The 144,179-nt window shown below is 33.7% G+C and overlaps 6 protein-coding genes and 1 long non-coding RNA gene across 22 annotated transcripts; 5 read left to right on the top strand and 2 right to left on the bottom strand.

The window, feature by feature from the left end:
• Positions 1-4,926: 4,926 nt before the first annotated feature.
• Positions 4,927-22,546, bottom strand: LOC145938484 (uncharacterized). Of its 2 annotated transcripts, XR_014425716.1 has the most exons (4): positions 22,412-22,546; positions 19,469-19,568; positions 5,750-5,791; positions 4,927-5,033 (listed from the first exon to the last, which is right to left on the bottom strand). It is a non-coding gene; the product is annotated as an uncharacterized LOC145938484 (long non-coding RNA). The 2 variants fall into 2 exon arrangements; XR_014425717.1 differs by lacking the exons at positions 4,927-5,033; positions 5,750-5,791; positions 22,412-22,546 and adding an exon at positions 21,981-22,195 and having other exon boundaries at positions 19,011-19,568.
• Lpin (phosphatidate phosphatase LPIN) lies at positions 11,540-32,092 on the top strand. Of its 5 annotated transcripts, none has more exons than XR_014425714.1 (13): positions 11,540-11,944; positions 22,661-23,637; positions 23,741-24,703; positions 24,799-24,926; positions 25,014-25,222; positions 25,450-25,629; positions 26,005-26,523; positions 26,704-26,788; positions 26,968-27,235; positions 27,320-27,823; positions 27,904-28,007; positions 28,598-29,037; positions 29,791-29,928. XR_014425714.1 is itself a non-coding variant. In XM_083042145.1 (13 exons), exons 3-13 carry the CDS (start codon positions 23,449-23,451, stop codon positions 29,939-29,941), a joined length of 3,300 nt encoding a protein of 1,099 aa, XP_082898271.1. In that variant the 5' UTR covers positions 11,541-11,944; positions 22,661-23,159; positions 23,413-23,448; the 3' UTR covers positions 29,942-32,092. The 5 variants fall into 5 exon arrangements, 4 of the variants coding, with proteins under 4 accessions (XP_082898271.1, XP_082898270.1, XP_082898272.1 ...); XM_083042145.1 differs by lacking the exon at positions 28,598-29,037 and having other exon boundaries at positions 11,541-11,944; positions 22,661-23,159; positions 23,413-23,637; positions 29,791-32,092; XM_083042144.1 differs by lacking the exon at positions 28,598-29,037 and having other exon boundaries at positions 11,541-11,944; positions 29,791-32,092.
• Positions 32,093-33,224: 1,132 nt separating this feature from the next.
• Positions 33,225-34,655, bottom strand: Rplp0-like (ribosomal protein LP0-like). The gene is made up of 4 exons (XM_083042580.1): positions 34,500-34,655; positions 33,912-34,231; positions 33,520-33,756; positions 33,225-33,441 (listed from the first exon to the last, which is right to left on the bottom strand). Exons 1-4 carry the CDS (start codon positions 34,525-34,527, stop codon positions 33,298-33,300), a joined length of 729 nt encoding a protein of 242 aa, XP_082898706.1. The 5' UTR covers positions 34,528-34,655; the 3' UTR covers positions 33,225-33,297.
• Positions 34,656-35,516: 861 nt separating this feature from the next.
• Positions 35,517-85,309, top strand: 14-3-3zeta (tyrosine 3-monooxygenase/tryptophan 5-monooxygenase activation protein zeta). 5 transcript variants are annotated; one of them, XM_083042579.1, is made up of 6 exons: positions 35,550-35,663; positions 54,088-54,185; positions 73,010-73,317; positions 80,235-80,358; positions 81,678-81,841; positions 83,935-85,309. In XM_083042579.1, exons 3-6 carry the CDS (start codon positions 73,018-73,020, stop codon positions 84,088-84,090), a joined length of 744 nt encoding a protein of 247 aa, XP_082898705.1. In that variant the 5' UTR covers positions 35,550-35,663; positions 54,088-54,185; positions 73,010-73,017; the 3' UTR covers positions 84,091-85,309. The 5 variants fall into 5 exon arrangements, with proteins under 5 accessions (XP_082898703.1, XP_082898705.1, XP_082898704.1 ...); XM_083042577.1 differs by lacking the exon at positions 54,088-54,185 and having other exon boundaries at positions 35,517-35,663; XM_083042578.1 differs by lacking the exons at positions 35,550-35,663; positions 54,088-54,185 and adding an exon at positions 60,259-60,564.
• A 6,089-nt stretch (positions 85,310-91,398) lies between these two features.
• On the top strand, positions 91,399-103,656 carry Pfk (ATP-dependent 6-phosphofructokinase). Of its 7 annotated transcripts, none has more exons than XM_083042567.1 (19): positions 91,399-91,699; positions 91,798-91,816; positions 92,070-92,242; positions 94,754-94,874; positions 94,959-95,110; positions 95,189-95,378; positions 95,452-95,662; positions 95,888-95,996; positions 97,558-97,746; positions 97,864-98,054; positions 98,147-98,225; positions 98,475-98,501; positions 98,597-98,617; positions 98,863-98,964; positions 99,051-99,257; positions 99,351-99,503; positions 99,613-99,937; positions 100,072-100,294; positions 100,378-103,656. In XM_083042567.1, exons 1-19 carry the CDS (start codon positions 91,472-91,474, stop codon positions 100,517-100,519), a joined length of 2,862 nt encoding a protein of 953 aa, XP_082898693.1. In that variant the 5' UTR covers positions 91,399-91,471; the 3' UTR covers positions 100,520-103,656. The 7 variants fall into 7 exon arrangements, with proteins under 7 accessions (XP_082898693.1, XP_082898692.1, XP_082898696.1 ...); XM_083042566.1 differs by lacking the exon at positions 95,888-95,996 and adding an exon at positions 96,821-96,929 and having other exon boundaries at positions 91,400-91,699; XM_083042571.1 differs by lacking the exon at positions 95,888-95,996 and adding an exon at positions 96,821-96,929 and having other exon boundaries at positions 91,599-91,699; positions 92,087-92,242.
• A 1,169-nt stretch (positions 103,657-104,825) lies between these two features.
• On the top strand, positions 104,826-108,025 carry Tram (translocating chain-associated membrane protein 1). Its single transcript, XM_083042329.1, has 7 exons — positions 104,826-105,095; positions 105,622-105,798; positions 105,901-106,016; positions 106,124-106,336; positions 106,417-106,526; positions 106,608-106,895; positions 107,031-108,025. The coding sequence occupies exons 1-7, from the start codon at positions 104,964-104,966 to the stop codon at positions 107,126-107,128; spliced, it is 1,134 nt and encodes a 377-aa protein (XP_082898455.1). The 5' UTR covers positions 104,826-104,963; the 3' UTR covers positions 107,129-108,025.
• A 1,459-nt stretch (positions 108,026-109,484) lies between these two features.
• On the top strand, positions 109,485-115,906 carry LOC145938438 (uncharacterized). The gene is made up of 4 exons (XM_083042080.1): positions 109,485-109,892; positions 110,239-111,108; positions 111,258-111,389; positions 111,488-115,906. Exons 1-4 carry the CDS (start codon positions 109,550-109,552, stop codon positions 112,777-112,779), a joined length of 2,637 nt encoding a protein of 878 aa, XP_082898206.1. The 5' UTR covers positions 109,485-109,549; the 3' UTR covers positions 112,780-115,906.
• Positions 115,907-144,179: the final 28,273 nt, after the last annotated feature.

Below are 144,179 nucleotides of genomic sequence, written 5' to 3' on the forward strand. Positions count from 1 at the left end.
AATAAACTGACTTTCGTAAGAACGTACGAAACTACACAAGTGCAATCGTGAGTATAGGTGACTAAAATGTATGAAAGAAAAAGTTGGTCGAAGGATATATTTTTTGCTTCACTTTTTATCTGCGTATCGAGTTTCGGACGTGCGTTTCGAGTTTCTGAGCCGTGCTCACTCGAGCGTGAAGGAATTGGAGATAACGCGACGAGGAATAGAAAAAGACGCGAAATGCTCGGTTTCGAAAGAAAAGGACGCCAAAAGGAATAAAGAAGGACGCGAGATGTTTCGCGAGTAAATGAATCTCTCTTTTTTTTCTTTTTGACAGAATCAGCTGATTAAAACGTTAATTTGCCAATTAAATTTTAAAAATATGTTATAAGAATTAAAATAATAATGTTATAAATGTTATAATTCCTTAAACTCGATTAATATTTTTAACAGTTATCAGCTGATTTCTGTCAAAAAATATCCGAGTTTAAAGTATTATAACATATTATTTATAACATTATTATATTTATTCTTATAACATATTTTTATTTTAAAATTTAATTAGCAAATTAACGTTTTAGTTAGCTGATTTGTCAAAATATATTAAAAGAGCGTTAATTTGCTAATTACATTTTGAAATAATATGTCAAAAAAATTAAAATATTAAAATATGTTGCAAATAAGAGATATGTTATAATACCTTATCCTCGATTAATATTTTTTAACAGTTGATTTCAAAAATTAAACACATATATATATAATAATTTATCTTAATTAATTCATTTCAAGATAATGAATTTGTGATATATATATATATATTTATAACTATATAAAATTAAAAGTATAAAAATAAAGAGGTTAATTTAAATATCAAACAATTCACAAGAATTAAAATAAGAATAAAAAGAAATTTACCAATGCATCTATTATTGCAAATTATATTATAATTATCAGAGAAAAAAGGTTTATTCCTAATATTTTTATCTTATATATATATATATATATATATATATATATATTAAAATATTTCTGATATAATTTTCACAAATACATTACCTTAAAATTTTTTAAAATAATAATTTAACACTCACCAATTTGATGTGCGAAATTGTAGACATAGTTAATCTGTAAAATATAAACGTATAAATATTATATAAAACAATTATAAAAATATTTAAAATATTTCAAATTATTTCGAAATATTTAAAATATTTCAAATTCATTTATAATATTTCAAATCATTTTTTGAAATATTAAAATTAATTTGAAAATTTAAATATATTAATTTAAATATTTCAAAAAATGATGATATTATACGAATAGTTAACTTTGGTTATTTACTTAAAGATATTAAAGCTACATAATTTGCAAAGAAATATTTTTTAAAGAAAGATATAAATAATTATAAAAAATATTTAAATCAAAATATTTTACTATTTATTTTTACTATTAAATATTTTAATTAAAATAATAGTAAAAGAATCTAGTTACGCATTACATAAATAATTATATCTATATATCTCGTAAATATAATACAATATAGAAATTGTATTTTATACATATACAAATATTTATTATTATTAAATTACTAAAAATTATTATATTTATTATTAAATATTCGAAGTATTTCAAAATATAAAATCTAGGATATTTGATTCATTATTATCCCTTTCTAAAAAAAGGCATGTTATTGACATTGTTGTCGCTTTTCTGCGATACTAATTGGCTGTCTCGATTCGCGTTGTGCATTATATTCATAGCATCGAGCAGCTGTCATCGCGAGAGTTAGCAGTGTGTTTGACAGTTTGTCCAAAATAAAATAAAATAAAATAAAAAGTATTATAATATATAGTTATAATATATGTATACTTTATCCGCGATTAATATTTTTTGACGCAGAAATCAGCTAATAACTGTCAAAAATATAAATCGAATTTAAAATATTAAAACATATTATTATTTTATTTTATTTTATTTTGGACAAACTGTCAAACTGCTAACCCTCGCAATGACAGCCTCGATGCTATGAATATAATTTACAATGCATATTGAGGCAGCTAATCAACATCACAAAAAAGAGGCAACTTTTAGGCAGCTTGCGAATACAGAATTATGCGCGATTCCATTTTAAAATCAATGGACTATTTTATTCTCAATTTAGCGTCAATATCTCATAAATGATTAATTTAACGCTGCTATATCTTTTCGCGTATATACAGATTGTTTCGAAATACACTGTGCACAGAGATGAAAATAAAGTTGAAAAAAAATCTATTTTCCGAAAAATTTGGAAATTGTTTGACGTCTCTTCTTTCAGAGACAAGAAGAATTTTCGCAAAAAAAGGAACACTCGATCCATTAGCTTAAAATTAAAATTTCACAGTACAGATTATATATATATATATATATAAACTTACGAGAATTGACTTGACATGCCTTTTTTAAAAAAGGCCTAGAACAACACAAGCTCGCGCAACGCGCGCACTATTCCTCAAATTTATTTATGTTAAAAAGAATTATATAGAAATCAGCTGATAACTGTCAAAAAATATTAACCGAGTTTAAAGTCCTATAACATTTTATTTAAAACATATTATTATTTCAATTTTCATAACATAATATTATTTTAAAATTTATTTAGCAAATTAATGCTTTAATCAGCTGATGTATGTCAAAAATATTAATAAAGCGTAAATTGGTAAATTAAAATTTAAAATAATAATAAATTATAAAAATTAAAATAGTAATATGTTGAAAATAATAAATTATAATGCTTTATCTAGGATTAATATTTTTTCACAGTTATCAGCTGATTTCTGCGTCAAAAAATATTAATCGCGGACAAACTATACATATATTATAACTATATATTATAACATATGATTTTATTTACAACATATTATAATTATAATAATATATTTTAAGTAATATAATATGTTATAATACTTTATCCGCAATTAATATTTTTGACAGAAATCAGCTGATTAAAACGTTAATTTGTTAATTAATTTTTAAAATAAGAATATGTAATAAAATTTATAAAATAATATGCCTTAAATAAAATGTTATAATACTTTAAACTCGATTAAAATTTTTTATCAGCTGATTTCTGTCAAAAAATATTATTCGAGTTTAAAGTATTATAAGATATTATTTATAACATTATTATTTTAATTTTTATAGCATATTTTTATTTGGGCAAGAATATATGTATATAGATTAAAAAATTAACTCCAGCTCGATTATTTAAATATCTCATATTACCTATATGTGTCATATTTAAAAAATTATATTATTAAAGCAAATGAGCTGGGATTATTTCAATCGTTTTAATATCTTATTTGGGCAAGAATATATGTATTTTGATTAAAAAATTAACTCCAGCTCGATTATTTAAATATCTCATATTACCTATATGTGTCATATTTAAAAAATTATATTATTAAAGCAAATGAGCTGGGATTATTTCTTACTAAACTGCATAGTAAAATTAATCAAACATATTTAATATTTTATTGTAATAGATATTATTATTGTGATAAATATTAATCAGAGAAATTCTCATAAAATTCTTTCCATATCATATTGTCCCACGATTACCATGATTTTCAGGGTAAATTTTAAGATAAAATCCTCTGTGTTTATTACTTACAAAATATTATAATTTTAATTATAATAATATGTTGTAGATATGTAAATAATATTATACGAGTATGTTATAATATATTCTTTTAATATAAACTTATTTGTCCGCGATTAATATTTTTTGAAAAAAGCAGCTCATAACTGTCAAAAATATTAATCCAATTTAAAATATTAAAACATATATTATTATTTAATTTAATTTAATTTTGGTTAAACTGTCAAACTGCTGATCCTCGCGATGATTGTCAACAATAATTGCGGGAATCGATTTAACATGTTTTTTTTTAGAAAAGGATCAGCGATCAGCTGATTTCTGTATCATTCTTTTTAACATAAAATTGAAGAATAACGCGCGCTTGTATTGTTCTAGTACAATGTAAAATGTGGATCATTATCGCGAAGATAAATGAATAATCTCACAAATAACAAATGAAAGTTAAATAAATTATAAATTATATTTACCCTATCGTTGCTACGCCGTTGCCCGATGCCTCCCCGGGCCTCCGACCTCTCACTCTCTCTCTCTCTCTCCGAGTCGTTCCGTTTTTTTTTTTTAACACTTGCACTCGCGTTACATTTTTTCGTTCGCGACACGCGGCGACGCCCGCATTTTAGATATTACATTTTCGACGCGTTTCGGTAAAACGCGAGAATCGCGAGAGCTTATTCGCGCGCGAATAAAACCGATGCTCTGTTTTCGCGTCGCCGCTTTTTTCAAGGCCCACTTATCGGAAGGCCTCATCGAACAACGATGATGTGTCGACTCCCGCGCGACGCACTCAGGAATCGACGAAATTCCACGAAATGGGCACTACATTTCACTATGTTTTATATATCACACTTCAACGACGTAGAAATCGCGGATGGACAACACCGAAAAACTCTGGAAATTCATGTCGAAAGCGCAACGGTAATTTGATCCGCCCGTGTAACACTCGCCCGTATAACGGACTCGCCCGTGCGATCGCCATTACGATCGCCATTACGATCGCCATTACGATCGCCATTACGATGTCGGTACACGATTTCGCGACGCGATCGGCTTTGTACGATAATTAAGCACGCAAAAACAGTAAACTCACACTTGTACTGTCGCGGACTGGCGATGAATGCGCAAACGTTGATGGCGAACAACCGAAAATGCACCTAGCAACAGACAACAGACAGATTTGTGCCAGTTACGAGACGAGCAGCACGCCAAGGTTGCAAAGTCGTAGCGGTTTGGGTCGCGGTTCGCGGCGTACTTCGCACTTCGCTGCGAACTCGGAGCTCGGCTCGGCTCGGCACGGCTCGGCTCGGCTCGGCTCGGCTCGGCTCGGCTGTCCGGGCAACCCCCACTTTGCGACCTTGGCGTGTTGCGCCTTCCGTAACTGGTAACTGGCAGTGCTAGTCAGGCACCAGCACTGCTATTATATGTATTTTCGTTATAACATATTATTTAAATTTTTATAACGTATTATTATTTTAAAAATTAATTACTAAATTAACTCCTTCAGCCGATTTCTGACAAAAAATATTAATAAGGTGTTAATTTGTTAATTAAATTTTAAAATAATAATGTTATAAAATGTAAAATAGTAATATGTTGTAAATAATATGTTATAATGCCGTATCTGCGATTAATATTTTTGATAGAAATCAGCTGATAACTATCAAAAATTTTAATCGAGTTTAAGGAATTATAACATATTATTTTAATTTGTATAACATATTTTTATTTTAAAATTTAATTAACAAAATAACACCTTATTAATATTTTTTGTCAGAAATCAGCTGATTAAGGAGTTAATTTGCTAATTAATTTTTAAAATAATATGTTATCAAAATTAAAATAATAATATGTTTTAAACAATATGTCATAATTCTTTAAACTCGATTAATATTATATAGAGGCTGACATCGCGAGGGTTAGCAGTTTGACAGTTTGTTAAAAATAAAATAATAATATGTTATAATACTTTAAACTCGATTAATATGTTTGACAGAAATCAGCTGATTTTTGTCAAAAAATATTAATTGCGGATAAGATATTATAACATATTATTAAAAACATATTACTATTTTAATATTTTCAACATATATACACCCCCATTACCGCACACAACAACAATTTCTCACTCACCGATACGTGCAATAGCGGAGTCGTAGTACACAGCACATTGATCTGAAAACAAAATATTCAAATTATGTATATACATATGTGTGTGTCAAATATCTCATAAACAATGCAGTTTAGAAAAAATGTTTTTATTTTGCATACTTCACAGTTGTTTAAACACGATTAATATTTTTGACAGTTATCAGCTGATTTCTGTGGAAAAATATTAATCGAGAATAAGGTGTCATAACATATTATTTACACTATATTACATATTACTATTTTAATTTTTTATCATATTATTATTTTAAAATTTAATTAACGCTTTAATCAGCTAATTTTTATGAAAAAATGTTAATCGAGTTTAAACAAACTTGATATTATTTTTTAAAAATATTCTTTTTAATATAAAATCGAAGAATAGCGCGCGCTTGTATTGTTCTAGTATAAATATATAAAATATCAAAAAAATAAACATCTATTTTATATATCTCATTAATATTTTCTTAATTTATCTTAATTTTGTATAATCTTAATTTATCTTAATTTTGTATAAAATATGTATGAGAGAGAGAGAGAGAGAGAGAGAGAGAGAGAGAGAGAGAGAGAGAGAGAGAGAGAGATAAAAATTTATGTTAGGATATAAACATATAACATTCAATTCTTCTTATTTATAATTTATATTTAATATTAAATAATTATCCTACTTTTTAAGTATGTTTTATTATAATATACCGTATTAAGGATTTTTGAACCGCTAAAATATTTAGAATTGCCGAGTTATATTTTTGCATTAATGTGTGCAAAATACCATTTACTCATTTGCTCGTTCATTATCTTTATTTAACGAGGTAAAGTCAATTTCTGCCTCCGAAAGAGAGATTCTCGACGTTCGTTATCGACGCAGAATCCACCTCGTTTCGTGGCGCTCTCTATAAATCATTTAATATAACATTAACAAGGCAAACTTTATTATCTATTTATATTGCAAAATGTAATTAGCATGATATTCCACGAATGACCAATATTCGATTTAAATGGCGCGTCAGCATTTGCGAATGTAGTTCGCATTGCGATTCTAGTAACACTGATTTAAAAAGATCTCGATGAAAAAAACTTTATTTTTTATTTTTATTTCAAAAGCTTCTATTTAAAAAAGTACATTTTAATTGTGTAATATTTTAAAAATTTCTAACTTGCAAAACTATTTCTATAAAATTATCTAATTTCTAATTATCTAAATATCTTTTATCATTTTAATTTTCATTATTGCAGACGAATATTGTTATAATTTTTCTACTGCTTCGAATCCCTTTTTAAATGTATGTTATCTCTTTCTACAAAGACTTGATGTAGTATACATCTACATCTGTTTACTTAAAATGTAGAAATTTATTTCTTCCTCAATTATTTGTTTATTAGCATTGCGAATTAAAGTGACAATTTCGCAATTATTATTTATATCTGGGTGTTACTCAAGATTCGGTCTAATAACAATTTTTTATCTTTTCTCACATTTCTGTCATGTTACTGTTATTATCATCTTTTAGATTCCTGATAGGGGATAGTGACGCACTTGTCAGAGGAAGCCATCACGAGTGAAAAACAATCTTGTTTGTCGGCCCTGGCGGATTTGTCCTCGAGAAACCAGTTATGATGGACCAATCGCACCTCGAGAAACAGTGGGTGTGTATCGTGACGTCTTTACTATGCTTTAATTACGAAATCTGATGTGTAAGAACGCGCGCGGACTACGGTCAGAGAGATGTCGGCATAATACAGATACACACGGACAAAACAAGATTCTAGTTTATATCCTATAATATTATAGTACGGCATAATACTTCTAGAATTAATTATGTCAGCGTGTCGTTCTACCTTCTGATTTCAATAACGGATAGCGGTTATTATTTTACGATGTAATCAATGGATATAATGACCTATAATCCTCGTTTTATTCATTATTATACCTCATATTATTTTAATAAAATTTTTCTCTAATTATCTTAATAAATTATCAATATCAAACGCTACAGAATATTTCACTCTTTTAAACTTCAAATCTTGGTCAAATTAGTAAATTCGCTTAAATTGCCAGATGTTACTATATGAAAAATTAATAAACGTTCCAAAATGTGTGGTACATTTTGTTAAATGCTCCTTCGGAGAAAAATACAGAAAGAAAATTTTCCGCGCTCGTCCTAATGACATACTTCCCAGAAGACAGCTGTACAAATAACACGCGAGAAAAAGAATTTGTTTAGATAATCAAGGTTTCATTATTGTATATGAATCGTGAGGAGGAGGAGGAAGGAGGTGCGCAAGAGAGGCTCGGATGCTTTCTCCTTCTGCGCGGTTGAACGAACGCGGTCGTTGAGGAGAAACCGCGGATACATCGGGCACGCATTTGTGTTGCTCCATTTTCGCCTTCGGGATATTTCTTGCGGTCCATTCGCTCGGTCTTGCGCACAAAGGCCGCGGCTAACATCGCTAGACTTGCTCTAGGTCAGTGACCCCGCGAACGACTCCCGCGTGTGATGTAACACAGACACCAACCATCATTTGCCGTCGCGGATATCGCGAGAAAGCTCGATACCGCCAACGCATTCTCGGGGGAGATGGATAAACGAACAAAGGGGCAAAAGATCGACAAACGCGATAGAGAGATCGTCACTAACACATAAAAACCTTTGCGGATATTCATGTTTGATATGGGGAAAACCATAAAATTTTTAATATAAACAAAATAGCGTGACGAAATTGACATTTCAAAATCGAGAGACCAGAAACAACACGCACACATATATGACGGTAAAATGATAAAATATAGGTGAACGTTGAAGAGGAAGATTTTATTTTTATTGAATTGAAGTGACAGGACTTAAAAATAGTAGCTTGATATTTCACTATTAATGTGCAAATTACATGTTTCTCTTTGTCAGCTGATACATCATAATGTCAGGTCAGATTTTAATAGCTAGATGAATTAATAAAGTTTATCTAGCTATTAAATATTAAAAACGACATATCACTTATCATCACCTATTTTAACATGCTATGTGTAATACTGATTTTAGCTATGGACAGTTCTATTATGAATTTTTGAATGTTAAATAATATAAATTTTGTTCAGTGCAAAAATACGGAAAGATCTTCAAATATGTGTGCATGTTCTCTGAATCGGTTCGGAAACTATCGGACATAAACGAATACACACACACACACACACAATACGTACGATAGTATTGTTTTCCTTTCTTCTTCTTATTACGCAAACTTTTATGCAGTGGTGATTATACGTCAAACAAGCGGTCAATAATCCTCGCATACATTTTATTATCGAGTGTTCGAGGAACACTGTGTGTCGTATAGATAACGCGCGAATTCGTTTTGTTCAACATTGTGCGTCATGTGCGCGAGTGTTGATAAAAATTATATTAACCTTTTAACCCTTTTAATTCAACACCTGATAAGTGAAACAAAGTCAACGTTCGATAAAATGATAGGCTGCATAAATTGAATTATAATGTAATATTTATGTGATCCTCTTTATGCGAATTGCATCCTTTTACATATAATAATAAGAAGCACATTTTTTTCAAGAATTATATTTTTCTCTCATAAAGTCATAATATTTTCATTCTCATAGTACCTTTTGCAAACAATTTTTACATTTCGAAGAAATATATAGGAAGAAAAAGAGAGAAAATATATACATTTATTAAAATAGTTCAAAATATAATGTATAATATATTAAAATAAAATATAATATACATATAAAAGTATAATATACACACACATATATATATATATATATATATATATATATGTACACACACACACCAAAAATAGGTAATCGATTAATTAAATCTTGTTATTTTCTTTGAAATTTTTAAATCAAGAAATAATTTTTTATTTTGTTGTCTTTTTATATTGTACCATCACTTCAGTGTAGTAATATGAAAGATACAAGACAGTTTATTCTTGTGAGAAATAATGTTCTCAACTATCAAGTTTAAAAAATGTGCACACATTCGGTAAAAAAAAAAAATAAAATCTTGAGAAGAGGGTATTTAATATAATAATATATATTAAAATTATATTAAAAGTTTAAAATATTTGAATAAGCTATAACTTTTTAATAGAATCTAGAAAATAGAATCTAGAGTTCTCCCTTTAGTTAAGTATTTATTTCGCTAGATAATTACATTGATAGATAGCATGCGAATGATAATATTGTGCGAGTCATCAGTATGAAATACTACTTATCGATCTCTTTCTCTTTTCTTCTCTTTCTTTCTCTTTTTCATATGCAAACTTTTTTATTATTTCTTTTTTACATATAATAGAAAGTATAAAAATTACCGAACACATATGTGTGCACATTTTTTTAATTTGACAGTTGAAAACATTTCTCACAAGAATTAACTGTCTTGTATCTTTCATATTACTACACTAAAGTAATATGATACAATATAAAGAGACACAACAAAATAAAAAATTATTTTTTATCTCTTAAAAAGTTTCAAAGTGTAAAGAAAATGACAAGAGCTAATTAATCGATTACCTATTTTAGTACAATAATTCTGCTCAAAAATATTAACGTACTAATTTCTTTAAGAGTTGTTTTTTTGAAAATAAAAAGTTGTTTATGATAAATCAGACGATAAGGAGCACAAAAATATTTTTTTACGTACACATCACAAAGTTATCTCTTGAGACGCGATTTTAGGCTGATTTAGGTCACTGATACGGCACGTGTTATTAATATTTATTTTATTTTATTATCAAATTATTAAAGAGAGACACATAGTATTTTTCAATTTAATTAATTATTAATAAAATTAGAAATAATAATACTCTCTCTCTTTCTCTAAAAAGGTATAATACATGAAATAAAAATTGTTAGATAAGAAAATGATTTTTTTAATTTTTCGAAAAAACATTAAAGAAAAGTAACATGCTAACAACAATTAGATATTTTTTAAAGAATTTTTTTGGAATGAGTACTGTTATTATTTTTTCTAATCCGGAAAAAGATACATTATCTCACATATTAACCAGCAACCTTCGGAAAACTATAAACGAGTACGTGCACCCATTGGAGACGCATTTTTCGACGCGTTGGATGTATATGTATTAGCATTTAACAAAACTGCGTTAATTTATTAGGCAAAATGACGTAACATCTGGAGGACACTAATCTGTTGAAGCGAAATAATTGGCAGTTTGTTGATGGCGTGAGCAGCGTGAAAGTGTTTTTCGGCATCGCACGATGGTTCTATCTAGGCCAATGGTCTTTAACATATTTTGCTCTCCTCGAAGTAAAAGAGGCTCGACCGCTGGTCTGATCCGAAACGACCAATCGCCGAGTTCTCCTCACGCAAAAACACGTCGCGTGGTTTCTCACACGAATGTACACCTGTCAACGAGTGCGTATATATGCGCGTGATTCAGATTAACACGGTTGTTTTTAAATACGTGACTTTAAGTCTTACCAAATCTAATCTTTAAAAATGTATAAAGAAATATTAGCGCGCGCTATGTCATAATATTTAAAATATTTTTTATTCTTCTCTCTCTTTCTCTCATCCAAAATTCATATGATAAATACAGAAATAATCACTTACACGTGCATATCAGATATATTCATTTTAAATTAAATGAGAAATTAAATTCGCAGAAATCCGCGATTAGGATCGGATGAATCTGAATACACCATTATACGCGTATTTTCCGAACACTCTGTACGTAGTAAGCAATATATTCCCAGACAGTTTCCGTCACGACGATAAACTTCGGACCGCGCTTGCTTGCGATTTCAGTTTGTTTCAATCGCTCGTACACGTCAGACGTATTCACGCACCGCACGCTCCTTCATACACGTGTCAATCATACACACGTCAATCATACACACACACATATTCACACAACTGTGTATACATACATATACATATGTCTGCGTGTATATATACATAAACGTATACCAATTCCGCGATTAGTTCACGCTGACAGACTTTGAAACCGTTTCTTCAGTCAAGCGTAGCCACTCGAGTACGGAACATTATTTATTCGTTCGCGCCTCCACGATAGATCTGGCGTGTTAAAAAAGCTCGAAAGTCGCAATCGTGTGGTCGTTGATCCCGTTGAACTTCATCGTCCCACGTGCTCGCCAAGGAACGTTCACGATTCGTGTTTGGACACTTCGGTTTCCTCGAGGTGAGTAACACATGATACTGATATCGTAATTTTGTAAAAAGTTTCGATCTTTACAATTCAACTTGAATGTAACAATGTCTGATATTTCTTCGGAAATTAAAAAATTCCAATTGTTTTCCCAATAACGAAATTTGAAAAATATATCGAAATTAATTAAGTAAAAAGGTTAAAATTTATTGCTTCTATTAAAGTAATTTTTCTTGCTCCATCCTAGTTTTGTTTTCGCGAAAAAATTGTATATTATTCTTTAATTAACTTAAAAAATTAATTTAGATTTTACAAAAATAATAGAGCTTTATTATTTGACGGCATTCATTCGTGATATGTTTGCTTTCACTTATTTCAGAATTCTATTAAAGTAATTTTTCTTGCTTCTTTTTAGTTTTGTTTTTGCGAAAAAATTGCATATTATTCTTTAATTAACTTAAAAAATTTAGATTTTACAAAAATAATGGAGCTTTATTATTTTATAACATTCATTCGTGATATGTGGTTTTACTTGCTTCAGAATATAAAAGTTTCTCTTGGCACAATTATTTAAAATTATTTATAGGATCGCAATTTATATATATTGTTTACTACATGTGGCATAGATTATATGCTATGTAATCTTGAATAGATAAACAATTTGTTTATTATCCTGTTTTAAATTCCTGAATATTTTGCCACAGAATATGAACAGTTTACGAAATAATTTGCACATCGCGTATAATACTTACAATTAAAATTATATATATATATATATATATATATATATATATATATATATATCACAATTATTTCTGTTATTTTTAATTATTTATTTAAAAATCGTAAAAAGAAGAAATAAGCATGAGTATCAGTAAATAGTTTCATAATTATAATTAATAATTACATCTTACACACATAAAAGAGTATAAGTAGATTACATTGTATAAAAAAAGTTTTACTATCAACACAAAAATATATAATTATATCATTGACTTTTTATATCACTCACAAATGTTAAAAAGTGAATATCCCTTTTTGCCAAAATCAGAAATACATTCTCGGCCTCGTATGATCGTTATTTTAATGACAATTTAAAAGTCACATTTAAAATTAAAAGAAATTTCTGCAAAAAAATTGTGTTGAATTGTCGCTGTTATATTTAGGATATAACTGTGTTGGCTGCCATGTGATTTAAATAATTTTGCATATATCTACATATGTAATGTTGATTTGTTAACTGTTCTTTCGAATATTGAGTTAATGTTAAAGATTAAATCAGAAGCAATTTATTTGATTATAGAGAAAATTCATTATTTAAATAAATCGGTGTCGATAACACTTAGTTAGATGTACATTAATAAATAATATTTATAAAAACAGACTTTACAAGATCGTGTCACTCCTTTTTCAATTTTAAATTTCAATCTTTAAACAATATTTTATAAGTCAATACAAGATTTAAATCTGTGCAAAAAATATTCTTGAAGTTATTTAGCTTAAAGAAATGAATTTAAAAAACACGATATTTTCGGGTATTATGATGATTATTAAAAATTTCCAAAGTTATGCAAGAGAGAGATTCGTCGCGGAGGAAGTTATGCAAATGACCGCGACTAATATTGTGGTCTGTCACAGCCACTACACGCAATTCATCGCGTCAATATGCGAGCTTTGCATTCGCGAAAGCTCGTCATTCTCATCTTGATGACACTCAAAGCGCGCGGCCACTCGAAACTCGTTGATTCGATGACGCGAGGATCGATGGAAAGCACATGAGTCAGTATGAAGGAAAACATGTTTACATGCTATTGCTTAATGGTCGATGTTGACTATTGTGTTGATCATTTTGTCGACGTAATAGATAATGATGCACTAATGCGGCGAATTGTATACAATAAAAATGTAACATGCAATTGCAGAAATAAGTGTAGAAGTAGAATGTTGCAGAAAAAAATAATTTATATATCTCTACTGCCTTTAATTTATTTTTAAAAAATTAAGTAAAAGAATTGTAGATATATAAATTCTCAAAATATTTTGTTAAATTATATTTAATAAATGTGACAGGAATTGTTCTCAATAAACCGTGTATTTTGGATAAAATAATTTTTTAATTGATTATATTATAGTAATTTGATGAGACATTGTGATGTAATCTGCATGTAGAATCTATCTCTGACGCCTTTAAATTATTGGAAAAAAAAATCGCAAATAAAATAATTGCAGATATATAAATTATCTCAAAGTAATTGAACGTAGAGAGAATATAAGAAATTTTATTGTCAATAAATCGTGTATTTTGGATAAAATGACTCTTTGATGGATTATATTATAATATTTGATATGGGACATTGTAATGTAATAATGTACCTAGAATCATGACATTTTGAAAAGAAACGCGAATAGACAAGATCAAAGAGCGTTCTCGAAAATGAGAATCTTCTTGTGAATGCGCCTATTGCATAACATTTTCATTGGCTGCGTGTGCGTGCAGTGGCAGTGGCTTCGGGGAAACTAGCTCTGTGTTTCCTGTGCTTTGATCTTATTTCGGTGAGAGAAGCGCTGAATCAACGAAGCTCAAGGCTAGAGATATACCAGACTTTGTACCCGAGATGTCTGGGTCGCAAGAAGATGTATTTCGTGTCAAGTCACAAATAAAAGATCGATGTATTGAAAAGTACATTTTGTTCGTAGAGATAGTCATAGAGTATTTTGAAGAGAAATGAATAATTGATCATTAAAAAAATTACTATTTCAGAATACTTAGCATTTTTATTTTCGATTTTTTTATTTTATATTTTCGGACACTTAATGTGACTATTAGTTTCGACATTATATATCGAACGTCTGGCTTTTTTCACTCTTTACATTTTCGTTACGTTCTTCTTTTGATTTTAAAAATTAAATTTTTGTATCAATCGCATATTCGAAATCGATAACCTGAATGTCCTCATCTCGGCGGAGATGATCGAAAATAGTCGCAAACCCGCAATTGTGTATTCAGTGCCAGGTCCATGGCCAAATGAATTCACCTGGATGAAGGCCAAAATCGTCATCGTTAAAATATTCTACTTTTAAGCCGTTGATATAGGCGATGTCAATCACGCGAATTTATTTTGATCTCAAAACAACGGATCTCGTGACTCGCTATTTTTTCTTACGATAGTTGTACAATCGCATCAACAACACGAAATATATTATGTAGCATAAGCGAGAAATAGCTTTAGAGTGAAGGTGCGGTAAATTAAAGAGTATAGGCTAGACTACATCAAAGTAAGTCAGCGTGAAATTGTGACTATAACTTAGATTACGTTCAGAGACAGGAAATAAGTCAGAGAAAAAAATTATTTTGTATCTAAACGGATATGTACTTGCGTCAGATAAGTCTATCTTATGTAGCGCGAATTTTAAGATATTATTAAAATGAGAATCGTGCCATTTTTAATTTTTTTCAAATTTTTTCAAGAAATAAAGCAGCTAATATATACCAGATAATTAATAGAGATGCGATGAATATTAATTACATTTTTTAATCTGTGAAAGCTAAATTATCGTAATTTCGCTAAGAGATCGGAAATCAATTTCCCGAGTTTGTTGAACACGCAACTTATTATTTTCAGAATTTTTGCGAAAATCAATCGCGAAGGCAATTTAATCGCAGCGCGATTTTTAGATCTATGCGATAGATCGCATACAGAAACAGACTTCTCAGCTTTACGACCGAATTACTTTCGCTGTCCGTATTGGATCCGTACAATCATTATGTAAATTCACGTCGAATAATTTGCCTGTTGCGAACAAATCGGAGGGAGAAGCGGAGAAGTCGTTGCACTATTGACAAAACTCCGCAAAACTCGCACGTGTTTGTCAAATGTCGAGCAGCTGGTCGGAAAATTAGCTTGTCGAAAACTGGTCTGACGAGCGATAAGTTCGGTGCGTGCGATTGCGATACGAATCGAGAGGATGATTAATCGCGAGAAATACCGGCGACACAGTTAATCATCGATGCGTGTTTGCCGAATGATCGCGTGAGGTAACGGTCGAACGTTTTAATTTCACGATCCTGATAAAGGAATCTTAATTGAAGGCGCATTTCGTAACGTATCGCGAAATTATGGTCTACGTTTTACAGATAGTAGATCGGTTGCGAATATACAAATAATAATTATTAGTAAAGTGCTGGCTTATTCTTTCGAAATTGAGAAAGAGAGAGTTTCTATGTTAAAATGTGTGAAAAATATCTAATTTTATATCATGAAATAAAGGAAGATTTTTTTGAAAGTCTATTATAATTTTGTAATAATCGAAAAAATAGAATTTAATGTTCGTTATATATTGCGTGGTTTTGCGATATCTTTTCCACGTATTTTCTTTATGTAAAAAGCGCGACTTTGACCAGCTCCGGACAGACGATGACTCATGGCATATCAACGATAAAACGTATTTATTTTCATACCTCTTATATTTGTCAAAGAATTATCACCTCTTCCACGAGTCTTTTTTGCAAAAAAAAAAAAAAAAAAAAAAAAAAGAACCTTTGCTATTTAATATTTTTAATTTCGTTTTAAATTGTAATATTAATTTTTTCAGGATTATATATATATATATTTTATTTATTTATTTATTTATAAAAATCAATTTTGCATATATCAGTTTCCAAAACGAAATTTTATATCGTTTTGTAGTATTATGTAGTATTAGCATTGTGATAAATAACGAATAATCTATATAGGATCTATGATCAAATAATGAAAATTATTTTGAAAACTCCACTCATTCAGAGACGATGACGATTACTAATGATTTGTTATACATATGAGATTTCAAGGTTTTGGCAAAGTCTTTCGCGAGATTTTTGGCTGTCGACTGAATGCTTCGCAAAGCCGTAGATATATTCATATACATAGATATTCACATAGATATATTCGCGGTATTAACAGACAGATAAGACTACATAATAAAATTGTTGAAAATATCGTGGGTCAATGTACCGAGATATAAAAGAGAACATTTGTGATATTTACTGATATCGAGGCGAATTAAAAGCTCGCGTGACAATTGTCAATCGGCTTAACGAGAGCGATCGTTTGTCTTTGTTTCATTTGGCTGCAGCCGTACTTTCTCGTTCAGGCGACTGTCCAAGTATTTAAATTTGCATTTCGTCTTATTCCGAGAGGAACGCAAAATATCATTTCATCGATCGACGTGCTTTTAAACGGATGATTGTTCGCATGGGAATAACTAGTACAATTTATGTATTACAACTGCTTCGTTATCTTACGAACAATGATGAATTCAAAACATGTCGGGCACAAACGTGTGACGTGTACATATGTATATACGCGCGAGACCTTTGTAAAAAATAAAGTAAACGACGCGAAATTTATCACGTATATACAATATAATATGAATATCCAAATATAGATGTATTCGTAAAAATTATAAATCATTTTATTAGGCTAAAGTCTGTGCAATTTTAGGATCCACGAGTTTGGTAAACATTTCACAACTATCATTTCCGTCTATCTATAAATATCCCGAGCAATTCGTGAGGTATCGATTTGGCTTGTTTTGGGACCGATCAATGTTAAACATTTTGTTATTTGTGGCTATTAATAGAGCTCTTAAGCCCCTCTCTCCTCTCGGATAGAACGTAAACGCTAACGATATTTGCACTTGTCACGTCAATGTCATAAACAGACAGACGTTACGTCGGAAAGTTTCGAATAATATATATGTACATAAAATTTCACGAAAATAATTGTTCAGCTTTTTGAAATCAGTCCAGAGCTCTGTCTAGGTCTTTAATTCTCTTTCTCTTACAGTCCACCCGTCTCTCTCATTGCGTAAGATTGAATAATCTTGTCAGAAACGCACGCTCGTAAGAACGTTCGTTCTCGTTTTAATTCTTAACAAATAAAATTAAAATATAAATATATTATGTTGAAGTATAAATATATGTTAGAATATATAATTTGAGAATACTCTTTAAAATTTCTTCTAAAGAGATAGATAATAAAATAATTGCTCGATAAAAACAACGATTACTTTTAATAAAGAATATCGGGATACATTGAGAACCTCTGACAAACTTTCTTATTCATCGGTCAAAGAGATCTCTCTCATTGCAAAGACGATAAGATGAGAGTTCGTTCAAGAGGTTACATATTTTCTGGGAGAGCGCACGAGATGACTTTTATGTCTCGAACTAGATGTCTTGAATTGCAACCGCTGAACTTTGCAAAAGATTGTTATATAATTCATATAAAGATAAAAAAAAACCAATTATTTGCATCTCAATAAGTGTATTATTACAGCCTTTTAGCCCTTTTCTATTTCTCTCCAGATTAATTTTAGATAATTTTAATCAATTTCAAAAAAGCTAATATCAATTAGATTAACTTAACGCAGAGAATGATCACACGCACATATCCTTGAGATGAAACCGAAGAGAAAAACAAGTATTTATTTATGCATGCAAATGTCATACAAGGATATCATTTTAAACGAATGCGACTAATGCAATTTTTTTTTTTATTTTTTATTGAAACTGGGGAACAAGTCGAGGACTGTCAGCAGGAAAAATGCACAGTTTCATAAGCGGCGATGCAGAGATGATAAATAGAAAGCTTTCCAATAAGGATACAGTGACACAGAGTATCATTCTATCTTTGTTGTTCACTGGTATTGAAAGAAGATAGAATGATACACTGTGTCACACTGTATTCTTGTTGGAAAGCTCCCATAATTTGTTACGTTAAGAGCAGATCTTGTTACACACGCGTGCGCGCGTTTCACTCGTGCAACCTTCTCTTTTACGCAAGCCGCAGGAAAGTGATCGACCTTTTTGCGGCTATCCACCAACCAAAGATAAACCGAGCTCTTGCTCTCGTAATAACGATTGTTATTTGCACGCCCTGTGAGAACCGAATTAGGATCAGCGGCGAGATTAATCGCCTCTACTCCCTGCGCCTTTCGTTAAAAGGTAATTTTTTTATCTACAAATTTTACATTTTACATTTTATTATCTACAAATTTTACACTTCGTGTAAAAATCTGCCGCGATGAAATCTCGATCTGAATTTGATCGTTCTGTAATCGCTGTTTTTACGCATATGAGAATGACGTAACTAATGAATGCTAGATGTAATTGTGAACGCGCTAAAATTAGCAGCGATATAAAATTTACATCAGATGGCAGCGTGAAAATTAGCGAGAAATGTGGGAATAAAATTATAAATAAATGACAAATTTCATACAGATTTAATGCAATGCAAGTGCAAATGCAAACTGTTTTATAAAAGAATAGTATGAATGATAAACATTCGGATTTTCCCCGATATATATGTAATATTTATGCATTGCTGTTTTATTTCCGTACAAAAAACTTGGAAAATATAATTCGCCAAGTCAGCGTATGCATGGCGAAACGATCATCTGACAAATCGCTAGATAATCATTATACGCGATAAAAAGCGCGCAAACAAATATTCTTATATTAAAACATCTAGTCAATGAGACCAATAAAACATTTATTTTTAATTTATGACTCACCGTGTGATGAGACGTCCGTAAACATCTGGACTGCTTTTGTATCGAGTAGACCTTTGGGTTCTCGTATACGAGCGATCGTCCGATGACGAGAGAGCCTCCACTGCACAAAAAAGGACAGAATGTCGTCATTAAACCTTGGCAATGCCAATTATGCTCAACTATATATTGTACATAGATACACGCAAGCTGCGTTAGCGAACAAAGTACAACGTTCAAGATTTTTATTACCGCCTACAAACGACTTGACAATCAGATGGTTGTCAAGTAAATACCAAATGTTTGGATTCTTTTTTTTTATTCATGCTTCTTATGGCTTCTATAATTATTTCTTGCGAAGATTGAATGCTAATTCATCGCAAATTGCCACATAATATGCTAATCTTTTAAATGCACAAATAAAACTTTTAAATATTAATTTTGATTTCAATTTTTTCAATCTTAATTTCTTGAAGAAAGATTAATATTAAAATTTAAATAAGAGATAATTTTAAAATTTATTCTTATTATTAAATGAAAAATGCTTATTATTAAAAAAGAAAAAACGTACATTACAATTATAGATTACAATTATACATTACAATTGTTATATTTTTTTAAAAACATGAGCATAATAAACAAATTTTTTAAATTGTGATTGTATTTAAAATGTTAATAATTCATCTTTCTAAAAATGTTAATTTATCTTATTATCATTTTATTCGTATTTGAATATTTATATTGCAGCATATTATATGGCAGATATAAAATAATATTTAGAATAGATTTAAGTAAATCAAGATAAGAGAAAATATAAATAAATATTTCATTCGATTAAAACAATCTACCTGAGTATATAATCATTACTTTTCTTTTATATTACAGACGTTGTAGAATGGAGATTTTTTTCCCACTATTTTTAATAACTGAATTATGTCGAGGTGGAGACGAGAACGGAAATGTCTATATAACTCGCGACTTCTATATAAATCGCGACGTATTCGTTTTGATTTTCTTATGTAGGTCGCCATGTAGTCTACTGTGTTCAAATCTGTATTCAAGTCTACAGAAAAGAAGGAAGACACTAGCATTTTTATTTTTTGTTTAGCGACTATGAAAGAGAGAGAGAAGCTGTCGTGAATAGAAAAGACACACAATATCTTGATACATATGTATAGATTGATACAACGCATGTAATATATAATTCTGCTTGACGAAATTACATTCGAAATTAAAATTTGATAGGCAGAATTTTAAATAACGATTTAAAATCCTAAAAAATTATTTATAATTTTAAATTACTTATTATTAAATTAAAATTTTATATAATTATATAATAATTGTATATTATTTCATTTTTAGTGAAATGTGATATTTACAATAAATAATGTGTTGAAAAAATAATCTTATTTATCGAATTAATAACTCGTCATAATAGCACGCAATATGATGCTTTTCTCAAGTAGCAAAAAAATATATAAAAAATGTTTAAAATTTATTTTCAGAGATATTTTAAAAATGTTAAAATAATTGGTAAGACCCTTTTTATTAATTAAAAAAACGTTTATTTTCACATTAATGTAATATAAATATTAATTTAATATTTATTAAATATATTTAATATTTCATTAATAAAATATTTTATTAAATATAAATATTTTATTAAATATTTAATAAACGTTAAATAAATATATATATTACATTATCGATAAAATAAACATTTTTTTAATGATTAAAATAGACTTAATCAATTATTTTAACATTTTAAAAATATATCTTTAAAAATAAGTTTTAAACATTTTTTATATATTTTTTGCTACTTGGCTTATTGTTTCGATTTAGCCGGAGCAAGAAATAATCAAGAATATATATATAATTATCGATGTACGACTTCTTTTCTAGGATAATTTCTCTCTTTCTGACGACTAACGAATCTTTTAAATTAGTTAGCTTTCAAAGACTATAAAAATTTCGATCAAAAAATAAATGTATCATCACCAAAATAATTATCATTCTTTTTTTAAATACGAAAAGTACAAATATGTCCCGTTAATTTTATCTTCAATATCGATTGTATACTTAATTTCCGAGCGAAACTTTTATACGATTGCTTTTATCGAGCGAAACTAACAATAATTGGCCAAAGAGAGTATAACTGCCAATCTTATCTAATTTCATATTGATCGTAAAATCGCTCCCAGAAAAGCTTTCGCTTCTTTTTTTTTAATCGAACGAAAAGCGACTCATTTATCGCAGGTTATAATAGCTATAATAGCTCGAGAATGCGCTACGAATGCTCCGAAACATCATTCTATCTTTATTCTTCTGGAATGTAGAACAAAGATAGAATGATATGTTTCAAAGCATTCGTAATGTATTCTCGACCGCAGAGTCAATATCGCGCGATGATAGATGATATAGATCTTGCGAAATAACCTAACCTAACGGTTGAAGCGCATTGTCTGATTATTTCTCGGCTTCTGCCAAACGAGATTATCTGGTTTGCGAACGACTGAAATAACTTTTGTGACCTTACCTATAATGGCCGTTAATCGCGCGAACTCGTCCGATTATTCGAGCTCACACGTGTCGGAGTTTCCACGAGGCGGAACTTGGACCGAGCCATGTCGAACGAACCAAGGATAATGCATCAAATTACCGGCTTCAGTCTTTCTTAGTTCTTAGTTGGTCAAATAACTTACGTAAATGTCGCGGACGCGAACGTCGTTCGTTTCTTCGACCCAACCGGAAGGAAACGGCGCGAAAATGAGCGCTGCCAATGATGAGGAAAAATCAACAAGAAGGTTAAGCCGCATTGATTTTTCCGACTCGCCTAAATCGATCGATCGAATGCGCGGCAACTTCAGAATGTTTCGTGTGTTCTCGTTTCGATCTCCCGAGAGATCACTTGATCGCGACTATAATTTCTGACGAAATTAAAAACTCGCATTCGCAAGATGTTATTACCTCGAGTCGAGATGATGTCCTTGATGTTCGAAAGCTAAGCGGCCGCATTTTTTATCGCTGAAAGGCACAGCTGACTGTCTCTTATCGACGCCATAAAGCAACGAGACCCTCTCACCTGTCGCCCCCTCGAATCGCTTGAAATTATCTCACCGATGAAGGGGTCGAAGGTCGAACTTGATCGATCGTCGTGCGCGAATTCAGACAGGTGAACAGGTGAACCGAGCATGACGTTTCGTTTCTTTGTTCCAGGAAGTCCGTGCCGGTTCGAAACACGCGCTAAACCGCCGTATCGACCACTGGGCGGCAGCCGCGCTGATTGGCTCGGTCCGGGTCACGTGGTCCCCGCTGAACGTCAGTTCGGACGACTGTCTGCTGGCGGTGCCAGACTGCCAGGCGCATTGATCAACGTACGCTCAAAGAGAGGAGTAGAGAACAAAGGGATCCGCGGAGACGGTCTCTCCGCTGTTCGAGTCGCTTTGTTCCGGCACCGGGATTCTCATCACCGCGTCTTCGTCGCCTCGAGATTGCGTCAGGAAATCGTCTCTCCTCGATCGAAATTCGCGCGAACGACACGTACTGTGTGTGTGTCAAGTGTCAGCCGTTTCGCGAACGCGCTTTTGACAGCTCGACGTCGTCGGTGGATCGTCGTCGAGCTTCGTCGTCGAGCCTCGTCGGTGTCATCGGGGACGTAAGGTGCGAGAGTGACAGGAGAGTCATCGTCGACGAGACGTCGTGACTCCTCGAATAGGTAAATTCGCAGAACGTGGAATAATCTATCGATCCTCGGTGACTGTTATAGTTCCTCTTGCTTTTGTTCTTTCGCGTGAGAAAGAGAGAGAAAGAGAGAGAGAGAGAGAGAGAGAGAGAGAGAGAGAGAGAGAGAGAGAGAGAGAGAGAGAGAGAGAGAGAGAGAGAGAGAGAGAGAGAGAACCTTTGGAACCGAATACCCAGTTCGCGAGTACGCCGCGAATTTTCAACAGCTACTCCGTTGATCTCGTCAGGTCGTTTCCGCGATCTGTGGTGCGCAAGCTTAGGACATGTACAGTATGAACTATATCGCCAAGATCATCAGCAACTTCCGTCTCTTCTACAACGAGATAAACGCCGCGACCCTCACCGGTGCGATCGACGTCATCGTTATCGAACAGCCGGACGGCACCTTCACGTGCTCGCCCTTTCATGTCCGTTTCGGTAAACTCGGCGTACTTCGCTCCAGGGCGAAAGTGGTGAGTCATTAAACGTTTGCAATTGTCGATAATTTGTTGCCGCATAATTACATAAACATGTAGCTACATTGTATTGTGCTATACATAAGGGATATTTTCACAGGTGGACATTGAGATAAATGGAGAACCTAGGGAGATTCATATGAAACTTGGAGATTCTGGTGAGGCCTTCTTCGTAGAGGAAGTTAGCTTAAATGGATCCCCAACGGATGCTGAAATTCCACCGCATTTGGCTTGTTCACCCATACCCGATGACAACTGCTTTCCACCAGCAAAATTCAATCTCTTATCGGAATTGCCTCAGGAGCAGAGAGAGAAGATCCTTATAGATTCGGTTCTTTCTATAGAACGCGAAAAATGGGAGCAGATGTCCGCCTTACCACCTGATCAACGAGAGATGTTTCTAATAGAACAGTTCTCAGATCTTCCTACGGAACATCGTGAGAAATGGCTTCAGATTGCTTCGTTGACTGTGGAAGAGCGGGATGAGATGTTCAGAGAAAGTTTTGGTACGATATCTCCAGAGCAGAAGCAGCAAATGATTAGGGAACAATATTCCGCCTTGAAGACAGAGGACAAAGAGAAATTGTTCAAGGAAAATTTCCCAGAGCTTTCAATTGAGCAGAGACAAAACTTTGAAAAAGCTTTGTTGAGCGATTGGAAGGAGAAAGAGGAAAACTTGGAAGAAAAGCATGATAAGAATGAAGATGAGGAGATATTTGATATGGATTCTATCAATGACGAGCAGCCAAAATTGCCAGTTTCTTGCCCGAAATCTTTCGTAGCTGTTACTTCATCTGAAAGAATTCGCAAGATTAGCGTGGTAAATAATGACTTTAGACCAATTATGGATGATCCTCATGATGAATCTAACTCTTTGAATAAGAAGAATTTGAAGGAAGAAATCATCGAAGAAACAAAGAGTAATTCAACTAAGAGGAAACGCAAGAGGAAGAGTGTTATGAAGAAGAAAGGCTCGCAGAGAAAAACCAGCAATGGCAGTAGCAGCCAAACAGAAATGAGCGAGATAGATGCGCTAGTTACCGAGGAATCAATTAGTGAAACTGTAAATATCACTTTATTATATTTTTTATTATTATATATTCTTATATAGTTTTTATTGTTATATATTGATGCACTTATTTATTGAATATTTTCAAGGGACCCACACCAATCACAGAGGTTGAAAAGAAAAACAATGCTGCGGAACCAATGACATGCTCTCAAGATACAGTTGAGAAACGTCCTGAAACCGATTTCCATTTCTTCAGCGACTCAGAAGTTACCAAGTATGTAATCTTGATATTGTACAATTCTTGTTCACACAAATAATATATGCAAATATATTTATCCACATTTTATAATATGTTTAAAAGGAACACAGACTCCAGATCATGTTCACCTGTTCAATCTGACACGGAATTCGAAGTACGTAAAATTACACAAGAAAGTAGCGAAAGAGAGGACGAAAAGGGTCATCAGCAGAGTTGGAGATGGGGTGAATTGCCTAGTCCACCTCCAGAGCCAGTGCATATGTCACATAGGAATTCATTGAGTTCTTTAACAACAGCTAGTCAGCCGAATAGTTAGTATATAATTTTATTTCAGTTTTGATAATTTCAAATTATACACTGCAATTAACATCACAGTGTATGATTTTGTAATGGAAAGTATATTATAATCGATCATTCATTTTTCACATTTTGAGGGTCTAAGATATTTGTAAGATTTTTAATTTTTAATTTTCACAAAAAGAAGCTAATTGGAATGCTTGATCCGCTAACTTTTCACTAACCGCTTTTTTAATGGCAGAAGATGCACAACGATCTATGCTCAGTGGCATGTTCTCCTTTATGAAGAAGACTTCTCGCGTAAGACACAATCCGGAATCAGAGGGAATTTACCTTAGCGATCTTAATGCTGACGAATTGGATCCTGAAGTTGCGGCTCTGTACTTTCCTTCCTCACATCGAAATTCGACGGTGGTTAAAGGTATATTGGAAAATTCGCTTTTGCTTTGGCATGTTAAATGCATGCAATTGAAACTAACGCGTTAATAACTATGCTTTTTTTACTTTCATATCATATTCATCGCATTACATTGAAAGCACTTTTGCATTTTTAATAATAAAATATTTTTAAAACTTAATATACTTAATATAAATATTTTATTAATTTATTATGTTTTTCTGAACTGGAAAAATTTACTTTTTGTTACTAATAAATAGAAATAAATGACTAATAAAATTGTGTTTTTGTAAATAAAGTTTATGATTTCTGTTGTTTTAATTAACGCAAACCATTTGGTTGCAGTATTGCTTCTTATATTTCATGTATCTATCAAAACGTGTATATGTTTCTTTTTAGATGGAAAAGTAATGGACGAAGAGGACACAGAATCTGGTAATGGGCCTAGCTTACCTCAGAGCCCTAATAGTGTTGAGGGAGCCATCGGTGGACCAAAGTCGCTGGACAGCGACTTTGAGGAATCAAAGCACTCTATATTCGATAATAATATAGAAATAAGTATGTCCCTTTGCGGTGGACTAGACAACGAGAACGGCCCATCCAAGGAGGGTTTCCACGAAAATTTATTGCACTTCGAGGACGTTTGCGCTGATCCAAAATTATACGAAAATCCAAACTTGGTTGTGAGAATCAACGGAAAATTTTACAATTGGATTACAGCTTGTCCAATAGTGTTGACCTATGTCGTTTTTCAAAGACACTTACCACAGCCTGCGATCGAAAGTCTGTACATGTCGTTGCCGGTGCACGAGGATAAGAAGAGTAATGGGAAGCCCGAGAGTCGTAGTGGATACAGTTCTTGGTTTTCTTGGAGACGTTCCACGCAACCTTCCAAGAAACCGCAGGACATTAATCAAAGTAAGAGATATTTAATTTTTTATTCTTTGTTTTTTATTCTTCTGTTTATTTTATCTTTTATTTTTGTGTTTAATAAATTTTCTATATTTATATACAACACACACACACACACATATTACATAAATGATTATGTTTGTTCCACGATTTGTTAACATATGGCTTCTATTGATTTTATCACAGCTGAGGAAAGTGTCGTGCAGTTATCTGAACAGATTTTGGAAACTAAAGTTGCAACAAATGAAGAACCACCCTCTGCTAATAATAGGTAAATCTTGACATCTCTTCTGCTTTTTTTTTTTAATATTTGACTCTTTATATTTCTATTAATAATATAATTAATTATATATATAATTATATAATTATATATATATGTAAAAAATTATATATTATTTATATACAATTAATTAACAATAATATAATTCTATTAATTATATCTATTTTCAGAGAGGAAAAGACTGAGCAAAACACAGACTTGCCAAGCTCAACAGAAGTGGTAGAAACTTGTACAAGATTAACATCCACATCAAGCGAAACTACGCTTGTAAAGATTGAAAAAACGCGTGAGGGAGAGGGCGAAGGGTACAGCGGCGGTGAGGATTCCGACAGTAATCATAACGAACCACCAGGTGTTAAGATACCTATTGAGAGAAGACCATATTACGAATCCACGGAGAAGTATCGTAAAACTTTACGATTGTCATCCGAACAGATTGTAAGTAAATTCACACATGTTTCACACGCAATCGTATAAAGTGTACATAAAACTTAATGAATTTTTTGTGTGATTTCTGTAAAGGCAAGTCTTGATCTGAAGGACGGCGCTAACGAAGTGGTTTTCAGTGTAACCACCGCTTATCAGGGTACGAAACGCTGCAAATGTCACATTTACAAGTGGAAATGGGATGATAAGATCGTCATTTCTGATATCGATGGCACTATTACGAAATCCGATGTCTTGGGTCATATTCTACCGATAGTAGGCAAGGATTGGGCTCAATCAGGAGTCGCTCAACTGTTCACTAAAATCAAGAATAACGGTTATAAGCTATTATACCTTTCGGCGAGAGCGATCGGCCAGGCTGGAGGCACCCGGGAATATCTGAGGAATTTGAGACAAGGAGATCTGTCGTTGCCGGAAGGTCCATTACTTTTGAATCCTACTAGTTTGATCTTGGCATTCCATCGCGAAGTGATAGAGAAGAAGCCGGAAGAATTCAAGATATCTTGTCTAAAAGATATTCAGGCGTTATTCCCTGATGGAACCGAGCCATTTTACGCTGGATATGGAAATCGTATAAATGTATGATTGATCAATTATATCTTATTGTTAATTATAACTTGAACTAATTATAATTATATGTAAAAATGTTTTACACATAGGATGTATGGGCATATCGAGCAGTAGGCATTCCTATAATGCGGATCTTTACCATCAACCATCGAGGGGAATTAAAACATGAATTGACGCAAACATTCCAATCTTCGTAAGTATTGCATTATTGAAATAATAAATCTTACGTTTCTGTGCGTCAAGAACACAGAACAAAACTGGGAATTGAAAACATGTATATTTGATTGTCGCAATAGCAATAGTTACATAGACTATTTTATATTTTTCTTTATTCATAACAATTCTTTTCTATGCTTTATAACATCTTTTTCCTTTTTATCAATATGATTTTTTGAATCTAATAACACTTTGTGCTATTGGATACACATACTTTCTTATATTGTCTCGTGTGTCAAATAATCGTTTTATTTACAGATGGGATATGCGATAATAATTGTAATCAATTACAATTTGTATCATATAGCTTATAACATTTAATCCTATTGCTTTTTTCCTTAGCTGACTTTTGTATCCAGAGCTTACTAACAACTTTTATTATCTGATTATTTTTATTAAAAATGTTAGAAGAGTTTAAATTAATTAATAAACTGGAAATCACGCCCTTCGTACTAAAGATCAATTACAATAAGGGCTTGAACATTGGAGAATGAAGTTATTGGTTGAAAAAAAAAACGCAATTTTTTTCAGTGGGTATTGATAGGTCGGATATTTCTGTGATTACAGTTATGTGCGTCAGTGCAATATCATCAATGAGTTGTTCCCGCCACCAATGCCAAACGTCTACTGATAGCGACACAACCATAAATTTTATCAAATGAATTAATTAAATTAATTCAAATATTATATACAGTAAAATGCCAATGATATCCGGTTACATTTAATGCATTCTTGTATTATGCTTAAAACACATTGCTTTGCATAATACAATCTATGCTTTATTTTTCGATAACTGACTTAGTAGAAAGTTAAAACATACATTTTCACATACACAAACAATATGATGAGATAAAGAAAAACTCAATTGCAATTATAAATATTTAAATTGGATACATCAAAGTAAATCATACATCAAGTAGAAATGTAAATTAGATATATTTAGTATACTATGTTTTGGGATGTATATTTGGTCGCGCAACAACTCTCATCTTCTTATGATTTATAGGGTAAGCAATTGTTTTGTACAAGCTTTTTATTGTCGCTTGATACGCTTTGATTTCTAGCCATCCTAACATCTTGTCATTGGGAACAACATACATTTTCCATTTGTTTCAGGCAGTAATGGAGAAAAATGGTATTAAATTCATAAAAATGTTTGGAAACTTTGGGTTTTAAATTTACAGATAAAATCATGTTTGTCGTCGCTCAAACTCATCTTATTTTTTATTTGCTTATCGTCCATAATTTTTCAACCAACCACTTCATGATTACTCTTACTAAACTGGTTCCTATTATTCAATCATTATTAATGAATATTAATGTTACTTATAAAATAATCATAGCTCAGCTGTAAATGCTACGGTGTTTTGTATCTATTTTTGTTTTATCTGTGATTGAGATCATGATTTACATTTTTTAATCTTTTTACAATTTACTTTGTATACATTTCATATCAATCTAATCAATTTGATCTTAGGTGTATTGTATTATATATAAATTTATATTTTAATTCAACTCTTATTTGACGTTATGTATAATCATTTATTTCATACTTAATACAGTAGTAATAGTATATATGTATTAAGAAATATTTCGATTGACAAAACTCTTATACATTTCCTTAATAGTTCATGTATTAATTCATTTTACATAAACTATGAATGTAAATTAAACATTCATTTTTCAGCTATACTGACAGTACAAAAGGATACAAATGTGTTTGACACATGTTCTGCAATTTTTATTTGTTTTCCTTATAGATATTCCAACATGAGCTTCATCGTCGACCAGGTATTTCCGGCATGGCGAGAGGACGCAACCGACGAGTTCAGTAATTTTGCATATTGGCGGGATCCGATACCCGAAGTACCGAAACTCGAGGAGCTTTACGCTCAGGCTCAAACTACCTAAGGAATTTACTTTATTCTATAACTGTCATTCGCTTGTATGCACTACGAACGAGATGTTCATCATATTTAGCTAACTTTTATACCCTGTGCGTTGATTGTAGTGACTTTGACAGGTGTGATTGTCCCATGTTAATATGTTAGAAGTCTCGACAATAGGAGCTTTCTTCGGATATTACATTTATTGTTTAGATATTGAACAGTTATATGTAATAAGATTAAAAATCACTTACATGGAATTTTTATATATATAAAGCTATAATATGTAAATTATAACTTAATTTATATATAAACTTTTATACATATAAGTTATATATAAACTTTTATACATATATATTTAAGTTTATATATAAAATTTATTATATAAGTGATCTGAAAAGAAAATTTCATCGATATATACAACACATTCCATAGTTTTGTTATATTTAGATAAAGATTTATGTGTTAAACGAGAATCAAATATATTCTACATATTAGTCGGGTTTAATCACACCAGTCAATGTGCACAACATAACTAGAAATTAGATAATACAGGTATATGCTTTATAGTATAATACGAGTCCTATACTGCGCATTATGCTTGATAAGGTATGCAAACTCTCCGTCAAGCAATGTTGTAAGAATCATTGTAGAACACATTTTGGAAATCGATAGCCGAAAAGAAAATTTTGTAGTCTTTTGTGCATTGCGCGAATTCTCTATATTCATGACGCAACACTTATCCTGGACACAGCCTCGCTTGTTACTGCACATATGTAAGTTTTATACAAGCGTCTAATTGTCTATGTACGTATTGTCAATTTTCTACATTGAACTGAATTGGAATTTTGTTTAATAATTGATAATAGGACATTCTAGGACTTAAGATATGTTAACAGACAAATAGTTAAGTATTTGTTGTTTATGTTCCCTATTTTTTTAGATAGCTATATATATAATTTCAGAGAAACTATAGTTTATTTTTGTATGAGATCTCGATTAAGTTAGCGTGCTGTGAAATTGCCATATCCTTGAAACAAAGTTATCATTTATATTGTGATATTCTTGATCAAATTAAGGATTATGAAGTAGATAACGTGTACAGACATGGATTTCCTTTGAACACCAACATTAAGGTAGCCTTATAAAATATCTTTGTTAGTACTTTACGAATCTACTCTGTATTCCATATAGATCATACATGACGTATATTTTTATTTATTATTTAATAGTCCTCTAATCATGGTTGTTGTAATACATTCTATCAATTTTCAGTCTTTCATATGTTACCTTTGTGACGTATAGATTAAGTTATTGTTTTAGTTCGATCGAGCGATTGATAACGTGAAAATAATATCGACAAATTCACACTTCGTGCTTCTCGAGTCATGTAATTGAAGCACAAATATAGGTACAACTATATCCAGCCAAAGAGGATAGACGTTACATATTCGCAATAGATTATGTGTTATTAATGCAATATTGACAATAGGACAACAAAAAAAAAGGAAAATTACAAAACAAAATAAAAATAATTTTTTCAAGGCGTCTTTATTTAGAAAAATGTAATAGCACAGAGTGTGACAAAGTGTTATGACAAAAAGAAATGTTTACAGATTCTATATTATTGATTTGGAACAGACTGTTTGATTGATTTGGAATAATTTAACTATTAATTTAATGTATATTGTATATATAATAGGGGACGTACTATGTTATATTGTATATTTATAATTATTTAGTATTTAATTTTTGTAGTATTTATATTCATTTTTTGTTAAAATTACATTATTCTTGGTACAAATAAATTTAGACAAAGTCTGTTTACAATTTCCATTGTTCTGTTTATAATTTGTTTACATATATTATCATGACATAGCCATTCTTTGTAATAATGAAAAGAAAGAAAATTTTTATTTTTTAATATGTAAATCAATGTCATTATAGAAAAGTGATAAACATGTTGGTGTAATTTTTCAGGTCTACATTTTTATTAAGTAATATTGTTTTTGCAGAAATGGAGAAATCATTATGTATGAAATAATGTAACAAATTTTTTTATATAAGAGGTGATAAGTACATCCTGTGGCGATTAAATTTCATGTCAATAATCCCCTAGCACATTATCTGTAAGATGATCTCATTGTTATAATGCAATATATTTTATTGGATTCAATTTTTTTGATTTCTCTTAGCAGAGTATTAATACATCGTTCTAAGCTCCTCTATGTAATAAATGTATGTCCTGTATCCTTTAGAATCATAAATAATAAAAATGATAAAAAAGGCTACTTTTTATCACAATTAAAATATGATCATTTCATGTTAATAACAGTTGTTGGTTTTTGTCAATCTTTGTTCTTTTATCACACTAATAATATGGCAATAAAAATTTTATATATCAATAAAAATATGGCTATATAATAAAAATTCTCTATTAATTATAACAAAGTATTTTATAAAAAAATTAAAATATTTCGTCTTATATTCATATAAATTACATTTTATTAATTATATTTTTAAGCTGTTACTATAAAAATGTTTTATACAATGTACAATATGTTAGAATGATTTGTACAATCTTGGTTTTATCGATGTTCTGCTCGGCCAACGAGTTTTAATCTGAAATGTTTAACATATATTTACAAATAAATGTATAAATGCATTACAATATTTCACAGGAAAGTAGGATCCACAAATTGACATGATTATTCAAATGTCAGCATTTGTTTCATCAATGGTGTATGTACCTCATGTTTTAATTTTTGTATATTTTTTCTTCTAGTACCTTCATTATCTGAATGTTGTAAAGACTCAACAGAAGATGTACTGTACCTCTTATCAGAATTAAAATCAAAAATTACTTTGGGTGCATTATTATTATTGGTTTGTTTGTGATTCGTGGATGGGCTCAAGTACCAATAATACATAGCCTAAAAAAGTTATTTGAAACATGATAAATGAATTATCATGTATATAAAAAATGCAGTAACCGAGAAATATTCTGACAAAAATTCAGATATATATCAAATTTCACTTACCCACAATATACAAATCATCCAAAATATAGTTAAAACTAGTGGTTGCATATTTTAAATTAATGTGGATTTTAAATTTATATATAATTTTTTTGTGAAATTATATTTATTTTATTATTTAAAATACTAAAAATTTTGTTTGACATGTTTAGATTTTTAGATTATCAATTATTCAGTTTTCATTTGTTATATATCTTAGATATTTTTAAGTGTGATAATTTCATGATACGTAAATGAATCATTTTATTAGAAATTTTAAAAGAAAGCAGCTACAAATAATATAATATATTTACATACAAAATTAAATGTACATATATCTCTTCTTAAAAATCAACAAATGTTATCATTCATTGTTATCTACACCCATTTCTTCTTCATCATTTTCTTCTGTGTTATCTGCTACTTTAAGTTTTTTAAAACCATGTTTCTTTGTATATACTCCCAAAAGTAACAACTTAAAAACTGCTAATGGTTTATCCAATAATTTCTACAAAACATATCAAAGAATTAATAACTTTTTGAAATTTTGGTATATTATATACCATAAAAGATTCAAAATATATACCAGAATTTGTGCTTGTTCCGGTGTCAGTACGTCATTTTCCTGACAAATTTTGAATGGTTTAGTTAAAGTGATGACTCCCTTTTGTAATGAGGTAGGCATACCCAGCTGTCTTAATTGTGGTTCCATACTGTGTTGGAATTGTGGCAAAGGTCCCTCTGGTAATTCAACTGTATGAGGTGTTACAAATCCAGAACGAGCAAACTCCATTTCTTCATATTCCTCTGCCCATTTTATTACCTATATATATAAATGCATTATTAAAATAATATACAATCTTTTTATCACATAAAGTTTAAAAACATATTTTCTATATAAAATTGAATATGGAATTTATCTAATTTTAGCTTTAATTTCAGCTTAATATTACAATTTCAATTTATATATTTATATACCTGTTTCTTTGATTTATTAGTAAATAATAGGCCACATTGACCTTTCATCGAATGATTTCTTATGGCATTAGCCAATTTATGTATGCCGTCTGCAACCTCGGTCTCTTGTGATTTTCCCAGACCCAATGCAATTATTCTAAGTTTTCCAAAAAAAAATCTACTATCTTTCCATTCTGTACGCAGATCAAGAAGCTTAGTATTGCGTGTATTTTGAACAGAGATTAAGAATATGTGATTGTAGTCTTCTACACATTTCTTAACATCTTCTATAATCCGCTGTTTCAAAGCTAAGCCCTTTTTATTGGTTTTAGTGAGAGATACTGTAACAGAAAAATATTTTAATTATTGTGTGCATTTGTATTGTATAATATTATTATTACAAAGGTGCAACAAATAACACAAGTATTTATGTAACATAGAAGCATAGCTATAAATTTTTGTTACAACAAAATTATCTATATATTTAATTGTAAATTAAATTGTAAAATTGATGAGTTTAATAATAATTTTAGAGGTTAATTTAATCAAGATAACTACTGTTAAAAATATTTCATATACGAAATTATACAATTAATAATTCTAAAGTACCTTTTTTGTCCCTCTTTGAAATTGGCATCTTCGAAATCAAATTCTTTTGCAGAAGAAAAATAGAATTAAAAAATAACGCAATACACACGTGGTTGCATAAACTGACACAACTCTCTCTAGTTTCAGGTTTCAGCTTTCAGCGCCATTTGCTCGGACTGTTAGCGAACTAAACGGTCATGTGACAAGGCATAGATGTATGTGAAGAAAATTACACATTGTGCGTAAGTAATAAATTTTACTACGAAACTTCTATTTGTTTATTGTTTATTGATATATAAAATTTACGATGAAAAGTATTTTCATTCAGATGACAGCATTATTTACAACGTAATAACCGTTACTGGTTTACCGTATTGTAAAAACATGTATGTAAAAAACTGCTATTTTTAACCTTAAATTTCTCACAAACTGTAGACAAATTGTACGAAACTTTAATTACGATAATGTAAATCGCAAGGAGTGTGTATTCAATTTTAATGTAATCGTAGCATTTTTATTTGTAAACATTAGGTTCTTTAAGATATTTGGAGAGGATGTTACGTGTAGGAAACTGGATAGATTTCTTCCATCAATTTAAAAAAAAAATTTTTATTGATACTTTTTGAAATTTTAGATATCGAATTTATGACCAAAAAACTGCCTATATCCTATATTTTTGTAAAGGTAATTATTAATCTCTCTAAAAGATCAACTTTCTTTTCAATTTTGAAAAAATAATTATTAAAAGTTTCTGAAATCTGTATAAATAATATCTTTAAATTCCAGTTTTTAAATCAACTTTCGATTTTCAATAAATAAAACATTTATTTTCATCGAAATAAAGTCCGTCTGAATAGAATGTCACATTATTTAACATTATTAACAAGAATATCAGATGGTGATTTGAATCAATAGTTTGCATCCTGCAATTAAAAAGGTTATTAGGAATAATTAGCTCTTTCTAATTTCTTTCTTTATTTCTTGCAGATAATTGATTTTCGAAAATCGCGCGATCGAGCGATTCGAATCGACGCGGGGCGCCGCGCCGGAAGCTGGCGCGCGAGCGCCCGGCAAGATGGTGGCTTCCGCTAGTCGCGCCAGTGCATTCAGTGAGAGCGTAGTGAACGGTAGCTGTTGAACACGTCGAAAGCTCGATTTGCCAGGTCGCTTACAGCACTCCGAAAGGTGAGTCCCCCCACGTCTCCCACGAGCCGTTGGTCCATCCGGGCGACCTCGTATCTCGTTGACATTCGCGGTCGCGGACGTCCGCGAATTAACGCGATGTGCGCCGTAAGGCGGCCCGTGTGAACCCCGTAGCCATGCAGCAGCCCGAGACGATGTCGGCTCGTCGGAGAATCTCACCGGCGATGTAATTTCTCTCTCTCTCTCTGTCTCTGTCTCTGTCTTTCCCCTCCCCCCCTTGATTTCGCGGAATCGAATTAAATCGCCGGTCATTCGGGCTGACAATGAGATGCAGGCAGATAGTTTTGCGATCCGAAGGCGGCCGCTTGCCGCACCGATGACGCACGAGACGCGCGAGAGAGAAAGAGAGAGAGAGAGAGAGAGAGAGAAGGAGCGCTCGTCGTCTCGCCGCCGCCATGTTGCGACCGGCGACGAAATTCCTCGCACGTTGCCGGACTATCTCGAGGGAAAGATATCTGCGTGGCTCCGTGGTTATCAATCGGACGATAACCGGGAGTTGTAGAAGGTGACGATTTGATGGGAATGAAGGACAAGGGGGAGAGGAGGAAGGGGAGGTTCGACTACGCTCGCCTGACCATTCGCATCGATCGCTTTTTTCCATCCCTATCTCTCTCTCTCTCTCTCTCTCTCTTTCTCTCTTCCTTCTCTTTCTCTCCCGAAGTTTTTTTTATTCTTATTTACAGAAATGGTATAACGTAAAAAGTTATTATCTGCGATGTCGTAATCGCGTCTTTTCTCTCTGGTTCATGATTTGAGAATTTTGTGGTATTTTTCGCGCAGTTAGCTGATATATCGTATAAATTGCGCGTCTCGTACATGAGAGAGAGTTAAGTGGGTGACTTTTATTAATGACATGTGCGCCGCGAAATCGATACGCGAAACGAGGATGTTTCGTTATGAACATCTTGGTCGGTCATATTTGTACGGAATCGCGTGAGCCACGAATGAGCGATATCTTCCACTTTTTTTGCGACAACTTTGCCGCTTGAAAGGTTGCCCACCTTTGCTTTTATGCACATATATGTATATCTTGTTGTGTATGTATAACAGACAAATGTGCAAAGACGTAATCTACAAGACAGGTGATCCACATATGTCGCACGCGAATACATCTTTATACTTACCGATATCTTTATCGCTAAAGTATACGATTGACGCAAGTATATATCGCGCATTAGCCTACATTCATTTTTAAAATACAAATGTCGAAATTTCTCCTTTGCACACAGATAGAATCTCTTGGAATTTCTCTTAGAATTTACCCTGAAAATCATGATAATCGTGGGACAATATATGATATGGAAAGAATTTTATGAGAATTTCTCTGATTAATATTTATCAATAAAAAATAATATCTATCACAATAAAATATAAAATATGTTTGATTAATTTTATTATATAGTTAGTAAATTTTACTATATAGTTTAGTAAAATTAATCAAACATACGTTATATTTTATTGTGAGAGATATTATTATTTTTTATTGTGATAAATATTAATCAGTGAAATTCTCATAAAATTCTTTCTATACTATATATATTGTTTTACGATTACCATAATTTTCAGGGTAAATTCTAAGAGAAAATTCTCTCTGTGCATAAAACCGATTTTCTTGCAGTAAATTTTTCTTCGCCTGAAAAAAATATCGTTATTGGATAACTATATTTCCATTTTTTATTTACACGTTACGTATATATCGCGTATTAGCCTACATTAATTTTTTAAAATACAAATGTCGAAATTTCTCCTTTGCACACAGAGAGAATCTCTTGGAATTTCTCTTATTTACTCTGAAAATCATGGTAATCGTGCTGCGACAATATGGTATGGAAAGAATTTTATGAGAATTTCTCTGATTAATATTTATCACAATATAAATAATAATATCTATCACAATAAAATATAAAACATGTTTGATTAATTTTACTAAATTACATAGTAAAATTAATCAAACATATTTTATATTTTATTGTGATAGATATTATTAATTTTTATTGTGATAAATATTAATCAGAGAAATTCTCATAAAATTCTTTCCATACCATATTGTTTCACGATTACCATGATTTTCAGGGTAAATTTTAAGAGAAAATTCTCTCTGTGCAAAACTGATTTTCTTGCAGTGAATTTTTCTTAGCCTGAAAAAAATATCGTTATTGGATAATTATATTTCCATTTTTTATTTACACGTAACGTATATGTATATACATATATCGCGCATTAGCCCTACATTAATTTTTTAAAATACAAATGTTGAAATTTCTCCTTTGCATAAAACTGATTTTCTTGCAGTGAATTTTTCTTAGCAAGAAAAAACTATCGTTATTGGATAATTATATTTCCAATTTTTATTTACACGTCACGTATATATCGCGCATTAGCCTACATTAATTTTAAAAATACAAATGTTGAAATTTCTCCTTTGCATAAAAACCGATTTTCTTGCAGTGATTTTTTTTAGCCTGAAAAAATATTGTTATTGGATAATTATATTTCTATTTTTATATACACGTCGTTGATAAATTTTTTTTCTACTGAATTCCATTATTATATACACACTACACAGAGAGAATTTTTCATAATTTTACCGCAAAATTCACTACAAATTTTATGTTTGATGAAAAGCTGAAAATTACTATGTTGCATGTTAAAATCATTATGAGCAATTAAATCAGATTGATAATATACTGCATTATAAAATTTATATAAAATATTTTATATATTTATCACTTTTTTGGCATCTACGTATTCTATTTATATAAAACACTTAAAAAATCATAAATTTTTAACATATTTTAAAGTTATTGAAATTTTGCATCATATTTTAGTAAAATTAATCAAACATATTTTATATTTTATTGTGGTAGATTAATCAGAAAAATTTCATAAAATTCTTCGAAATATCATGTTGTTTCACAACCACCATGACTTTCAGGATAAAGTGTAAAAGAAAATTCTCTCTGTGTAGTTTAAAAAATTAACACTACTCGTTTTATTAATCTGCAATATGTCGCGAACGACATTTTTTTTTTTTATCTACAATGAAGTAACGAAATTGAATGTTAATAACAAGAGAGTGTTAAGTAATTTTTTAAATACATATATACTTAATGAACTAGAGAGCTTCCAATATAATGTATAATATGCTCTTCCGGAGATATCGCTTCGATAAACGAATCTCTCTCACGAAGCTTTCTTCACTAATTTAGGTGTGTAATGAACGATATTATCAGATTACCTGTCCGCATTCTGTGCCCGCCCATCCTCGCCTCCAAGTCATCGAACAGTCGGCAAGGTCTTTTTTTGCCAAGGCCGACACCCTCCTCTTCTTTCTCTTTCTCTTCACTCCCTCTGTTCGCCTCCGCGGTTCTCTATGTATTTGCGTAACAAGCGAGAAGGCCTCTTTTACGTTCCGAAGGCCATCGCATTTCTCACTCTCGCGATCACTCGTGGCTGTCACCATTCATCCGTCGACGGCTTTACTGACCGATCGTAACCTACCTAAGCACGCGAGAGAGAAAACGATACTTGCATACGAGGTGTCGAGAAGAAGCATTCAACAGTCTATACGACAGGTCTTATCTTCTGTCAAAACTCAAAGTCTTAGAACGTCTCAGTAATTTTTTAGTTCTGAGTTAGAAATGCGAATTTATAATATTAAGATTCAAAGAAAGAGATGATAAATAAGAGATTTTCATTTTTAAAAAATTGACTGCGAGTTGGAAAGAATTTGAGTCTTTTTTCGACACTCCCATTTTTTACTAATTTAAATTAAATTTATAAAGAAACATTTGTGTGTAATTGACTATCATTTTTGTTTCGTATGATGATTAATATATCACGTATATTCGTATCCACGTGAAATGAAAAAAGTCGATTAAGTGAGAAAAATACATTATTTTGAGAACCTGATGACAATATTATTATGGTTCGCGGGAAAAGCGAGGCACGGATTAATTGAAATATCGATTGTGGTACAATCTTGTTGTAGTAAACGCGAGATACAGGTGAGAGATCCGTTTATCAGCGCATTCTCGGAAACACGATATGTGGTTTCTATAACCGAGTTAGTTTACCGTCTAATGTGTTCCTAGACAGAGATCTAAAATAATAATCTTAAATTCCATAAACTGAAATTCAATAATAACAGATTGAAAGTTCTATAGTATCTCATCGAGTATTTTTGTAATTAATTAATCGTTAAAAAGATCTTCTCTCTTCGTAAAAATTAAACTAAGAATTCTGAAAATTTATTTCAGAAGTCAAAGAAAAAATAGCATAAAAAATATCAGATATTATTGTTCCGATTGTATATTATTAATTTGTATAAAATCGATCTGCAATCATATATGTTGGTTACACAATTATATATGCGCAATTATATATGCGCAATTATAATGCGCTTGTTTAATGCGATCCAATTCTGCGATATACATACACATATGCTTCAATGTATATATCTCCCGGGACTGCTTATAGCAATTATTGTTCCGTTGTATTACAGCGCGAGCTGTAATCGGAGTATCAATTTAATCAAAATGATTTGACGTTAATGATTATTCTGATACATTATTTACCGTAATGTTGAGGCCATTGCACGCTAACTTCGTTAATTTAATATCGGAGCGCCCTTAATTGGTAAATGGCTGTGGGCCTTCGGTAATCCATCGATGTTGAAGAATTTTCGGTTTAGCGCGAGTCATTTATCGGGATCCACATCGAATAATCGATTTATAACGCGTCAATTTGAGATACTTCTCTCTTTCTCTCTCAGTCTATTTATCTGAATTTTACATAATACATACGTTCGCGTCAACTCGGCTTTGATTTTGGATAAAAGCGTTCCCGAAATCATATATTTCGCCTGTCGATGATGCAGCGTCAGTTTATAATTTCATCGCTTGTCGATCTCGTAGATAACGTCACAGTCAATCAAAAATGTGTCGGCAGTTTATGCGTCGTTTGTGATTAAATTTATGCAATTTCGAGTGATTTAATTTCGCAGATTCCGCGAATTAATTTTTATTCACGCATATTAAGACATCGCCTTTTTTTTGCGCGATACGTTCGCTTAAAAAAATTTCTAGTACTCTTACCTTTATTACGTGTACAAGTAATTCGCGATTATACGCTCGAACGTCGTTAGTTGCTAATGACGGAAAATTGAAAACCGATGCATGCCAAAACTAGCTACGAGGATGTTTCGTATAATGCTTCTAATTTTATCGAAAGCGCGCTAGTAAAATCTCTGACGTGATTTTATTGATTTGCTTTTAGTCGAGCAAAGACGATCGCGTAAACACGATTCACTCGCGATTCCACACACAATCTCTTTTAGTTATTATATTTGTGTCGCTATTAACTCATTACTATTCGAAAAACCTTGCATCACAAAGAGATTGCAAATTTTTTTATTTTATTTAAGAAAAAAATTGCTACTGTAAAATTACTGTAAATCGTGTTACGTTCGACAATTGTTGTAATAATCTCGAAGAAGTTTCCTAATTTCGAAGCAAAATCAATCGCGTGAGAAGTTTCTGTTTTATTTGACATTTGCATAAAATTTTTGCATAAAATTTCGTCGGACTCGTTGCTATCGTGGAAATTATTGAATTCGTGGTTGCAACCAACAAGAGGCAATCAGATCCCTTATATATTCGACGGTCGGCGAAGCGCGCGTTAATGGATCTCTGAAAATCGCGTTTCTGCCGTAATGATTATTCCATCTGCGGATGAAATTCGACTTGACGCGAGCTCATTTCCTGGTTGGAAAGCGGCGCCCGTGATCGGAATTGCGTCAGGCTTATTCAAGAAAGATCGTATTCATTCCGTTGCATCGTCGTTCGCATTTGCAGCCTGGTGTATATATTCGTTTTTTAGCCGAAATGTAGCATCTGATTCGTAGTCCGCGATAACAGGCTTCTGGTGATAATTTATACGAGATAATATATTTATTCTAGAGATCTATATACATATATATTATTTATTTAACCCTTGCTTTGCAACTTAGGATGACTTTCGGTTTACGTTTTTACATTTTTACATTTTACACAGAAAACATTTTCTCTTAGAATTTACTCTAGAAATCATGGTAATCATGGGACAATATGGTATGTAGAAAGAATTTTTTATGAGAATTTCTTCGATTAATATTTATCACAATGAGAATAATAATATCTATTACAATAAAATATAAAATATGTTTGATTAATTTTACTAAACTGCATGGTAAAATTAATCAAACATATTTTATATTTTATTATTGTAATAGATATTATTATTTTTATTGTGATAAATATTAATCAGAGAAATTCTCATAAAATTCTTTTTATATTATATTCTCACGTAGTCTCACGATTACCATGATTTTCAGGGTAAATTTTAAGAGAAAATTCTCTCAGTGCATTTTTTATCTTTTTACCTTATCATTTTATAACACTTTTATACATTACAATAAGTTCAGATCAATTAAATTGAAATTAAAATAAAATAAAAATAAAATAAAACAAAATAAAATAAAATACGCAACATTATAGCAATAGAATATATATAGAATATATATATATATTGATATATATATGATTGTTGAAAAAGACTTCTTTTTCTAATATTCGTGATTTAAAAGAAAACTGCGAGGCTTTCGGAATACCCTTTTTGTAAGAATATGTATATCTGTGAATCACATCTGAAATAACGAATTGGAGAGAATAAGAGACTACCTAATTGTCGCGATAATATTTTTCTCGCGTGGAAATAGATCGATTGAAGATGGAATCGCGATTTTATCAGAAAATGGAAATTCGTCGGCGTATCGCGAGGTTGTTTTGAAAAATTCGACAATTTTTATCGGCGGCGATCGCGATGCAATTAGCATCTTGCAAGTTTCATTTGCACGAACGTGTGTTGCGCGTGTTTCGCTCCGCGCGAGAGCGACGTTAATTATCGTGCATCAATTAGTCCTGCGTTTCGGAGCGAGCTCTGTCATTAACGCGTGTCTCTTGCCATCGTCGACGTGAGATATCCCGGATGTCGAAACTGTTTCGGGCGCGTAATTTGCGCTCCCGAGTTCCCGCCGTTTTAAGCTATTGGAAACTCGTTCGAATTAACGCGCGGATTACGCAACAGGGCAATTCGAAACTCGGAGAAGCATCTTGGGGAAATTTAGCAACGATTATAATGTTCCTTTTCCTAAAATCTTATGTTATCGTTATATTTATCATGCCATAAAAATATTGCAACACGAGATAATAAAAGTAATCTCTCCTTTTATCGTGAAAATTCTCGAAAATAATATTAATATTATTAGAATATAATGATAAAAAGAAGAAAAGAATAGAATTATTAAATGATTTTTTAATGATTTTTTTTAAATGTTGAAATTAGCTTTTAATTATCCTTTCAATTCTGCAAATATTAATTCAGATACGCTTTTATCGCGAAAATGTTAATTTCAATAAGTGCGCGTGTACATTTTCGTAGAATACGTTCATTGTGGTAAAGGAAATCCGTGGAAATTATCTGTAACGTCAAAGTGCCTTTGATACGTAAGAGACTTTAAAATATAATGAAAGTTGTTTTAACGTAAAAAGAGATTTTCGTGGAACACACGTGCACACACGGTTCTTCCGACATATATTATTAGTATTGTGGATTCGAGACATGGCCGCATTTGTGCGACAGATGCTGTTTTAATTAATAAATATCCCGCGGCCTGCTCTACCGTGAAAAAAAAGTCGCGTTGAATAACCGCGTGTATTCGAGCGCAAGGACGTGATAACAGAAATTGCGTAATAGCGTGAATAGCAACGATTAAGGAGAGGCATCAATCGGCACGTAACCCCGGTTGCGTAATACGTCTGCGGCGGAAGGGCAATCTATTAAATTGACATTTTCGTTGCGGGCCGTCGAATTATCGATTCTCGCATCGATAGCGCCGGATTAAATGGTCAGGGAGGGCGGATCCCAAAGGCCAATCGTAACTATCTCCTTGGGAACACTTTATGCTCGCTCTCGACGGGGGGTGAAGGGAGAAGCGAAGGGATTTCATTATTACACGGTAATGCGGAAGTGAAGTGCGAACTAATAGGGAACGTATTGCTTGGCAAGAATGAGATGGAAAATTCTACTTAACGTAGAATATCTGAATGTAAAAATTCCCTGCTCGAATATTTTTATACGTGCAGAATTTAAAAATTATTCAGAGAATTTTAGTTGTGACATTCGCAGAATCTCTGTTACATGTACAATTTATAACCTTCTAGATTTATAAAGTGCAGAATCTGCAAATCTAGACTCTATTCTGAAATTTAGAATTGTAAAAAATTGTGCGCAGACTTTATTATCTATAATTAAAAACATTAAAATTATTTTTCTAAAAATAATTTATTATTAGACTATTATTTAGATAAAAATCATAATTTTAATTACAATATATAATAAAGTCTGTACGCAATTTTTTACAATTTTAAATCTTAGGATAAAAGATTTTGAGAAGATTTTACATTTCATAGATCTGAGAGATTTTACAAGTTTTATACGTAGAAGATTCTAAATTTGCGAATGTTACAAACTTAAATTCTCCGAATAATTTTTAAATGATCAGGAAAACTTTTCTAAAAATAATTTTAATTATTTGCAGAAAAGCCAAATGTCAAATAAAGAATTTAATTTATGCTCGATTCTCTCGTAATCCTGAAAAAATTCTTGGATCATCTTTTTGTTTTCTCTCGGTTGGCGTGTGTAAAATACGCGTAAACAAACACCCTCGCGAGCCCTTATTCAAGCTCAGCTGGATGATTGCGCAACCTCCTCCGGCAGGTCTCGTCGACGAACCCTCCAGCAGGGGGTCGTACTTGCAGAAGTGGTTGCGAAAAGAGGGTCTCTCAACTCGCTTTTAAGAAACAACGCTTTTAGTGTCCGACATTTTCGTCCTAAGTGAATTTACTGAGATAATTAGCCGATGCTACGTAATTGACATTCCCTATCGACGTTCAGATTGCATTTCCGAAAGGATTTCTCTCCCTTTCTCTTGTGTAGAGATTAAATAGCACGATTTCGCGTTCCGCACGAAAAAGTTATAATTAAAACGAGATAAAGAGAAAGATATCTTTCAAGATAAACTTCTGTAGAAATACATTTGTTCTTAACTCTAGCGCGCAATTTCAAATATAAAGAATATTAAAATACATAATTTTTTAATTATATAAGAATATATAATATTTTTTAGCTATTATTGGTATGTATTTTTATCGAATCTAATAAACCTCTCGAGCTTTTACGATAATTAAATAAAAATTACATTCAAGTATTAATGAATTATGAATTATTACCGACTCTCTGTAGAAATTTTAATTCTAATCGAGCTCGAGAGGATAGATAAGCGCTCCGGTGTGTCAAGGTTGCATTGTGGATCGTTACTCGCACGAGCACTGTATCGCGACTCATCATCTCTCGTTAATTAGTAGTCCGGGGAAAACGGATTAGGATCGAGTACTTAGGGAATGGCAAACCGGTCGCGCGGTGTAAATTAGAAGGCGCAGTATAATCCGATTGCACGGCTACGTATAACGATTTATGTTTTCCCTCGAAGATGGAATATGCTCGATTACTCTGTAAATTTTGCTACGTACCACTCAATCTCGAGGTCCTTCGACGATGCTTCATTTCAATGTTCTTTGTTACTAGATAATATCTATATTTTTTTAATATTTAAAGAGAGATTTGGAAAATAGGCTTCTGTGTTAAAAGAGATTAATTCAATTTAAATCTTTCCACTCTAACTTTTTATAATTTTCTAACATAAAAATTTATGTAAAATAATATTTTTAGGATCAAATATCTCTCGATTTAAAAATTATTATTATCTCCATTCTATACTATTTTCGATATTTCAGTATTGAGGTAATGATGATTTATTTCGCTATGGCCTTTTTTGGCACGAAACTCAATTTTCCATTATATTCCGAAATAAAGTTTAACGTCAGCGTAATCCCACATGGGGATCGCAGGCGTTATTCGCAAACGCGTGTGCGAATGACGTGTCCGTGACGGTAAAGAGCGACCGCATGCGTGACTCATGTTGAGAAATACACGGAAACTGCGTACAGAAATAAAATCGTCGAAGGAGTGAATTGTCGCGAGAGAGCAGAGTTTAATCCATAATTAGCTCTGGATATGCAAGTTGCGAATAGAGAAGTAAAAGTTCTGAATCATCCATGTTCTCTGAAAGATATCATCAATTTCTTTCTCTGTGAAAATGTCTGAAATTTCTCAAGACGACTCCGAGGAGAATCGCGTAGACATCGCCAAATATGACAATGATTTCGAATAACCGATGTAAGACAGAAGCACTCTCGTTATATTAATATTGCAGAAAAAGGGAAGGTGAGGAGATGATACATATACAATAAGTGGTTGAAACTGTGCATTCATTTATTAGTTTTTTCTACACCGAGAGAATTTTCTCTTAGAATTTACCCTGAAAATCGTGGTAATCGTGGGACAATATGGTATGGAAAGAATTGTATTTTATGTTATGAGAATTTCTTCGATTAATATTTATCACAATAAAAATAATAATATCTACCACAATAAAACATGTTTGATTAATTTTACTTTAAACTGCATAGTAAAATTAATCAAACATATTTTATATTTTATTGTAATAGATATTATTATTTTTATTGTGGTAAATATTAATCGAAGAAATTCTCATAAAAAATTCTTCTTTCTATACCATATTGTCCCATGATTACCATGATTTTCAGGGTAAATTCGAAGAGAAAATTCTCTCTGTGTACATGTGCATCCTGCAGAGTTACACATTTTTCACAGCGATGCAAAATTTGTCAGATACAATCAGTGTAAAAATCGACACATTATCTTTAAAAAAATATTACCAAATTTCATTTAAATTTATAGAAAGGATGAATTTATAAAATTAATTTTAATTAATAAAAGTTTTAAAAGTTTTATTAAATATATAAACTAATTTTATAAATTCATCCTTTCTATAAATTTTATTAAAAAATTAATTAAAAATTATTAAAAAATTAATAAAATTTATAGAAAGGATAAATTTTAAATAAAATTTAAATAACATTTCTTTCTAAAAGACAATGTGTCGATTTTTACGGATTGACAGATCTGACAGATCTTGCATCGCTGGGAAAAATGTGTAACTCTGAAGGATTCATATATAGAAAAAGACTAATAATAAATGTGCACAGTGTGAACCACTTCATTCTTTTTCTTATGAACAAAGGTACAACTTTACGAACGCTCCTCGTATACATATATCAATTTCTCTCCGTTTCTTTATTCACGCTACGCGTGCCGTGCGTGCGCGAAGTGCAGAGAGCGCAAAGTCGCGACATACGCTTGACATCAGCCGCTATTCCAAGCTGGCTGACGCATTACTATCTTTCGCCGAGTCATCCGTATCGCGGCTAACGTATGCTGCATCGTGCCGGTGTGCATGCACGTGCGTAACGGAAAGGTTCTCGCGTGCAGCCTCTTTTTCCGGTCGGTTCACCGCCGATGACGTGTAGGGGACGTAATGTCTCCAACGATCATCATTCGCAGTCGATCCGGCGTCGTATCCATCTCACGTAGATGTACTCGACAGGATATATACAACGTCGCGATTCTCCTCAAATGTCTGTCTAAAGATATTAGATATATCGACGATTACGAAAATATTCGTTATGCGAGCAAACATATATTCTACATAAAAATCCATGGTACTGTATCGTGGGCTTTAGAAAAAGAAATAATTTGTATCATTTATATAGAGTTTTTAGACCACGTAGATAGTGTCACTTGAATGTCATGAAATTGAAAGATATTAAAAGTATGCAAACACGTTTCTTATCATATCTGAGATAAGAAGAAATGTCTTTATCTTTCTCCCTCTATCTTACGATTTATCATATAAACCGAATATAAAGGGAATATTTCCAATGATATGGGAATAAATATATTAATATATAAATTATGAATAATATAAATTTAAATAATAATATATAAAATAGAATAAATATATATTTTGGAAATATTCTAAAAATATTCGAGAATTTATACATATATGTATACTCATCATGCAATATCTTGTATGAATTCTCTGGAGAATGAAGCGAAGTCTGTTAAAGTACATACAAAAGAATCTTGGACGAATCTCGTCGCAATTTTTTTTTTCTGTTCCTACGCATTTTCGATTGAATCCGCACGTGTGGATCTGTCTGAATGGAACTCGGAAGCGCCTAGTAAAGACGAGACCGATTGTGAATGGCAGTATGGTAGTGTGGCCTCTACACGACAGCCGCGTTAGATAACTGCTGACTCACGCGAGTTGCCAGGGAAAATGCATTCTCATCTTATTCAGAAAAAAAAGCGTAGCATTTTTTGTTACAAATTATTACAGGATCTACGATATCTCGAAAGATTTAGAAAGAGTTTCGACAAAAGTATATGGCAATTTTGTTTGTATATGATATGATTTTATAAAAGAACTTTGCTTATTAAAATTTGGAAATAATAATAAAAATGAATGACAAATAATATTATAATAAATAATCGAGTATAATTCATTATTTCTATGGAGATATCGTACGTAAAATTCGTTTTTTTTTTTTTTTTTTATGTTTCTTACATGTAACAATAAATGTTATCTCTCTGGAAAGCTGGCGAAATCCGGCGTTTATGTATCCATAGCCATTTCAGTTGCGTTTCACGCGGTGATATCGCTCCAGATAACGTCGGCGATATTACAATTCGCATTCGGATATTCAGCATTGTGCGATGGGCGTCTATTGTGTTCGCGAAGAGAGCGTATTGGCGTCTCTTCTCATACTCGAGAGAGAGAATGGTTGTGTGTATATGTGTGAAACTGTCGAGACGTCGGGGATATTTAGGATTCAAGTGACTTCGTAGGCTATTATCGTTGCGTTTAGTCGACTCTGTTTTGCAAGCACGCATTATCTCTGGAAATAATGGAAAATTAATCTTCCTTTCTAACATTTTCAAGGAAACGTGCTTTAAAAAATAATGTGTATTTAATATTACATCACCTTACGTGCTTTGTTTGTAATAGTTGAATCGGACTTTTTTTTATTACGGAGCATCATTAATCTGGAAGAGTGCGGTAACATAAAAGATGGAAAATAATTTCATGATTTTATTAAACACAATTTTTTAATTAAAATTATTTTGCATATTTTAAATTTAGATATACATATATTAGATGGGGGTTTTGTGATAGAAATATTTATATCTTTTTTTTTGTATATAATATTTCTTACTTTATAATGTCGAATACACAAATTCTTATTAAACGTCTAATTAAATGTTTGTTAATGAAATCGAATTAAATCTCAATACCTGATTCGTACTGACTTGATGAGAAAATAGCAGAGAGAAAGAGAGAGAAAAAAAGGAAGTTAAAAAATGCACTGATTGCAGTTTGTCGGGCAGAGAAAGAGAGGAAGGCTAACCCTCATCTCTCTTTCGACCTTCGTTTGCAGGATGAAAGCCCTTGGGCTAAAGTGGCTGCGTGTGTACACGTACACAATGCCGTTTACACGCGTATATACTGTGCCACCTGTGGCTTGTTCGTCCACTCAAACGACGACGATTTCGAGTAGATTTCATGTCACCTCAATCTGGACCAGTTTCATACCGCAATTATCGAAGAAAATCCCTAATACACGCGTAACCCGGCCGAGAATGCAAAAGTATAGCGTATTTTTGTACGAGAAGAAATTCTTAAATTTAATTCGTGTGCAATTAAAAGATTTTCGCTCATTTTAAACGAATGTTATTTTCAGATTAATTAGAGAACACAGCATTTATATATATATATATTTTTTTTTTATAATTCGACAATTAGGCATCATCGTCTGATTAATGTAAGAACAGATGACAGACATGTGACAGTATTTCTGGCTGTATATTCTAGAGACAGTTCTTTGCACAGACAGTTGAATAAAATTATAGATTAGATTATACGTTTGAAATAAAGATGCATAAAAAATCTTATATATAAATATATTAATCTCTCTCTTCAAAGAAATTCTAAAAAAATAATTATCAACAGAAATGATTATAAATATTCACGGAAGAAAAAAAATTAAGATTCCATTAAAATTAAACTTCTTATAGATTAGTTGAAGAGTTTTATTATATTTATCTGCAAAATCTTTCGAAGTATATAATTAATCGAAATGATTTCTCTCTCTTATCGATAAATTACTCATTAATTAAATTTCGAAAATCATTCGACATTCTCTCGTCGAGAAAGAATCATTTCGCTTGACATTGTTACATCCGACTGTTAATTGACCAGCACCCTGTAGAAGAGAATCTAGGCGGGAAGAGGTCAACGAGCTTTCCGATTAGTCGGCGTTTTTCCATTCTACAGAAAGATCGCGATAACCGACTAACTCGGTGCGCGCGTCGCGCGGTGCAGTTTTAATACATTTGCAATTATCGATTTGCATTCCTGGCTGTGCCCTGGCTGTTTGCTGCTGCTCGTGACGGCTCAGACCGACCTGATGTCGTCGCTGCCGCCGCCGCCGGCGACGACGTCGTTGTCGTCGTCGTCGTCGATGTTTTCCGTCGATTCGACAACCGTTCGCGAGAGAGAAATGTTCGCATTTCTGGCCGCTTTTTTGGTATTTTCGACGAACGATATATCGATCGGACGTCGCTTTCAAGTCTCCGATCAGTCGTTTTCGCTATATACTAGCCGATGCACGGCTGGTCGGTCCGTTGTTTTTATCCTCTCAACTTTTTAACCGGGTAGGTATATATATATGCCCCTCATACATTCTCGAGATTGAAATTCGACGAAATCGCTTCTGCAGATTAAAATGGCTCGCATCGATTTTTAGACAGACGTCGCGTGAAAAATACGCGTTCCATTTTCTCGCGTCCATTGTTTTTCACTTTATCGTTCTTTATTCTAAATTTTCTTTACTCTGACTTTCGTCTTTTTGGTCTCAATTTAAAAAAAAAATTTCAACATTAATATACTATTTTATTTTTATTTTTTTTACCATATCTTTTTTTGCTCGTTCCGACATATGATGATAATGCAATTGAAATTATGATTTCATATCATTGTAATTTGCATGCGACATATCGAGTGGCCAAGTCAGTCGCCTCGTTCGCTTTATAAACCAGAGAGGATTTTTATCGCCTAACATTATGTAGATTGCAATAATAAATAGACCATGTTACTCTCAAGTACTTTTAGAAATTAAATTATCGGTTACTAGTGTGTGTCGTATATACATACGAATGTACGGACTCTATTGCAATGTTCTATTTTTCAATTTCACATTTTTTTCATATGATAAAACGATAAATCTTTTAAATGGACATTGGATGAAGTTCAACAGATTTTTTTTATTTAATCCACTACCTAGAACGATTTGATTAAAAATATACAGCGCCACAGCTTTTTAATAACTTTAGAATAATTGTTTAACGACTTGATTTCTTTTTTAATAACTCTAATTAAAACAAATTGATATGCATGAATAAGTTTTAATCTGGATATATGGATACTCACAGTTAGTATCGTGACGATATTATTATTACGAGAGAGTTTATCCTGAACATGACATTTCAGGGTAAGAACACGTAGGTCGAAGTCGGAGAAAAATAGAACGCTTAAGAGGTGACGTTGTTTATTCCGAGCAACGTGACATAAATCCAATGACACTATGCTAAAAGCAACGTCATTGTGTACGTCTAGGAATGAAGAATAAAATCGCGTGATTTAATCTCGGACCTTTGGCGTACCTATATACATATTACGCATCGCGCGATGCAAGTTGCAAGTATATCGTGCTATCGTCGAGAAAAATGCAAGAGATGCGAATTCAGCGATTTTGCCGAGATCTTTTTCTCGCCTTATTTTGAAGGAGAGAGAGGGAAGGGATTATCAAAAATAAAATCTTGAAAATTGAGATTTGCTTTATGCAGGGGTTTTTTTTGTTTTTTCTAGCCCATTGAAATTCATATATTAAATTCATATATTAAATTTATATATTATATATTAAATATGTATTTTTCACATTGAGAGTTTTACTAAAGCCGTAGTAGATAGAATTCTTAATAGATGATATTCTCTCGTTCTTTTAAATCCGCGATACCATATGATTTTGGTAAATTGTGACGTAACTTTGAATCGCGATTCGTTATCGATGTATCCTTGGTTACTCGCCGGAATATAATCTCGGAGGACAAACGGATTCCGATGTATGTAGATGTGGGCAAGGTCAGTGTCGCACGTTAAAGCATGTAACAACACACGGATAGTTTCGCATCGCAGCTTTGCGAGAAAAGCGCATTCATCCTGCTCTTCGACGCGAATCGTCGGTGTCCGCCGACCGATTCGCGGCCACTTGCCAATTAAAAACAAATATATGCGGCTTATCCGCGGTCGACGGGTCGTCGATAGGGTGGAAACGGGGGAGGGTGGAGTTATAGGAAAGGGAAAAACAGGACCACCGCCGTCGTCCTGTTTACCATTTACCGCGCGTGTGTATCGATCTCTCGTCGAGGGGCTGTGATCGCGCGCACTTTCAATCGAGACACGTGCGACGGTCATATAAGAGAATCAACAATTACATATGTCGAGAATGTGTGGACGGTCGTAAAAGTTTATATAATATTGCAAAAAATATCTTTTATTTAGAATATATTAGAAAATCGAAGATTGTTTCTGTCTCTTAACATCTGCAAATCAAGATTCGATTAAATGGACTATCAAAATCTCACTGAAAGAATTAGTTAACCTCTGTTTCATTCAGTGATATTTTAAAATCTTATATTAAAATTATTTTAAAATTTTATATTTTAAAATCTTATTATATATGAGATGAAATAGCAATATATTTTGTTAGAGAAATATCTAATTGTAAGTTTGACAAGAGCCCTGTCAAAAATCATTTTTATGGACTTATCACATCTTAAAAATAAAAAAAATACATAATATGTATATAATTCTGGATTTGAATATTAGTCATACTCATTTTATTCCAGATATGTGTGTGTATAGGGTTTAATAATATTTGCAAATCGAGATTCGATGAAATGGAATAGTGAAGTCTCACTGAAATAATCAATTAATTTTGTTTCATTCAGTGATATTTTAAAATCTTATGAAAATTATATTAAAATCGTATATTTAAAGATCTTATATATGAAATAAAATAGCAATATACTTTGTTAGAGAAATATACAAGTTTGACCAGAGTCCTGTCAAAAGTCTTTTTTTTTAATGGACTTATCACGTCTTAAAAATAAAAAAATATGTAATATACATATATATAATTCTGGATTTGAATATGAGTTATACACGTTTTATTTCAGATATGTGTACAAAGAGTTTTCTTCCTAAAAATAGCGCAATCTAAAATAAATAGAAAAAGTTTTAAAAGATACATTATGTCCATAAAAATTTTTAATAAAATAGGAGCAACGTGTGTGCGCTTTTTACAGAAAAAAGATCAGCAAAATACTTACTAATAAAATATTTTCGGTGAAATCTGTCGTTTCTGCTTTAATCAGTGACATTTTCACTGATTCAGAAAGAAAGGATTTACGCGAATCTCTTCCGGCGCTGAATCAAAGATTCAAAAGCTCGCTTTGATCTGTGGATTCAAAAGATTCTTGAACCGCGGTGGATCCGAAAGTTTGCACATGTTCTAAGACTCATAAATACGAGAGAAGAATTCACTCGAGAATTCTTCAAAGATCTTAGATAATAGATGGAGATGAATGTTCATTTTCGACAAGTTAAACAACAAATACACATCCTTCGAAAATATTCCGCGATTGACGATGATAGCCCAGCGGAAATGAGTTCATATGCGTCACACGCAAACCGCGAGCCAATATTGATCTATTTGTTACTAACCTAGTGTATACGTTGTATTCCGAATAGAAGGTTAAAGGCTCGCTCACACCGATCAACGTCGAGAATTTTCATTAAACGTCTGACAGAATACGCGAATCGCTTCAAACATTCGTGAAATTATCGATTTACGTAAAGCTTTGTGTTCTCAAAGAATGCTCCTTCAAACGCGCTTTATTCGCGCAAGAAAAAGAAAAACATTCGCATTTTTTATATTAATCTCCGCGATACCGATGTATGTTTTATTAATAATCGCCAGTGACTTTTGATAAACGCGGATAACGGAGATAGAGTTTCGCGCGTAGCTAGCGCGCATAAAATTGTCTTTTTTGATATTAAAAAGTTAACAGCCTCGAAAGAATATTATTGCGCTACAATAGAGGGATTATATGGATGATGGATGGGGGTGGAAATCTCGCGCGAACGCCGCGTCAGGCTTGATTTATGCTCAAACTCATCGTTCTTCTTATTCTCTTTTTGCAGGTAAGTCCACCATTACCATCACCATCACCACCACTACTACTACTCCTCACCCTCTCGTCGACGTCGTCAAAGGAGACACTGTACCGCCGCAGAAATTGGTTCGTAAAACCGCCCTTTATCGATTTTCGTTAGCCGACATGCCGCATACCTTCGCAAGTTTCACTCGCGCGTTCTCGCGTACAAACGCGCACTTTTCGCGCGGCGGATAGCTTTTTTAGGTATAGGTCACTCTCTCAAAACTCTGGCGTTTTTTTTTTTCTTCTTTTTTCGGGTAGGTATGTATTCATTCGTTTGGAGATTTATCGTCGTTCGTTATTGATACGTCTGCGGGTGGGGAAACTGCGATATAAACGAGCCTTTGAACTCGAGGATCTGTCTTTGATCCTCCGGAGTATCCTGCGAATTTATATTGCGATTGAGCAACAAGGAATATGGAAATTGGTGATTTCCGGGATCTCGCTCAAATTTAAAATCCCTGCCAAGCCAGAGATCTGTGAATTTTGCAATCTGTTAATGTCATATGAATTTTTCGTGAGAAATCACGTATTCTGAGAGAATTGTAAATCATAAAGAATTCAAGAATTTCAAGAACATCTGTTGTGTCAGATCTGTCAAACCGAAATCTTTTTAAGGGTGTTTCGCATATATTGCACATCATTATAGACACATTGATTGACAGAGATTTTCATTTCGAGCCGTATGCTCGCTCGTGCATTTTTTTGTATTGATAAATATTGCATCGAGATATGTTCGTCGGGATGACAATCGTTCTCTGACAAAAATCGCCATTAATTGTCCTCATGCGAAATTGCGCACGTGGGCGTCGCAGGAATTCGCAGCCGCGTCATTTTTTTTTTAATCGCAAAAGTCGATATGTTGTGTCTCATTCTCTGTAGATTTCTTTTTTACATGTCATCTAGCGTACTTTCGTTTGACCTTTAACGAGAAAGATTTTTTTATTTGTTGCATATTTTAAAGTCGCGCGTGCAGAAAGTTTAGAGCGCGTATCTGCAGTATCGTGTAATTTTGTAAAAGTCAATTTATCATTGTGAGAAAAAAATTTCTCCAAGCTATGCAATTAATTTAAATTTTTGGGGTAAATGATAGGATAATTGAGAAAGACGTAGAAGAGATCGATTGAAATTGAAATCAAAATTAATCGCGTTAAAATCGACCAGAATTAAATCAACTATTTGTCACATCGTAATTTCGAACAAGATAATATTTCAGAAGCGATCTACAATTCCACAAATAAATATATACACTGACAAGTTGCATAAAACTTGTTACATTTAGTTTACATTTGAAGTCGCAAGTTTACCATCCTTTCGATTTCTCTTCGTCCATCTTTTTGCTACGATTTTTAATTATCATTAATGACGCAGAGCATCGAGAACGGAAGAGCGAGAATTATCGATATTCTCGCGAGAAATCGGCAGAAATTTCGGCGGCGTTCACAATAGCGCGAAGTTATATCGGCGGAAAATGGTGGACACAAGGGCGGGTCGGCTGCAGGGGTTGCGCGCGCCTCCGCAGATCAATATTTCATTTCAGCCTCGGCAACCTCCGACCGCCACTCATCCCTCTTCCCCGCGTATCTTGCCAACCCTCCTTGTTCCGCACCCCTCTTGTCTTTTGCCGCTTTCCTCGCGACCTCGCGTATCTGCGTCTCGTCATCCTTCACCCCGTCGTGTTTTCCCTTGTTTCCCCTGCCTGTTTCTGTCCCCCTCACTACCCCGGGTGTCCCTCGCTTTCGCCTCATTCGCTCCCTCCATCGTTCCCTCATTAGCCTTTTTTTTTTTCTTTTTGCTTCAAGCCCCGATGACTCTGTCATCGCGCAGAACCGGATTGTTCTCTTCATGCGAGACATCCTGAATTATGATCGCTGATCGCTGCGACGACGAGGGCGGTGGATCCTTTAAAATAGCCAGTTGATCGCTCGTAAAGAGCAAAAATGAAATATCCACGGGGGATCTAAATTGTCTTTCTTATACTCGCGGCGAAATGATCTCTCTCTCTCTCTCTCTCTCTTTCACGTATATAGTAATAGAGTTCTCTCGAAATTAGAAAACACCTTGTTGATACAAAGTGGACTCGGACGTGTAGAGTTTCCTTTGCGAGATAAGTACGTTGACCCTGGCGCCCATATTTTATGACGATATCTCTCTAAGATTGATATATATACTGTCTCGTAGAAATTGACGTAAAAATCTCTTCGGGGGGAAAAAAAAACTTGTAGACAAATAACTCTCGTGTTCTTTTTTTTATCGCCTTTTTTATAGGTCGAGATATAGTTGTACGAGAATATTCTCCAGAAATTCAGAGATCGAGAAACGCTTACGGAAGGATATTTTTTCCCTAAAAAAATTGATCGGTCAAAGAACGAATTGTCAGCTTTGGCGACGTCGCCTTTAACCCAATTGTAATCTTACGATCGATGTTACATTATACGAGAGAAGCTACTGCGCGTCGCTTTCGCTCCGCATTGTTTTAGTTATTCATTTGATACGGAACTAGGGTGTTCGAATCTGGCGTGTTCTCCAGGAAGGAAAAGGAAGAGGAAGGAGGGTTGGGGGAAAAGGGGGGGTAAAAGTGCTCTCGTTCACACTTCTCTCGCAATTCCGACGTTGCGTGCCATTCAGCTGACCCTGTCCCTCCTCTTCCTCTTCCTCTCCCCGGGGTTTTCAGCAACGAGTTCCAGCATTTCCGTATCTTCAATAATAGCGCTTGACATATCGAAATCTGCACAAGCAGCGTCGCGTCGATGAGTTTCTGTAATTAAAAATTACGCTTTGTGCTCATTTTGCCAATAACGAGGTATCTCTCTTTCTAGCTGCAAAATTAAATTGGAATCGTACGGAGCTAGTTTGTGAATGTCGGTTCTATTAAATAAAATTATATTTCTTAGCGTTTATTTTATTTTTGGATTAGTTGACAGATTATAGAAAAACATTGCTATATATTACGTTAAGAAGATTACATGCTGAAAGGAATTAAAAAATACAAAACGCTTTGTTTCGATAAGCAGGATTTTACTTGCGAATTTATGTATATGAAAATTTTCGAAAAATGTCAATACGTTTTGAATTATCGTTGCTTGAATAATTGTCGAGGCGAAGCTCGCGGACTGATGCTATAAAGTTTTAATTAACGATTTGTATATATATATTTTTTACAGGATGCGCGCGCGCAAATAAATTGTTGCAAGGGATCAGAGTGTGTTGATATAAATTTATAGATGGACGCGATATGTTGTTCGCGTTTCAATAAATATAAAACCGTTATTTAACTCGACGCTCGCGCGCGATATACCTATATATGCACAGTTTTGAGAAGAAATTGATAAATTATCTTTCGGAAGAGCGCGAAATATCTTTCAGCGCGTAAATACACGCTTGTGCAGACACGCCCGACGTGCTCGTTTCACTAAATATAGAGGCGAGTTGCAAAACAGAATTTCTAGACACAAAGCAACGATATAGAAGCGATATATTCTAAAACGTAATTACCTCCAGATAGGAAATTGTATGACGCACGTAACGCAATAGCACACTAACATGAGCTTCGTAAATTGTAAATAATAATAATACAGTAAATTGTACATCATAAATAATATAATATTAACTATACGAGAGAGAAGAGATTGCATTGGAAATATTTTTGAAATTAGATACAACAAAAACATTTATATTTATATATATATATAAAATAAATAAAAGTTATATGTAAACACTAATCTGCAGTTGAACTATACCGGGGATTCCGTGAAACAAGTAGAGACTGGGAATTGTGAGATACATTATATATTCACTAGTTAATTACGACCAGAGAGAACATATAATTCGTACACGGGTTTTCAAAAGTATTAATATTATTCACGAATAATATAAATCCGCGGGTATAGAAATTCGCGCAGTGACTTCGAATTCGAGATTCGATTTGTCTCACGGACGAATGCGAAAAAAAATTAACTACCATAGCTAAATTTTAGCTGTTCCTATATTGCAACCTGATGAAATTTACTTATCATGCCTAAATTTTAGCTATGGTAACTAATATTTTTTAGCTATAGTTTAACGGAGAATTCTATAGCTAAAAAATATTAGCTATCATATCTCTAAAATTTAGACATGATATCTAAATTTCGTGTGTAATATAGGGGCAGCTAAAATTTAGCTATGGTAACAAATTTTTTTCCGTATGGAATTATATATCGATTCGCGCATATTTTATCGGAGATGTGAGAACGAAATTTGTCGCTAATGCATAATACCAATGTTGCGTATCGGGAGCGAGAAACAACATTATATATTATAGGTGGGCGATTCATTTGCGTCCTGTTCCGTTTATTTGAATAAACGCTGTATTTATTAAATCTTTACGAGGATGAGATGAATGTAGCTTTTAATTAGTATAGTTTCGTGTCAGAATCGTTGCTTTATGTTATCGATTTTCCACCATAAATTAATTCGATCGATTGATTCACAATTTCACCGCGTACTGCTGGATCTCGGTTGATGACAAATATTGTTTTCATAATTGTAGTAAAATTTAGGAAATAAGTGACAGCTTTATATTCAACGTTAAAGTACGAGGCTAAATGAATCGGATATCGGATTTAATTTAAGCTCTATGATCCTATGTAGAAGTTTAAATTTCTTAAATTCACGAGGTTTATCTCGTATCCTTGGACTTGCAGATATTTCGATTCGCGTATCCTTGACTTAACATCATGAATCATAATGTTCACATATAATCCACGTCTGGACATCGTGTGAGTCATAGTGTCTGCAGATTAAATATTTTCGGTCACACATGCCTAGCTCTCGATCATCGATTCAATTTTTTTATTACAGGCAATAACGTGCGCTTCTGATTGAAGATTAAGATACAGTGATAAAGATAAAGATTAAGATATATATATGATTAAGAGAGAGAGAGATATTCCACGTCATGTCACGTCACGAAAGGACGTCACGAGTGGAGGGTTACAATAAAAACGGGTTAATTCTTAATATCTTTTTTTTTTACTCCAGACACGAGTCGTTGACGTCGGCGAAAAATCCCGTTTCGCGTGGGATCCTTTTGAATTATATCCTTTTGAATTATAGCGAAAAAAGAGACACGGTTCAACGATCGCGAGACGAACGAAAGGGTCTTTATGTTAATTTGGGTGGATCTCTCAGACCCACCCAACTAGCACTTTATTTTAGACCGGAGCGTTCCTCCTCTCGCTCCTCAAATAGAAAAATGTCTTCTTCGCCCGCGCTATATCTCGAGCACCCTGCATAACTTACGACCACGCAATTTGCGTTTCATGGATCTGCGTATGTCATAGACAATTAAGATCGCGAAATCATCTTTTTCATCATATAATTTTTAATCGCGTATTTTCCAGAAAATTAATAAAAAAGATTTTGCTGCTATACAATTCAAGGCTTAGAATATTGACGATTTTTTAAGGTAATTGCGATGTCGTTGCAGCAATTAGTCGCGGTTTTGCGCGGAAAGTCAACGAGAAGAATGACGCCGAGAGAGACGCAAAAGAGCAAAAAGAGCGAACGAGTGTTCCTTCCAGGTTAATTTTCGCGTGAAATTACGCGAGCACTCGAGACGAATCGAAGTAGTAGTAGTAGAATAGTAGTAGTAGGGCAGGAAGGTAGACGGAGAATATATAGGCAGCTCTCGTACGATTGACGGAGACACCCATGACAGACATTACAGACGTTTAACGCGCGCGGGAGAAAGAGAGAGAGGAGAGGGAGACAAAGTGCGAGATAGAGAAGATGAAAAGCAGTGGTATCAACGCAGAGTACTAGAGAGAGAGAGAGAGAGATAGATAGGCAGTTCCGAAGAGCGATTTAAAGAGCGAGCGAGACAAGGAGCGATCGAACGATCGACAGAGCGGAGAGGGAAGAAAAATAAGGATGAAAAAAGACGCGAGAATCGTCACGACGTCGTCCTCGTCGTCGTCGCGTGGTGCGCCGCGGCACGTCGGTCCCCGGGACACGATCGCACCGCCTGCCCCACCCAGCCTCGTCGCGCGGCCATGCCGGGGCCGCGAACCGATCAATACTTCGGCTCGGGCACGAGGCGCGGCGAGCGCGACCGAGCGCCGTCGAGCGCAGCCGAGCCCCGGCACGAGGCGAGCCGAGGCGCCCACCGCGGGCAGCGTTGCCGGCTCAGTCGTTGTGCGGGAGTGGTCGCCGAGGGATGTGTGCCATCGTAATCGCGAGTGCGACTGAGGAATAAAGGAACCGGCGTTTTAGTTTTCGCTCGCGTTCCGTACACGCACACATCCACTCTCTCGCTTTCTTTCTCTCCCCCGTTTGTCTGTTCCTCGCGCGCGTTTACGCGAATATCGTCGTCTATCGGTTCCACGAGTTCTTTTCTCAACCCGTTTGAACCGGTGCACGGGTCCGCGGATCGTGTGCTTCACTTCATTATATTATTGTACAAAGGACTTATAAATCATAGGTAGGTGCGAACATTTTCGCTTCTACGTCGTACTTTTCATGTGCTTCCTCTTCCTCCCTCCCCTCCACGTCTGTCCTCTGCGTATATGTATGTGTGTTCGTCGTCTACATGTGCTTTCTCTCTCCTACTCGCTCGTTCTCGCCTTTGCGTCTCTTCTCCGTCTTGCTCGCTCCCTCTCGACCGCACGCTATAACGCGCAGGTCGAGTCGGGGCCATTTCCACGCACTTCCTGTGTAACCGACTCGCTGCCGTTTCTCGATCGTTCGCTCCCGTCCCTTATCGCCGCTCTCTCGTGGGAATGCGCGAGCGAGAACCGGCTATCGATCTCCGCAAGTACTGCGTCGCAGAACGACGTCTCTCGTATCCGTATCTCTGCATTGACACGTAATAGCGGCAGCTCCACGTTTCCTGCATCGAGACACGTACGATCGATTCCTCTCGATATATCCCGTACGAGAGCGGCTCTCCCGATCCCGATCCCGATCCCGATCCCGATCCCGATCGATCGTCATCATCATCATCATCATCATCATCATCCGTCGTCGTCGCGCGATACGCGGCGACGAGAGGCGTCGCCGTCGAGGAATGCGACCGGGAATTTCGCTCTCGGCTCCGTGAAAGTAGCGCCGTGCCGCTATCACGGCTGGCTCCCTCTTCGAGAGAAGGTTGGCCAGCTCGTGCGCGACCATAACCTCAAATTGGCACCGACACGACGCGATGAATAATTATCCTCCGTCTCTTCACGATTCAGGTATTTCTCTCTCTTTCTCTTTCGCGCGATTTTTGTCATGACAGATCCGTCCCCTCCCGAAAAATTTTTACTTCATGTCTTTCTGTGACGTTTGAGAATGTCTTTCTATAAGATATCCTATTATCGTACGAAATTACCAAAGATTTCTTAATAATAATAAGAAATAATGAGAATTTTTGTGTGAAGAGTCATTCTCTTGTATTTATCTTCGAATATTTTGACAGCTAGAATAAAAACCCATAAAAATTTTTATGTAGAATTCGAAGAAAAAAGAAAATCTCATTCTCGATAGATGAATTTCTTAGTTAAATTTTTAATAGTAAATTTCAATGAAAATTTAATTGCTTTAATCATTCTGATAAGACAGCCAATTAAATGGATTCCGTTCTGATTCATCATTTTAATCTCGTACGATCGTGCATCTCTTTCTTTTCGTTGTTGTCGACTCGTTAAATTTTGCGTTGATCGATCAATTAGCATATAATAGCATATAATTATTGACCTTTTTTTTTTCTTATCGAGAGTAACGCGTAGATCGATCGATAGCCTTGAGATCGCGTTAAATGTAAAGACGTGTGTTCGTATTTTCAAACTGTATTTATAGTAGCAGTTCAATGTTATTTTATGCATCTATTTCACGTGACGTATATTTATTGCGACGAACGATGACGATCGATATCGACGAGAGCAATTTTTAGAACGAGAATTGAAGAATTTTAATCTTTGAAAATATCTCTGCAACTTTAACTAATAATCTTTTCCTTTGACGCTAACCGATATCGATTGTGGACGCGAGGCGATATTTTCGAGCGAGAAAAGGAAATTATAGAATATTGATTTCTTCCTCTCAACGTCCTTAATTTTTTTCGAATCCTGTCCGGAGATGATTTCGAGAGTTATTGCACACGATGGATGAATAAATATGATAAGTGTTCGTCGCGTAACGTCGAGTGCGCGAGTATAGATATTAATTTTATCAGTTACCGTTTATCTGCACCTATATCACGTCATGCTTTACTTGGCTGATAACGCCAGGCTCTTCGCGTATTTACGTAAAGCCGAGTTTGTACAAAAGTCGCAATAGAATCTCCGATTTTTCGTTTTCAGTTCGTCAAAAATCATGCCTTATCGCTAAACCATGCCGACAGATTAATAATTCGTTTATAATATAGTTATAAATGCTACAGAAAACCGATAAATTTCTTTAGCAAAGCTTTCAGAGTTAATCGCAACATTTATGATATTATATAATAGTTCAATTATTTCACACGTCAATGCTAATTATTAGAATAATATTCTGTTATCATTTTTTATAATATATTTTTATTAATGCGAACGTATATGCATATATACATTTAAATGTAATCGCGTGGACAAACACGCGTTTCACTTGATGGATTTTCTAATTATTTTAATCACATTTTTTATTAGATGCTGTGCTGTCAAATACTTTTTCATATGTCCTAGAATTATCTCTTACAATTAGTTTTGATGATAAATTTTGACTAATTACTATAGAAATGTGTATGAATCCAACACGATTAACAAGTATTTTTTTATATGCTCTTTTAATGCGATGTATTAAAAATAAAGTTTAACAAATAAAGAATGAAAAGATACAAAAATAAAATTTTAGTTAACTAGTGATATATTACAAAAAAATTGTTTTGATCTCAAAATAAACTTTTTTGATCAATATTAAATATTACTCAATTTATTTTATATTTTAAAGATATTTTAAAGATATTAAAATATTTATATTAATTATATATTATTATACACATTAATATTTATTTGAATACTTGATTATATTTCTATCAATGTTCGCCGAGAGATAGGTAATTTATGCGACACAATCGTTAAATATTAATGAATCCTGGCGCTATCGCGTGAGTATGGCAATGACGATTACTCGGAATCTGCAACCTCGTTGCCAGGCTGCCGGGGCATTCATAAAAGCTTTCGCAAAAGCGTCGATTACCCACGCATGACGCCAGCCGCATTCTTTTCCTGTGTCGAGGCGGAATGGGAAAAGTGCATTTACTTTCAGGATTGAGTATCGATCTAATCATATATTTCGTCAGAAGGATGGCAGAATAGAAAATCGTACTGCGTCAAACTGCGACACTATAATTCGAATAACTTATCGTACTTCGCGAAACAATGGTCCAAATTTATAATCCTTCGAATTATAATTAAAGTTTTTAGATCTTTATCGCTTTTTTAGGCAGTTTTCTCTCTTCAAACACAGGGTGTCTCGCGGTCCTTGAAATCCTTGAAGTCCTTGAAATGTTCTGGAATTTTGTTTGTCCTTTAAAAATCCTGGAAATGTACTTGAATTTTTTGTAGATCCTTGATTTTTTTCGTTATTTGTAAATTTATTCAGTTTCTTCAAATTCTCTTTAGGAATGAAACAAAAGTTGTTCGAGCGCTGATCGTTGTTGACTATAGAGATATAAGAATTAAAAGATTCTTGAGCATCGTTACTAAATTTATCTATATTATATCATCATATAATATATGAGTAACGTTGTACAACTGTTGTATTTCCTGAACGCAGCCTTATATATATATATATATACATATATGGGTGTGTTCAGAAAACACAATAGTTGAGCAACGTTACTAAATTATATATATACCGGCGTCGCCGGTTTCATTATATACCGGTATCATTATTAAAAATATATGTATAGATTTTATATAGGCTGGGAATACCTAAAAACATTCAGCTAAAAGAGTCAGCTGAAACTATTATTTTAAAAAAATATTTAAGTCATATGTTACTTCGTATACAATGTACTAGAAGAATATATGTTAGCCTAATATAATCTATACATAAATATAATATCTATAAAAAAAAGTTCTTGGTACTTTATACGTCTTGATCATACTAGAAAATCGTGCAAATGTTCTTGAAATGTCCTTGAAATGTCCTTAAATTTTATTTTCAAATTTTACTAGACACCCTGAAATATTTTACGGAAGATCACATTCAAAAATAAATTCTCGATTACTGCTAATAATAATGATTCGACATAATATTGCAGAAATTAGTGCCATTTCTCATATTTTTTTATGCTATATATTAATGGCATATTTATGCTAATAATGATTCGAGACAAAAATTAGCGCATTTTTCATATTTTATATACTATTTATTAATGGTATACTTATGCTAATATATATAATAATGATTCGATATAAAATTGTAAAAATTAGCGTGATGATAAATACGTACATAATAAAAGATTCAGTATGAGTATTAAAAAAAATTATCATTTTTCGAAACACCGATAATTTCGATATATCGCCCCTGAAGCGATCTCGGGATAACTTGGTGGGAATTGGATCAACTTTGCGCGCGCGCGCGCGAGAGAGATGCGTTTCGCTTCGCGAGAAGCTTCTACACGCCAGAAATATTTCGACGGCGACGTCGTCGTCGTCGTCATCGTCCGCTAAACTCCGAAGCCAGGTGGATCGCACGCGATTAAATATAGGACGTCGAATAACATCTAGTTACCTACTCGCTCGCCCAATATTTCTGTCCGAGTTTCTTTGTGCGACTCGCTCCGTTCTCTCTTCCGGCTTTCTGATCGATATTTATTATATTGCCACTACTCGATATACCTCGTCTATCAGTCGAGGAATATCGCGGAATATTGTATAAAATAGATTTTGAAATTAAAGATATGCATCAGAGATCGTCTACCTCTCGCGAGAAACCGCGTGCCTCGCATATATATGCATTTTTATATATGTAGTTTACTCCTCGCGTTCTCACGGATAATGTGCAGTTCTTTACCTTGATTACGACATGTTACAAAGTTATTTTTCAGTCGTGCATTTCTTTTCCTAATGAATTGCGATTTTTTTATAATTGCCGAGGGGAAATTTACATTAGTCGTAAATTGGAAAATGACTGTTTTGATTCATGAAATTCAATTTGTAGAATATAAAAATGGGAAAGAAATTAATATCACTGAAGCTATATAGTTAGTATTTTATTCTTTCGAATAAGAAACATATAGTAATTCATTTTTACAAAACGAAGAATATTTTTCATCTAATACTGGACAAGCGCATATTAAATTATTTCGAATTGGGAGAAATTATTTTTGGAATTTTTAATTATTTTATCAATCGCGATGGAATTTCTTTCTTTTCTTTTTTTCTTTTTCGTCGACGAAAATTGCGAGTTACTCAGAAATGCTATTCTCCTCTTTTCTGGTGCATTTCGGGAGAGAGCGGCGAATGTCGTGAACCGGAAGTGTATTAATGAGACCGGATCTCGGGTCTTTTCGTCGGTCGTGGCACGGAATTTCTTTCGCACTCGCTCTATAAAAGAATGTTCCGCTCGTCGTCGCCGCTTAAATGTGGAACGTGAGTAACGTCGATGTTAATCCGAATTTATTGCCTCATCGTGAATTTATTACGGTACCGAAGAGCCGCGAAAACGGAGCAAGATTTATGGATTGTCAGGCATCGAAACAAAATGAAATTTCCGAAACTCTCCGAGCGCTTAAACGATGACAATTGATCTATAGAATAATTTATAGATTTCAGAATTTTCAGGATAAAAAATTGAATTTTAATTTCTACAGTGTTAGAAATTCATGATTGAAATAATCTTTCGGAATTTGACGAAATGTTAAAACAGAAATATATTTAAAATATATATAATTTGTTTAAACGAGACATTGTATTAAAGTTTGAGAATTACTTTATTAGGAGATACAAGATGGCATTTAATAAAATGTAATATATTCTTTTAGGATTTATAAGATTTAATTGAAAAAAAAAAGTAAATACGGAGTGAAAAATTTTTTAATTTGGATTTAGAAAGACGAGAGAGATCTGCGACTTTGAAGGATTCGCGAAAGAGTATACTTGACACCGATAACTTATATAGATACCAAAAATTTATAAGACGCGAACAATGTTACATTTACACAATTGTTCGATAAACGATAAATCATCGCAGAAGAATTTCGCAATTTTTTTCACACAAAATTTCTCGCGGCGCGACATTATTACGAAGCAAAAATTGCACGCTCGATAGCGATCGACGCATTATTATTGCGCGTTTCTTTCCCCTCCGCCTCGTACAACAGGTGACACGGCCGATATTAACTTCCGGCATTCTTCGACTCTCCTATCCTTGAAGACAATTATTCGATTCACTGAGAAAGAAATGTTCTTAGTCACATACGATTAGGTTTGCACTTTGACTCGTTTAGTCATTTCGCGAACAGAATCGCACCATTATTTTAATACCAAAATAGCTGGTCACAGATTCCTCGTATCGCTTTCTCTAAACAAACATCCGTTGAGATACATTCTGCATATTTGTGAGAATTGCGTCATTAAAGTTCGCAGAATGTCGCATGTAACTTTAATCTTTATTTAAGGAGATTAAGGGAGTTGAATTTTTCAGTAGATTCGCGAGAATATTCTCTATTGAAAAAAATCAATATAAAAAATAATGATTTTAAACATATATAATTTAGAAATTATAGGGATACAAATGTCTCTCGATATTTTTTAGTGAATATGTTTTTAGAAAAAATTCAAGGAGAGCAATTATAAAAGAAAAGGAATAACGATGTTGTGTGGTAAAAAAAAAAACTTTGTTAATGATTGTGCCAAGTTTTTGCAATTCTTTAGTATTTATAAGGATATTTTCGAAAGAGAAGCGAGAGGAGTATCTGCGTCTAAATATTCCTCAGGGTTAAGTGGTCCTTAGAGCCTTTTCTCCTCTTTCGTGGGTTTCTCGACCAGCTTTAAAGTAATGAGTCATCGCAGACCATGTGATGCCCACTCGTTCATACTGCATTATCTGCTTGTATATATACGGTGTTTCTTCTCAACAGCACTTCCTTTCAACGGCAGATGCTATTACAACTCGTAGAGAAACTGAACTTGCAGAAATATTCACTAAATTATTCAACAACCATCTAATGCGATTAAATGTTAAAAATGTCAATATTGCTTATTTTTTTTCAACTTTAAAGTAAAATATGAATATCGAGAAGTTTTTTTTATCTTCACGATATTTAAAATAATTTTTTTAGATATATATTTAAATATACAAATTATTATGTACACAGTATCTAGTCAGTTATAAACAGGTTTGATGGAATGCATTCTTTATGCAGGAGATCATCATGTGCACCATCGAGAAACTTTCGCAACATATAATCGTACAATGTATTTTATTTACAAGCTATTTTTACAAAAAGAACCCCCTCTCGTGTGCCCTGACGTATATTTAATTATATACCCTTCCTATAAGCGCCATCGCAAAGACCTCCCTTAGGAAATCTCTCATTGCGTCGTGAGCGTGTTTCGATCTCGTTCTTCGTATATAATGTCGCTTCGTCTTCGCTTGAAGATTAATTCAGAAAGAAACTGCGAGAGAGTTCTTCGAGAGAAATCATTTCCGGTGCCACGCGTTATTTTTATCTTTCATCAAAGATGATGCATCTGCGCTTTAAAAAGATCATGGTAAATTTTTATTTAAAATTCTCTAGTATTTATCTATATAAGAATGCATTTGAATACCAATTTAAAGCACGAATATTTGTTTTACACTTCGGCGGATTTTCGATAGATTTACGCAAGAAAATTGCGTAACACAATTTATATAACAAGATCGTCGTTAAGTTGTTGCGAGAATTGTATCTTTCAATTTTTCTTGCGCGAACGACACGTTGTTATGTGCGGTTTACGCTTAATATGCTTAGTGAATGCGTCTAGTCTCTCAGTCAGAGGTGTAATTCCTTCTTTCAATTCTACGGTATGAATCATCATCGTTTCCTCTCTCGCGTACTACGACAACGTAACATTCCGGTCAGTACAACGAACGCATTACGACATCCCGTTGCATTTAGCTAAACGTTGCACTGAAAAGATTCTAGAACTAAAATATTTTAAATCATACGAGAGAAGATTTAGGTTCTTATATTTTGTGGAACTTAATTGTTTTTAACACACGAATATATAAAATTATTTTTTTTTTAATCCGAAGAAATTTCTTAAAAATTCGAGAAGTTAAAAATTAAAATTAAAAATTACATACTAATTAAAGTATTTTAAATTCGTAGGATTTTATTTATTTATTTATTTTTGTAGAATCTAGGAGAGTGTCTTTTAAAATTAAATATAAATTATGTTTACACGTGTTTCTCTCTCTCTCTGTTATATTTTCTGCTATAATTGTGATTTATGTAAAAAAATATGCTTCTAATTAAAGTAATGCATCGCTAATTTTTCCGTCTCGTAAATGATGCATCTCTGAAAAAAATAAATTAAGAAAGGGAATAAAATTAAATTTTTCTCATCACTAATATATATATACTTATAGTATAATCACTAATCGCACGGTGATTCCTTCGGGAGTAATTTGCGCTTTCTAATTTCTCGATGATGACGCATCCTTGTATTCTTGCGCGTTCGCCACGATGACAATCACTAATCATCTGTTCTTCTCTTCGAACGTGTCCGTTTGCTTGTCCCTTCGGTTTATCGTACGTACGGTTGGTTCTCTTATCGGATTCACACGTGCCGTGATTCATCGACGAGATATTGACCCTCTGACCGAGTCGCCGAGTCGTTGAGTCGTTAGAGTGATTTATCGCGTCCGAGTGGCAGATGTGAGTCAGGCAAAAAAAAAGGGGGGGTAACGAAGGGAGAAGAGATAATTGCCGTTCATCGCGCTTCGAACCTGTCATAAACGACCAAGGACTGTTCGGGATAATTTAAGATGGTCGCTCAATAAAAGAGAGTATATAATAGTTCGACATTTATTTAACAGTTAATAAAACTGTTTAATTACGCGTTCTTAAATAAATTATATTATAAGAACAAGTAATAAAGGGTAACACTTAGACGGTCGTTGCATAAGTTGGATAATCACGTGTGGTTAACGATACGTAAAATGACCGGTAGATTAAAACGATAGGTTGTAGAGATAACAGACGGCGTGGAATGAGATAAACTGTAATTCTGGGTGTTCATATTTTCGTGACAGAATTAGAAAAGAAGTGATTTATGTAAAAAGATATACTTAAAATGACGTGCTTTTAATTAAAATAATGTATCGCTAATTTATCTTTTATTTTGAAGGAGAAAGAATAAAAATTGCAATCTTGATTCAAAGAGACGCAGAAAATAAAAATAAAAAGAAGAGTTTATTCGCGCATCGTTAACTTTTTTATTCTGCTTATTGAAAGAATGAAAAAGTTAATAATTCAGAGGGAGAGTATTTCATATGTGATTGATTGATGTTAATATGATTTTATTACTAAACACGTTTACAAAAGCGAACAATTCTGTTTATGCAATTATCATTAATAATTTAGAAATTTTTATTCTGCGTAGAATTCTCGTTAACCGAATATCAATTGATATTGATGATTCAAAGCTTCGGATATCGCGTAACGTGTTTGTTAGATAATAGATATTCGATCGATTGCTACTCAAAGGATAGACGAGGTATTCTGTATTTTAGATTTGTCGGATAGTTTCCACGGAAATGCGGTAAATGTACAATCTTGTTACTTTGATAGCGCCAGCCTTTATCAGGTCACGTACGTATCAATTATGGATTTTCCTGCGATTAAATTCTCATCAGATCGAGGGAAACTTAGAAATTAGTATGCTCGAAATACATGTAATTTCTACCCTTTTTTATGACTTTGTATTACATAAGCTCTATACTTAACTCTAAATAATTATAATTATACAACCAAGTGCATTTTCTTTCGTAGCGTTAAGAATACAGAACAAGGATAATTACACAATCACGATTATCTATTTATAAAATTGCACATTAATGCTACACATACATAGGAGAGAGATTAGAAAATTACTTAAATAAAATATTCTTTGAGAGAAAGAGAAATAGAGAGAAGAGAAATTTTTAATAGAATTTTTTCTCTATTTTTCTACCTTGAAGGTTCGAGATTTGCTATTTCTTCTAATTATGAAGGATAGTTATTCTATACTTCAACATTTTTGTCAGGTATGATTAGCAGCAGACCGTTCGAAGATGCATATCGTTACACATCAAATTTTTGTTCAAAACATTTCTTTTCAAAGAACAATATAAAATGTCTCTAGGAAATAAACGATTGTTAAAAGTATAGGTAGTTAAATTTCTTTGTTCACATACTATAAAAATTTAGGAGCAGCAGTTCGAATCAATGAAATATTTGTTATTATTTTGCTATGTTTTCTTCTAAGTATCTTTCTTTAATAAATATTTATTTGAAATTTAATAATTGCTAAGAAAAAAGCAGAAAAAAAAATTCGGCATGTAATAAACATATGTATAGTGGATTATAATGAATTCTTCAGTTTTTCTGTAGACATATATAAATTGAATTACAGGGTGTCTAGCGGTCCTTGAAATCCTTGAAGTCCTTGAAATGTTCTGGAATTTTGTTTGTCCTTTAAAAATCCTGGAAATGTACTTGAATTTTTTGTAGATCCTTGATTTTTTTCGTTATTTGTAAATTTATTCAGTTTCTTCAAATTCTCTTTAAGAATGAAACAAAAGTTGTTCGAGCGCTGATCGTTGTTGACCATAGAGATATAAGAATTAAAAGATTCTTAGATTCTTATATCTCTATGTTGTTGACATAAGGCTGCGCTCGGAAAATACAACAGTTGTACAACGTTACTCATATATATTATATATCATATATATTATATATATTATCATATATATTATATGATGATATAATATAGATAAATTTAGTAACGTTGCTCAACTATTGTGTTTTCCGAACACACCCATATATATATAGTTGAGCAATGTTACTAAATTATATATATACCGGCGTCGCCGGTTTCATTATATACCGGTATCATTATTAAAAATATATGTATAGATTTTATATAGGCTGGGAATACCTAAAAACATTCAGCTAAAAGAGTCAGCTGAAACTATTTATTTAAAAAAAATATTTAAGTCATATGTTACTTCGTACACAATGTACTAGAAGAATATATGTTAGCCTAATATAATCTATACATAAATATAATATCTACAAAAAAAAGTTCTTGATTCTTTGTACGTCTTGATCATACTAGAAAATCGTGCAAATGTTCTTGAAATGTCCTTAAATATTATTTTCAAATTTTACTAGACACCCTGAATTAGCAAAATAAATTTATTATAAATTTTTTTTTTACTCAACATACTCTGTCTCTTTTTAGTATTAAAATCAGATTTACTTAGCATAGAACACTAAGAGTGCGTGTTAACCATTTCTTACATTAGCAGTTATTTTAAAATATTTAACTTTGAGAATACACGGACACATACAAATGCTTTCAAAGGTCGATGTTACGAGTAGATACAGCACAAGCATCTCTCTTTAAAGGAAAACAAATATTCAGCAATTGGGCGTATACACTTATTTCTCTACCTGCTCGTCCCTTTCGACAAAGTAATTATTTTGTGAATTTTTCTAACTGAAATGTTTTAGAAACACATTTGAAGCAAACAAGAGAAAAGAAAAATCTATTTTTTTGACCTGAGAAAATTCTTCCTTTGTTATTTAATATTATAGAAAAGAGTTATTTAATATTATAGAAAAAAGACGCTATGCTGGTTGAAACATGATTATTAACAAAAGAGGATAACAAAAGAGGATTATTTTTCATTTTTGTCCATGAAAAAAGAAAGTGTCTTTTTGGAAAAGAAGGCGTGTCGGTAGTTGTTTCGGTAGAACCAAACGCATTTCGTCCAATGGAAGTGCAACATCGTGTTCGGCTTCTAACGCAGCCGGTTCATCAGTTGTGTTTGCACACGCGAGCGAGATTCTATTTTTTTTTTTTTTTTTTTTTCCATTTTTTCGCGTACAAAGGAGCTTAGCGACATTGTAACGCATTCAGTCGATCAGGATTCTACCTTTGTATTGATACGTTTTGTGCATTCCCCGCGCGGTGTCACGTATCTCGACATACCTCTGTGTTTGACAGTTTTTGTGAGATCTCTACCAATATCTCTAACAATATCGAGGCAGCAAAAGTTTCTGTTATTATTTGTTAGAGTGTGAGCGAGAAGAATGTGAGACGAGAATTTCTGCAGAAATCATAATTTGCTTGGAAATTCAAAATGATATCATTATTTTATGAGTTAAATGTTTTATATTACAAACGTATGGCTGAACGCCACAGATTTCAAAGAGAAAAGTGTACGTATGATAACGTATTAGGATTGAAAAACATCTGCCTGACTTATTGTTAGTGTAATATATAATTCTTTAATCCTTTTCCTTGGAGGGCTCTTATATCATTCCGAGAACAAGAAACATTCGTTACATTCTTAAGGAAGTATATCTTTGAAAACTTTAAATTTTAAAATACATCACAATAATCCTTGCAATTTTAGCATTTTGCAAACTTTTTGAATTTTTATAACTTTATAAGTGCAACAAAAAAGCTCATCTTGTTTTTTGCTATGCTTCTTTAAGACTTTAGAATTTTAGAAGTATCCTCGTTTCTTTACAAATTTTTTTATAATAAAATATTTGTCTCTTCCTGTTTTCGCAACTCCCCCCCCCCCCAAACATTTTTAATTTTTGATAAATATAATAATTTTCGAAACCGCGCGCTCGCGAGCAATTGACACCTTCGGAAATTAACAGTTGGTTGAAACGTCGTTTTTTCTTCTGATTCCAGTCGACACAATGTCTGTGGACAAGGAGGAATTGGTGCAGCGTGCGAAGCTTGCCGAGCAGGCGGAAAGGTACGACGATATGGCATCCGCGATGAAGGCGGTCACCGAGACGGGAGTCGAGCTGTCAAACGAGGAAAGGAACCTGCTCTCGGTGGCATACAAGAATGTCGTAGGGGCGAGACGCAGCTCGTGGCGGGTAATCTCCTCCATCGAGCAGAAGACCGAGGGCTCCGAGCGCAAACAGCAGATGGCCAAGGAGTACCGGGAAAAGGTCGAGAAAGAATTGCGCGAGATCTGCTACGACGTATTGGTGAGTGATACCTTTTTTTCTTGAGTACATTTTGCAGGTATCCCTCGATCGCTCTCTTTTGTAGGCGAACACAATTTGCTGTTTTGCCCAAAAATAAATTGGGGGAAGCCACTCGAGCTTATTTCGAGATAATGTATTCGTTTAAAAAATATCGCCAGTTGCGTGGACTGTAATATTTATTTTTCGAGTTGACGGATTTTGTTAATTATTCCATTGGTTAATTTTACTCAAAATCTTTGCTCGTAAAAATGATACGTTTATGTTTAAATGTCCACGAATTTAAATTTGCATTTCGTACGAATTCATTTTTATATGAGATATGGATACGGATGGAATGTGAAAAAAACCAGCGGTGGTTAGAAAACAATTTATTATTTGTGTCTTTACTCCGTTCTCGTTTATCATATATGTAATTCGCGCATGTGTTTGCCTGGCGGTCAGAGGCTCATTGTGTCTTCAGCGCCTGGCCGCTATTGATCGTAGTCGTTCTGGACAAGAAAAGCCGGCGATATGAACGATAAAAGACCGAGGCGGCATTAAAATATAGGGGAAAAAGCCTCGCGTTCGCTCGGAAAGTCGGAAAAAAGGAAAAAAAAACGCGAGCTGTATATTTGTCGAGGAATAAATGTATTTGAATAAATGTCTTGGCACGACCTAGATGATAGAAGACAGCCTTTTAACGTTCCTCGTCGTGTCTTGTCATATAATTCCCCGATAAATCAGCAATTTAATTTGTAGGGCACGTAAATAAAGGAGTACAAAAAATTTTTAAAATTTTTTATGCTAAAAGAAGAATTAGCACCGTTTTTTGTGTTTTATTTTCCGTGTAATTTGAGATTGCATCCATTGCACATTGGGACACAATGCCAATTTCCGCTATTTTGTCACTATATGAAGCGAAAAAAAATCGAGAGTTATTTTTGGGCGATATATTGACGCGAGCAATTAAGCCGTAACAAGGTTAATTGAGTGGGCTCTGTAGATCTTGATGAAGCGAGCTTCATATACGGTGAAACCTATTTGGGGGCGAATCTTTTCCTTTGAGCTACCGCATAATTTAACATGATTTGCTAAAAATGCTTGTTAAATGCTTTATTTCTTCCGTAAATGTGTGTTTCACATAATATAACTTTATTATGTAAAATAAAATAACAAAAAAATTTGGATTAATAATATATATATAAATAAAAATAAATATATATGAATAAATATAATATATATAAAAAAATAAAAAAAAATAAATTTTAATATTAGCTTTTCCTAGTATAAATTTATATTATAATAATTTGTATTTTTTTTTATTTTGTCTCGATAATTTTATGTTTGGCCTATCCTTTTGACATTTCTTCCGCCGTGTATCTTAATCATTTATAGTGTATGCATATTAATTGTGCGCCGCTACATGATTTTCGTTTCCCTCCGAGATCTGTCCGCAATAATAAATGATCCGTCAACGTGCCAATGATGCATTCGCGATAAAGGCCTGCCGGTGAACTCGTTGTCGGCGTATTTGTTCGCCGTCCGGGATGTTAATTTACGCCCGAAAAGAATGGGATTCCCGCTGGTCGAAATTAATTTTCCGTCTCGCGCACACATGATGTTTCTCACACTCGGATTCGCGAGATATCGTGTTACAAATAGTTGGCACTATCGCGAGTTTTCGCACCGGACACACAGTGCGGACTTTATATTGTAGCAATATATGTCTGTTTTATCGCATATTCTTACGTTATGGCTAATAGCAATAAATCGTATCTCCAAAGTCTGTGAAGTCGCGGAAATTAGTACACACACATAACAGAGAGTGTCATATCTTTAACATATTTATATATTTATCAATTTAATTATAAAAAATGTACGTTCAATATAGTTTTAGATTTCGTACTTTTAGTTTTTTTTTGTATGGCGAAAAAAGAATGAATTTATATATTATATATAAAAAACATCTAGCTTGTTTTATTAATTAGATTTTTATTGAGTACATTTTTATTAATTTATTTCTGTTAAAATATTATGTTAAATTGAATCTAAATAATTAGACCAAATTTGATGATTTAATATTTAGCGGGCGAGTTTACTTATTAAAATGGATTTTAAGTGAAATTAAAAACCATAGGATTAATTATCCATATTGTAAGGAGAAAGCTCGCAAGACACAATACTTATGCTAATGGTTTTCTCTACATGTGTTGGAAATTTTAATTGATCAGTCGCATGTACTAAATTTTTGATGAAAGGTCATCACATGCTATTTTATTAAGTTGTCATTCTTGTAGCTAATTAACAATCTAATCTAATTGTGAAACAAGTATATCTAGTTAACATTCTTTCCACACACGTGTGATATCATCAAGAAATATTTACTGATATTGATATCTAAATATTTATCATTATTACAGTATTTTTGAAAGTATACTTTTTTCTATTGTAACGTTTTTATATGTAAAATTAAAAATTATTTAAAAGAATTTATATTTATATGATATATATTAGCTACTCGATTTTTATTTTAACTTATTTTTAATTCAATTTTGAATTCAATTTTATATAATTTCTTCGAATTTTTCATATCGATCGAGTCTAATAAAAACGAAAGAAACGCGTGATTTCCGCATTGACGAATCCGGTACCGCCTTCTTTTCTCTTGTAAAAACATATCCCGAAACCAGCCCCGGTGCATTCCGTTTCTTTTTCCGCATCGTTGCAGCCGTCGTGATGTTTCCTGTTCTCCCCCATACATAGTTAGCTCTGAAAAGGTGTCGAAGAAAATTTCGTGCCGTTGAGTAACCGGCATACCTAACAATAAGAGATAGAGACGCATTCCGAGAGTTGCGACAGACGTTAAACAATCAATTTCATATCGTAAAATGATGATTTCATTCTCACACGAGTGAATCATCGCATAAAATTCTCCAACGCGCTTATTTAAATATTTATTCAGTTATATTAATATTATGCTGTGCTCTAAATTCTTCTTCTCTGTGCAACTTATCTTTTTCACGAATATTTTATAATGGGGCAGAAGTGTTAAAAATGAAAGATTTGCACGAATTTTTATAGGACTTATAATTTCTTTTTAAATAAAAACACATATATATCAAATAATATTTCTTCACATAAAAGAAGATTGGCAGTTTTATAGAAAGAAAGCCGACAACGAGGATTCGTTTTCTCCGATCTGTCGTCTAATTGTCGGAAAGTATTCGCTTTCTAACGAGAGACGTCTTTTTTTGAAAGAATTCGAGACTTTTTCCCACAGAATTGATTGAGACGTTAATTTCATACGGGACGCGTCTAACAAAGCGCAGAGTATTTGTTAGCGATTCGTTACTACATCGTCGTCTCGACGCGATAACGAAACGAGGAAATGCAGTTACAAAAATATCCTCCTTATATACTGCAAAGTCATTAGCATGGCTGCACACTGTCGGGAATATTGGCGCAAACTGTGCCGAGTTCTTCATTCCAAGTTTTAATTGTATTGTCTCTAAACGACGATTGTCGTGCAAAATAATCAGACTTTGGTAGAAAGTAATTATAAGAAACGGGTATTTCTCTCTTGTGTTCTCATTGTATGTTCATAGATAATGGCTGTCATAATATTTTCTATTCATTAAAAAACACTCTAATTTAATTTTCTAATATTCTAATATACAATTTCGTTTTGTTTACGGTGTAAACTCTTTGATTTTCAACAATAATATTAATTTAAAAATTCTCTTCATCTAAAATAAGCTGCAAAAAGATTTTGTCTATATTTTGTTAAACATTAAATGAAAACTTTCACGACAAAAGAATTCGGAAGAAATGGTATCAGCCGTATATTCCACGTTATAATAAAATGTCAACAGAAGGATAAAGTGAATTGTGTGTACCAGGGTATCTTGCCTCGAGCATCAAAACCCGTTTGCAAGCAATATACCCGTTTCTCTTCTGCGCCTCAGGATCATCTTACATAGTTGACAATCTTCCGCTACCTCTCGCGCATGCTTCCTTTACTCCGGAAAAAATGAAGATCATCCTCTGGATTGGATTTCAAGGCGGATCAATTACAGCCCTTAACGATTCTTCTTCTAAAAGCGCCCGGTTCTTGTATTTTTTTCTTCTTTCCTAAGAATAATTCAAAGTATTATCCTGGTAACATCGATGCTAACATTGAAGTAATTTTATCATATTTGCGTTTCTTTTTTAGTGTTCAATTAAGCTTATTATAATTTAATATAAAGAATTCCCCGCGTTTATTTGTTTCTTAAAATATAGCCTTACTATTCCAATTCTTTAGATTATATGTTTAAAAAAAAATCTAATTATAAATCACTTATTTTTATCTCTTCTTTTAATAATACTTTATACATTGTTATTTAATTTCGAGACGCTTATTGCATAACATCCACGGCGAGATATTAAATCACGACCTTTCCCATTGTAGCTCCACGTTACTGAGAAATTACCAAAACTCATTAAACTTGGTGAATTATAATCCACCCGACGTTTCTTTTTTTCGCGAACTTCGGGATTTTGTTCGATCTCCGTTCTCATTACACACGTGGGTTCATATTTTCCAGTATCCGGAAATAAACGGAAGCGGAAGAGGAAGCGGGACACGCCTGCTCAGACGGACGTACCTCGAACCGCCGGAAATGGCACGTTCCGCCTCGTAATAGAATCGGTCCTTTCTTGAAGGGAAAATTAAATTCGCTCGAGGCTCGTATCACGTTTTATCAAAAGAAAAATAAATTCTGCATTTTCCTTCCATATTTGATAACGTCTGATAGAGCATAATTTTTTCCTAATTGGCGCTGCTCTATTAGATATTTTTTCAAATATTAAAATTTTTCGCACATTTGTTTATTCGCGAAATAAATAATACAAATTATAGCAACCATTATTCTTTCAAATTATAAAAATTAAGAAACATCCAATTATTCGATAGATTTTGCACGAGAGTTCGCTCGAAGATGAGTGTTAACTGCACCGGAAGTGTTGTAGGGCAAGAAAGGGGGAGAAGAGAGGAGGGGGATGGTCAGATTTGACTCGCGAGATGCACGTGAAACTGGAGCAAGGCTCCAGCTGTGAAACGTAATCGTCGGGCGATCGTTTCTGTTCTCGTGCTCTCCTCCTATATGCACGTCATCCGTGATAAGCGGTGGCACCATTGTATTGCACCTTTCTTGACGCAGCCCAGGTTTCATAGACCAGCTCTCTCTCTGCGGTTTAATAAAAAACCGAGATATCTTTAGCTCTCGGCCCCGAGAGATGAGAGAACGTGAAAAAGTCGATCGCGTCGTTCTGTCAGTTCTTAAACAGAGATCGTCGTGACCTCGCAAAACGATAGGTTTAAAAATAGACGACAGGAAAAAGTGTATAATAAGCAGGAAAAAAGACAAGAAATAATTGAAGTGTATTATAATTGAATGTAGCGTGTGCGAAGTTTTTTTGAAATAGCATTTGAGAAATTGAAAAGAAATTAAATTATATATAATAAATAATAATATATTTCGAATTGTGTGAAATTAATATTGTTTCTCGTAAAGTTCTTCAGCTATTCTCTATCGAGCATTTCGATAATTTACACAGTCGCGAAATTTTATTGCTCTCTAAAGGGCTATAAAGTCGTCCGTGAGAGAGATTAAAAATTAATAACTGCCATTGTAAGTTACAAAACCGGTCTTTTGTCGCTCGTGAACTCGATCCGTAAGAGAGCCATTACAATCCGACAATGACGTTGACGTACGAATGCGGTTACCTTTTTTTTTTTTTTATTGCGACGCGTCGCAATCGCACGATTACGCGACGTAAAATTTATGACAGCACGTTCGCGCATCTAAATGCAGTCGATTTGTGTGCTAGAGATTCGTATCGTGTAATGATAAGATCCGAGATTGAAACTATTGAATCGCGAGGTTCTAACATTTGAAGCGCACTTTGCGTTTATTTTGTAAAAAATGCACAATAGTAAAATTAATTTTTTTTAAAAATAATTTATTCTTAAAAGAATTTGATTTCTATAAAAAATTATCCTTATTTTATATGTTGGTGTTTATTATATCAATATTGCTAGAGACAATTTAATTCTGAATTCGAACTTCAATTTATTACCTTTCATCATCTCTAACCGATGGATTATGTTAAGGCGCAATAAATATCTCGACGCTATTTGCACGCGAGTTTCGCGCATGTAAAGTTAGTCGGCCAACGTCGTGTTCTCTTTCTCTTACGTCATTTGAAGCCAGGATGTATGAATGTGCGTAGCCGTCGAGTGGCTCGTCATTGACCGGTGCAGCGTTGCGTCAATTCTACGCATTATCTGAATTAACTCGTACTTTATTAGAGATACTTCATTATATCCGATAGCAATTAATAATCAACTTATCTATAACTATATCTAATTGATATTAATTGTGTGTATATATTGTATAATCTATTTTCGAAAATGTTTTATCTTTTTAAATAATTTTATATGTATCTTTTTATTTCAATTAATTCCGCAAAACTTCAGAACGAATGGTGAATTACGCGCGATGTCACAGAAATAAATCAATTCAATTACGAAATACAATCTAATCACACTAGGGTCATTCGTTCGGATAAGAGAATTGCTTTGATTAATGAAGCAAGCTAGATGAACGAGATTTGCAACACAATTTCCACGATTAGATCATTTCCTTCATTACATTATTTGCTTTACTGCATTATGTTTTACATTATTTTTCTATTTACAGTTTAAATTGTTTGTCTATCAATTAGTCAAATATAAAGAATGTAGAAATTTATTTTTAGGAATTTAGCAAAATTCGATATTTCTATGTTTGAAATTTTTATTTTGTATATCTCGTGTTTGTCAAAGAATGATATTTCTTTGAAATAATTATACACGTTAGGCATTTATTTATTTGTTTACATTTGTGTCTTTGCAGGGACTCTTGGATAAGTACCTGATCCCCAAGGCTAGCAATGCCGAGAGCAAAGTATTCTACCTCAAGATGAAGGGTGACTACTATAGGTATCTCGCAGAAGTCGCCACTGGTGAGACCAGAAATAGTACGTATCGATCTTTTATTAACGCATAGGCTTATCCTAAGTGAGAGAGCTTTCTCGTGAGACAGATCGAGCTCTCGAAATACGAGATCATCGTTTTGCGTGACAAGACGCGATCGTGACTTTTCGCAATCGATATCGACGCGAGTGTCAGCACGGCTGACGGATGACTTACTCGTTTAAAATTAAATCTTGCAACGCGTACAACATTCTCGCAAAATTGTCGAAAATCTCACGAACTGCCTCTCACTTTAATCGCGTTCTCGACTGCGTTCGATTACGCAAGTGCGTGAGTTTGAGTGCACTTCTCCCGAATCAACATTACGTACAGTACGTAATATGACAGATGCTTCAGTTTGACGTATGGGCGGATCCCTGGACTTTGCATTGCCGACTTACAATCAGTTGCATTTGCAGTCATTTATAGTGAAAGTTGTTCGCGAATGAAATTTTATTACGAATTTTAAACGCAACAAGTTGCAAAATATGGACCGAAAGAATATTTTTATCTCTTAAATCTTCTATTTTTCTTGTTTTTTTATGTACAGTATATTTTTGACGTTACGAATCCATAATTATAAATATTAACGATTAATTAAAATTTTTTTTCTTAAATTAATCGTTAGTTTACATTTCAGAGTTCACATTTTTTCCTTATTATATCATTTAAAAACATTGAAATAAAGTTAAATATATTTTTACGAGCATTATACGTTAAGGGGAGAGTTAACAAAGTCCAGAAAAATGTTGATATACTTACATTGAAATTTACATAAAACGATAATCTTTGAAACGAATGCAAGCATAATAATTGAAAAGGCTCTTAAGTGTTACTATGCTAATTAAATAATTTTCGGATCACATTTTTCAGAAAAAATCACAATTTTGCATAGTTTTAAAATTTTGCAGTGTATTATCGTTAAATATTACAGTTGTATTCTGAGAAGATATATCACAATATCCATTTATTCTACTTCGGGGAAATATTTAGATTGCCTAGGAGCACGTAAGAGCAATTGAGCTGCATAGAACGTAAGTAGGGCAAATCGATAAATGATTCGAGAAATCGGTCAGTAATTTCTACTAAAGCAAAAAAGTAGTTCAGATTTGCTAATGCTAATTAATTGGCATTTCTTGGAAGCTATATAATATAGAAAAATTTCTTTCTATTATCTCGAGACGCGATAAATCTATGATGAGTTACGCATCGCTCAGGTTCTAAGCAGCTCTTAAATCGATTTGATATACGAAGCACTACTCGAAGCGTGCTAGTTCACGCAAATAAGACAGACAGACACGTTGATAATCCACGTAATATCCAGCCGTGGTAGACGACAGCCAGAAGGCATACCAAGACGCGTTCGAAATCAGCAAGTCAAAGATGCAGCCCACCCATCCGATCAGGCTAGGTCTCGCCCTCAACTTCTCTGTCTTCTATTACGAGATCCTCAATTCACCAGACAAGGCCTGTCAGCTGGCCAAACAGGTACACGTCCAGTGGACTAATCGTTAAATTTTTTCTAGCAATAGGAAAGAGAAGCTCGATGGTGATGGTGGTGGTTGGTGATGGTGCACAGTGGTGACAGAAATTGCGTTACGCGAGCGATTCGTTGATTCACATATCTCTCTATCTACCTACCCATCTCTGTTCTACAAAGATCGATATTTTTTTTCTAATTCGCTGATTCGTGCTTGTCTTGTCGAAAACTGTCGCAATGACAGTCTTGAAATATGTTGAAATCATTGGAGTCATGTTAGAATCGAAATCTATTATACTTTCAAAATATTTGATTAGAGATCAAATTTGACATATGGTACACGGATCATATCTGACATACACAAACGGATTTGGAAATTACTTTTTAATAATTTAACATAAATAATTTTGCGATGTAGAATTCCTTAATTTTTGTATTTTTAAAAAATTGTGCGCACGCACATATTTAAAAAGTATCATCTTTACTGATGACAGCGTAATCGTGAGATAAAGTGTCAGAGTATTAAATCAGAAAAATATTTTTAAATAAAGAAACGTGAGAGAAAATAAATTCGTCAACTTGCGTAAGATTATTTCAGTAACTGTTATGCGCAGCAACTGAAAAATTTGCATTCAGTAGCATATCGATCAGTTGTGAAAAATAAACGCTTTTATTCAAATATTTTAATAATTATATAAACTATTGACTCACGCGCATTAATGACTCAGGATCAGAGGTTGCACGTCGCGGGCGGTCGTGGAACATCAGTGATTTATGGACACGGTTCATTCAAGGTCGACGATGAGCAAAACGGCACACGCGGTCTTTGTAGGACAGATGCGAAGAGAATCGTTGAAACTCGCTCGCGTTTTTCCCTTCTTACTCAGCTTGCGTTGGTTTTTTCCTTCTGCGCCTTCCCTCCCTCTCTCTCTCTCTCTCTCTCTTGTCCCTTTTTCCAACGACAACGATTTATTACTACGACGGTCACGGCGTAGAAACGAGGTCGTGGAAGGTATAATCTGAATAGAGGCTAATTTGCATTTTGCAGCGGTAGTCGAGGATTCGCAGAAGGCGTACCAGGAGGCGTTTGACATTGCGAAGGCGAAAATGCAGCCTACGCACCCGATCAGGCTCGGCCTTGCCCTCAACTTCTCCGTTTTTTATTACGAAATTATTAATTCCCCGGCTAGGGCCTGTCACCTGGCCAAGCAGGTTAGAATGAGGATTGTGAAAAATTTACGCTTCAATGCGGAAAGTTTTTTTTCTTTTAATAAATCCGCGGTTATGTACATTAACTCGCTCGCCTGTCGAACCGCGTACGCGATAAGACTGCTGATAAGGAATAGGGGGGAGAATTAGGGCTAATGCAAACATTTTTGTTAAAATCCAAGTTTCTCTGTGTAGCTTAAGCAATAAAATGAAACAGCAAATTGTATTTTTGTATTGTTAAATCGAAAAATTAGGAAAACAAATATTTATATTTTTTTTGTATATATTTATAAATTTTTAAATATTTATTAAGTAATAAAATAAAATAAATATTAAATCAAAGATCAGCAGTCTTATTAATTAAAATGTCGATACTTTTCTCGTGTATTAATTCGTGGCGTGTGACAGTGAATTTATCCCATTTATCCTTTAATGACCCGTTTGATTTAATTCTAGCAGTGTGAATTAATTTTCATATGAATGGTGTGTCATTTAATTAATTGATCTTCTATTAATCTATTTATTTTAATTCTTTACTAATACGTGTTGATATAAATTGATGTCTCCACTGGTACCGCACTAACCATCCCACACATCGCTCTCTTGTATTTTAATGTTTTCTAAATAACAATTTTACATCGATATAGAATACTTGTACATTTGTCAAAATTATAATTTTAATATTTATAAACTAGGAGTTTATGAATTAATAATAATTAAGACATTTATTATATTTATTTTAATTATATAATTTTATGATTAGATTTAAAAGTTGAATAATTTACATTAAAAAAATTAAGTTGAGAATAATAGAAAAAGAAAAATATACATATAAAGAAAATTTTCATCAGCAAAAAATGACAAATATCTGACACGTGTTTTACCTTTGCAGGCGTTCGACGACGCGATCGCGGAGCTGGACACACTTAACGAGGACAGCTACAAAGATTCCACGCTGATCATGCAGTTGCTGCGTGACAACCTCACTCTGTGGACCAGTGATACGCAGGGCGACGGGGACGAGCCACAAGAGGGCGGCGACAACTAACCTTCCTAAGCTTAAGTCCTTTCTAAACCTAATAAGAACATCCTATTCTCTATCGTCCCCCCGTCCCCCTGAAGTGCTCACCCATATGTCCATCCACCCGGATCCATCCATGTCCACCATATCCTCTCGTCCCTCGCGCGTACCTCGTTTCCTTCTTCTTTTCCTTCCCTTCTTCTAACCGCAGGCCTCCCTCTTCCTTAAATCTCTTCTCGAAAAACAAATTTATTCATTTTTCACTCCCTTTCTCTTTTTCTTCCCCTTCCCCTTTCTCTCTCTCTTTCTCTTTTTCTCTCTCTTTCTCTTTGTCCTGATATGACCGCACACTGCTGCCGATGCCACCGCCACAGCTGCTACGCCCGGTTCGAAAAACTCGAACGTAGAGAACACTATCATCCATTTAAGCTCGATCGTGTTCCTTTCGCGGATGACGCTTGAGGAGAAGATACTTTTAAAGATCGTACCTAGACGTGGAATTGAAGCTTCGCCGATATTCGGAGTGGATTAAAATTGTCGATTATGAAATGTATGTATCGAGCAAAATAACGCGCGAAGAGGCGATCATCGGCGAGAGGAGAAACGATCGAGTCTCGTGGATCATTTAGTTTTTCTCTGGTACGAAGTTTCTCAGACAAAACAAAAATCCTTGTTTTGATCCCATTTGTATGGAGGAACAGGAATTGTGGATGAACAGAGGAAAGGACAGGAGGAGACACACTCACACACACATATACATTTCCCCTTCCCTCGGCATACCTTGTCTCGTCGATGCGCGCATCCCTCGGGTGATCATCGGTAACGCACATTACAGAAGAAAAGCATGCGCTAGATTATTCAGCTTCATGAGTAGAAAAAAAGTGATATAGTACTAAGAGATGAATCACGATGTTGAGACGAGACACGGAATGCAGAGGACGACAACATACTATCATCACTCCCAGAATCTGTTCGCTACTTATCATTAAAAAAAAAAACAAGAGTATAACGTTAGAAAAAAAAAGAAAACACGAAATATAGGCAAAAAGAAGTAACGCGGAGGTACGAGAAGAAGCGAAGAGAAAATGAAAAGCACGCATGAATCTACTACATTATACCCAGTTGTCATTTAAATTAAATTTCACATTGTCTAGTAAGTACGAATATTATTATACGAAGGGAAGAACGCAGGAGGAGAAAGGAGAGTAAAAAAACAAATACATTAAGTTATTAAGTTCCAAAACGACATCAGTGGTGACTTGATTTTCACTCGCTCTCGCTGTTTTTTTTTTTTTTATCTTTTTTATTCTTTTTTTTCTCCTCTCCGCAACATAACCATCACAATCTTCCACACAATTCGCATGTGCAATTTGATATATCTTCCTACGCATAGATTCCTTTCTTTTTCCTTCGTTACAAAAAACTTGGCGGTTATCTCCACGAATTTGCTAAAGCCTTACAGTCTTAAAAATCGATCCTTGGCTTTTCTCCTTATCACGTTGCAATCCTATCTGTAATTTAGACGAACCGATCAGTGTCGTCGGTAGCGTACCAATTATTCTCATTATCACAATCGCGCGCAAAAAGAAAAAAAAGGAGAGCACGTTTCTGGTCGTCGTTCTGCTCGTCGTCGCGGTCGTTTACATACGCTTCTTAAATTTCGTGTGATTGTGGAATGAAATGCGGAAGAAGGAGAATGAGCCGTTCAGTTTGCTCTATTGTCATCGTCGAGCGTGGAGAGATTACACACGTTAAATCGTATATATCCTGATCCTGGCGTCCGGACCTTTCGACTTCCTCTCGCACCTTCTATTTCATTGCCTCTCGTCTCTCTATTATATAATATACACGAGAGAGAGAGAGAGATTATAATATATACGTCACACAGAATATATTTATCACTTAGTAAACTCGTATTTGCGCGATCGAGAAGAATGGAGAGAGAACAAATTGTACGCACACATACACACGAATATAGGTAATCGCATATTTTTTACTTTTCGTCTCGTGCGATGTTCATTTCCGAGGGTTCGCGAGAGAGAATTGCGGTGTTCAGAAATGCTTCTCGAGAACCACAATCGGGTAGAGAATTGAGATCCGAGAAGAAGCTCGCGGCACCTGGCCCCCTTCGTCAAAGCGTACACATCGAAGGAAGTTGCTTAAACATGTCTTTATATGTATATTACATGTAAAATTAATCGATTGGCTAAGATGGACTCCGGGCGCGAAACAATGTATCGAATAAAATCATCGAACGTATTGAAATTATTATTGCCTTTATATCTTATAGAAATATATATATATATATTCGGAGCGAAATGTGAGACTTCGTTCGACGTGTACTATGTTATATCACGCAGTATGTATCTGAAGCGCGATGTATTTCTCTATCGTTATATTAAACGGATCTAAAAAGATATATTCTTCACGTTATAAGAGAAGACTGCAAGAGACTCTCTAACGGGAGATCAAAGACTATTCAAACACGCTCTCCGTGTCGCGTTCGTCATCGTCATCGACGCGAGGAGAGAGAGGAAAAAAAAGAAAATAAGGAACGAGGAGCTAAATATTCTCACTCTTCTCGTATATATATGTATAATTAAGTATATGTATATACACACACACATTCAAGACGTACACGCTTATGTAATATCGCTATGGGAGACAGTTTCAACAAGTTAGTCACTAATTACACGTGAATGGGTAAACGTTTTCCCTAATGTCGTGTTGATATTTCTCGATGTATAATCGGTGTTTCTGTCGCAACAAGACTGTCCAAAAAAATTCGCCGGAAACGTCATTCTAATGCGTTGCGAAGGAAGAAATAGAAACACAGAGGAAAAACAGAAGGATAAGGAATGCGACATGATCATGAGTAGTGACAACATTCAAACGGCGACTTCTCCTACTTATCTTTACCCTCCTCCCTCCTCAAACGGGAGCGAAAAAATGTAGCGTGTATAATTGAAGTAATTAATTTATCGTTGTCGCTTCTCGATCGCAGTTGGAAGTCGAGTCTGACAGAAACATCTTGCGACTTTCGTCCTTCGTAGATCATCCCATTCTCATCCTCCCTTCCCTCGATCCTATCTTTATCTTTCTTCAGAATGTTTTAAGATAAATGTTTAACGAGAGGGCTAATTAGGCGGGGACCGGGCGTGTGTGTGCATGTGTGATTAAAAGTGGCAGAATGCGAAAATCGTCGCGATTGCATAAAGGAATAACGTTGTCGATCGATCTCGCGGACCTTCCTTGAATGTAACATCCTTCTCTATCCATTCCTCCCTTCGCTCTTTTCTAATGAATCTACTTCTTTGTTTTCCCCGATCTAACATCGATCCATTACCCCAATCGCTCACCTTTCCCGATTCAACAAACCAAACGTTAACATCTTGTGTTCTTTTCATTTTTTGGATATTATGAATTTTCTAAAATAAACGTTATGTTTTTTTAATAATCCTAGCAGTGATTTACTCGGTCAGAAGAGACATCATCATCATTATCATCATTATTGCCATCATCATCATTATCATCATCATCATCATCATATCATCATCATATCATCATCGTATTCATCGTCATCGACATCATCGTTATGAGCGCCTTGACGCATAAAATTCCTCTTTCCGCAATCTCTACCATCCGGGTCTCCTTCTTTTTCTTTTTGTTTATTTTATTTTATTTTTTTGTAATTCGATTATCTCGAATCACGGAGGGAGATGTTTTGAGATTAATTCGTATGTGCGAACGCGTACGTCGACGATCGCGAGGGAAGCGACGGCGACGTGTCTCTTCATTCCAGATACGACGTGTTCGGTCACGCGAATTCATACGACTTTTGCCCTTTACCATCCCCTTAATCTTTTGCACGTAAAAAAAAAACCTTTGCCATTCATCCATCCTATTCACGCATGTGCGACTGTTTTCCTCCAGTCATCCATTCTTCTCTCTCCCCTTTTCCTTCTACTCTACCCTTTCTCACCCTCCCCTTTCCCTTGGTCCCAAATTACGTTGTTCTATTTGTATTTATCATCAGCCCATCGTAATTGTAAATTATAATTATTATAAACGTTTACACGAAATAATAATAAATTCTGATAAAATGTCTGAGAAAAAAAACCATAACCCACACGGTTGTATCTTGCTTTGCGCCGAATGCCATTGTTTCTCGGAAGAGGTTTGTTTGTTTTTTTTTTTTTTTGCGTACGGTGTAGGTGTCCACGACTCGCAGAAATCGAGACCTGAAGGAAACAGAAGGCGAAAGATTACACTTTGCACATCAATGCGCGGAACTCTTTATCGCGAATCGTAGCGGATTCCTGCGTCTGTGTTTTATCAACAAGATATCTCATTGGATTGGAATGACTACTACCTCTTCGAGATCTGATTCGCGACACCTCGAGACGAATCAACGTCGTTTCACGCATTTTTTTTAAATGAAGATAACGGAATTTGCGGAAAATCGAATGATCTTCCGAGTACACTTGGAACACGCAACATACTGATAACATTATTTATATAAGATAAGAAAGACTACTCGTTGACTTTTATATATACATATACACTGAACGTCATATATGTATAGATGTCTAAACACTTTAGATAAATTTTATAGGAGTATTTTCCAAAAGAATTCATTATATGTTTAAATGTCCAGACGGTTCTGATTTAATTTTACATTATGGAAATTTATTACATTTGTTTTTATTTTTTTCATAAAATATCAGTCTGTTATTCTCACTCTCTCTTTCTCTTTTTTCTGTCTCTTCTTCTTTCTTCATTTTACTTGGTAAATGATACCAAATAAAGTTTCAGCATTAATCTTTTATAACTTTATCTACAATTAACTTGATCAGCTGTTTCTTTCGTGACAGCTCGGGCGATGACAGAAGTTGAGTCGCGTCGATATAAAAAAAAAAAAAATAGAAAAAAATAAAAAGAGAAGGACAGGAAAAATAAAGTCCGATGGGAAAAAAATATTCGCGCGAGAACGTTATATTGTTTGGCATAATCGAAGTTTAGCAATATATCGAGAGAGCGAGAACGCAAGCAGGAGCCAGAGACTTTTTCATGTACTTAAAAAATGCATAAGGATATTTATTACGATCGCTATTATGGATATCATTGTACTAGATGTATATCCCTTCCTCCCGCTCTTCAATCTTCTTTGCCCTTTTCCTCCCTCCAATCCTTACCCCCTAAACCCTTCTCTCGCCCACATTTTTCTTGTCGATGGTATATCTACACATATATTTGTATACACGACTTATGCATTATGTATACATATATACATACATATATATATATGTATACACCACGAAGAGACATGGTAAATACGCGACGCGAGGTATATATATGTATATGTACGCGTGCCTTTTCCGACAAGAAAGGCCTACCTATACGATTAATCATGCTAAATTTTTTGCACAATTTATACGTGTAGCCGATACGAAATACGATTTTTTGCTAACGAGAGAGTAGCTGAACTATTACTTAATGCGAGCGACGAGACGCGAGAAGTGTCACGCGGAGAAGCTGAGGAAGATTAAAGAGAACAAAAATTTGTGAGCAAGAAAAAAGTTCAGAGCGAACGAGCCGATTGTTCCCACCGATACTCTTGCGCGAATCGCGACCGCTCTTGAGCAGCCTCTTGTCGCGATCTAGATAGAGATGTAGATCCAGCGAGAGCTCAATCCGCGACAGACATAATTCAATGGAATCGATCGAAGTTTTCGAGAAGGAGCGAATAAAATTCGACAGAGAGAAGCTTTTCCGATTTCGCGAGAACGAAACACTCTGCCGCGTTCAGGAATGAGGTTGAGAATATCTTCGCGTTAGGTGTAGATTACCATTTTCGTATGGTAGACGAGTTCCCGGGTAGAGACGACATTCCTATAATAAGGATACCGGCGGCAAAACTCGAAGAAATTGCTATTTTTTTTTTTTTTTTTTTTTTAGAGACTCGGAATTATGCAATTTTAATTTCAGAAACTCGCCAGTTCTGTGCGATGTAAATTATCTCTATTGTACTGGGAATTACTTGGATTAAGAATTTTTTTATTCGATAGACAAAGAGAGAAAGAGCAAATTGGTATATGTAAATATTATTGTAATATAATTAATATCATTTTTATTTAACTGAAGTTTATATGTATCATTAGTAAGTCACTTTTATTCGATATCTCTTTTTAATAATTATTTTTTCAGAAACGTCAGATCAGAGTTGCATTACGTGTATATGAGATGACGTTGCATCAGATATATATATTTGATGCAATATTGCATCAATTGGCTTTTAGTTTTCATCAAGCAAAAACGTGATTATTCTATAACAGTAATTAAACATTTTTGATTGCTCGAATTAAATAATTTATCAATTGAGTAATCTTTTTTTTCTCGATGTTTTGAACCGCTAAGTATACGTGGTCTTCGATTTTGTCGCCGTGTAAAACCTCTTGCTAGAACGAAAGTTTTCCTCGGTTTTGCTCTTCTACAATACAATTGTAGCCTGTTTTTAGCTCTCGACCCGAGATCTTCGGCCCTCATCCGCTTCCCTACCCCTTCCTCAATCGATATAGATCAATGCCGTTTCAATCGAATATATTACACGTTAAATGGATCAACAAACAACAAAAAAGATGATTTGACGGGGTGGTATTTGTAAATAAAACTGTAAAAGCGATGAAACGGTGCAATCATTTCACCTTGCATCAATCGCTGCATCGGTGTAGAAATAGAATATATCGAATTTTTTTTTTTAGAAATAGTAGAACCGCCCCTTAATATATGTAAATTTCATGAATTTTTGTCCGATTATTGAATGTCTTTCAAATCAAAAATATTTAAAGCAAATATTTAAAAATACTTAACGTTCGCAAGATACCTCTATTTATCCAAAAATCATTAATCTCGAAAGTATTGGAACTGATTCCAACTGATTATCTTCTTGGATATTAAATGGTTTTACATTCTTTATTCGTATTTTGCGCGCTCGTTTTGCGGTATAAAAAAAATAATTCATTAAAATCGAGTTTTTTCAATCTCTTGAAAAATGAAGAGAAGAAACAAATATTTCCTATTTTAACGGATTGTAAATAAAGAGTATACATTCGCAGCGTTCATAAATCTTTATAAATGACAGGGCAAAGATCCTTGTGCCCATTAGACTTTGCTCAGAGGACTATACATCAGACTGTTTTTCGTCGATGAGCATACTGCATTGTGTCTCTCACAGTCTACCTTTATTACGTCTTGGAAGATGTACGAGAGACAATCTTTCTTTTTTATTTTTTTCATATTGTTATATATTACATTTTTTCTGAGATATTGTTCCTAAATCTTTTGTTCTTTCGTGATTTTTCGGAAATTCTTGTCGAAAGTTTTCTATAAAGAGAAAGTAATTCTTTCAATGGGAAAAGAGACAAAAAACTTGTCAAACAGTGCATTAATCAAAAGGTATACGAGTCTTAAGACGCACACACACAAACTGTTCGTTTTGCTACACGAAAGCATCTCTTCGAAGAAGAACGTCGACAACGATCAATCGAAACAAAGTTATCGCAGAAAGAAGTGCTGTGTACATCTCAAAGAACTTTCCTGTGCTTGTCGAAGGGATTATAATCGAGCAATCGTAAAGGTATTATTTAAAAAAAGAAATATTTTTAATAGTAATATAATAAATGAGAGAGAATTGTCACCTTTAAAAAGAATAAACATATTTGAATTTTTTTCCAGATTTACAGATTATCATCAAGTAAGTTTATCTTTTTTTTCAAATAAATAAAAGTTTGAAAACAAAATACAAAATAAAATAGATCAACTTTGTTACAAGAAAGAGGAATTTTTATTCTTTGTTTTTGTCTCAATTGTTTTTCTTTATAACTTTATACTCGGCAAAAACTCTTACTCTGTAGTAAACATATTGATCTATTGCATTCTATTTTATTACGATATATATCAATATCGATTGCAATAAGCAATTCTAACACATACAAAATTTATCTCAGTGTTTTATTCACCGCAGTTTTGCACAGTCGATGTAAATACGATTTGGAGGACACATTGCATTTTACATATTCAAGCTATCATCGCAGGCAGTCTTTCACATCAAGTTAAAACTATGGAACAACGACAAGAATCTTCTTCATTTCATAATTCTCAATGGGAGACACTTGGACAGGTAAATCTGTACATAAAATTTAGAAAAATATCTCCCTGAAATGTTATGAACGATTAAAAATATTGCCGTTTATTTCTGCTTCTGAAATTGAACTCGAAAAAGTCTTTTTCGCGGACACTGTTAATGCTCCATCTTTCAAATCTTTCGCGCGCGCGATATATCGATATCGCACTCGAACGATGAGTCGCACTTCGAGTTGCGCAATGGCCCCGGACGGCGGGTGATATCGGCGTGATGGGAGGGTGGGAGTTTCGCGTGGGCCAGCCCAAAGGTCACCTTCAGTCGGCCGAACGTCGTGGTAGCGGCGGCCGACGTCCGTCAGAGAAACATCAGCGTTGATCAGCAGCGGAGCAACATCGCCGTCGTCGCGATTGTCAGTCACGTTTTTCTCTGGTGAGTCCCTCGAGCCGCCCGTCGTCGCTCATTGATCAGTCCTTGTTTTCGAGCGTCGCCCATTGTCGCCTGTCATCTGCACGCAACTGTCAATTGATCCTTATTATACCGCGGACAGCGTCGCCTCCAAGTCGATTCGCGTCACCTTCGACCGATATTTTTCGCCCGCCTAGTCACGGATGACATTTGCTCCGAATCGATCTCCCTCGGAACGAAGGGTTGAAGAGGTGCGTTTAGGTTAACTCTAGGAACCTAGAAGAGCCTATCATCGCCGCGTTCTTGTTGCGTCTCACGGAGCGATCAGGGTCGTTCGATTTGGAGACTCTGGTTCACGTGACGTTCCGTTAATAGCACGGACTTTTAATTCGCACGAGTAATAAAATCGCCACTATCTTCCAATTTAACGATCGATTTCCTCGTCTCGCTCAAGGTTTCTGTGTCATTTAAAAAAAAAGTTATACGGAAAAAACATATCAATTATCGCCAATTATTGTTGTATTCTTCGCATGTCAAGTATGTATCAGTGTGTTTGTATATAATTGTCGCGACAATTGCATCTCTTCTTCGCGCGCGAGAAGATGCAACTGTGGTTGCATCATGCTTCATCGTTCTTCATCATTTCCTCGCAGGTGGAAATTTCCGAGAACATAAATGTCGAGATTTCCTCTCTCGGTTACGTGTTCGATCACGCGACGCGAATTTTTTCGCGGAGAGGCCGCGGAAAGTTACGAGGCTACAGATCGTTGATCGTAAATTATTGGAACATCTGGTCACGAGACGACGCGCGGAAACTTCGTAATAGGTTTTTGCGAGACTAATAGAAGTAATGTAACTGTACAGTGGTACAAAGGCCAGGCTCCGAGTTGTTGACGCTTCTTCGAATTTTTTGAAACCCGGCCAGATTTCTATTGTACACACACACACATGCCATTCAATTTTAATTTTAAATTTTAAGACGCGAAGGCTCGCGTGTCGTAACGTTAGAGAAAGATTATATATATGTAAAAAAGAGAGGCTTTTCCAAATAATAATTTTTCCGAATCGTATATTATCTCGCGTGTCTTTGTTTTCGGTAGAATTTACCTTCGAATTTAATCGAACTGTGAATATCTATATTTGCGGCCTCCGATTAAAATGTAACACGCTTTTTTCATTGCAGCTATTATTTCTTATTATTATGCAAAAGATTGGGGGAATAAACAGTATAATAAATTTCTAAAAAGATTAATTCATTGAATAATCATTTATATTTAAAAAAAAAGCATTGCAGTGTACTTCATTGTTTTCTTTTATTTACGAAATGAATTTGAAACAATGTATATATGTATATGTCTGGTTTTATTAAAATAAGGTTAAAATTTTGATGTATCGACGTAAAAATTATTCTAATAGCTGGTGAATTATCTAGCGGAAAAAAATGTTTAAGGATCACAGAGCTCAGTGTTGTTGCGCAGATGAAAATTATTCGGAAAGCGCGGGAAGTGATAGCGATGATGTTTCGGATACATATAAAAGCACTTCAGAAATGCAGAAAGTAGATGCGCAGGAAAGTTTTGTCGACTCTGTCAAAACTATGTCCATAATGAGATGCGCCACATCCAGAGATCCTTCAGAAAAATCTATCGCTGTTCAAGTATTGAAGAAGGTCGACGCTGATAGAATGAGCAGGATCAAAATGCAAAACTTAAGACTTTCTTTGATATTTCCTAAGGCAAGCTTATGCTTGTTAATTGCAATAATATATATATTTTTTTTAATTAAATATTCGTATGAAATAAATTTATTTGGAAAAATTTAATTTTGAATTTAGATGTTCTGGAGAGGTAATTTTGAATCAGTTGAATATTTACCAACTGGCTCTTCGTTTGAGATAAAATTTGACACGCTCGAAGAAGAATATGCCAGAAGTCTGCGTTTTTTACAGCTTAAGAGACAAAAAGTTATGAGACATCCTTATCTCCCTTGTTAATATTCTTTCTGTATTTGCGTCTCTGTTCATTGTAAAAGAAATGTTAATTAAGCGGGAAATAATTGTCGTGTTTCTGAGACGAAAATGGAGAACATTTAATTTCTCAATAATATTGATATTAACTTTGTGCAATTTTTTTCTCATTACAGAGTTATAAGGAATACTGCGCTGCAGTCATGGCTGAGGACGCGCCAGCTCAAAAGTTTATAAGACCTGGGAGTCATAAGGACAAAGGCATCGCCGTGTTCACCAGCGGTGGCGACTCTCAGGGTAAAACTTGATATAATCGAAAATAAATTATATTTCGAAACAAACGCAACAGTATATTCTAATTATATAAATTTTATCGTTTAGGAATGAATGCTGCTGTACGAGCCGTTGTAAGGATGGGCATTTATCTCGGGTGCAGGGTATACTTTATTAGAGAAGGCTATCAAGGTATGGTGGACGGCGGAAAGAACATCGAAGAAGCCACATGGTCGGCCGTGTCTTGCATCATCCACAGGGTACATATTGCAGAATGTTGCGTTACATCACTCGTCTATGCGTTGCATGTATTAACACGTTGCATCTTTCTTCTTCAGGGAGGCACAGTGATAGGCTCCGCCCGATGTCAAGAATTCAGAGAGCGTCCAGGTCGCCGAAAAGCCGTTAAGAACTTGGTTAATCTGGGTATAACTAATTTAGTGGTGATCGGCGGAGATGGCTCTCTCACAGGTGCCAATCTCTTCCAGGAAGAGTGGCCTGAACTTCTGAAGGAACTCGTCGCGTCTGGTAAATAGAGAAAGAATTATTTATAATGTATCATATGCGCGTATTCGAAGCTAATGTTACTTTTCACCCGTAGGAGATATAACTGCCGAGCAAAGCGAGAAGTACAAACAACTACATATTGTTGGACTAGTAGGTTCCATCGATAACGATTTCTGTGGCACGGACATGACGATTGGTACTGATTCCGCATTGCATCGTATCATTGAAAGTATAGACGCTATAGTTAGCACGGCTTACTCTCATCAGAGGACGTTTATAATGGAAGTTATGGGTCGTCATTGTGGGTAGGTGTATCTCGATTTTCTTATTGAAAGAATAATTTAATGAATATTAAATAATTTTATATATATTATTGAGCAAACATTTTAATTTCGGAGAATATAAAAAAATATCACACAGATTCACTATAGATTTCAAAGACAGATTACAGTACACAAAAATAATATTTATATATCGTTATCGCGTCACAATCGATGTAAGATATAGATAAATGGCCTACTTTCGGTTAGGTATCTGGCTATCGTGGGTGCTTTAGCTGCGGAGGCTGACTATGTTTTCTTCCCAGAATGTCCGCCTCCCGTCGATTGGCCTGAAAAATTATGTAGAAAATTGGAGCAGGCACGTCTAATAGATTTTTCGAAATTTTATATAGATTGCGTTGTTAATTTTTCACTAACTCGATCAAACATAAAGAATGATTTTTTTATGTACATGTCAGTTTTTGGGCTGCTAAGTGTTCTGAATTAATACTCGATCGTATACGACATTCTAAATAATGTATTTTCCTCTTTTGAATAATGACATAAAGAGGAATACGAACGAGAGATTTACTCACATTTTATTGACGCGCATTAATATAGAGCTAAATATATATTGCTGCATAGAGTTATACGTCTTCAACTGGTACTGAAGATGAATTAGATGACACAGAGTCTTTCAGGTACCTGACATTAGCGTCAAGTATGTCTACAGAAGCCACCTATTTCTTTATTCCCGAATCTCCGACAAGTGGTGACTGGATCGAGGAGCTTTGTCAAGCTGTGCGACAGGCACGTTTCTCAACCAGTCGTTACTTTAATATATTTATTATTCAATGTCTATCCAAAATTATACAGATATGTCGAAAAGAATCCGCCACATTTATTTTTGCACTTTGAAATGCAATATTATTTTTTTGAGATACTCGATTATAGCCAGATTACATTTTTGTACATGTAAAACTTTCTTCTTACCATTTTTTATTGCTAACACTTAGATTGCTCAAAAATTTATATTGCAAGTACATTGATTACTATGTTTATATCTTGGGCGAATATATAGTTTTACAAATTACACAAATACGTCATGATTGATTAATGACGCGTACAACATTATTTTATACGATATTTTTAAATATTGCATTGAGATAGAATTTTAGTTAGGTTTACAATATACCGTTACAGTTATCTGGCTCTGGTGACAGCTATATGTTGCGAGGCTGATTATGTTTTCATCCCAGAATGGCCACCCGAGCAGGGGTGGCCCAACAAGCTGTGCAAAAAATTATTGCAGGTTCGATAATTTATTTTTTTTTTTAATTTTTTAAGACAAGTATATTTATTTATATCTTCTGACTTTCGATCAACCTGCAAAGTTAACAGCGCATTTGCTTCCTGCAATTATACTCTTTGTTTCTTTAAACAATTTCAAGCTCTGTTATAACTATATTTTAATAGCTTACTTTTGATTCAATTTACTTCTTTTTCATGGTTATAGATTATTTTTAGTATACTTTCTTTGGGATATTTTGCACACTTTAATATAGAAGAAACAATGATATATATTATTCTGTAAAGTCAATCAAATGCATGCCGTACTAAACTTATATAACATATTTTTAATGCTATGTGTGTATATGTAGCACTATGTATTATAAAATACATTTACATAAAATGAAATATGTGAAATGGTGTTAATACAAATCAAAGAAATATGGCAAGAATTTTCAGAGTTATATGATATCTTTTTTGTATTCTTATTATTAATATATCATACACTGCATCTGCGTATTATGCTATAATCTTTAATTAGCTTCAATCTTCATTTTTTTTATAGCTTATGCTTTTACACGTATAAAAAAAAAAATCTTGATCTTCAGCATGCGCGAAGGATTTTCATTACTATACAACTTTCTTTTCAGGAAAGACTCACTGGTCAACGACTTAATATTATTATCGTGGCTGAAGGGGCTGTTGACAGAAATGGCGATCCGATTACAGCTGAAAAGGTGCATAAAGTAGTCGTAGAAAAATTACAACAGGATACAAGAATCACCGTTCTGGGCCATGTACAAAGAGGTGGCAATCCTTCAGCCTTCGATAGAGTTTTGGTAAGATTCTTCTAATTAAAAATTTCTAATATCGTCCAAAATGTCGAATAAGTGTTAATGATACACATTTTTAAATGAGATATATTTTTTCTGAAATAAATATTACGCGCGTTACAGGGATGCCGGATGGGAGCTGAAGCTGTGATGGCTTTAATGGAAGCAACACCCAACACAGAAGCGTGTGTTGTCACATTGGACGGTAATCAAGCCGTGAGATTACCGCTCATGGAATGTGTTCGTCGTACGAAAGCTGTCGCGCAAGCTATGGCCAATAAAAACTGGGATCTTGCTGTTCAACTTCGAGGAAAGTGAGTATTAAAAAACCTGCCGCATGTATTAATATGAAAAATATGAAATATATCGATAAATGTGTGTAAATCTATTTACATTTTCTTTATAGGGGTTTTGAACGCAACTTGGAAACTTACAAGACGCTGACTCGTTTGAAAGCTCCGGATTTAGATCACGATGCACTCAAGGTACGATCATTTTTCATTTATATTCTATTTATATAATTAGTTTATATTCTGATGACCCAAAAACTGTATGTGTTACGCAAGGAGTATTATAAGAAAGAGGTAGCATTTTAATATCTTAAACATTAGAGAAAGGTAGCGATATACATATATTGTAAAAAAAAAAAAAAAAAGGGTCTTTAACGTATAAAATAATAATGAAGAATAATAAGAAATAGATTATTACATATGTTATATTTGACACTGCTTCAGGAAATTAGTGGCCGCGCGTTATCGAAGGTAAATCAGTTAAGAGCCTATAAGAGTCGCAAATATATCATATATAATGCCAGTGTAAACGCAATATCCCTAACGCACCTTTTTCCTTTCCTTAGCAATACACTTTATGTGGACAAGTGAGTTAACGCACCCTCCTTTGGAGTAGAGAATGTGTACCTTATATTAGAGATATATCATTTTCCATTATTTCATGATTGCTCCTATAGGCAGACATAGCGACAGCATTATGCGCTATTTAACGTGCGCTACTTAACGTGCAACATCATATATATTAAAAGCAGTCGTTTAGTTTCCCATGCACGCTGCATGACGTATCGTGTATCGATTTTCATCTCGTTAATAAACTGTGGCTTTGTTACAGGATCATTATACAGTAGGGGTCATGCACATAGGATCACCGTCCTGCGGTATGAACGCAGCGGTTCGCTCTTTTGTGAGAAATTGTATCTATCGAGGCGATAAGGTGCGGATAAATATTGAGAAATTCACAATTCTACGTACTTTTATTGCGCTCTCAATTCTATATATATATCTCACGATATGTTGCAGGTATACGGTATCTGTGACGGAGTGTTAGGTCTCATGGCTGGTAGATTAAAATTGATGGATTGGCCTTCTGTCACCGGCTGGGTCTCGGAAGGCGGCGCGAAGCTGGGAACAAAACGTTCACCGCCTCAGGAGGATCAGTTGCCCGCAATCGCTCAAAAATTGAAAGAATTTGGAATACAGGCGCTGCTCATCATAGGTGGATTCGAGGTAACGAGAATTGCTTTGCGAACGTTGCACCGTTCAACTTGGATTCTGCTCTCAAGAGGCCAGCGTCGATAAAGCGTATATTTTATTTCCCAGGGTTATCAAACCAGTCTCACATTTTACAATGCGAGGGATAAATACGAGGAGTTCAGGATTCCTATCGCTATGATTCCCGCGACTATTAGCAACAATGTACCAGGCACCGAATTTTCATTGGGCTGTGATACAGCTTTAAATGAAATTACAGAAGTAAGTTCTGCGATATGCTTGTAGATCCGACACTCATAGAAAGAAAAAAAAAAAAGGAAATTTAATGCTCGATTATATAATATTTAATATATTGTCTTATTTTTGACAGATCTGCGATCGTATTCGACAATCGGCGCAAGGTACCAAACGCCGTGTATTTATTATTGAGACGATGGGTGGTTTTTGCGGATATCTAGCGACCGTCGCCGGTCTAGCCGGCGGTGCTGACGCGGCTTATATCTACGAAGAGAAATTCAATATTAAAGATTTGAATCACGATGTCATCACGATGGCTGCGAAGATGTCGGAGGGTGTCGAGAGGGGCCTTATTATCAGGAACGAAAACGCCAACGAGAATTACAATACGGAGTTTATGTTCAGACTTTTCAGCGAGGAAGGAAAAGGTTTATTCACTTGTAGAAGAAACATACTCGGTATGTGCTTCCTCTTTATTCCTTCCCTTTTAATCGATTTTTCAATATCGAGATGCATTTATAATACAAAAGTTAATATTTTGTTATTATTAAATATCTTTATTTAATTTAAATATCTTTCTATTTTTTTTCAGGTCACATGCAACAAGGTGGCTCGCCGACTCCCTTCGACCGTAACTTGGGAACGAAGATGGGTGCTAAAGCAGTTGAATGGTTAAGCGATCAGCTGAGAAAATGCACCGGTCCCGATGGCAAAACGGTCACTACAGCAGCTGACAGTGCGGTGATGCTTGGTATTATCAGACGCCAGTATAGATTTACGCCATTCACGGATCTTATCGAAGTTACGGATTTTGAGTACGTATTCTATTTTGCACTTTCCGATGAGTCGCTTTAATTTCTTGCGTAACGTAATAATAATAATTAAAAATTTACTATAGACATCGTATTCCGACGTATCAATGGTGGATGAAGCTGCGTCCACTGTTGAAAGTGTTGGCGAAGCACGACTCGACGTACGAGGAGGAGGGCCTTTACATAACCATTGAAGAGATGGACGAGAAGGATTCGCCTCTCGTATAATCACGAAATCAATTATTTAAAGCGCCGCGAGAGGTAATGCGGTATTGGAAATGGATATTATTAATCGTGTGGAAAATAGTAGGTGTTGATGATTAAGAGTAATCACAGTATTGTATGACATTATGATAATTTTATCGCTGCTCGACGAGAGAAACGAGAATCTTATATACATATATTTATTAGATCATGTATATCTTTGAAAAATTTGATTGTGTACATTACTTGACTCTTACTTAGTAGCGTTTGTATGCTACGTACGTTATTTATTTAAGATTTGCACGCAAAAATTTTTTGAATATAAATAATTCGGATAACTATTACAGATGTGATCGAGAGAATATAGGAACGTACTTTTTCTTTTTGTTCGGAAATTATATTTGTGTCTTGAATGTTTTCCAACTCAGGTGAGAAAGAGGTACAAAGGCAGTATCTGTGCAAAGTGTAAAGTGCAGAGGTAAGGTATACTTTAAACGTTTAAGAAGAAAATATAAAAGCGGTTGGCAACGATATGGTATTGTTACAGTATCTTATAATAATGTTAAAAAATCGCGTTGCGTAACATTGATGTATAGTATCAAAGATAAATTAGATATATATTAGATATATATAAAATTTTAGCATAGTAAAATAATAACAAAGTTCAAGTGCTAAATAACGGGAAAATTATTTTTACGAAAAATATGCAGAAACACATGACTATAAATTGGAAACTAACGACGTGCAAAATTTACATTTGATATGCTACTCGAACCTAATACATAAACAGTTTTTGCATATATATTTTAATTATTATAGATTCTCAGCAATTAAATATATTTATTAGCATATTTAACGAATAGTGATATTATTTATACAATTTTCGACGTTTTGGACATTGTGAGTTACAGACTAACAGCAAATCTTATGTTTTGATATTCCGTTTTTTGCCTGATTTTTTTTAAAAATATAATCGCGCGATATGAAACGCTTATATAATAAATATAAATTTTATTTGTAGCCTGGATCGAGAAGTAAATCAGATTTCAAAAATTTTTCAAAGAGTTTCACACAGATTAAATATTCTGAACCGTATTTGTGGTCTACTAAGATATAGGATTAAAAAAAAAGTAATGCGATATTTTGCGTCGATGAAAGTGTTTATCCTTCGGTTTAGCGTTACTCGCGAAGCTATAAAAAGCTATTGGAGAATATACCTGTCTACCTCAAAACATAATTTTGCAACGGTGAACAAACGACTCGCAGGAGAGAAATTGATCCGAGTCGCGCGTTAAAGTGTTGCACGTAACGTTAAAAGAAAAAATTTTTCTAAAATTTAAGGTTTGTGTGACCACAAAGGTATTTAGATTTAATTCTTTTTCTCTTTCTCTCTGTCTGTCTGTCTCTCTCTCTTTCTCTTTCTCTCTCTCTATACTCGTATATTTATCTTTCGAGAGAATCGTGCAAGTATTAATCTCGTAATTGTTTTTTTTTTCGGCGTATAATGTAGTCACTACACGTGTTCCAGACTCTAGAATCAGATAACTGCATTTTCTGGTGCAACCGCTGAAAATTATGTCTTGTGCAAACTCTTCTATACATATTCGTGAATTTTACTTAAGCGTCGAGATAAAAAAATTGCCGACTCGCGTTATTTTAACGAAAAATACGCGAAACAAGAATTATGCGAAAAAAAAGAAAAAAAAAACTTGTGCGTGATATCTGCGTATGTCAGATAATCTTCTCAACTCGTGATATTCACGTGGATATATTCGCGTCAGAATTGCGGAGCAAATGTAACGATTTTCATTACGGAGATGCTGCTTAGCACTCGCAATGCGACATGATATAATACATGATATAATTTAAGACTTGGCTTTAGTAGATATTGTATTTGATGCATAAAAAAAAATGTTTGTGCCGCATAAAAAAATGAATAAAACTTTGAAAGTACAATGATACGCGCAATGATATGCGTTTTATGATTTATTAGAGCTAGAATACTAATGTATAGATATATATAAAATATGTATATGTAAAAGAAATTATATATTCGACAGATCGCGTTTGTTGCAAGTCGTTACAGAGTATGTATATGATCTATTACTAGCGTACGATAGATATAAAATAGTATACTTGTTGAAAGGCAACTTGAATAATATCATTAATACGGCACCTGTTTAAACGCACGTAGGAAATTCTCATTTATTTAATATATTCTATCAAGAGAGGCTAAACTTATTAAACTAACGAGAAGGGAAAATATGCGAAAGCCCTCGTTAATTATCTGTGCATAAAATTGTATTTTTATTATTATCTGCGCATCGATACAGATTATGCATATTTTCTGTATCTCATCTTGATAGATACTTTTATTTTAGGACGATTATTTGACAATCGAATATATATTTCAATAGTTTTTAAACATTTTTTTGTGTTTTATTAATATATAAATAATATCGAATCATATACGCGCAAGATATATCTGATTAGAATTAATCGATATTCAAATTAGATATATATGTCGAATTTCTGCTAGCACATACAAATAAAAATCACGTTGATATTTAATATCATATTTGATATTCGAATATGTGAGATATTTAATTCGCACTCGTGTATCGGTCAAGATATATATGTACATAGAATTACCGAGCTGCTCTATACATTTCATTCTACGTAGAGTTGTGTAAACAGAAATGTACAAATAGTGTATTTGCATATATAATGTCAAGCTGTTAGCTGCCCGTCACGTAGCCCCAATAAGGGTGTATAAGAGAAATGAGAGAGATATATTATTTTTTAAGATCTCAGAGATATATATTATATTTTCGACTCATTGTTGATCAATGAATTTACTCCTCTATCCACAGCATACGTATGTATAGTATTATATACATATATAGTTACTGTAATATATAGAGATATTTATTTTTCTCTCTTTTTTTCTCTCCCCGAGACGTTGAATTATCGCGACACATTATCACATATATATTGCATATTCTGCGAGACGCGGTGCGTATGAAGAAATATATCTGTATTTGCCGCAACAATTCTTCGATCGTTGCGATGAATATTGTAAATTTAGGAAAAACACGACTACGTATTACAAACACACACGATGTTGTATCCATGTCGTGAAATAAACTATATCTTCTAAATATTTGGCTCATATCTCCCCAAACATTACATACATAGAATATATTTTTCAAATCTCTTGATATGATATTTCAATACTACGCAATCTATCCAACAGTTTTTGCTAAAAAAAAGTAATTTTTTCGATCGTGATAATTAAAATTTTTTCCAAACATTTCTTGATCTAATTTCTTAGGCAAATCTAATTACATTCTCGAGTATTATAATATGCGAATCTATAAAAATTGTCTACGATATAAAACTATATTTAATATTTTAAATATTTTCTATATTTCGTTATACTATTTTTACTATTTCAATAAATAAATAAACAATAGGGATATAAATATTTTTTTATTCTAAATATTTCTATTTTAATACAAGCAAGTGTAATACCAATAATTAACCAAATCTAGAAAAAAAGTTTAATCGATGTTTGAAGTTACATAAAATACGTGCATAATTAATCCTTAATGAAATCAAAATTGAAATATTATGTATAAACGCATCAATCATACATATTTAATATAATACATATTATAGAGAGAAAATTATGCAAATAAATTATGCAAATGTGTTTGAAAAATGGAACTTATCTTGAACATTTCTATCAAACTTTTGCACGACTAAAAATTCATATATATATATATATATATATATATATATATATATATTTATACATTTCACATTTCCTGTTTATTATATTCTTTGTATAATTCAATCTTTAATTTTGATCTAATACGCACTATATGTAATTTCGCTGAGAAATTCTTGCCTAAAAAAGTAAGCTAGAAAAATGACATAGAACATTTAAAACATGCAGATTTATGCTTTCGGCTTATATATATCTTTTGGACACAATTTTCCTTCCCGACTTTAATTTTCATTAATATACGCAATAATCCGAGGATTTCTTCCAATTCAAATTCGCGCAAGGTACGCTGGGTCATAATACGTCATACGTCGCGCTAGAAGTCAAGCGAGCGACTAAATCGGAATTGTCATCCGTCATTCCTATGTTTCTCTCACAAAAAATCTGTCCGTCTCGCGTTGCAAGTTTAAATATTTATTCATTGACAACTAAACGCATTTCTCCTATTTTGGCTAAGGAAATGAATAATTTCCGGGGCAAGATACCATGGTGAATTTGACTGGCGCGGTGCCAACAGGTTAGAGGACGCGAGCGCCACATCGCTTGACGTAAGCCGCCGCGCGCGTGACGTTTCCACGGCGAGGCGGCGTGGCCCGGTTTTCGCGGCGAAGCCGACTCTACTCTCCAAGGTACGTTCTGTCGTGCCGCGTTCGCCGTTCAGTGAATACACGCGCCAAGATGGTCGCGGTGAAGGGACGCAAGAGCTCGAACAAGAATCCGCCTATTCTCAGCCATGAGTTTGTCATACAAAACCATGCGGACATCGTCTCCTGCGTGGCTATGGTCTTCGTGATCGGCTTGATGGTGCAGGTCGGTCTCTGACACATCTGTCAGTTTTCCACTCGATGTTTGCGTTATCACTCTCATTCGCTCGAGTGACACGATTTGGAAAATAAAACTACTCGCACGAATCGTTCACGTTCGAGCTAAGTTTCTCTCTGTATCTTGCGTAGAAAAATTTGGGGAAATTTGAGAAATAGGATGACCATATGTTACAGATTGTTAGTGTTAATTGGGACTGTCAGACTCTAGCATACATCTCTGTTTATAATGTTTGTCAAGATGTTTTGTGGTTCTAAGTAGTATTCTAATTTATCCGTCTCTAAAGACTATTGTAAATATATATTAATCGTGACATATATTTGTATAGATAAAGATTACTTAAATTTATATATTGTACTGTTAATAGAGAGAAAGTTACTCTGAAGATCTATATCTTGGAAAAATAATCATTGACATATGTTTTATCAGAATGACTTATCTTTACAACTGTACTTTTGTTTCTATTATTTTTCTTATATCAATGAATTTATCTAACATGATTATTTTCCTTCAGGTCACTTCGCCATGGGCATATATGTTTATCGCTGTCCACCATAATGTGACAAACACCACTGAAGATCCAACAGCAATGATAAAATACACTACAGGATGGAAAGACACCTGTGCAGTATTCTTTTACTTCTTGATAACCATTATAATGCATGCTGTGCTTCAGGAATATATATTCGATGTAAGTATATTTGTCGAATATGAAATATACTGATTATAAAAATATATTTGAGCCTTAACATATATTTAAGTTTGTTACTAAAAAATTAATTTTCTTTTGCAGAAACTTTCCAAACGTCTCCATCTCAGCAAAGTCAAACTCTCTAAGTTTAACGAGTCTAGCCAATTAATAGTGTTTTATACATTATCAGCATTATGGGCTATTGATATTATCATTAGGTAATATAGATTTTAGTTATAAAGAGAAATATTTGTCTTTTGTAATTTATAATTTTTAATAACAATTATTTTTAATATCAAAATGATAACTAAGGTTTTTCTTTTAGAGAGAATATGCTTTTAAATATATGGGCATTGTGGGAAAAATATCCGGCGCCAATGTCTTTCTCTTTGAAATTATTCTTTATCGGCCAGCTTGCCTATTGGTTACACTGTTATCCCGAGCTCTACTTTCAACGAGTCAAGAAAGAGGACATTCCACAACGCATTCTCCATGCAACCATCGGATTACTCTTCACATCTGCAGCTTATTTCTTTAAGTAATTATCAGTTAATGTCCTACGCATACTTTTCCCAAATTTTTTTTTGCAAGTTTGTAATAAATATGTATATTTTGCAGCTTCCAACAATTAGCAGTAATCTTGTTGACTCTCCATTATGTGGCAGATGCCTCGTTACATGGAGCCAGACTGGTTCACTTTATTAGTCAAAAAGAGAAAAGAACGAAATGTAAGTTGCTTTTGTCAACAGTTGAGCTATTGTGTTTTTTATAGTGTGAACTCTTTGAATACATTTCTATGATGTTTGCAGTATCATTCCTCGTCGCTAATTCGACGTATATGTTCGCGCGTCTCGCGACCATCGTGCTTACGGTTGTGGTGTTTCTATATGGTTTGAGAAAACTGGAGTTTAATTTCGACTACGACACCGGCAATTTCAATACTCCAGCCCTGCAATTCTCGGCGGTATCTGTTATTTCACTCTTCCAAAGTTACCTCCTGTACTACTTCATCGCGAAGCAAATTAAACGCACGCGCGAAAACGCCGCGCCTGTTGTCGTTAAAACCAAGCCGAAACAAAAGCTGAGAAAGCGAGAAGGTGAGAGTGGATTTGTTTTATTCAATTTAAATCTTTATTATTGATTTCTTTATTAAGACTTTATTATTAGTTTTATCTGTGTGTGGAATGTCAATATTTATTTTATGAAACTAAAATATACATATGTATTTACAGGCAAGAAATCCGCTTTGTCCGAAGATGACGATCTCCCAGAGGTAGATCAGGCGACGAAGAAGAACCTAAGAAATCGTCCCTCAGCCAAAGTAAAATAGGAGGATTAATAAATTAGAGGAGTCATTGATAAGGCTGATTGGATATTCAATTTTAATCATTTGTATGTCATGAATATGTCAGAATGTTTGACTAGAATGTACGAAAATGCAATCGTGTCTCGTAATACAGAAATGTGAAGCTTCCATAGTGCTACCGATACAAAATCATGTCACGCAGAGTGCAGAGATATACGATACTCTAGGCTCTAGGCTTTGTACTCGATAAATGTATAAACGTGATAAATTTTAAATATTTTATAAAAGAAATTAAGTGTACGTGGTACTATGACAAGCGGATATTTTTTTTACCCGTAAGTAATCATTTTATGATTTTTTTCGTTTTTATATAAATTGCAGATAAATGTTACATTCACATAGAATTGTAGAATATTGATGTGCATTTTGATTTGTTGTATTTTTATGCGCCTATTTTTTAAGTACATTAATGCATATTATTTATAAACTAATTAAGACAAATTTTTACAATTTTATCTCTGTTATTTAAAATTCTTGATAGATTTTCTTTGTGCATTACTTTTTTGGTGAGCTTAGAGTTGATCGATTATAGAATAGACCTGTCCAAGTTTTTACTTTCAAGCTTTCCTCTTTTTCATCTTGTCGAGTGAGACGAAGAAGAAACAAAACAAATACTGAACTCCATCTAGACGATAAACTTGGACTGGCCTTGCTTGCTTGTCCTGGTTTATTTCTAAAGTAAAACAAGTAGTTCGAATAGATGTAAATTTATTATACTAGTAATAATAAGTTACAAGAAGGAAATACATAGATATATTGCACGAAATAATGTTCTGGACCACACATAAGTCTTATATAAGAATCATGTCATAGAAATATACATATCCTATTATGGAATTATATTGTTACATTTAAATACAAGTTTTACCGACTATTTTTTAATACATATATACCAATAAAAAAAATCTCGTTATTTTAGTATTGCATGTGTGCTTGATGAAAGATTATATTTTCTTTAAAATTACAAATTACAAAAAAAGAAATGAAAATTGTAAGAAAAAAATAAACAAATAGCTTTTGAAAAAATATTTCCATTCACATACCTTAATAAGCATTTAGTTAAAATACAGTGGAATCTTCGTATTATTAACTGTAATGAATTGTGCAATAAGATTTCAGCGCAGTAGTCAATCAATTTGTCATTATTCATAATTTATATCTATAGAAAAATGGTATACATGATAAATATTTTGAAATTTACTATCTTGTGTTAAATAATTGTATTAATTTATTAAAAATTAAATGTATATACCTTTAAAATAATGACTAATATAAATGTACTTATATTATTAACAATGTGCTAATGAGATAAATTTCTAAACATCGATAAGTTTACATTATAAATATACATTATCAATTCATGACATGTAGAATAAATAAATTAGAGTAAATTTAAATAAAGTAAAAATTGTGTAACTTTAAGAACACATGAATAATAATTTGTGATATTTTGTAATAAGAATCTAATAAAGAAAAAGTAAAACTATATACTAAGGTGTGACACCAAAAGATATATAATTACATTGTAATCTACTTTATTTTTAAAAACATCTGTTTTCTTTACATCACAATTAATTTATCTCATTATTCTGTACATAAAAATTATTGTAAAATTATCAAAAAATGAATATTATATAAAATATTCCATCAGTTCATATCAAATATGTTAGACTAAAATATAACATAGGTCTTGTCATTTAATTTTTGCGTTTATCTTATTGTTAATTAAAATTATTGAATTTTTCAATAACGATTTTAATTTTGTATATATATACGCTTGATGATAGTTATTGACTTTTTAATATCATAGAAAAATATTCCATTCACAAAAATTTGAAATTATTTTTATAACCAGATATAATTTTCATTCATCAAATTATTGTTATATATTGCTATAATTTTAATTCATTCAATTATCATTATATTAGATTGGAGCGTAATTTAGTATTTATATCTATAGTTTATTGAAAATTATTATATTATATCAGAAAGGACAAAATAATAAATAATTCCTTTTTTATGACGTTTGATTTTTATCGCAATTTTTCTTAAGAGAGATAATTAGTTTTCGAAATTTTTATATTGAATGGAATATTTTTTAATTTTATAATAGTAAAACTGCGTACTTTCTCTCTCTTTCTCTCTCTCTCTCTCTCTCTCTCTCTCTCTCTCTCTCTCTCTCTCTCTCTCTCTCTCTCTCTCTCTCTCTCTCTCTCTCTTATCAATCCGCGAATCCGCGCGTTTTGCGGCGCGCGGAACAGCGGAACGCGGAATCGCACATATATACGCACACACATACAGTCGCGACTGTGCGCGACGACGCGACGGTGTAGTTGTAGCAGTCAGTGCGGTAGCCGTCGTAGTCGCGGTAGAGAATATGGAAAGATGTATCTGAAGCGCACGTCCAAGTTGCTGGATCTGTCGTCGCGGGCCACCGCGGACGTGCATCTGCGCGACCTCATGTGCCCGGTCTGCCGCGGGATATTAATCGAGCCAGTGACGCTGCCGTGCACACATAACCTCTGCCTGCGCTGTCTCAAGGGTACGTTCGAGCACAATAGCCTGAGCTGTCCGCTGTGCCGGGTACGAGTGGGCTCGTGGCTCCGTAACGCGACCAAGTCGGAGACCCTGGTGAACCACGGCCTCTGGGAGCTCATCAGGACCAAGTTCCCGAAGGAGGTCGAGAACAAGCATAATGGCGAGGAGGGGGATCTCAGCTTGGACGCTGGTGAGTGACGCACACGCTTATACACGCACACATATGTGCGCGTCGCGAGCAATAAACAAACGTAACATAACCTACATGTATGTTATTTGTATGTATTTTTTACATCAATACTCGGTATATTCTCTTCTGCGAGATAATTCGCATGGATTATGTAATCTCTTGATGTTTTCGGCTATTATTGCATCTGTACGTGTTACTTTCTTCACATTTTTAATCTTGGTTTGTTTAATTTAAATATTAATAAGCGTTGACGACTTAATTATCCCTTAATTATTTATTGCTTGAGTGTAGAATGATTATAATTGCAAGATAAGTTATAAAGGGAGAGCATTTTTCTTTAACGCAGATTATGCAACAAAAAGGATACTCAGCGCAGCTGGAGAGATACACAGGGAATATGAGGCGCAACTTCAAATGGCCGAGGAAGAGATGCGTCGCCGAAGACAAGCCGAACAGATAGCCAGCGAGGCGTTGATACAGAAGATTCAGGTGGAGGAGCATCAGCTGTTGTTGGCTCAACTGGCGCAGGATCAATTGCTAGCCAAGACCTTGGCGAAGCAGCAGGTTGTGAAGAAGCACAAGGAAGCTGCAAAGTGTTACAATCAGTGTTTAAACGCGTCGAGTTACGTTCTTGACGCGTCCAGATTTAACGCTAAGACTACACTTGTAAATAATGTCGAAACGCCACAAACCGAAGCCGCACACTTGGAAGGCAGGCAAATGATGAGTCTTCCCGAGACTGTCAGCGACAGTTTGAAGCCGAGACAAACGAGTGCGGCACTTTTATCTAAAATCGAGACAATATGTTCCAGTGTATATGGCCCTAATGAGGCGAACGCACCCAGTATGCATAAAGTTTCAGTTAAATATTGTTGTCAGAAACAAATACCAGTGTATAACACTGTCACAAAGACGTTAAAACATCAGACAGTGTCCAAATTCACCCAACCTTGCACCTCGAATTATTCCATGGATCCTGGATGCTCCACGTCCAAAGCTTACATGATGGAAACTAAGGAAGAGTTGCGGGTACCGAGCGATGTGGTGAACAGCAAAAAGAAGAGTTTAGGAATAGAGGTGTGTATGACGCTGGCCGATGACGACGAAAGGATAGGGAGTGCCGAGAGTTCGGGCAGTCACGACAGTATAAACCAGGAGATTCATCATTTCAAGCCCATCAAGACGGTGCCGAGGACGAAATTAAAAATTTCTTCAGGTATATATCTGTAAGAAAAAATGAAAGAGAGAGAAATTATAATACTTATCTTATTTTAATGTAATAAATTTTTATATAGAAAATATCTAGTTTAATAATAGATAATAGATAATATTTATACATATTTTGTATTTATATTTTGCTCCCAGATGGAAGACAGATAGATCCGAAATTGATTAGAGTGGTCCCAGTTTTAAAGAAAGTGTCTAATGCAGTGCCAAAAGCTCCATCGCCGACGCACATGAAACGTATAATTGGATGCTCATGGAGCGCCTTCAGAGGTAAATTGCACGCGTTATTTATGCGCCTGTATAATTACTTAATTAAGACTATGCAGATACAGATTTTTTAATTTTACCGTTTAACAATTATATTACAGGTAGGATAAGACAGGACGCGAAAGAGAAGCAAATTGCGCACAATCTAGAGGATACGAGAACGTCGCTCGATCAGCAGCCGTCGACGTCCCTCGATTATTCTCAAACGGTTTTGAATAAATCGACGACGAAACCTCAGACAAATGACGTTATCCGCCGACTCGATTTTGTGCCCGAATCGTCATTCGACAGTAATAAAAATTATACGAAGGACGCAAACAAGATAGTTAATGGCCTTAAAACGAGCAAGAAGTCGTCGTCGGACGATGAATCGGATGCAAGAAAAACTCGTAAGTCTTGGAGGACGCGCGTGAGAAATGGTATGATAGTGAAAGCCAAGCGGAATAGAAATCTGCGGAGTAATAAGAGGGCAACTGGACTCACGTTGAACGTGATAGACGAGGAAGAGGACGAGCCGACGGATTCATTCGGCAAAATAAGTCCGCAAAACGACGAGCAGAACGACGATCGCGATGTAGCGGTGGAAAATATAGCGGAGCGGATTAAAAGAAGGAAAGAAAATATGGAGAAAGAAACGTCGAAGCAAGACATTGAATCCAGTACGTCTAAACGAAGCAGAGCACCAACGAGAAAGAAAGCATTGTCCGAAAGGGGGGACGAGAGTCCCTCGACGGATCACGTCTCGACGTTGGAAGAGAACGCGGAAGTCGATGTCGGACACTCCGAGCCGAGGAGAACGAAGCGGAGAAAAATCAGCAGGACTTCCCAGAGCAATACGGAGGATCCGGAGAGGAACGAGGAACTTTCTTCAGACGCCAGCGCTAAAGTGAATCTGAGGAAGTCCGCGCGAAACTTGACGAAGACCTCCAAGACGGACGATCCCGTATCGGACGGGTCGCGCAACAAGAGTAACAGTAGGTTTAACTACGACTCGCCACCGGAGTCTTCCGACGAGACGGAGGAGTGCGTACCGGAGAGCAACCACATCGTCGAACTCTGCGTCGACAGCGAGCTGCCCTCCGACAAGGAAGCGATCGAGGAACAACAACGGATCGAACGATTGCTGCTGCAGGAGCGAGAGGACTTCGAAATCGCGCGCCGTTTGCAGGCGCAGTTCGACGAGATGGAGCGAATAGCCGGGCGTCCTAGACGTACGAGGAAGACTACCGAGAGCGAGAGAAGCGTCGTCGAGACGACCAACGCGACGGGGACGGTCTTTAAGACGAACGACGAACGAAAATCGAGCGCAGTGAGTGCCGCGGTTAAGAGGAAACGCGGCCGGCCGCCGAAACGCGTGAAAATCGCGGTCGAAGACGAGACGCGCGCGCGATAATCCTCCTCCGCGCACGGCTGGATGTTCCTATAAGCCATATATTGAAGGAAAACTGGAGTTCGATTGAAAACTATTTGCGACTTTGTATAGTGTCTTACGTATTTTTAACGAGAGATCGTTTTTGCGTCGTGTCGAATGCGTACCTGGATAACATTTTGCGAGAGTATAAATGCGCAGCGTATAAATGCGAATCTTTAGATTGTTACAATGTTGTGTTTTTCGGTGTCCACTCTACGGAACGTTTAATGCGCGCCTACGTGCCGTTTTTGGTTCCTAATGTAACTTCGATCGTGCACGTTTTTTAAAATAGCGAAAACGCGACTTATGCAATACGTTTCCCGGAAGAACTGACCGAAATTTTCAACGAGATTTGTTCGATAGAATTCTTGTGTCAAAAGGAATTCTTTTAAGATTGTAAAGAGAGCTTTCGGGACGCTCCTCGTATCTATTTTTATTACTCCTCTTGACGAAATGAAATACCGCGCTACAATCAAAACGAAGAATGACAATATTTGCGAACGAGACATTGTTAAATTGCGCGACGAACGTGAAGAAGGATGGGAAATGCACATGTCCGTAATTTCGACGACGATAAGAGAGATGCATGCGAGATTGAAAAAAAAAGTGTAATTTTATATACAGCGATTACAATTATTTTTTAAGAGAGCTTGTCCATTTAGGCTTAAGTCGCTAACTCGTTGCAGCAGTCCATAACAATTGTTAGATGTACGCAAGTTAATTATAGCTTCTCTTTTCTTGAAAGTTCGATTATACGCGCCGACAGCTGGATCTTTTGGTAATTTTCTTCGCCTTCAGCAGAAAATAATCGCCAAATCACGGAGTGACAATCGCTCGATTTTATACTTTGTTACGCGGTTTATAATAAAAACTTTCTATCGGGAGTTGCTTTATCGCGAGATAATACGTATTTATATTTCTATGTCTGTCGTTCCCGTGGACATAAATTACTACCAGTTATAAAGTTAAGTGAAATTCGACCGAATCCACGTTTTTTTTTTTCAAACATGGAACGAGGAGAACGAGAGGAATCACGTTAACTTCAGTTATCCTTAGCTAACGTTCACGCAAACTATTCTAATGTATAATATTTGTTACATGACATTTGTATATCGATATTATAATCAAGAAAGACAGATTCTTTAGCGAATATAATTATTGTATAGCGTTAAAAAGAGGAATTATATGTTTGACAAGATGCGCTTGATATCGCAATTGCTACTGTCAGCTTTGACGGCCTTGATTAACATACCGCAATTATCGAATAAATTGTTATATATTAAGCGTTATATTAAGAGATTTATATATGTAAGTTCCGCGCGCGGACAGAGATTTTGCGTCGAAACTTGTAACGGACGCAGAGTTGATTATCGAGAAATACAGTTCCTTCAACGGAGTTCCGTTTCCGATAGGCTAGAACTCTCTCTCGCCCGTATATTCGCGCCCCCTAATTATATATATATATTAATTATATATATTATATAAAATATATATAATAATATATATATATTTTACGTGCATGTACATACGTTTTTTTAACGATTGGCTGATAAATTCGCGAGTCCTCGTTTTTTCGCGCTCCTGCTATTTTGTGATACGCAATATTTTACATCCGAAAATCGTCCTAGCCTTTATCTCGATGCTGTTAATTTTACGCAGCAGAATTTTACTCGCACTCTCTCGTAAGAGTATTTCCGACAACCGTGATTTAACGCATATATTCTGGGGCGCGCGATGAGCTTCATTTCTTTCATCGATGATCGTTATTACACATATATTAGTTTCATTTCCAAAATTATGTCTATGAGATTCTTCGAACGATAATAATCGGGGCACGGCTTATTACATACATCGTGACTCAATTCAGATAAGCAGATTCTTTTACAACTTAATTATATTATTGTTACATATATATTATCCCGAACATATAAATCAAGAATGTACTCGTTGAGCCAGCAAAATAACGAGGAATGTATCGTAGCCATAATTTTTTCATTTAATTGTCGTGATAAAAGAGACATTCTTTACTAAACTATGATTTTATTAAATCATAATAGAGATTTCTTACAATAGAGAGAAGACAAGACAAGAGCGTAGATGATACGAGGAGGCTATTCGGATACTCGCCCTAGCTATCTAAGACTTTGAAAAAAATCGAAACAATTTTAATTAGCTAGAACATCTTTTTTTCCCCTAGAGCAATTATAGAAAAAATAAAAAGAGACGATGGGTCTTTAATTTCGTGTGCTGCTTTATGACAAATCCGCGCGGAGCTTGCGAAATTCGAAGAGGCTTCCGAAAGTTTCCTCGTTAGTGCGGAATAAGCGGGGAGCAACAAAGGAAACGCATAAAACGATTGCGGTGGGAGAGGATGCGTTTTTATCGCTCTCACCCTATCCTCTTCCATATTTTTTTCCTATTCGTGATTTTATTTAATTGGATAATATGTGTATGTTCGTGTTGTTAAAAGGAAAATGTGCACGAAACGTTATTCGTTATATTCTTTGCCTGCCGCAGAAAAAAATAGTCTCAATTTTTTTTTCCTCTATATAAATTTTAAGTATAAAAATGCAGCGTATTTTGCATGAAAATACGTTTAACAAGTAACGTGTATAATACATATATATAATATATGAATAATCGCGGGAAGGAGATTGATATAGTAACGCCGGTGGATATCGTTACGGAATCACAGGACTATATTATAAATACTAATCTAATCGAGAATATATAATGTAAAGAAAAAAAGTGTATATGGAATTTATGTATGGAATTAAAAAACATATAGAGAATGTATAGAGAAGATATTTAGTTATAGAGAAAGAGCGACTACAGGATAGTGTGGAATATTATTACCTATTGATAACGAAAGTAGAGAGCATCGAGAGATTAAAACAAGCGTATTCTATAACTCCGAACGAAACGGGGACACTCATTATGGATTTTTAGGAAGAGTCATTTTTATATTACGCTACACACATATACATATATGGTTTAGCGATAGAAGATGTAGCAAGAGTAACGGGAAGCTTTCGCAAAATTGCAGGTGCACTATCCGTTTTTCTTGATACGTTTTATATGTGAAAAACGAATAAATGACTGTAATTATTCTAAGAGTTATTATTTCTCTTTCCTTCTCTCTCTCTTTTATGTACATTTGCGAAATATCGAAAGATCTTTCACTTCTGTATGGAAAAACTAATGAAGAATATTATCAATTTCGATTTATCATCAAGCCTTCTAAAGCAGTAATATTTTTTGTTAAATAATCAAATTATATAAGTGCAATAAGGATGTAAATATGATATATTAAAAATGTTTCCTTTTTAAATGAAAATTTATTATAAAATGACAAGAGAGTTAATAATTTTTTGAATTATCGTTAATAATTTTTACAAAGGGGAAAAAATGGAAAAGGATCTTTTTCCGTTAATATTATTTTTGCAACAATTAAAGGTATATAATATGATTCGAGTTTCTGCGAAAATTATGATATATATACATAAATTTTCACTTGTCTACTATGCGTATATTATATCAAAAAATTTGTAGGCTAGTATGCTGATGGTACCATCATAATCTGCTACCAATACACTATTGAAATATATATACGATTAATTTTTGGCTCGTATTAAAATATTGAAAATTAAAACTTTTAAGCCGCGGATCCCATACGGCGCTCAATTATATTACGTATATTATACCAAAAAGATTGTAGGCTGGTATGCTGATGGTACATCATAATCTGCTACCAATACACTATTCAAATTTACATACGATTAATTTTTGGCTCGGTTCAAAATATTGAAAATTAAAATTTTTAAACCGCGGACCCCATACGGTGCGGATTCATTTTACATATATTAGACCAAAAAAGTAGTACGCTGGTATGCTGATGGTACCATCATAATGTGCAGACAATATACTGTAAAAACACATGAAAGATTAATTTTTGGCGCGTTTTAAAATATTGAAAATTAAAACTTTTAAGCCGCGGATCCCATATGGCGCACAATTATATTACGTATATTAAACCAAAAATTTGTACGCAGGTATGCTGATGGTACCATCATAATCTGCTACCAATACACTATTCAAATTTATATACGATTAATTTTTGGCTCGGTTCAAAATATTGAAAATTAAAATTTTTAAACCGCGGACCCCATACGGTGCGGATTCATTTTACATATATTAGACCAAAAAAGTAGTACGCTGGTATGCTGATGGTACCATCATAATGTGCAGACAATATACTGTAAAAACACATGAAAGATTAATTTTTGGCGCGTTTTAAAATATTGAAAATTAAAACTTTTAAGCCGCGGATCCCATATGGCGCCCAATTATAATACGTATATTAAACCAAAAATTTGTACGCAGGTATGCTGATGGTACCATCATAATCTGCTACCAATACACTATTGAAATTTATATACGATTAATTTTTGGCTCGTATAATAATATTGAAAATTAAACATTTTAAACGGTGGACCCCATACGGCGCGTATTCATTTTACGATTATTAGTCCAAAAAAGTAGTACGCTGGTATGCTGATGGTACCATCATAATCTGCTACCAATACAATATTGAAATATATATACGATTAATTTTTGGCTCGATTTAAAATATTGAAAATTAAAACTTTTATGCCGCGGATCCCATACGGCGCTCAATTATATTACGTAAATTATACCAAAAAGTTTGTAGGTTGGTATGCTAATGGTACCATCATAATCTGCTACCAATACATTATTGAAATATATATACGATTAATTTTTGGCGCGTTTTAAAATATTGAAAATTTAACTTTTTTACTGCTGACCTTATGCGACGCATCCTTATTTTATGTTTATCGTATTAAAAAATTTGTACGCTGGTGTCTGCATGGTACCAAAAGATACTGTAATCAATGTACTGTTAAAATTTATAATCGATGAATTTTTGGCTCGTCTTAAAATATTAGAAATCGATACATTTTTGACGCGGACCCTGTGCGACGCATCCTTATTTTATGTTTATCGTATTAAAAAATTTGTACGCTGGTGTCTGCAGGGTACCAAAAGATTCTGTAATCAATGTACTATTAAAATGTATAATCGATGAATTTTTGGCTCGACTTAAAATATTAGAAATCGATACTTTTTGACCGCTGACCCTATGCGACGCATCCTTAATTTATGTATAGCAAATGAAAAAGTTTGTACGCTGTTGTCTGCTTGGTACCAAAAGATTCTGTAATCAATGTACTATTAAAATGTATAATCGACGAATTTTTGGCTCGTCTTAAAATATTAGAAATTCATACTTTTTTGACGCGGACCCTGTGCGACGCATCATAATTTTATGTTTATCGTATTAAAAATTTGTACGCTGGTGTCTGCATGGTACCAAAAGATTCTGCAATCAATGTACTGTTAAAATGTATAATCGATGAATTTTTGGCTCGTCTTAAAATATTAGTAATCGATTCTTTTTTGACGCGGATCCTGTGCGACGCATCCTTATTTTATGTATATCGTATTAAAAAATTTGTACGCTGGTGTCTGTTTGGTACCAAATAATTCTATAATCAATGTACTATTAAAATGTATAATCGATGAATTTTTGGCTCGTCTTAAAATATCAGAAATCGATACTTTTTTACCGCTGACCCTATGCGACGCATCCCTAATTTATGTATAGCAAATGAAAAAGTTTGTACGCTGTTGTCTGCTTGGTACCAAAAGATTCTGTAATCAATGTACTATTAAAATGTATAATCGATGAATTTTTGGCTCGTCTTAAAATATTAGAAATCGATACTTTTTTACCGCTGACCCTATGCGACGCATCCTTAATTTATGTATAGCAAATGAAAAAGTTTGTACGCTGTTGTCTGCTTGGTACCAAAAGATTCTGTAATCAATGTACTATTACAATGTATAATCGATGAATTTTTGGCTCGTCTTAAAATATTAGAAATTCATACTTTCTTGACGCGGACCCTGTGCGACGCATCCTAATTTTACATTTATCGTATTAAAAATTTGTACGCTGGTGTCTGCATGGTACCAAAAGATTCTATAATCAATGTACTGCTAAAATGTATAATCGATGAATTTTTGGCTCGTCTTAAAATATTAGTAATCCATTCTTTTTTGACGCGGATCCTGTGCGACGCATCATTATTTTATGTATATCGTAATAAAAAATTTGTACGCTGGTGTCTGTTTGGTACCAAATAATTCTATAATCAATGTACTATTAAAATGTATAATCGATGAATTTTTGGCTCGTCTTAAAATATTAGAAATCGATACTTTTTTGACGCGGACCATGTGCGACGCATCCATATTTTATGTTTATCGTATTAAAAAATTTGTACGCTGGTGTCTGCATGGTACCAAAAGATTCTGCAATCAATGTACTGTTAAAATGTATAATCGATGAATTTTTGGCTCGTCTTAAAATATTAGAAATCGATACATTTTTGACGCGGACCCTGTGCGACGCATCCTTATTTTATGTTAATCGTATTAAAAAATTTGTACGCTGGTGTCTGCATGGTACCAAAAGATTCTGTAATCAATGTACTGTTAAAATGTATAATCGATGAATTTTTGGCTCGTCTAAAAATATTAGTAATCGATTCTTTTTTGACGCGGATCCTGTGCGACGCATCCTTATTTTATGTATATCGTATTAAAAAATTTGTACGCTGGTGTCTGTTTGGTACCAAATAATTCTATAATCAATGTACTATTAAAATGTATAATCGATGAATTTTTGGCTCGTCTTAAAATATCAGAAATCGATACTTTTTTACCGCTGACCCTATGCGACGCAACCTTAATTTATGTATAGCAAATGAAAAAGTTTGTACGCTGTTGTCTGCTTGGTACCAAAAGATTCTGTAATCAATGTACTATTAAAATGTTCAATCGATGAATTTTTGGCTCGTCTTAAAATATTAGAAATTCATACTTTCTTGACGCGGACCCTGTGCGACGCATCCTAATTTTACATTTATCGTATTAAAAATTTGTACGCTGGTGTCTGCATGGTACCAAAAGATTCTATAATCAATGTACTGTTAAAATGTATAATCGATGAATTTTTGGCTCGTCTTAAAATATTAGTAATCGATTCTTTTTTGACGCGGATCCTGTGCGACGCATCATTATTTTATGTATATCGTAATAAAAAATTTGTACGCTGGTGTCTGCATGGTACCAAAAGATTCTGTAATCAATGTACTATTAAAATGTATAATCGATGAATTTTTGGCTCGTCTTAAAATATTAGAAATCGATACTTTTTTACCGCTGACCCTATGCGACGCATCCTTAATTTATGTATAGCAAATGAAAAAGTTTGTACGCTGTTGTCTGCTTGGTACCAAAAGATTCTGTAATCAATGTACTGTTAAAATGTATAATCGATGAATTTTTGGCTCGTCTAAAAATATTAGTAATCGATTCTTTTTTGACGCGGATCCTGTGCGACGCATCCTTATTTTATGTATAGCAAATGAAAAAGTTTGTACGCTGTTGTCTGCTTGGTACCAAAAAATTCTGTAATCAATGTACTATTAAAATGTATAATCGATGAATTTTTGGCTCGTCTTAAAATATTAGAAATCTATACTTTTTTACCGCTGACCCTATGCGACGCATCATTATTATATGTATATCGTATTAACAAATTTGTACGCTGGTGTCTGTTTGGTACCAAAAGATTCTGTAATCAATGTACTGTTAAAATGTATAATCGATGAATTTTTGGCTCGTCTTAAAATATTAGTAATCGATTCTTTTTTGACGCGGACCCTGTGCGACGCATCCTTATTTTATGTTTATCGTATTAAAAAATTTGTACGCTGGTGTCTGCATGGTACCAAAAGATTCTGTAATCAATGTACTGTTAAAATGTATAATCGATGAATTTTTGGCTCGTCTTAAAATATTAGAAATCGATACATTTTTGACGCGGACCCTGTGCGACGCATCCTTATTTTATGTTTATCGTATTAAAAAATTTGTACGCTGGTGTCTGCATAGTACCAAATGATTCTGTAATCAATGTACTGATAAAATGTATAATCGATGAATTTTTGGCTCGTCTTAAAATATTAGTAATCGATTCTTTTTTGACGCGGATCCTGTGCGACGCATCCTTATTTTATGTATATCGTATTAAAAAATTTGTACGCTGGTGTCTGTTTGGTACCAAATAATTCTATAATCAATGTACTATTAAAATGTATAATCGATGAATTTTTGGTTCGTCTTAAAATATCAGAAATCGATACTTTTTTACCGCTGACCCGATGCGACGCATCCCTAATTTATGTATAGCAAATGAAAAAGTTTGTACGCTGTTGTCTGCTTGGTACCAAAAGATTCTGTAATCAATGTACTATTAAAATGTATAATCGATGAATTTTTGCCTCGTCTTAAAATATTAGAAATCGATACTTTTTTACCGCTGACCCTATGCGACGCATCCTTAATTTATGTATAGCAAATGAAAAAGTTTGTACGCTGTTGTCTGCTTGGTACCAAAAGATTCTGTAATCAATGTACTATTAAAATGTATAATCGATGAATTTTTGGCTCGTCTTAAAATATTAGTAATCGATTCTTTTTTGACGCGGACCATGTGCGACGCATCCTTATTTTATGTTTATCGTATTAAAAAATTTGTACGCTGGTGTCTGCATGGTACCAAAAGATTCTGTAATCAATGTACTATTAAAATGTACAATCGATGAATTTTTGGCTCGTCTTAAAATATTAGAAATACATACTTTCTTGACGCGGACCCTGTGCGACGCATCCTAATTTTACATTTTTCGTATTAAAAATTTGTACGCTGGTGTCTGCATGGTACCAAAAGATTCTATAATCAATGTACTGTTAAAATGTATAATCGATGAATTTTTGGCTCGTCTTAAAATATTAGTAATCGATTCTTTTTTGACGCGGATCCTGTGCGACGCATCATTATTTTATGTATATCGTAATAAAAAATTTGTACGCTGGTGTCTGTTTGGTACCAAATAATTCTGTAATCAATGTAGTATTAAAATGTATAATCGATGAATTTTTGGCTCGTCTTAAAATATTAGAAATTAATACTTTTTTAACGCGGACCCTGTGCGACGCATACTTATTTTATGTTTATCGTATTAAAAAATTTGTACGCTGGTGTCTGCATGGTACCAAAAGATTCTGTAATCAATGTACTATTAAAATGTATAATCGATGAATTTTTGGCTGGTCTTAAAATATTAGAAATCGATACTTTTTTACCGCTGACCCTATGCGACGCATCCTTAAATTATGTATAGCAAATGAAAAAGTTTGTACGCTGTTGTCTGCTTGGTACCAAAAGATTCTGTAATCAATGTACTGTTAAAATGTATAATCGATGAATTTTTGGCTCGTCTAAAAATAATAGTAATCGATTCTTTTTTGACGCGGATCCTGTGCGACGCATCCTTATTTTATGTATATCGTATTAAAAAATTTGTACGCTGGTGTCTGTTTGATACCAAATAATTCTATAATCAATGTACTATTAAAATGTATAATCGATGAATTTTTGGCTCGTCTTAAAATATCAGAAATCGATACTTTTTTACCGCTGACCCTATGCGACGCATCCTTAATTTATGTATAGCAAATGAAAAAGTTAGTACGCTGTTGTCTGCTTGGTACCAAAAGATTCTGTAATCAATGTACTATTAAAATGTATAATCGATGAATTTTTGGCTCGTCTTAAAATATTAGTAATCGATTCTTTTTTGACGCGGATGCTGTGCGACGCATCCTTATTATATGTATATCGTATTAACAAATTTGTACGCTGGTGTCTGTTTGGTACCAAAAGATTCTGTAATCAATGTACTGTTAAAATGTATAATCGATGAATTTTTGGCTCGTCTTAAAATATTAGAAATCGATACATTTTTGACGCGGACCCTGTGCGACGCATCCTTATTTTATGTTAATCGTATTAAAAAATTTGTACGCTGGTGTCAGCATGGTACCAAAAGATTCTGTAATCAATGTACTGTTAAAATGTATAATCGATGAATTTTTGGATCGTCTAAAAATATTAGTAATCGATTCTTTTTTGTCGCGGATCCTGTGCAACGCATCCTTATTTTATGTATATCGTATTAAAAAATTTGTACGCTGGTGTCTGTTTGATACCACATAATTCTATAATCAATGTACTATTAAAATGTATAATCGATGAATTTTTGGCTCGTCTTAAAATATCAGAAATCGATACTTTTTTACCGCTGACCCTATGCGACGCATCCTTAATTTATGTATAGCAAATGAAAAAGTTTGTAAGCTGTTGTCTGCTTGGTACCAAAAGATTCTGTAATCAATGTACTATTAAAATGTATAATCGATGAATTTTTGGCTCGTCTTAAAATATTAGATATTCATACTTTCTTGACGCGGACCCTGTGCGACGCATCCTCATTTTATGTATATCGTATTAAAAAATTTGTACGCTGGTGTCTGTTTGATACCAAATAATTCTATAATCAATGTACTATTAAAATGTATAATCGATGAATTTTTGGCTCGTCTTAAAATATCAGAAATCGATACTTTTTTACCGCTGACCCTATGCGACGCATCCTTAATTTATGTATAGCAAATGAAAAAGTTTGTACGCTGTTGTCTGCTTGGTACCAAAAGATTCTGTAATCAATGTACTGTTAAAATGTATAATCGATGAATTTTTTGCTCGTCTTAAAATATTAGAAATTCATACTTACTTGACGCGGACCCTGTGCGACGCATCCTAATTTTACATTTATCGTATTAAAAATTTGTACGCTGGTGTCTGCATGGTACCAAAAGATTCTATAATCAATGTACTGTTAAAATGTATAATCGATGAATTTTTGGCTCGTCTTAAAATATTAGTAATCGATTCTTTTTTGACGCGGATCCTGTGCGACGCATCATTATTTTATGTATATCGTAATAAAAAATTTGTACGCTGGTGTCTGTTAGGTACCAAATAATTCTATAATCAATGTACTATTAAAATGTATAATCGATGAATTTTTGGCTCGTCTTAAAATATTAGAAATCGATACTTTTTTGACGCGGACCATGTGCGACGCATCCATATTTTATGTATATCGTATTAAAAAATTTGTACGCTGGTGTCTGTTTGGTACCAAATAATTCTGTAATCAATGTAGTATTAAAATGTATAATCGATGAATTTTTGACTCGTCTTAAAATATTAGAAATTAATACTTTTTTAACGCGGACCCTGTGCGACGCATACTTATTTTATGTTTATCGTATTAAAAAATTTGTACGCTGGTGTCTGCATGGTACCAAAAGATTCTGTAATCAATGTACTATTAAAATGTATAATCGATGAATTTTTGGCTCGTCTTAAAATATTAGAAATCGATACTTTTTTACCGCTGACCCTATGCGACGCATCCTTAATTTATGTATAGCAAATGAAAAAGTTTGTACGCTGTTGTCTGCTTGGTACCAAAAGATTCTGTAATCAATGTACTATTAAAATGTTCAATCGATGAATTTTTGGCTCGTCTTAAAATATTAGTAATCGATTCTTTTTTGACGCGGATACTGTGCGACGCATCCTTATTATATGTATATCGTATTAACAAATTTGTACGCTGGTGTCTGCATGGTACCAAAAGATTCTGTAATCAATGTAGTATTAAAATGTATAATCGATGAATTTTTGGCTCGTCTTAAAATATTAGATATCGATACTTTTTTACCGCTGACCCTATGCGTCGCATCCTTAAGTTATGTATAGCAAATGAAAAAGTTTGTACGCTGTTGTCTGCTTGGTACCAAAAGATTCTGTAATCAATGTACTATTAATATGTATAATCGATGAATTTTTGGCTCGTCTTATAATATTAGAAATTCATACTTTTTTGACGCGGACCCTGTGCGACGAATCCTTAATTTATGTATAGCAAATGAAAAAGTTTGTACGCTGTTGTCTGCTTGGTACCAAAAGATTCTGTAATCAATGTACTATTAAAATGTATAATCGATGAATTTTTGGCTCGTCTTAAAATATTAGAAATTAATACTTTTTTAACGCGGACCCTGTGCGACGCATACTTATTTTATGTTTATCGTATTAAAAAATTTGTACGCTGGTGTCTGCATGGTACCAAAAGATTCTGTAATCAATGTAGTATTAAAGTGTATAATCGATGAATTTTTGGCTCGTCTTAAAATATTAGAAATTAATACTTTTTTAACGCGGACCCTGTGCGACGCATACTTATTTTATGTTTATCGTATTAAAAAGTTTGTACGCTGTTGTCTGCTTGGTACCAAAAGATTCTGTAATCAATGTGCTGTTAAAATGTATAATCGATGAATTTTTGGCTCGTCTTAAAATATTAGAAATCGATACTTTTTTACCGCTGACCCTATGCAACGCATCCTTAATTTATGTATAGCAAATGAAAAAGTTTGTACGCTGTTGTCTGCTTGGTACCAAATGATTCTATAATCAATGTACTAATAAAATGTATAATCGATGAATTTTTGGCTCGTCTTAAAATATTAGAAATCGATACTTTTTTACCGCTGACCCTATGCGACGCATCCTTAATTTACGTATAGCAAATGAAAAAGTTTGTACGCTGTTGTCTGCTTGGTACCAAAAGATTCTGTAATCAATGTACTATTAAAATTTATAATCGATGAATTTTTGGCTCGTCTTAAAATATTAGAAATTCATACTTTTTTGACGCGGACCCTGTGCGACGCATCCTAATTTTACGTTTATCGTATTAAAAATTTGTACGCTGGTGTCTGCATGGTACCAAAAGATTCTGTAATCAATGTACTGTTAAAATGTATAATCGATGAATTTTTGGCTCGTCTTAAAATATTAGTAATCGATTCTTCTTTGACGCGGACCCTGTGCGACGCATCCTTATTTTATGTATATCGTATTAAAAAATTTGTACGCTGGTGTCTGTTTGGTACCAAAAGATTCTGTAATCAATGTACTGTTAAAATGTATAATCGATGAATTTTTGGCTCGTCTTAAAATATTAGAAATCGATACATTTTTACCGCTGACCCTATGCGACGCATCCTTAATTTATGTATAGCAAATGAAAAAGTTTGTACGCTGTTGTCTGCTTGGTACCAAAAGATTCTGTAATCAATGTACTATTAAAATGTATAATCGATGAATTTTTGGCTCGTCTTAAAATATTAGAAATCGATACTTTTTTACCGCTGACCCTATGCGACGCATCCTTAATTTATGTATAGCAAATGAAAAAGTTTGTACGCTGTTGTCTGCTTGGTACCAAAAGATTCTGTAATCAATGTACTATTAAAATGTATAATCGATGAATTTTTGGCTCGTCTTAAAATATTAGAAATTAATACTTTTTTAACGCGGACCCTGTGCGACGCATACTTATTTTATGTTTATCGTATTAAAAAATTTGTACGCTGTTGTCTGCTTGGTACCAAAAGATTCTGTAATCAATGTACTATTAAAATGTATAATCGATGAATTTTTGGCTCGTCTTAAAATATTAGAAATCGATACTTTTTTACCGCTGACCCTATGCGACGCATCCTTAATTTATGTATAGCAAATGAAAAAGTTAGTACGCTGTTGTCTGCTTGGTACCAAAAGATTCTGTAATCAATGTACTATTAAAATGTATAATCGATGAATTTTTGGCTCGTCTTAAAATATTAGTAATCGATTCTTTTTTGACGCGGATACTGTGCGACGCATCCTTATTATATGTATATCGTATTAACAAATTTGTACGCTGGTGTCTGTTTGGTACCAAAAGATTCTGTAATCAATGTACTGTTAAAATGTATAATCGATGAATTTTTGGCTCGTCTTAAAATATTAGAAATCGATTCTTTTTTGACGCGGATCCTGTGCGACGCATCCTTATTTTATGTATATCGTATTAAAAAATTTGTACGCTGGTGTCTGTTTGGTACCAAATAATTCTATAATCAATGTACTATTAAAATGTATAATCGATGAATTTTTGGCTCGTCTTAAAATATCAGAAATCGATACTTTTTTACCGCTGACCCTATGCGACGCATCCTTAATTTATGTATAGCAAATGAAAAAGTTTGTACGCTGTTGTCTGCTTGGTACCAAAAGATTCTGTAATCAATGTACTATTAAAATGTTCAATCGATGAATTTTTGGCTCGTCTTAAAATATTAGTAATCGATTCTTTTTTGACGCGGATACTGTGCGACGCATCCTTATTATATGTATATCGTATTAACAAATTTGTACGCTGGTGTCTGTTTGGTACCAAAAGATTCTGTAATCAATGTACTGTTAAAATGTATAATCGATGAATTTTTGGCTCGTCTTAAAATATTAGTAATCGATTCTTTTTTGACGCGGATCCTGTGCGACGCATCATTATTTTATGTATATCGTAATAAAAAATTTGTACGCTGGTGTCTGTTAGGTACCAAATAATTCTATAATCAATGTACTATTAAAATGTATAATCGATGAATTTTTGGCTCGTCTTAAAATATTAGAAATCGATACTTTTTTGACGCGGACCATGTGCGACGCATCCATATTTTATGTATATCGTATTAAAAAATTTGTACGCTGGTGTCTGTTTGGTACCAAATAATTCTGTAATCAATGTAGTATTAAAATGTATAATCGATGAATTTTTGACTCGTCTTAAAATATTAGAAATTAATACTTTTTTAACGCGGACCCTGTGCGACGCATACTTATTTTATGTTTATCGTATTAAAAAATTTGTACGCTGGTGTCTGCATGGTACCAAAAGATTCTATAATCAATGTACTGTTAAAATGTATAATCGATGAATTTTTGGCTCGTCTTAAAATATTAGTAATCGATTCTTTTTTGACGCGGATCCTGTGCGACGCATCATTATTTTATGTATATCGTATTAAAAAATTTGTACGCTGGTGTCTGTTTGGTACCAAATAATTCTGTAATCAATGTAGTATTAAAATGTATAATCGATGAATTTTTGGCTCGTCTTAAAATATCAGAAATCGATACTTTTTTACCGCTGACCCTATGCGACGCATCCTTAATTTATGTATAGCAAATGAAAAAGTTTGTACGCTGTTGTCTGCTTGGTACCAAAAGATTCTGTAATCAATGTACTATTAAAATGTTCAATCGATGAATTTTTGGCTCGTCTTAAAATATTAGTAATCGATTCTTTTTTGACGCGGATACTGTGCGACGCATCCTTATTATATGTATATCGTATTAACAAATTTGTACGCTGGTGTCTGTTTGGTACCAAAAGATTCTGTAATCAATGTACTGTTAAAATGTATAATCGATGAATTTTTGGCTCGTCTTAAAATATTAGTAATCGATTCTTTTTTGACGCGGATCCTGTGCGACGCATCATTATTTTATGTATATCGTAATAAAAAATTTGTACGCTGGTGTCTGCATGGTACCAAAAGATTCTGTAATCAATGTACTATTAAAATGTATAATCGATGAATTTTTGGCTCGTCTTAAAATATTAGAAATCGATACTTTTTTACCGCTGACCCTATGCGACGCATCCTTAATTTATGTATAGCAAATGAAAAAGTTTGTACGCTGTTGTCTGCTTGGTACCAAAAGATTCTGTAATCAATGTACTGTTAAAATGTATAATCGATGAATTTTTGGCTCGTCTAAAAATATTAGTAATCGATTCTTTTTTGACGCGGATCCTGTGCGACGCATCCTTATTTTATGTATAGCAAATGAAAAAGTTTGTACGCTGTTGTCTGCTTGGTACCAAAAAATTCTGTAATCAATGTACTATTAAAATGTATAATCGATGAATTTTTGGCTCGTCTTAAAATATTAGAAATCTATACTTTTTTACCGCTGACCCTATGCGACGCATCATTATTATATGTATATCGTATTAACAAATTTGTACGCTGGTGTCTGTTTGGTACCAAAAGATTCTGTAATCAATGTACTGTTAAAATGTATAATCGATGAATTTTTGGCTCGTCTTAAAATATTAGTAATCGATTCTTTTTTGACGCGGACCCTGTGCGACGCATCCTTATTTTATGTTTATCGTATTAAAAAATTTGTACGCTGGTGTCTGCATGGTACCAAAAGATTCTGTAATCAATGTACTGTTAAAATGTATAATCGATGAATTTTTGGCTCGTCTTAAAATATTAGAAATCGATACATTTTTGACGCGGACCCTGTGCGACGCATCCTTATTTTATGTTTATCGTATTAAAAAATTTGTACGCTGGTGTCTGCATAGTACCAAATGATTCTGTAATCAATGTACTGATAAAATGTATAATCGATGAATTTTTGGCTCGTCTTAAAATATTAGTAATCGATTCTTTTTTGACGCGGATCCTGTGCGACGCATCCTTATTTTATGTATATCGTATTAAAAAATTTGTACGCTGGTGTCTGTTTGGTACCAAATAATTCTATAATCAATGTACTATTAAAATGTATAATCGATGAATTTTTGGCTCGTCTTAAAATATCAGAAATCGATACTTTTTTACCGCTGACCCGATGCGACGCATCCCTAATTTATGTATAGCAAATGAAAAAGTTTGTACGCTGTTGTCTGCTTGGTACCAAAAGATTCTGTAATCAATGTACTATTAAAATGTATAATCGATGAATTTTTGCCTCGTCTTAAAATATTAGAAATCGATACTTTTTTACCGCTGACCCTATGCGACGCATCCTTAATTTATGTATAGCAAATGAAAAAGTTTGTACGCTGTTGTCTGCTTGGTACCAAAAGATTCTGTAATCAATGTACTATTAAAATGTATAATCGATGAATTTTTGGCTCGTCTTAAAATATTAGTAATCGATTCTTTTTTGACGCGGACCATGTGCGACGCATCCTTATTTTATGTTTATCGTATTAAAAAATTTGTACGCTGGTGTCTGCATGGTACCAAAAGATTCTGTAATCAATGTACTATTAAAATGTACAATCGATGAATTTTTGGCTCGTCTTAAAATATTAGAAATACATACTTTCTTGACGCGGACCCTGTGCGACGCATCCTAATTTTACATTTTTCGTATTAAAAATTTGTACGCTGGTGTCTGCATGGTACCAAAAGATTCTATAATCAATGTACTGTTAAAATGTATAATCGATGAATTTTTGGCTCGTCTTAAAATATTAGTAATCGATTCTTTTTTGACGCGGATCCTGTGCGACGCATCATTATTTTATGTATATCGTAATAAAAAATTTGTACGCTGGTGTCTGTTTGGTACCAAATAATTCTGTAATCAATGTAGTATTAAAATGTATAATCGATGAATTTTTGGCTCGTCTTAAAATATTAGAAATTAATACTTTTTTAACGCGGACCCTGTGCGACGCATACTTATTTTATGTTTATCGTATTAAAAAATTTGTACGCTGGTGTCTGCATGGTACCAAAAGATTCTGTAATCAATGTACTATTAAAATGTATAATCGATGAATTTTTGGCTGGTCTTAAAATATTAGAAATCGATACTTTTTTACCGCTGACCCTATGCGACGCATCCTTAAATTATGTATAGCAAATGAAAAAGTTTGTACGCTGTTGTCTGCTTGGTACCAAAAGATTCTGTAATCAATGTACTGTTAAAATGTATAATCGATGAATTTTTGGCTCGTCTAAAAATAATAGTAATCGATTCTTTTTTGACGCGGATCCTGTGCGACGCATCCTTATTTTATGTATATCGTATTAAAAAATTTGTACGCTGGTGTCTGTTTGATACCAAATAATTCTATAATCAATGTACTATTAAAATGTATAATCGATGAATTTTTGGCTCGTCTTAAAATATCAGAAATCGATACTTTTTTACCGCTGACCCTATGCGACGCATCCTTAATTTATGTATAGCAAATGAAAAAGTTAGTACGCTGTTGTCTGCTTGGTACCAAAAGATTCTGTAATCAATGTACTATTAAAATGTATAATCGATGAATTTTTGGCTCGTCTTAAAATATTAGTAATCGATTCTTTTTTGACGCGGATGCTGTGCGACGCATCCTTATTATATGTATATCGTATTAACAAATTTGTACGCTGGTGTCTGTTTGGTACCAAAAGATTCTGTAATCAATGTACTGTTAAAATGTATAATCGATGAATTTTTGGCTCGTCTTAAAATATTAGAAATCGATACATTTTTGACGCGGACCCTGTGCGACGCATCCTTATTTTATGTTAATCGTATTAAAAAATTTGTACGCTGGTGTCAGCATGGTACCAAAAGATTCTGTAATCAATGTACTGTTAAAATGTATAATCGATGAATTTTTGGATCGTCTAAAAATATTAGTAATCGATTCTTTTTTGTCGCGGATCCTGTGCAACGCATCCTTATTTTATGTATATCGTATTAAAAAATTTGTACGCTGGTGTCTGTTTGATACCAAATAATTCTATAATCAATGTACTATTAAAATGTATAATCGATGAATTTTTGGCTCGTCTTAAAATATCAGAAATCGATACTTTTTTACCGCTGACCCTATGCGACGCATCCTTAATTTATGTATAGCAAATGAAAAAGTTTGTAAGCTGTTGTCTGCTTGGTACCAAAAGATTCTGTAATCAATGTACTATTAAAATGTATAATCGATGAATTTTTGGCTCGTCTTAAAATATTAGATATTCATACTTTCTTGACGCGGACCCTGTGCGACGCATCCTCATTTTATGTATATCGTATTAAAAAATTTGTACGCTGGTGTCTGTTTGATACCAAATAATTCTATAATCAATGTACTATTAAAATGTATAATCGATGAATTTTTGGCTCGTCTTAAAATATCAGAAATCGATACTTTTTAACCGCTGACCCTATGCGACGCATCCTTAATTTATGTATAGCAAATGAAAAAGTTTGTACGCTGTTGTCTGCTTGGTACCAAAAGATTCTGTAATCAATGTACTGTTAAAATGTATAATCGATGAATTTTTGGCTCGTCTTAAAATATTAGAAATTCATACTTACTTGACGCGGACCCTGTGCGACGCATCCTAATTTTACATTTATCGTATTAAAAATTTGTACGCTGGTGTCTGCATGGTACCAAAAGATTCTATAATCAATGTACTGTTAAAATGTATAATCGATGAATTTTTGGCTCGTCTTAAAATATTAGTAATCGATTCTTTTTTGACGCGGATCCTGTGCGACGCATCATTATTTTATGTATATCGTAATAAAAAATTTGTACGCTGGTGTCTGTTAGGTACCAAATAATTCTATAATCAATGTACTATTAAAATGTATAATCGATGAATTTTTGGCTCGTCTTAAAATATTAGAAATCGATACTTTTTTGACGCGGACCATGTGCGACGCATCCATATTTTATGTAAATCGTATTAAAAAATTTGTACGCTGGTGTCTGTTTGGTACCAAATAATTCTGTAATCAATGTAGTATTAAAATGTATAATCGATGAATTTTTGACTCGTCTTAAAATATTAGAAATTAATACTTTTTTAACGCGGACCCTGTGCGACGCATACTTATTTTATGTTTATCGTATTAAAAAATTTGTACGCTGGTGTCTGCATGGTACCAAAAGATTCTGTAATCAATGTACTATTAAAATGTATAATCGATGAATTTTTGGCTCGTCTTAAAATATTAGAAATCGATACTTTTTTACCGCTGACCCTATGCGACGCATCCTTAATTTATGTATAGCAAATGAAAAAGTTTGTACGCTGTTGTCTGCTTGGTACCAAAAGATTCTGTAATCAATGTACTGTTAAAATGTATAATCGATGAATTTTTGGCTCGTCTAAAAATATTAGTAATCGATTCTTTTTTGACGCGGATCCTGTGCGACGCATCCTTATTTTATGTATAGCAAATGAAAAAGTTTATACGCTGTTGTCTGCTTGGTACCAAAAGATTCTGTAATCAATGTACTATTAAAATGTATAATCGATGAATTTTTGGCTCGTCTTAAAATATTAGAAATTAATACTTTTTTAACGCGGACCCTGTGCGACGCATACTTATTTTATGTTTATCGTATTAAAAAATTTGTACGCTGGTGTCTGCATGGTACCAAAAGATTCTGTAATCAATGTAGTATTAAAATGTATAATCGATGAATTTTTGGCTCGTCTTAAAATATTAGAAATTAATACTTTTTTAACGCGAACCCTGTGCGACGCATACTTATTTTATGTTTATCATATTAAAAAGTTTGTACGCTGTTGTCTGCTTGGTACCAAAAGATTCTGTAATCAATGTACTATTAAAATGTATAATCGATGAATTTTTGGCTCGTCTTAAAATATTAGAAATCGATACTTTTTTACCGCTGACCCTATGCGACGCATCCTTAATTTATGTATAGCAAATGAAAAAGTTAGTACGCTGTTGTCTGCTTGGTACCAAAAGATTCTGTAATCAATGTACTATTAAAATGTATAATCGATGAATTTTTGGCTCGTCTTAAAATATTAGAAATTAATACTTTTTTAACGCGGACCCTGTGCGACGCATACTTATTTTATGTTTATCGTATTAAAAAATTTGTACGCTGGTGTCTGCATGGTACCAAAAGATTCTGTAATCAATGTAGTATTAAAATGTATAATCGATGAATTTTTGGCTCGTCTTAAAATATTAGATATCGATACTTTTTTACCGCTGACCCTATGCGTCGCATCCTTAAGTTATGTATAGCAAATGAAAAAGTTTGTACGCTGTTGTCTGCTTGGTACCAAAAGATTCTGTAATCAATGTACTATTAATATGTATAATCGATGAATTTTTGGCTCGTCTTATAATATTAGAAATTCATACTTTTTTGACGCGGACCCTGTGCGACGAATCCTTAATTTATGTATAGCAAATGAAAAAGTTTGTACGCTGTTGTCTGCTTGGTACCAAAAGATTCTGTAATCAATGTACTATTAAAATGTATAATCGATGAATTTTTGGCTCGTCTTAAAATATTAGAAATTAATACTTTTTTAACGCGGACCCTGTGCGACGCATACTTATTTTATGTTTATCGTATTAAAAAATTTGTACGCTGGTGTCTGCATGGTACCAAAAGATTCTGTAATCAATGTAGTATTAAAGTGTATAATCGATGAATTTTTGGCTCGTCTTAAAATATTAGAAATTAATACTTTTTTAACGCGGACCCTGTGCGACGCATACTTATTTTATGTTTATCGTATTAAAAAGTTTGTACGCTGTTGTCTGCTTGGTACCAAAAGATTCTGTAATCAATGTGCTGTTAAAATGTATAATCGATGAATTTTTGGCTCGTCTTAAAATATTAGAAATCGATACTTTTTTACCGCTGACCCTATGCAACGCATCCTTAATTTATGTATAGCAAATGAAAAAGTTTGTACGCTGTTGTCTGCTTGGTACCAAATGATTCTATAATCAATGTACTAATAAAATGTATAATCGATGAATTTTTGGCTCGTCTTAAAATATTAGAAATCGATACTTTTTTACCGCTGACCCTATGCGACGCATCCTTAATTTACGTATAGCAAATGAAAAAGTTTGTACGCTGTTGTCTGCTTGGTACCAAAAGATTCTGTAATCAATGTACTATTAAAATTTATAATCGATGAATTTTTGGCTCGTCTTAAAATATTAGAAATTCATACTTTTTTGACGCGGACCCTGTGCGACGCATCCTAATTTTACGTTTATCGTATTAAAAATTTGTACGCTGGTGTCTGCATGGTACCAAAAGATTCTGTAATCAATGTACTGTTAAAATGTATAATCGATGAATTTTTGGCTCGTCTTAAAATATTAGTAATCGATTCTTCTTTGACGCGGACCCTGTGCGACGCATCCTTATTTTATGTATATCGTATTAAAAAATTTGTACGCTGGTGTCTGTTTGGTACCAAAAGATTCTGTAATCAATGTACTGTTAAAATGTATAATCGATGAATTTTTGGCTCGTCTTAAAATATTAGAAATCGATACATTTTTACCGCTGACCCTATGCGACGCATCCTTAATTTATGTATAGCAAATGAAAAAGTTTGTACGCTGTTGTCTGCTTGGTACCAAAAGATTCTGTAATCAATGTACTATTAAAATGTATAATCGATGAATTTTTGGCTCGTCTTAAAATATTAGAAATCGATACTTTTTTACCGCTGACCCTATGCGACGCATCCTTAATTTATGTATAGCAAATGAAAAAGTTTGTACGCTGTTGTCTGCTTGGTACCAAAAGATTCTGTAATCAATGTACTATTAAAATGTATAATCGATGAATTTTTGGCTCGTCTTAAAATATTAGAAATTAATACTTTTTTAACGCGGACCCTGTGCGACGCATACTTATTTTATGTTTATCGTATTAAAAAATTTGTACGCTGTTGTCTGCTTGGTACCAAAAGATTCTGTAATCAATGTACTATTAAAATGTATAATCGATGAATTTTTGGCTCGTCTTAAAATATTAGAAATCGATACTTTTTTACCGCTGACCCTATGCGACGCATCCTTAATTTATGTATAGCAAATGAAAAAGTTAGTACGCTGTTGTCTGCTTGGTACCAAAAGATTCTGTAATCAATGTACTATTAAAATGTATAATCGATGAATTTTTGGCTCGTCTTAAAATATTAGTAATCGATTCTTTTTTGACGCGGATACTGTGCGACGCATCCTTATTATATGTATATCGTATTAACAAATTTGTACGCTGGTGTCTGTTTGGTACCAAAAGATTCTGTAATCAATGTACTGTTAAAATGTATAATCGATGAATTTTTGGCTCGTCTTAAAATATTAGAAATCGATTCTTTTTTGACGCGGATCCTGTGCGACGCATCCTTATTTTATGTATATCGTATTAAAAAATTTGTACGCTGGTGTCTGTTTGGTACCAAATAATTCTATAATCAATGTACTATTAAAATGTATAATCGATGAATTTTTGGCTCGTCTTAAAATATCAGAAATCGATACTTTTTTACCGCTGACCCTATGCGACGCATCCTTAATTTATGTATAGCAAATGAAAAAGTTTGTACGCTGTTGTCTGCTTGGTACCAAAAGATTCTGTAATCAATGTACTATTAAAATGTTCAATCGATGAATTTTTGGCTCGTCTTAAAATATTAGTAATCGATTCTTTTTTGACGCGGATACTGTGCGACGCATCCTTATTATATGTATATCGTATTAACAAATTTGTACGCTGGTGTCTGTTTGGTACCAAAAGATTCTGTAATCAATGTACTGTTAAAATGTATAATCGATGAATTTTTGGCTCGTCTTAAAATATTAGTAATCGATTCTTTTTTGACGCGGATCCTGTGCGACGCATCATTATTTTATGTATATCGTAATAAAAAATTTGTACGCTGGTGTCTGTTAGGTACCAAATAATTCTATAATCAATGTACTATTAAAATGTATAATCGATGAATTTTTGGCTCGTCTTAAAATATTAGAAATCGATACTTTTTTGACGCGGACCATGTGCGACGCATCCATATTTTATGTATATCGTATTAAAAAATTTGTACGCTGGTGTCTGTTTGGTACCAAATAATTCTGTAATCAATGTAGTATTAAAATGTATAATCGATGAATTTTTGACTCGTCTTAAAATATTAGAAATTAATACTTTTTTAACGCGGACCCTGTGCGACGCATACTTATTTTATGTTTATCGTATTAAAAAATTTGTACGCTGGTGTCTGCATGGTACCAAAAGATTCTATAATCAATGTACTGTTAAAATGTATAATCGATGAATTTTTGGCTCGTCTTAAAATATCAGAAATCGATACTTTTTTACCGCTGACCCTATGCGACGCATCCTTAATTTATGTATAGCAAATGAAAAAGTTTGTACGCTGTTGTCTGCTTGGTACCAAAAGATTCTGTAATCAATGTACTATTAAAATGTTCAATCGATGAATTTTTGGCTCGTCTTAAAATATTAGTAATCGATTCTTTTTTGACGCGGATACTGTGCGACGCATCCTTATTATATGTATATCGTATTAACAAATTTGTACGCTGGTGTCTGTTTGGTACCAAAAGATTCTGTAATCAATGTACTGTTAAAATGTATAATCGATGAATTTTTGGCTCGTCTTAAAATATTAGTAATCGATTCTTTTTTGACGCGGATCCTGTGCGACGCATCATTATTTTATGTATATCGTAATAAAAAATTTGTACGCTGGTGTCTGCATGGTACCAAAAGATTCTGTAATCAATGTACTATTAAAATGTATAATCGATGAATTTTTGGCTCGTCTTAAAATATTAGAAATCGATACTTTTTTACCGCTGACCCTATGCGACGCATCCTTAATTTATGTATAGCAAATGAAAAAGTTTGTACGCTGTTGTCTGCTTGGTACCAAAAGATTCTGTAATCAATGTACTGTTAAAATGTATAATCGATGAATTTTTGGCTCGTCTAAAAATATTAGTAATCGATTCTTTTTTGACGCGGATCCTGTGCGACGCATCCTTATTTTATGTATAGCAAATGAAAAAGTTTGTACGCTGTTGTCTGCTTGGTACCAAAAAATTCTGTAATCAATGTACTATTAAAATGTATAATCGATGAATTTTTGGCTCGTCTTAAAATATTAGAAATCTATACTTTTTTACCGCTGACCCTATGCGACGCATCATTATTATATGTATATCGTATTAACAAATTTGTACGCTGGTGTCTGTTTGGTACCAAAAGATTCTGTAATCAATGTACTGTTAAAATGTATAATCGATGAATTTTTGGCTCGTCTTAAAATATTAGTAATCGATTCTTTTTTGACGCGGACCCTGTGCGACGCATCCTTATTTTATGTTTATCGTATTAAAAAATTTGTACGCTGGTGTCTGCATGGTACCAAAAGATTCTGTAATCAATGTACTGTTAAAATGTATAATCGATGAATTTTTGGCTCGTCTTAAAATATTAGAAATCGATACATTTTTGACGCGGACCCTGTGCGACGCATCCTTATTTTATGTTTATCGTATTAAAAAATTTGTACGCTGGTGTCTGCATAGTACCAAATGATTCTGTAATCAATGTACTGATAAAATGTATAATCGATGAATTTTTGGCTCGTCTTAAAATATTAGTAATCGATTCTTTTTTGACGCGGATCCTGTGCGACGCATCCTTATTTTATGTATATCGTATTAAAAAATTTGTACGCTGGTGTCTGCATGGTACCAAAAGATTCTGTAATCAATGTACTATTAAAATGTATAATCGATGAATTTTTGGCTCGTCTTAAAATATTAGAAATCGATACTTTTTTACCGCTGACCCTATGCGACGCATCCTTAATTTATGTATAGCAAATGAAAAAGTTTGTACGCTGTTGTCTGCTTGGTACCAAAAGATTCTGTAATCAATGTACTGTTAAAATGTATAATCGATGAATTTTTGGCTCGTCTAAAAATATTAGTAATCGATTCTTTTTTGACGCGGATCCTGTGCGACGCATCCTTATTTTATGTATAGCAAATGAAAAAGTTTGTACGCTGTTGTCTGCTTGGTACCAAAAAATTCTGTAATCAATGTACTATTAAAATGTATAATCGATGAATTTTTGGCTCGTCTTAAAATATTAGAAATTCATACTTTCTTGACGCGGACCCTGTGCGACGCATCCTAATTTTACATTTATCGTATTAAAAATTTGTACGCTGGTGTCTGCATGGTACCAAAAGATTCTGTAATCAATATACTGTTAAAATGTATAATCGATGAATTTTTGGCTCGTCTAAAAATATTAGTAATCGATTCTTTTTTGACGCGGATCCTGTGCGACGCATCCTTATTTTATGTATATCGTATTAAAAAATTTGTACGCTGGTGTCTGTTTGATACCAAATAATTCTATAATCAATGTACTATTAAAATGTATAATCGATGAATTTTTGGCTCGTCTTAAAATATCAGAAATCGATACTTTTTTACCGCTGACCCTATGCGACGCATCCTTAATTTATGTATAGCAAATGAAAAAGTTTGTAAGCTGTTGTCTGCTTGGTACCAAAAGATTCTGTAATCAATGTACTATTAAAATGTATAATCGATGAATTTTTGGCTCGTCTTAAAATATTAGAAATTCATACTTTCTTGACGCGGACCCTGTGCGACGCATCCTCATTTTATGTATATCGTATTAAAAAATTTGTACGCTGGTGTCTGTTTGATACCAAATAATTCTATAATCAATGTACTATTAAAATGTATAATCGATGAATTTTTGGCTCGTCTTAAAATATCAGAAATCGATACTTTTTTACCGCTGACCCTATGCGACGCATCCTTAATTTATGTATAGCAAATGAAAAAGTTTGTACGCTGTTGTCTGCTTGGTACCAAAAGATTCTGTAATCAATGTACTGTTAAAATGTATAATCGATGAATTTTTGGCTCGTCTTAAAATATTAGAAATTCATACTTACTTGACGCGGACCCTGTGCGACGCATCCTAATTTTACATTTATCGTATTAAAAATTTGTACGCTGGTGTCTGCATGGTACCAAAAGATTCTATAATCAATGTACTGTTAAAATGTATAATCGATGAATTTTTGGCTCGTCTTAAAATATTAGTAATCGATTCTTTTTTGACGCGGATCCTGTGCGACGCATCATTATTTTATGTATATCGTAATAAAAAATTTGTACGCTGGTGTCTGTTAGGTACCAAATAATTCTATAATCAATGTACTATTAAAATGTATAATCGATGAATTTTTGGCTCGTCTTAAAATATTAGAAATCGATACTTTTTTGACGCGGACCATGTGCGACGCATCCATATTTTATGTATATCGTATTAAAAAATTTGTACGCTGGTGTCTGTTTGGTACCAAATAATTCTGTAATCAATGTAGTATTAAAATGTATAATCGATGAATTTTTGACTCGTCTTAAAATATTAGAAATTAATACTTTTTTAACGCGGACCCTGTGCGACGCATACTTATTTTATGTTTATCGTATTAAAAAATTTGTACGCTGGTGTCTGCATGGTACCAAAAGATTCTGTAATCAATGTACTATTAAAATGTATAATCGATGAATTTTTGGCTCGTCTTAAAATATTAGAAATCGATACTTTTTTACCGCTGACCCTATGCGACGCATCCTTAATTTATGTATAGCAAATGAAAAAGTTTGTACGCTGTTGTCTGCTTGGTACCAAAAGATTCTGTAATCAATGTACTGTTAAAATGTATAATCGATGAATTTTTGGCTCGTCTAAAAATATTAGTAATCGATTCTTTTTTGACGCGGATCCTGTGCGACGCATCCTTATTTTATGTATAGCAAATGAAAAAGTTTGTACGCTGTTGTCTGCTTGGTACCAAAAAATTCTGTAATCAATGTACTATTAAAATGTATAATCGATGAATTTTTGGCTCGTCTTAAAATATTAGAAATTCATACTTTCTTGACGCGGACCCTGTGCGACGCATCCTAATTTTACATTTATCGTATTAAAAATTTGTACGCTGGTGTCTGCATGGTACCAAAAGATTCTGTAATCAATATACTGTTAAAATGTATAATCGATGAATTTTTGGCTCGTCTAAAAATATTAGTAATCGATTCTTTTTTGACGCGGATCCTGTGCGACGCATCCTTATTTTATGTATATCGTATTAAAATATTTGTACGCTGGTGTCTGTTTGATACCAAATAATTCTATAATCAATGTACTATTAAAATGTATAATCGATGAATTTTTGGCTCGTCTTAAAATATTAGAAATCTATACTTTTTTACCGCTGACCCTATGCGACGCATCCTTAATTTATGTATAGCAAATGAAAAAGTTTGTACGCTGTTGTCTGCTTGGTACCAAAAGATTCTGTAATCAATGTACTGTTAAAATGTATAATCGATGAATTTTTGGCTCGTCTTAAAATATTAGAAATTCATACTTTTTTGACGCGGACCCTGTGCGACGCATTCTAATTTTACGTTTATCGTATTAAAAATTTGTAGGCTGGTGTCTGCATGGTACCAAAAGATTCTATAATCAATGTACTCTTAAAATGTATAATCGATGAATTTTTGGCTCGTCTTAAAATATTAGTAATCGATTCTTTTTTGACGCGGATCCTGTGCGACGCATCCTTATTTTATCTATATCGTATTAACAAATTTGTACGCTGGTGTCTGTTTGGTACCAAAAGATTCTGTAATCAATGTACTGTTAAAATGTATAATCGATGAATTTTTGGCTCGTCTTAAAATATTAGTAATCGATTCTTTTTTGACGCGGACCATGTGCGACGCATCCTTATTTTATGTTTATCGTATTAAAAAATTTGTACGCTGGTGTCTGCATGGTACCAAAAGATTCTGTAATCAATGTACTATTAAAATGTACAATCGATGAATTTTTGGCTCGTCTTAAAATATCAGAAATCGATACTTTTTTACCGCTGACCCTATGCGACGCATCCTTAATTTATGTATAGCAAATGAAAAAGTTTGTACGCTGTTGTCTGCTTGGTACCAAAAGATTCTGTAATCAATGTACAATTAAAATGTATAATCGATGAATTTTTGGCTCGTCTTAAAATATTAGAAATCGATACTTTTTTACCGCTGACCCTATGCGACGCATCCTTAATTTATGTATAGCAAATGAAAAAGTTTGTACGCTGTTGTCTGCTTGGTACCAAAAGATTCTGTAATCAATGTACTATTAAAATGTATAATCGATGAATTTTTGGCTCGTCTTAAAATATTAGAAATTCATACTTTCTTGACGCGGACCCTGTGCGACGCATCCTAATTTTACGTTTATCGTATTAAAAATTTGTACGCTGGTGTCTGCATGGTACCAAAAGATTCTATAATCAATGTACTCTTAAAATGTATAATCGATGAATTTTTGGCTCGTCTTAAAATATTAGTAATCGATTCTTTTTTGACGCGGATCCTGTGCGACGCATCCTTATTTAATGTATATCGTATTAACAAATTTGTACGCTGGTGTCTGTGTGGTACCAAAAGATTCTGTAATCAATGTACTGTTAAAATGTATAATCGATGAATTTTTGGCTCGTTTTAAAATATATTAATCGATTCTTTTTTGACGCGGACCCTGTGCGACGCATCCTTATTTTATGTTTATCGTATTAAAAAATTTGTACGCTGGTGTCTGCATGGTACCAAAAGATTCTGTAATCAATGTACTATTAAAATGTACAATCGATGAATTTTTGGCTCGTCTTAAAATATTAGATATCGATACTTTTTTACCGCTGACCCTATGCGACGCATCCTTAAGTTATGTATAGCAAATGAAAAAGTTTGTACGCTGTTGTCTGCTTAGTACCAAAAGATTCTGTAATCAATGTACTATTAATATGTATAATCGATGAATTTTTGGCTCGTCTTATAATATTAGAAATTCATACTTTTTTGACACGGACCCTGTGCGACGAATCCTTAATTTATGTATAGCAAATGAAAAAGTTTGTACGCTGTTGTCTGCTTGGTACCAAAAGATTCTGTAATCAATGTACTATTAAAATGTATAATCGATGAATTTTTGGCTCGTCTTAAAATATTAGAAATTAATACTTTTTTAACGCGAACCCTGTGCGACGCATACTTATTTTATGTTTATCGTATTAAAAAATTTGTACGCTGGTGTCTGCATGGTACCAAAAGATTCTGTAATCAATGTAGTATTAAAATGTATAATCGATGAATTTTTGGCTCGTCTTAAAATATTAGAAATTAATACTTTTTTAACGCGAACCCTGTGCGACGCATACTTATTTTATGTTTATCATATTAAAAAGTTTGTACGCTGTTGTCTGCTTGGTACCAAAAGATTCTGTAATCAATGTACTATTAAAATGTATAATCGATGAATTTTTGGCTCGTCTTAAAATATTAGAAATCGATACTTTTTTACCGCTGACCCTATGCGACGCATCCTTAATTTATGTATAGCAAATGAAAAAGTTAGTACGCTGTTGTCTGCTTGGTACCAAAAGATTCTGTAATCAATGTACTATTAAAATGTATAATCGATGAATTTTTGGCTCGTCTTAAAATATTAGAAATTAATACTTTTTTAACGCGGACCCTGTGCGACGCATACTTATTTTATGTTTATCGTATTAAAAAATTTGTACGCTGGTGTCTGCATGGTACCAAAAGATTCTGTAATCAATGTAGTATTAAAATGTATAATCGATGAATTTTTGGCTCGTCTTAAAATATTAGAAATTAATACTTTTTTAACGCGGACCCTGTGCGACGCATACTTATTTTATGTTTATCATATTAAAAAGTTTGTACGCTGTTGTCTGCTTGGTACCAAAAGATTCTGTAATCAATGTACTATGAAAATGTATAATCGATGAATTTTTGGCTCGTCTTAAAATATTAGAAATCGATACTTTTTTACCGCTGACCCTATGCGACGCATCCTTAATTTATGTATAGCAAATGAAAAAGTTAGTACGCTGTTGTCTGCTTGGTACCAAAAGATTCTGTAATCAATGTACTATTAAAATGTATAATCGATGAATTTTTGGCTCGTCTTAAAATATTAGTAATCGATTCTTTTTTGACGCGGATACTGTGCGACGCATCCTTATTATATGTATATCGTATTAACAAATTTGTACGCTGGTGTCTGTTTGGTACCAAAAGATTCTGTAATCAATGTACTGTTAAAATGTATAATCGATGAATTTTTGGCTCGTCTTAAAATATTAGTAATCGATTCTTTTTTGACGCGGACCCTGTGCGACGCATCCTTATTTTATGTTTATCGTATTAAAAAATTTGTACGCTGGTGTCTGCATGGTACCAAAAGATTCTGTAATCAATGTACTGTTAAAATGTATAATCGATGAATTTTTGGCTCGTCTTAAAATATTAGAAATCGATACATTTTTGACGCGGACCCTGTGCGACGCATCCTTATTTTATGTTTATCGTATTAAAAAATTTGTACGCTGGTGTCTGCATAGTACCAAATGATTCTGTAATCAATGTACTGATAAAATGTATAATCGTTGAATTTTTGGCTCGTCTTAAAATATTAGAAATCGATACTTTTTTGACGCGGACCCTGTGCGACGCATCCTTATTTTATGTTTATCGTTTTAAAAAATTTGTACGCTGGTGTCTGCATGGTACCAAAAGATTCTGTAATCAATGTACTGTTAAAATGTATAATCGATGAATTTTTGGCTCGTCTTAAAATATTAGAAATTCATACTTTTTTGACGCGGACTCTGTGCGACG

Source organism: Prenolepis imparis, unplaced genomic scaffold (genome assembly GCF_030444845.1).
Source record: "Prenolepis imparis isolate NDT839.2.m4 unplaced genomic scaffold, iyPreImpa1.0 SCAF_7, whole genome shotgun sequence".
Taxonomy (NCBI): domain Eukaryota; kingdom Metazoa; phylum Arthropoda; class Insecta; order Hymenoptera; family Formicidae; genus Prenolepis; species Prenolepis imparis.

Excerpts from the sequence above, each read along its gene's own strand:
- Tram (XM_083042329.1), top strand. The coding sequence starts at position 104,964 with ATGGTCGCGGTGAAGGGACGCAAGAGCTCGAACAAGAATCCGCCTATT. Across the intron at positions 106,017-106,123 it reads GCTATTGATATTATCATTAG|AGAGAATATGCTTTTAAATA; the intron begins GTAATATAGATT and ends TTTTTCTTTTAG. Across the intron at positions 106,896-107,030 it reads AAAGCTGAGAAAGCGAGAAG|GCAAGAAATCCGCTTTGTCC; the intron begins GTGAGAGTGGAT and ends ATGTATTTACAG.
- 14-3-3zeta (XM_083042576.1), top strand. The coding sequence starts at position 61,282 with ATGAATAATTATCCTCCGTCTCTTCACGATTCAG. Across the intron at positions 61,316-73,009 it reads TCCGTCTCTTCACGATTCAG|TCGACACAATGTCTGTGGAC; the intron begins GTATTTCTCTCT and ends TTCTGATTCCAG. Across the intron at positions 73,318-80,234 it reads AGATCTGCTACGACGTATTG|GGACTCTTGGATAAGTACCT; the intron begins GTGAGTGATACC and ends GTGTCTTTGCAG.
- Lpin (XM_083042144.1), top strand. The coding sequence starts at position 23,449 with ATGTACAGTATGAACTATATCGCCAAGATCATCAGCAACTTCCGTCTC. Across the intron at positions 23,638-23,740 it reads TTCGCTCCAGGGCGAAAGTG|GTGGACATTGAGATAAATGG; the intron begins GTGAGTCATTAA and ends ATATTTTCACAG. Across the intron at positions 25,223-25,449 it reads AACAGCTAGTCAGCCGAATA|AAGATGCACAACGATCTATG; the intron begins GTTAGTATATAA and ends TTTTAATGGCAG.
- Pfk (XM_083042567.1), top strand. The coding sequence starts at position 91,472 with ATGGGAAAAGAGACAAAAAACTTGTCAAACAGTGCATTAATCAAAAGG. Across the intron at positions 95,379-95,451 it reads GAAGGAACTCGTCGCGTCTG|GAGATATAACTGCCGAGCAA; the intron begins GTAAATAGAGAA and ends TTTCACCCGTAG. Across the intron at positions 97,747-97,863 it reads CAGCCTTCGATAGAGTTTTG|GGATGCCGGATGGGAGCTGA; the intron begins GTAAGATTCTTC and ends CGCGCGTTACAG.
- LOC145938438 (XM_083042080.1), top strand. The coding sequence starts at position 109,550 with ATGTATCTGAAGCGCACGTCCAAGTTGCTGGATCTGTCGTCGCGGGCC. Across the intron at positions 109,893-110,238 it reads GGATCTCAGCTTGGACGCTG|ATTATGCAACAAAAAGGATA; the intron begins GTGAGTGACGCA and ends TCTTTAACGCAG. Across the intron at positions 111,109-111,257 it reads GAAATTAAAAATTTCTTCAG|ATGGAAGACAGATAGATCCG; the intron begins GTATATATCTGT and ends TTTTGCTCCCAG.
- Rplp0-like (XM_083042580.1), bottom strand. The coding sequence starts at position 34,527 with ATGCCAATTTCAAAGAGGGACAAAAAAG. Across the intron at positions 34,232-34,499 it reads TTCAAAGAGGGACAAAAAAG|TATCTCTCACTAAAACCAAT; the intron begins GTACTTTAGAAT and ends TTTCTGTTACAG. Across the intron at positions 33,442-33,519 it reads CGGAACAAGCACAAATTCTG|AAATTATTGGATAAACCATT; the intron begins GTATATATTTTG and ends TATGTTTTGTAG.